Source organism: Tyto alba, unplaced genomic scaffold (assembly GCF_018691265.1).
Source record: "Tyto alba isolate M040663 unplaced genomic scaffold, T.alba_DEE_v4.0 Super-Scaffold_2, whole genome shotgun sequence".
Taxonomy (NCBI): Eukaryota; Metazoa; Chordata; class Aves; order Strigiformes; family Tytonidae; genus Tyto; species Tyto alba.
The window spans coordinates 23725110-23869288 of NW_024881282.1; the positions used below are offsets into that span (position 1 = coordinate 23725110).

The 144179-nt window shown below is 43.7% G+C and overlaps 3 protein-coding genes, 1 long non-coding RNA gene and 2 other non-coding genes across 15 annotated transcripts; 2 read left to right on the top strand and 4 right to left on the bottom strand.

The window, feature by feature from the left end:
- Positions 1–1971: 1971 nt before the first annotated feature.
- On the bottom strand, positions 1972–10954 carry HMGB1 (high mobility group box 1). Its single transcript, XM_042793073.1, has 5 exons — positions 10760–10954; positions 7649–7811; positions 7220–7365; positions 6042–6216; positions 1972–4006 (listed from the first exon to the last, which is right to left on the bottom strand). Exons 2-5 carry the CDS (start codon positions 7796–7798, stop codon positions 3830–3832), a joined length of 648 nt encoding a protein of 215 aa, XP_042649007.1. The 5' UTR covers positions 7799–7811; positions 10760–10954; the 3' UTR covers positions 1972–3829.
- An 11925-nt stretch (positions 10955–22879) lies between these two features.
- LOC116959113 lies at positions 22880–59396 on the bottom strand. Of its 6 annotated transcripts, none has more exons than XR_004405645.2 (7): positions 58737–59396; positions 52269–52464; positions 46473–46647; positions 44591–44662; positions 42650–42825; positions 37865–38008; positions 22880–23485 (listed from the first exon to the last, which is right to left on the bottom strand). It is a non-coding gene; the product is annotated as an uncharacterized LOC116959113 (long non-coding RNA). The 6 variants fall into 6 exon arrangements; XR_004405647.2 differs by having other exon boundaries at positions 44591–44680; XR_004405643.2 differs by having other exon boundaries at positions 44591–44683.
- On the top strand, positions 39016–77951 carry USPL1 (ubiquitin specific peptidase like 1). Of its 5 annotated transcripts, none has more exons than XM_032982798.2 (9): positions 39016–39093; positions 65641–65769; positions 66124–66157; positions 66909–67566; positions 70466–70552; positions 70972–71101; positions 72334–72459; positions 73127–73287; positions 74451–77951. In XM_032982798.2, the coding sequence occupies exons 2-9, from the start codon at positions 65669–65671 to the stop codon at positions 76358–76360; spliced, it is 3207 nt and encodes a 1068-aa protein (XP_032838689.2). In that variant the 5' UTR covers positions 39016–39093; positions 65641–65668; the 3' UTR covers positions 76361–77951. The 5 variants fall into 5 exon arrangements, with proteins under 5 accessions (XP_032838689.2, XP_032838686.2, XP_032838687.2 ...); XM_032982795.2 differs by lacking the exons at positions 39016–39093; positions 66124–66157 and adding exons at positions 59441–59613; positions 64907–65073; XM_032982796.2 differs by lacking the exon at positions 39016–39093 and adding an exon at positions 59441–59613.
- A 3001-nt stretch (positions 77952–80952) lies between these two features.
- Positions 80953–81025, bottom strand: TRNAV-AAC. The gene has a single exon. It is a non-coding gene; the product is annotated as a tRNA-Val (tRNA).
- Positions 81026–81271: 246 nt separating this feature from the next.
- TRNAN-GUU lies at positions 81272–81345 on the bottom strand. The gene has a single exon. It is a non-coding gene; the product is annotated as a tRNA-Asn (tRNA).
- A 10011-nt stretch (positions 81346–91356) lies between these two features.
- On the top strand, positions 91357–100084 carry LOC104368569 (arachidonate 5-lipoxygenase activating protein). Its single transcript, XM_032982865.1, has 5 exons — positions 91357–91486; positions 96176–96275; positions 97460–97530; positions 98488–98569; positions 99216–100084. The coding sequence occupies exons 1-5, from the start codon at positions 91417–91419 to the stop codon at positions 99376–99378; spliced, it is 486 nt and encodes a 161-aa protein (XP_032838756.1). The 5' UTR covers positions 91357–91416; the 3' UTR covers positions 99379–100084.
- Positions 100085–144179: the final 44095 nt, after the last annotated feature.

Here is a 144179-nt window from a genome sequence, read left to right on the forward strand (position 1 = left end):
AGCTGGCCAGCTCCTACTGGCAGAGCCTGGAAATGGTGAAAATTAACCGTCTCTTGTATTAAATACTATCTTTGTATTCTGTCATGTCTCTGTTACAGACTTGGTATTGAATAACGTCTTATAACCCAACACAGCACAGCGGCTTTATTCCTTTAATCTCCTGTCAGCTGTAGCTGGGAAAGCAGAATGGGAATGTTTATTTTAACTAGCAGATTTAACCCTTAAGCTAGCAAGAATTGGGAAAGTTGTGGTTTTTTTTTTTTTCCCAAGCTCAGCTTGTCACCCATCTAGAGAACGTAGTGCCACTGCCGTCCGCCCGGCTCCTCTTCCAGCCGAGTCCTTCCAACCCATCTTCCCGCTTTCTAGCAAGCCTAAACCCAGCTGTGACTCAGCCCTTTCTCCTTCGGGATGGGCTCATCACACCGATAAAAGGAGCTGTAAAGGGGCTCAGTGCCAGCAGTGCCACTGTCACCCTCATTAAGCTGCAGAATCTTTTACAGCCACTTGATACTGGTGACTTCAGATTTCTAGGGGCCCGGGCAGAAATGTTGTGTTAAATAAGCCTAACTTTTTTTTTGCTAGAGTCAGTACGATCACTGAGAAGCACAGCAGAAGGGATGAACGCTGTCCGTACATTTAGTTATACCGGTTTAAAATTAGAGCATGCCTAGAAAGCAGGTGGCTGCAACTGCAGCTCCTTTCAGACACAACTTGTGATAAACAACTGTCCGATCTGTACGGCTTCATTTAGCATTCAGGATACCGTAACTACCGCTTACTAACATTCACACTCCCTCCAAACCAATCCTGGTTTTTGGTTTGGAACAGGAAAAGCCTTTTTTCCTCTACATCAAGCATTTACGTGAAGGTTAAAGCCCTTAGGAAATGATTTTTGTTTCAACAGCGATGCCAGTGCTGTCCAGTTCCCTTGTGGGGAACCAGTGCCCCAACGCTTGCAATTTTACCATTGTCCCTCAGCAAGCAACAACTTTTAAAGATCACGGGGGGGGCAGCTTCAAGCAAAAGCGCTGGCAATAACTGACCTCAGAATAAGCAATCTTGTGGTAGTCAAGTCTGACCTACTGACGTTGAGAATCAAGAGTTCTGACCGAGAGGATTGTTTAACTGCTGGAGCTCCCAGGGGACCTCAGCCAGGGAATGGGGAGATCCTTTCCAGCAACTACTCTTAGAAGCTCATTTTCTCTTAAAAGGAGAATGAATCTAACCCAGCTCCGGTACTGCCCTCCAGAAACAGCGGTTTGTTTCTAAGTTTTCTAGAAGACACGAGCGAAGACCTCGGTCGGATCCGCGTGTGCAAGCTCCTGGGATTTACAGGCACGTGCCCAAGTGCTCGCGAAAGCGCCAGCCGCCCCGGGGAGCTCCAGCGCCCCGCCCAGCCACCACCAGCCGCTGGACCAGGGCGGCTCCTCCTCAGAAAGCAGCGCTGATAATTACCGAATTACATACCCTCTCCAGCCTCCAGCACGCTCTGTTTGTTAGCAACGTGCTAACCCCACAGATAAAGGCAAAGGCCGTGCCTGGCTGCCGGGGCAAGTGCTCGCTGCTCATCTTTTAAGATCAGCTGAATCCTCTAGGTTACTTCTGTCAGCACCAAGCACCGACAACAAAGGCGCAAGATTATAGGGATCTCATTAAGCATGTTTGTTCCAAGAACAAGAACTGTGTCTACTCTCCTCTGATGACCTGGGGAAACAGAAAAACCCTTCAGCACAGAAAATTTATCTGTAATCGGTTACGAGCATTTAGAATGGGTAATATCCAGTTTAAGAAATAATAATAAAAAAAAAAAATAAAGAAAATCTATCTGTCCTAAGCTTTCTAGATCTAGACCTTGTGAAGCACCATCGTTCTGTTTGAAACAGAAAGCAGGGATGTACATACCTGAAAACACCAACACACGAAAAAAGCCCCCAAACCCTTAGGATATTAAGTGAGCCATTTAACTAAGTATTTAAAACCTCTGCAATTATTAGTTTATTAGTATCATCCAGGATTCAGATGTTCAATATTTCTCCTGAAGTTATACATAAATGCAAATTGAAATAAGAATCTGAAAGTCAAAATTGTATAACAAAACAATACTCCATCACAAAAGCGTGTAAAATTACAAGAATGCTTTTTTTTTTTTTTTTTTTTTTTAAAACACTGGCACTTAAGAGAACCATAACTTTGTAACCACAAAATTGCCAAATTGTCCCCCAAACTGGTAAGCAGGTATATGTGAAAATAGTTACAGTTGCCAGCACTTGAAGTTTTACTAAATATGCAAAAAAACCCCTTAGCTTTGGTTTTGGAAGAGAACTATATTTGACCAAATTAGACATTGTTGGTATACCATAAACATTTCACTTTTTAATGCAAAATTTAATAAAATGTACTTTTCCATACAGCTATATTTAACTTAAAAATGGGCAAACATCAAGAGTGCGGTATAAAACCTAACAGGAAAAATACATCTTATCTCATTTTCAATTTGAGACAATATACAACTTTGTTTAAAGGGCTAAAACTAGAATTTCAAGAATACAAATATGAATTTACATAGATTTAACAAATAATAATGGTACCATTTATAGAAATCTTAGAAAGAAAAATCATTTCTCGTGGGCCATTTGCTACCAGGAGAGTTTCATGGTATAAAGCCCGTGGCCATCACCAGACCTGTCACCAAAAAATAATATGGTAAATTCATGCTTTTAACTTTACACATTTTAGGTACGCTCATCGCTCACAAGTGTTCAGAGATTTACAAATACAACTTCCATTACATGGTAACGGAGTCACACCTGTAAATTTCTCCACACCGGATGGACATACACTCTTCCTATGGGTCCTTCTAGGACAAAATTTAACATTCCCTCCCTCCCTGCCCCCATCTCCCCCTCCCCACCCTCCCCGACCCCACCCCACCCCCCCCAAGTATTTAATTTCTGTAAAATTGAACTCTATACTTCTCAACTCTCCAAGACTGGTAAACTCATGCAACTCAATAGAATATTACATTTCACAAAAATCTGAACAAATATCAGCTTGTTGAGATTGAATTTTTTGTTTTGTTTCCAGTTACGGAAGAATATTCTTTCATCATATGCCTATATATTTCTTTTCTTACCCTATCATGATTATGCAGGGTATGCAGATCAAAGCTTTGTTTATCAGCTGGTTATATGAAAGATGAAAACTGTAATATTCCCGTGATCCCATACGGGCATTCAATAAAGCAAAAGATGAGTTCCCCTCAAAAAAAAAAAAAAAAAAAAAAAAAAAAAAAAAAAAAAAAGAGAGAGAAAAGAAAAAGTATGATTTTTCAAGGGCACCTATTAAAAGGACAACAATACTAATAAAAAAAAAAATTGTATTTACTTAGAAGCATTCAGAATGTCAACAAAACAGCTGCAACTTTTTTTTTTTTCCTTTTTGCAATTACAGAGTGGTATTCAGTTAACATAACAACAATTATTTTTATGATGCATCAGAGACAACTGAAGATGAAAAATGAACTACATCCCCAATATATAACTAATTTGTGCTGTGCACCAACAAGAACCTGCTTTAAAACTCCCATGCCAATTTACAACCCCCACACTGTACCAGGCAAGGTTAGTGGCCATTGAAATACCACTAAGGACAGGGCTATCTAAAGACACATTCGGTAGTGTGTTAACTATACAAAAAAAGAGACACTGTACAGTTTAAAAACAAATCTTACACAGCCTTACATTTCAATTTTTTTTTCTTTAAAAGGAGTGAGTTGTGTACAGGGGGGTTAAATGCTTTATAGACAGAAAGAAATTTCTCTAAAAGAGACTTATTCATCATCATCATCATCTTCATCCTCCTCCTCTTCCTCCTCTTCATCATCTTCATCCTCTTCATCTTCATCCTCATCTTCCTCCTCCTCCTTCTTCTTCTTGCTCTTCTCAGCCTTGGCAACTACTTTTTTGCCTGCATCAACCTTCCCTTTGGCCCGGTATGCAGCAATATCCTTGGAGGAGAAAAGCAGGAAGAATCTCTCAAAGATTTAACCAGCTACGAGCTCTGAGCAACTTCCAAAGGTGAAACCAGAGCCACCCCAGTACCTGCCCCTTCTCCGCGTCCTCGGGGGTAGGAGCGGGAGCTCTGGCTTCAGTTACAAGGTGAACTGAGGCCCAATGCCAAAGAAAGGGGAACCCTCCGACACAGTAACGATACCGGCGCATCGGAACACGCTGCTTACGGCTGTTGAGGAATCTCTGCCATTAGGCTTCTGGGAACAGGCTGGAAAAACTGCTGCCTTGGATGGTAAAGGCACAGCTGAGCCGTGGACACCCATAAGGAAATGAGGCAGGGAGATTCCTAAGGACCCTTTCTAGCCCTACCTTCTACAATGCCTGAAGAAACGCACAGGAAAACCCTTGTCTGAAGCACAAAACTGTAATTAGCCATCCCAAACACATTAGGAACGACATGGCCTAATACCTGCAATGCTATGCCTCAGCGAAGAGCAATCATACAGAACTCTGCCTAACTGAAGTTTACAAAATAAAAGGTATAAGAACTTGATTAAAGGGTAGACAGTGCCACCTTCTGCATGCAATAAATTTATTCTAGTCGTTTATAACGCACAAAATCAGTTCCTGTTATAGGGAAGTCAAAACTGTACCTGGAAGACCAGGTCAAAAAAAACAGTTAGACTTCCCAACTTTGTGCCAAAATAATAAAAACAACTACGTAACAGAATTGAGCTGCAAGACTTAAACATACCAGCTACAGAGAAACGTCAACACCTTGACACAGATGGTCCAAATCTTCAAATATTCCCCACCCAGTAAACATCACACCACTAATCTTACAGTTCCCTCAGACTCCCTTAACACTTAACATGAAATTTTCAGAAGATATGATATCCACTGAGTCAAAGGCCACACAGTGAAATACTTAAATTACTGCACCTTAAAGCCCCATTTGTAAGCACAACAAGTAAAAACACTACTGGTGAAGGTTAAAATATCTGGGAATAAAGAGTAGTAATTCTGCCACTTTAGAAGTCTCTTATGAGTTGTCTTGGCTGTATGTACAAACAATTACCATGCTGAAGAATTTAAGCTGCAACATGGGAAAGCTTCTAGACCTGCAGATCCCCTCCAGGACATAATTAGGACCCAAAGGGGCCACCTTGCTCACTACAATGCTACAATTTTGAAGTGGTTTTTTTGTCTGCCAGCAGGAGAAACACACCAAGGAAGGTCACGGCACACAAACGGATATACATGGTACACGTTAGCTAGAGGTGGTTGCTGACCCATTGTAAAAGCATCATCAGGGGAGGCTAACATATGTCCCCCTCCTCCCTTACTTTCCTCTTATTGGGATAGGAACCTGCCTCTGGAAATAAAAACACAGGTAGCACTGCCCTGTGTGTGCAACACATTTCTAGAGCTCCAATTATGACGATGGGATTTAGCTTTAATAATTCAAGAAATTACATGACATGCGGCTTCTTATGTATTATTAACTATGTTAATTACTAGAAAGGAGAAGGACACAAAATAGGGACAGGAAAAACACATGTCTAAAGAGAGCACTTCGTTAGTGTTCTGACATTATCCCGAGACTAAATTAAAAAAAGCATCTCTGTGTATCCATTACCCTAATGTTCAGGGATGCTCGTCAATAGCTCCAAAGTTAGGGAGAACCGACTTAATTCTTTAGTGGCATTACTTAATACTACCAATTTAACGCAGATACTCCTGTGACCTATTGTTTTAATAACAATACAGACACCACGGTATCTATTAAACCATCATTGATGGTCCTGAATTACAGATTAATGCAAATAGTTCAACACAAAGGGCTGCAATTTAGTGTTACAGTAATAAACCGCATGCTCCCTTACACGATGTTTTCCAACAACTATAATGAAATTTGTCATGAGCATATTATAGTTTGCTAACACCAGGTATCAGAGTACACAAGAAGGAAAAAAACATCTCAGCTGAGGCTTGACCTCCCCAAACCATCTCCACAAATGTTGACATTACCTTTTCATACTTCTCCTTCAGTTTAGCAGCCTTTTTTTCATAAGGCTGTTTATCATCTGCAGCGGTGTTGTTCCACATCTCTCCCAGTTTCTTTGCGACATCCCCAATGGACAGACCAGGATGTTCCCCTTTGATTTTTGGACGAAACTCAGAGCAAAATAAGAAAAAAGCCGAACTACAGAGGGGGGGGGGAAAAAAAAAAAACAAAAACCAAACAACATAGAAAGAGAAGATCATTTAATTTTAGACTTTAACGGAAAGTTTTATGACCTTTCTTACTGTTTCTTAGGAACACTTTGGAAAAGCACCTAAACATTAATTACAATGGAAGGTATTAGAACTGAAGAAAGAACTTCAGAAACTTAACACATCCTTGTCTTTTAAGTAAGGATTTAAGATGCCGCACATCTGGTCCTATTTTTGGCCGGACCCCCAGAAGGGCAAGTTTTATATACCATATGCAGAGAAAAATCTTAAAAAAGGAGAATGAGTGAACGATACCAGGGGAGCAAACATTACGTCAGAACTGCTAAAGGCAGAGAAGCTGCAATATTTATTATGAAAATTAGTGTTTCCAGATGACAGCATCAGCCCAAATATGAACATTCACTTGTACAGGAACTTCCCCATCCCTTTCAGCTTTAGCTCCACACAAAAACGGATCACTACAAAGTACTAGTGTCCAGTGCCAGGTGAACCTGAAGTCCGCAGTCTTTACTTAGTGGCTAAAGTTTCAATTCTCCGAGCTGTTTTTTGTGCAAGATCATCCCTCTAACCTGTTCTGTGCAAAAGCCTCTTAATTTTAAATGGACTGTTAATCAAAATTTCTGCTTGAGCCAACAGATGGGGAGAGCAGGGACTGAAATATTTTACTGCCATTTTACACTAGAATTACCCTCTTAACAGGAATTGGGAACATGAACCAGAACTGCATGTCGCCGACTGCTGCATCCACTTTTAAAGGCTGACATTATTGCAACTTGGATCAAGAGGGCCAACCTGAAAACACAAACCTGTAATTTGTAACTAAAATTTTAACCTATCGTTACACCACTGGTCAGGAAAATCAGGCAGTCTTGTATTTCTGAAGCTCCTAAACCAGGATGAAATTATCATTTTATAGATACAATCCAGTATGACGGTCCCGAACAGGATAAACTAAGTAGAAATCTACTTACGGAGGCCTCTTCGGTGCATTTGGATCCTTGAACTTCTTTTTTGTTTCACCCTTAGGCGGTACATAGTTTTTCATTTCTTTTTCGTAACGAAGCTTGTCAGCCTTTGCCATATCTTCAAACTTCCCTTTCTCCTTAGAAGACATAGTCTGGAAGGCAATTAGAATCACAGAATATCTCAAGTTGGACAGGACCCTTAAGGATCAAAATGGTATTTTAAGATTCAAAATCATAACCAAATCCATTCCAAAATTTCAGTTGGGGGAGCTAAAGGTAAGGCAAGAACAACACATAGTTAGCACTAAGTTTACAACTGCACTTCATACTTATCTAAAATTCAAACTTCTAAAGAAACAATTTACCGTCTCAAACAGTATTTCACACAAAGAGATCGTTTAAGGTTTTGTGGTTCTTTTAAGTGGTTATTCCTACCTTCCATCGTTCTGAGCATTTTTTTGAGAACTCTGAAAAGTTCACTGAAGCATCTGGATGTTTCTTCTTGTGCTCCTCCCGGCAGGTTTGCACAAAGAAGGCGTATGAAGACATTTTACCTCTCGGCTTCTTAGGATCACCTTTGCCCATTTTTGACGATTTTCTGTAACAAGGCAAAAAAAAAAAAAAAAAAGTTTTAAAACTTTTGCTTTTTACAAAGCAATGTGGGAAGTAAACCATGATGACAGATAATGCCAAACAATAGCTGCTGGAGCAGTATTCCAAAATTATAGAACAGGAAGAAGTTTGTCTTTGGGAAAACTTACTGAAGATTTCTACCATTGCTGTTTGAGGTGACCTGGACACAAGCAACCTGAAATCTCAAAGGGCCTTCAAAACATGCAGTTCTAGTCTCCTGCAAACAAAAATGTCCCTTCCAAGCAATCAGAAAGCAAGTACTAACGTCAATGCAGTGGAAACTGCACTCCTTGATTACTCCTAGTGTACCAATCCTGTTTGGAAGGAATAAATTATACTGAGAGAAGGAGGAAAAAAACGTACCCGAGTATCCTGTCTCAGCTGGCTTTATGGGTTACTATTTTTTTTTCTTCCTGAAGTCCCTATTTCTATCCCCCACCCCTGTAGGCCTTGGGTGCTCATTTGCAAAAGGTATTTATTTTATTACTATTTGTATATGACATATATTATCACTCTCCTTTACGTGTACTGCAAAACCCTACACTCTCTTTGTAGGTATGTCTAGAAATACAGGAATGAAACACCCCACTCGGTCAAACATGTTATAACCAAGCCAGGGACGCTAAAAGTATGACATTTACATATGACTAGCAAAGCTGTGCTCTGCGCAAGGACTGACTCTTTCATGGACTGAGAGGGAATGAAAAATACCTTCCTGGAACTTTCACACCCAAGTCAGACATTCAGAGTATTTCTTCATAGCTCCCTGGAAAAAGCCACTTGCACCCTGACAAACTCTGCTCTTCAGCAGGAATTGAAAAAAAAAAAATAAAAAAAAGCGCAAGCACCGCCTGCCCGTATTGCCACAGAAGCAGTATTTCCTATCGGTTTGGCGGACAGACAGAAACAGATTTCTGCTCTGTGACTAAACACGTCCGGTTTGAAGTTTCTATCAAGTAAACAAGAGGGCTGAGGAACCAGGAGCTGCTCCTGCCTGCCATGGAGACGTTCCCAGGGCCAGGCGGCACCCGAGGCTCGGCTAGAGGCTGCGGCACTTCCCGCTGGCTGCGGGGGGGAAGGCGGAGAGGGCTGGGGGGGACAGGGCAGGGGTGCTCCAGGGGCGCGGAACGACTGCGGGGAGGATTAGGCACCGCGACCCAAGCGCTGGCGTTTAAAAGCCTCCTTCCCGCCATTTTGGACGTTTCCCCTGTGAGGGGTGTGGGGGGGCAGAGGAAAACTTCAGAAGTCCCCTAAGAGGCCTGCTGGAGGGTGGTGAGGAGGAGGGGAAGAAATAAAAATTAAAAAAAAATAGAGTCCCGTTATTAGGGGAAAAAACTGTGCAAGTTTTATTTTGTGTTCACGCGAGGGCAGCAAGTACATGCCAGGAGCCGGCCACCGGGGCTGCGGCTTCCCGCAGGCGGCGACCCCCGGTCCCGGCCGCCGCTCGCAGCCCCGGGACAAAGCGCCCTCGGGGCCGCCGCCCCGGTCCCCCCGCGGCGGGGCGCGCCGTGCCCAGGCCTCCCCCGCTCCCCCGCCGCCATCAGGCCTGCCCGGCGAGGCGAGGCGCGGCGCGGCCTGCCCGCCCGCACGGCCTGCGCCGCCGCAGCGGCGGGAGCGGCCGCCATGGCGCAGGCTCCTGGCGGAGGAGGTCACCCGCCGCCGAGGCTCCTTCCATTTTGTGCGCTGAAGAGAGCCAGCCGCTCCCCCACACCCCCGCCACCACACCCCCGCCCCCCCCCCCCCCCTCCGCGGGCGGGGCGGCCAGGCCGCGGGACCCCCGCCGAGGGGCCGCGGCGAGGCCGGGCGGCGACCCCCCCCCCCCCCCCCTTCCCCGGCCCGCGGGGGAGCGGCGGCAGCTGGGCGGGCGCGGAATGGCCGCTGCTGGCGTCGCCCGCGCCCGCCGCCGCGCAGAGAACATGGCTCCTTCCTCCCTTTCCCTTCCCTTTGTGTTGAGCGCGCCCGCTACCCTGGCGCACACGCTCAGCCATTGCAGCCGGGGGAGGGCGGGCGGGCGGGCGGGAGGGAGACGGGGGGGAGGTGGGTGGGTGGGTGGGTGAGGGGGGGGGGGGGCCGGCGCGCTTCCAGCGCCTGCCCGAGCCCCGGCGGAACGGGCAGAGCCCCGGCGGGGACCCCCCGCTTGCTCCCGCGCCCCGCCGAGTTGTGCAGCCCCTCGGGCCGCGGGCCCCGCGCCCGGGCGAGCGGCAGCGGCTGGAGAAAAAAGTTCCCCCGAACTGCGCCCCCGCCCGCCCGAGCGCCTTCCCTGCTCCGCCGCCGCCGCTCGCCTTGTTTTCTCGCTCGCGGCTCCCGTCAGCCATGTTACAGCCGGGCGGCCGCGGGGCCAGCGGCTCCCCGGCCCGCGCCCCGCTGCCGCCGCCGCTCCTCGCAGCCCAGCAGCGCGGCGCGGCCCGCCCGGAGCCCCCCGCCGCCTCGCCGCGCCCGTGCCCGCCGGCTGCCCCGCCGCCGCCGCCGCAGCGATGGCTACGGCGAGGCACCGTAAAGCGGCTTACAGCGAGGGACGGCGCGGCCCGCGCCCCCCCCCCCCCCACCCCCGAAGCGGGCGACCCCCCAGCCGCCCACCTCCCCGCGCCCGGGCGGGCTTCCTTCGCCCGTTTCCCTCCCGCCGCCCCGCTCCCGAAGTCGCCCGCCGCCCGCGCCCCCCCGGCGCCCCCGCCCCGCCCCGGCCGGTGGGAAGGGGGGAGGCGGAGGGGGGGGGGGGGGGCTCACCGCCCAGGAAGGGTCTCCCAAGCGCAGCCCGGCTTGCCTTTGTGTGCCGGCGCCCCAGCCCGCGCTGCCCCGCGCTCCGCGGCCAGGCAGCCGCGGCGGCACGGCGGGCAGTGCCGGCTCGTCGCCCGGCTGCGAGCGAGCGGGGCGAGCGCGCCCGGCCGACCCGGCCGGCCCCCGGCGCGTACTCACCCGTGTCAGAATCCGCACAGCAGCCCTCGCTCGGCCCCGAGCCCCAGAGACGCTACCCCGGCCGCCCGCCCGGCCCCAGCGCTGCCTGGGTCCCTGTGTAGCCCGGTGCACCGCAATGGCTGTGAGAGCGGGATCGATACGCAGCCTCCTCACACTCTCAGCGCTGGTAACATTACTCTCAACACAGCCCCGTCCCCATTGGCTGCCGCCAAGCCAGCCGCCTCGCCGATTGGCCGGGGCCCTTCCATTGTCCTGACCAGAGAACCCCGCCGATTGGCTGCGCCGCGGGACACGTCACTGAGGATTGAAAGGGCGCGCAAATATAAAAGTGAGCGGAGGGAGCCGGGCGGGCGGCGGAGTTCCGAGGCGGCGGCTCGTGCCGCGCCGCCGCCCGCCAGGAGCGCGCGCTGCCGCCCACCTCCCCCCCACACCCCCAACCGGGGCCGCCCCCCCTCCCCGCCGCTCCGGGGGTGCCCCCCCCACACCCGCCCCGGAGCGCGGGGACCGCGGCGTCAGGGGTGCCGGCGCCGTGGGCGACTCCCGCGACGCTCCCGGTAGCGGCGGCGCCGCTGGTCACACACACCCACCCACCCACCCACACCCACGCTCACCACCCCCCGGCACCTCCCCGGCGGGTCGCGCCGCCCCATTTCACAGACGCGCAAACTGAGGCGCGGGGCGACGCCGGGCTCGGAGCGGCGAGCCCGCGTTTTCCGTCGCCCCTCGCCCGGCTCCAGCCGTCGTACGGCGCTGGCTGGCACACAGGCGCTGCCTTCCGCTGCTGCGTTCCGTAGTAGTTTGGGGGTGCTTTGCTTTGCTTTTTTTTTGTTGTTGTTTTTTTCCAGAAATGGGTAAATCCTCAGTAAGAGCACGGAACGGGAAGGTGTCGGTTCTCTCCGTAACCCCCTGGGTGACGAGGAGCAGGCCGGGGTGACCGGGCAGACCCCCCGGCGCTCAGCGATGCAGGGGCAGGCCGAGCTGGTGGAAACGGCCGCCTGGGCCACATCTCCCCTGTCCTTCCTTGCCGCTCCTCTCCCAACTTTTTTGTAGTCCTTTGCCCTGTACGAATCATCTGTAGAACACACAGAATACCCCCTCACATCTGCTTCGCTGTTTATATCTACTTTACTGGTGCAGACAACGTTGGGAGGAGCACTGCTGTGATAATATCCCAAACCACTGCCCTCCCCTGAAAGGCGTTATCAGTACACTTACTGAAGGAAGGAACAGAAACTTGAATGAAGAGAGCTGTATCGAACTGTACGTTTTAAAAACCATTCTTACCTTGTAACTTGTTACGCTGGCAGTAAAGTAGCAGGTAACATTAAGAGATGGTCTGCACGATCCTTGAAAGTTTTGTAGGCCACCTAAACACAAAATAGGACAAATCCTCATGTGCCAACCCACAAACCTTCCGAAATTTCATGGGGTAGGATTTAAGAGAACATGATAATTAAGTAGATAGATAGTCAAAATCAACTATTTACATGTGGACATTTGTGATCAATAATAAAATTTCAAGTATTATCGTCTGACAAAATAAAATAGTTGATAAAGTCTATCTTTTCTTTGGTGGGGCCATGGCTAATCGCATTCAGTATCAGGAATTAACTACAGTGAAAAGTGAATCCTAGGAAGTCGTGCTTAAGGTCCTAAGCAAAACCAGCCTCTAAATCCAAGAATGATAATACCACGTACCTTTTCATTTAGCCCAACACTGCTTGCTTAGCTCTTTGTAAGGGAGAAACTTAGAGAATACTAGTCTATTAACTTTAGGCCTATGCAAAGGGAAAGGTGTACAAATACTGAGAATTAAAAAAAAAGCCCCAAACTCACATCTTAAAGTCATAATTGTACCCATTTCCAGTGCAGCCAGGCCTAAGTTCAATAAGATAGCTTCCTCTTTCGTTAGACACGAATGTGATTAAAAAAGAAACCAATATAATTATACTAGTATTAGCTCACTGTGGGCACTTTTATGCTGGGATGTCTCAATTCTCTACTTGCTTGCATCCAAGTTAGGCGGATTGAATCATTTTAATTGTATCAGTAGAAGTGTCACGCTAAAATCCTGTGAAGATGCATCCGAGTGGTCACTTTGCACAGCTCGTCTCTAGGACTTAAGCCACAGAAGAGGCTGCAAGAGATTGGCTTTGCTACAGGCTTACTGTTTGACGATCTCAGACAAATCTTTGTGCTCATTCTTCCTTCTTTAAGTAGGGTGGTATTTCTAGAATGTTTGTAAGACACTGTTACAACCAAAGTAATTCGCAAATGAGCAGATGCCCTAGCAGAGGCCATGGGTGCTGATCTGCTGGAAGGAGTTATCATAGCAGATGAAGTGCAACAAAACTCTTTACACTAAGTCTCAGCCTGGAGTGCTACACACCCGTCTCAGCATCGACATTTGTGCCACATGGGACAATGAGAAGCAAAACTTGCATTTTTTTTCCTCACTGGCTTACTCCTTTCAATGCGCTTTTGTCCACTGTACCATTAAGTCCCATGGAAGCAATATATAGGTTCTATATAGGATGTTTAAGAAATTGGCAGCATGTGTTAAGATATGTCAAGCTGAGAGCTGTTCAGCCTCGCAAGATGTAAACTGCCTCCCAATGAGCATCTGAATATGCAGCAGGGCAACTTTATCATTCAAGAAGTTTATACCAGGGCTGCTTCTGAGCGTCGTTCACACGCTCTACCCTTGCCCTCTGGTGATTCACCCATCCAAGGAAACATTGATCTCTCCTCAAAGTCTTCCTAAGTTAACGGGGCTCCTCACAGGCCCCACAAATCACACACATTTTTACACATCTGCTGATGGAATGTTTATACTGGTTATTCATCTGATCCCCCTAGTTAATCCAGATTCTAGTAGTTTCTCTTCTGGATCCAGTGCCCGAGCCAGTTGCTGCTGCTTGGTTATGACTGTTACTTCCTAACATCTCTCCTCCTAGAGCTGGTGCTTCTTTCAAGACATTGCTGATGAGAAGGCAATCAAATTCCAAATCTTCTATCACAGTTATCAATCATTTGGCAAGGCGGGGTGCTTTATGGAAGTCAAAGGCCCTTCGAAGTAATGACCCTAATTCTAAAACTGCCTCATTTGTGAAGCAGTGCTGATGGACGCATGAAGAGAGTGGGTCTGCTACCTGAAATGTGAAAATACATGAACCGTTAAGGAACACTAATGTTTCTGTCTCGAGGAAAGTCTTTCTTTGGCTGGTTTGTTTCTTAAGGTTTAATCCTTTGCACAGAATATGGAGCAGAGTAAAACCGTAAAGAGGACATGTGGCCTAGTGTGATGGAGCTGATAGCTTTCCACATGCTGAACTTCTTTAAAGTTTCTTCCGTGAAAACCAGACCTGAAAGGAAGGAAAGGAAGACATTTATTCCCAGCTGTTGTCTAGAGCCAGCAATTTAGTAAAAGGCGAGCGATGAAGGGGTTCTGATTACATGACATATTCCTGTAAAGGTTTTTCTTCATCTCTGCTAGCTATATGCTAAGACCTGTAGAGATTTCCATAGTCCAGTGGGTTTCTCCTGCAGCCCTTGATGACAGAAATAAAAAGAATTTGCTCATCAGTTGCAGACAGCAGCATTTTTTACGGAAGCAGTATATGTTTCTTCGCTTGTTCATGCTGTGCCACATCCCTTCTGGTACTTTACAAACATGCCTTCTTCTGCAAACCTTACTGAAGTCCAAATCTGTTTCCAATTACACTCCACATGACAGGTGCAGTCACTGAGATCACTTGGATAACAAGAGCCACCTTTGACTTCACACACTGAGGCTTTGCCCACAGAATATCTGGGTCATAACAGCTCAATATGACTGCTCTGGAAAAAGAAGTATGTAGCCGCACAGGAAGTTTCAAAACCCTTATTAAGTAATTTTGGTGTTTTGCAAACTAGAGTATGCTTTGGGAAAAGTCACACGGATTGGATGTCATATTGGAAAGCAAGAGTAAGACCCCAGTTTCTATTAGATATGTGTTTTCAAATAGCTCAATTTTTATGGCATCTTTTGTAGCTACTTACTTGAAAACTAGTAGCAATGTTTGTAAGGAGCCTTTTGGTTCAACTTCTTTTCCATGCAGGGCTAGCTGAACTTGGATGGAAACACCGGCTATATATTCTCAACCTTTATTTTTAAATATCCTTTTGTTTTCCGTTTTCTTTAGTGATAACAGAGAAAGGCCTCTCCAAAGACAGAACTGTTTTTCTAAACAATGTGTTGCTGAGTAGGAACAGAAAAGTTCCAACTGAATGATGAAAAGAGAACTTTGTTTTGTTTATTTAAATCAGATCATCCCCCACGCAGCTCCCAACTGGAGGCTTCTAGCAAAGACAGGCAAGGATGGAGAATCCCAGGAAGTACAGACCACCCGGTTGGCAGTGAAGCCTGTTCAGGAGAGGGACGCAGAGTGGGGATTTCATTCTCCCCAGCTCCCGAAATAACTCTGTGAAACACCTTGGTGTTGGAGACTCCTCCAGCAGAATTTTCGTGGAAGTCTCGGTATAGAAAGAACTAGACCGTAGAAAGTCTCCGGCCACTCAAGCGCTGTGGTTGCTGACAGAGGTAAGAAAAGGAACTTGCCTCAAACTCCAGGAGAGGCAAGAAACACGGGACGGGGGGCAGCACACCTCCCCGGGGGCAAGAAGGTTGCTGTTCCATGCCACCACCTTCTCACGCAAATTTTGCTTTCTGTGAAGGACACTGCTCACTCCCCAGTGGTTTTGGCTAGAAGGCAGATGATTTCATAGCACACTTTGACAATGAAGAGATTCAGTGTCATCACTGGACCTCCGGATTTTGTCACTCTGTCCTCCCTCCCGAGGAATGAGATCATTGTTTCTTCGGGTCAAAATTAAGACAATATTACAGTGAAAATGACACAACAAAGACTAGCTTGTCAGTCAAATCCAAAGCTACTATTAGGCTATTTTTAACACGATCTGAAAGCTTTTCTCAACAAAAATGTTACATTTTCAGCTCAAAAGCAAGACATCTGCAGAGACAGGGCACCTGGACACATGCACTTATGATGGAGCTGTTGGTGATTTAAATTGTCACTGTTGCTTTTAACACTTCCACGCCATACAGTGGGTAGGTTGTTTGCAGTGCACTTGGAAAAAGCACTGGTCATATTTGCCCTTTTCCTGGGGGCTGCGATGCCAGCATGGTTGCAACCCAGATGAACACAATCCTCAGTTGCTTATTGGATGCAGACTTATAATGATTTTTTTCCTCTGGTATCTTATTTGAAATCTTCAGGAGATGCTTCAAGTATTTCCCCAAAATAATTTCTGAAAGAAAAAGACTCCATTCAAAGAAAGGAGAGTTAGCATGGCTACAAATAATAACACTGCATGGAATGTGCTTTGCTTTACCTTTCCGACTGGATTTGCTCAGATTGCATCAAGTAATCTGCATATATTGCTGGCTCTCTTCGGTTAGTGAGCATTATCTAGAGAACAGGGTTTCAGAAAGCTGTTCGTCCTTTCTGTGTGGCCGGCTACTCTAGATGTGCGAGTAGTTGGTAACTAGGAGAAGTAGCAGCCAGACAAGGTAACCTCGGCTGACCGAAGGAAGTGGTCTGGGAGAGGCAGGCAGGGAGCAGGGATGGCACCGGTGCCGCTGCAGTCATTTCCTCGCCAGGCTTCACGTGTGAACCAGCTGATTTTTGTTGACATGGGAGGCCTGCAGACAATCCCGTTGTTTCTAGAGCTGATACGTTCTTGAATCAGGGTCAGTACTTACACAGTGCGAATAGAACGGATGACATTAAGATTTGGACGCTTCTTGAGGAATTAACAGATATACAGTAAAGTAACCAAGAAAAGATATTTTGTAGAGAAAGCGTATAGCCACACCGGTCAGCTCACAAAGTGGGCAAGACTGATGAAGATACATCAGTATGGACTTTTCTGCTGACGATCAGTATACCATGAACATTTTTTTCGCAGTGAAAATGTGTATGGAAAGTAACCATTCCACGGTATCAGTAATGCAAATTATTTACTATTATGACATGTGATTCCTTTGGCATCTTACTCCTTATGTATAAGAACATAACTTCTTCAATTGCTTCTGTGAAGCTCTCAATGGAGAGTTTCAGAGAGACAGGAACTGTGTTCAGCTTCAACAGCAAAAAGGTGTTCAAGAGATGTTCTTCTAGAACCGCACTATTTCTGAAATCACTGACCTGTTGAGATGTTTGCTTTGCTGAGAGCACAACATGCAGTGCAACAACCACTTATCTCTTCAACTTTCTGGAAACACTGCATGAAATATTCAATTCCTCTCCAAAATCTCCAGACCATTTATGTGACTGTACGCTCAAGTCCACCACCAAGATAGAGTTATCATTTGCTTCTAAGAAACCCATAACGCTGCTGTCCACCTTCACAGACACTCTCCTCTAAAGGTATTAGTACTCAGCCTCCCTCACTCCCATCTAGAGGCAGGTAAGTCTCTGACGATGACACCACTACTAGGCTTCTACACCTGAATAGGCAGAATCCAACCAGGCCTAAGGTGACAAAAAATATCCGAGATTCCCTTCCTTCCTGTTTTACCCAGCCCAGCAGATTCAACAAGATATGCTCCCTCACGTCTGGGACTCCTTTACATAGCCCTCAATGCTACATGTCAAATTGGAAAGATTCCTTGAGCCAGGTACAGTGCTGGAACAGAGCTACTATTCCCTTATCTATATCCTTCTGAAAATACACAATATACAAATATCACTCTGACCTGTACTCTGATCCTTTATACAGGACTCTCTCTGTATCTGCAACACAGGCTAAACCATCTGCTTCTGAATATGCAGAACTCGCCTTAACAACAAGAGAGTCCCTGATATTCAAAATCCTAGCACAGTATTATCTCCACAAAACAGGAAAATAATGTGAATTTATGGGATGCTGATATCCGAAGAAACGGGGGATGAAGCACACATCAGCATCCGGTAATGACACGGGATCTGCTGTGATGTCTACACTGCATACAAGCAGTCACAGGAACTGCTGGAGGAAATAACCATTAGCTTCCAGCTTCAAAAAGGGCCTTGAAGACTTTGACAGGACAGTCTTGCCCTCTCACTGAACACAGCCAAGTGTAGATGGCTGTCACTGAGTAGCATCCGTCTCATCCCTGACAACGCAATGGTAGACAATGGAGCATTTCTCATTCATTTGAGGAATTGTCCACACATTCAGCAACTTCATTAACTTACTAACTTCCCAACGAGATATGGTGCTCTACAGGTTATCAGAGTGCATCACTTAAGGAGGGCAAAGAACATATCCTGGAAGAGCGGAAGCCTCAAAAAACTGCTATCCTTTCTCCACCTCTCTGCTTTCTGTCCCCTTTCTCTCCTCTTCTTGCCCTCACACTCCTGTGCAAAGATAAGATGGAAAAGGCACTGTGGCAGCTGCACCTGCTCACCAAATACCCATCAGTAGCACTATTTAATGGGAAAGTAATTTTCTAGCAACCACCCCTCTCCCCCCACTATATAATATATAATAATGCACTAATAATATACTGGTTATCCAGTATATATTATACTCCAGTGGGTGCTGCATTGGTCAAACACCTACCGTTACATGCAGCCATACCAATTTATTACTGGTTCAGGAAGGAGGATCACCTATCAAATGGCTGTTCAGAGAAATGGAGTCGTGCTAGTATTCTTACAGGGACTGTCTCCAGTCTCTATCACAATTGTCCTGTTTCTTCTACGATCTTCTTTCCCAGTGCCATCATCTCCCTTTATTTAAGGGTTCTTTTCCAGGACTTGAGAGACTCAGGAGGAGAAACTGAGGCAACCTAGGGTGTAAGAAATGATACACTTTATATCAACTAAGCCTGGGATACCAAAAGGCTTTCTAGGGAATGCTCACTTCTCTCATCTCTTTCCAACAGATAGTTGTTTTGAAAAGGGCTCTGTGAGCTCATCATCACAGGGGGACAACTTCTACCCCAAGTCACTCAGTGGTACCAAAATGTTCGTATTAACATTTTCATTAACACACACTGGTAGTCTAAAACTATTTAGATTAGTACTTTCTTAACTAGAGGCCATTTGTCTTTCTATTTTGTCCTTATTTGCCTTTACTCCTTTTTCAGGAGTTTTAGAGGATTTTAAGTCTTTTACATTATTTTAGTTCCCCTTTTTTTCTCATTTACCATGTTTCCATGAACTTTAATTCTGCTGAAACACATTAAGTCCCTTATTGAATATGCCCCATATTTCACTGAGGGCATTCTGCCACAACAGAAAGGCGTACGCTTTATGAAGTCAAAAAGCAAGAAGCTGGTGTGGACAGAAAGGCAACATGTTGACCTCAAATTTGTGTAAGACACAACGTTAGATAAACTTGCATTAAATTGATCTGCAGCACTGGGAGTTTAAAAAATCTGTAGTTCAATTTAATAAAATCTGATGGTTTCCGTGAGGGATAAGTGTGGATCTGGCCGTGTGGATTTCAGATGCTGGTATGCATGATATTCATAAAAGCCACTGGGTAGGCCGAGATGCTTTGACAGTCTTAGTCTTAGTCTCCTTAGAGTAAATTTAACTCAACCTTGTCCTAAAGTACAGATAAAAATCAAAATGAGTACCCATTCCTTTGGTATGAAATGCTGAAGTAGTAAGACTTTCGAGAGCTTCTCTGAAGCTGTGGATTTTGACTGTTTGAACTCTTGTATGACTTAATGGAGATAGCCATTACAAAAGTAATTCTTGATACTATATCATTTCTTTTATTAGAGCATAACAGATTACATAGCTGTTCTAGGGTTTCCAAATGTAAGCAAGTGGTTACGCACGGGATTAAATGGATGTAAGGGGTGCATATATTCACGTCCATTCACAGTCTCCATTTCCAGTGGCCCAGGTAGTCTGTTACTAACAAAGGTTTTGCATTCAATCCTACAGAATTTTGGCAAGTACATATTACCGTGTTATCCATAGCACTTAATGTTTTCAGGTGTTATTGTTGCTTTACAATTAAGCCAATAACTTATTTTCACTTCGGTCTCCTTAAAAGCCTCAACACAAACAGAAATACTTTTGCAACCTCTCCTGCACACCCACTCTTGCTGATTAGATAGCCCTGTGTAAATTTATGAAGCATTTAAATGTTTTTAAAATGATCCTTTTCTGTCCTCTAATAATTACATACTCAGATGTGTTGAAGTCATATTAAATAATTGTGTATTTTATCTGGCCTTGCAAAATCATCCATTTTTGACCATACGAATTAAGGAGTAACTAGTGAAGTAATTTTATTTTTGTGTATGTGACTAGGAAAATACAGGTTTATGTCTCTCTTTTTAATAGAAAAATTAGAGAAGGAATAGAAAAAAAGCCACAAAAATAATGAAATCATAAAAAACTCATTCTGTTTAGCTTAAGAAAAAAAAAAGAAGATTGAGAAGTAACTTGATTACAGGGTAAAAGCACCTTCCTGGGGAGAAAACAGTGAGTACTAAAGAGCTCTTTAATCCATCAGAGAAAGGCGTAACAAGAATCAATGACTGGAAGCTGAAGGTAAACAAATGCAAATGGAAATAAGGTAGAAAATTTTTAGCAGCATGCATGATTACTACTTGTGTTATCCTAGTACCTGGAAGCCAAGTCATGGATCAGGGCTCCCTAACACTCGATGCTGGTAAAAAAAAAAACACCAACAAACCAACCCCCCCAAAAACAAAGCCAACAAAAAAAAAAAGCCTCAGAAAAGAAAAACAATCCCAACCAAAAGGTTACAATGCGTAAGATGAAGAAGGATAATAAATCAGTGATAATATATCTGATATGACAGGCAGCAGTTTCAGGCCACGGTTTCACGATATAAAATGTTGTGTTGAAATACTGGCTTAAGGTGATTCTGCCCTATCAAGACTCATTCCTCCTGTTCCCACAACTTCTCTGCAGCTGTGAAACTTTGAAAACTGATCCTTATTACAAAAAATAACAAAAAAAAACCAAAAACAAAACACCAAGTGTTAAAAGCAGGGGTTTAATTTTTTCTTTACAACAAAATTCCAGTAGAACTGACGTACTTTTGCAAGCATTTTGATTTTTATGAATTTCAGAGAATGGCTTGACCAAAATTTTCCTAACTACCTATATATCCCAGTATCATCTCTGGCACTGTTTGCAGGACATCTGAATTTGCTGTATTGCTTGTGGGAAGACTGTATAACCCAGAGAAAAATATGCAAAAGCAAACCATGGGTTTGCTTTGTTTTCCTCATAGCAAATCACTAGCCTGGTCACCAAATCTCAAGTGTCATTCATGGATATGGTAGAACATTAACAAAAACTGAAACCTACTCCACAGTGTGGCAAGATTTCTTTGGAAAAAACTTGCCATCCTAATCAAGTCTAACAGAAAAGATAAAGAGATGAGTGTGCAATTCCCAACACCACTGGGGTCTACACACCGTCCTTGGTAGTTTACAAACACAACAGGCCACTACAGTTTGACCGGGAAGAAGACTAAAGGGGGAAGATGAGAGCAAAATTTTTCTATTATAAAAGTTTTTGCTACATATTTTTGAGATCAAGAATCACATGGATTGCCCCTGAAATTAATCTGGGAGAAAGCCGGAGACCTGAGGAATGCCTCCTCTTATTTGCCAACAGAAAAACATGGATAGGAAAACAACCCACCTTTGTTTTTCATTTCTTTATTTACACCCTTAGCAGACTACAGCAACACATGGCGTACCCCCAACATCTGTTTTACGGAGAAACTCCAGAAGAGCTCATTTCTTGGGTTAGGAATACCGAAAACAAAGGCTAGGGTAAACTTCCCACAAATGGTCCCCGAGACTGAAGGCAAACTGGGCATACCCATGGCCTTTACTACCCAGCCTTCTTCCCTCCCTTCCTCCCAAGAGCTGGCCAGCCATCTCTGACCAGCTAATATCCTGGATTTCGCTGGAGCTGAAATATTCAAGTTCCGATGCTAGACAGGGAAACGGTTACAAACAGATAGGAAAGCATTCATTTTTTCCTGCTCCTTGATAAAAACACTTCAAGCTATAGCTATAATAAGCTCCATTAAAAGAATATTATTTACCTGCAAAGTTTAAATACTTAATAGTCTTAATATTTGGACTTATCCACTCTGCTAAACTTTTCCACAGGACCACAGCTGCCCTGTGTGTGCAGGACACACGCTGCTCAGGAAATGAATCAGGGTTGTGTATCGAATCGGAGTATTTATAGGTTGGTATATGTGTTTGCTCTAGAAGTCGTGCAGAGAACAAGACAGACAACTACAGGAAGAGTGAGATGGGCATGTGGTTAAGGCAGTTGAACGCCACACAGGAACACTCAGTTCTGCCTCTGCCTTCACCATCAGCTTCTGTGAACGAGGAGCGAGTCAGACCCGGCACCTTGGCAGACGGCCACCGACCTGGTCTTCCTCATTTTCTGGGAGTCCGAACCAAAACACCTTGGGCCTTTCACGTAGAAATGCAAAGCAGCTGATTATAATGGAAGCTTTGGCTTTTGAGGGAGAAATGGAGCTGGAGGCACAAGGTTAAAAGGCAGGAGAACCCAGTGAATAACACTGACTTTACTACTGACTGAGTGGTTTGGTTTTCTCCTTGGTCAAACAGGACAGCTGTGCTTTTCTGCTGTTCTGGGAATATGCAAAAATTCATCAAATACTGTGAAGCTCTTAGATACCATTGTAATAAGCCTACAAAGGAAAAAAAATGAAGGTATTTCTGAGTCACTACATACAGAGAAAGTTTTGGATCTTTTAATCCGTTAATTATCCTATATTGCTACATACTTGCTTTAAAAAGTCTATAAAATATAAATAGTAACATGCATAGAGATGGAGCATATCCATTTTTCCCCTCAAACTCTATTTTTAATGTGATTTTGCAAAGTCCTTTCCAGCTTCTACTTGGTGCTCAGTGAAACTGCAACATAGTCATAAGGAACAGGACAGGGACCAGCACTCAGTGTAAACAAAAGATATTCTTTGGTTCACAAAAATAAAAATATCCTCACTCTCAGCTGTATAGTGTGTCATGTAACAACAGCCACAGAAATAGAAAAGCAACAAGAGAACTACTAAAAGTTAGTGTCTTTTCCTACTTATTTTATTGTTCTACATCACAGTGTATCATCATATTGAAAGCTTTCAGTAATAGTAGGCTACTAAGAAAATAGCACATTGAAAAATAAAATAAAATAGATGTACTCTGTGTCAAATGAATAAAAAGCAAACCTACCAGCATCTTTAAAAATGACCTGAATATAGTTCCCACATTTACTCTGACTTCAAAATCTGAGTTGGGACAAATACCACAATGACTGAAAATGCAGGTGATGATCTCCATTTTAGGTAGGAAACCACTGAATATAAAAATATAACACAATAATCAAGGCAATCATGAGGTTTTGGCACATGACACAACAGAAATATTTTAACAATGCCTGACAATATCCCAAGCACACGGTGTCTGAATGCTACTGAAGTAGATGTGCGTGAGACTCAAAGAAAATACTGTTTTGTAGGATGATTTTCATGAATTAGAAGCAAACAGTCAGAGGAATAAAACAGAAATTTAGGTTCAGGCCTACAATCAGATCTTCAGAGTAGAAACTTGTGGTCATCCAGACTCCCATTAACTATCAAGGCTATCAAGGTCCATTTGAACAAATCCAGTGGCAGGATTACAGCCTAAATATGTAAACAGAAAAAGGATGAAATCAGGTACCATAGCGCACAACTCTAATTAAAGAGACATCAAACTAGTCCCAGGAAAATAATCTGAGTGTCTAGATGATTACAAGATTTACATTTTTACCACAACATGATGCAGCTACAGGAAAGGCTACAGTGGTATCTTATATCAAGAGGTTTATGTAGCATTAATTGATCACAGCATACTCCCCTTCAGGCAAGCACAAGTATCTACAGTGTGTTTGCTCATCTCCTGCGTGCTGCTGCTCTTTCATATTTACATATAATTTGTTTTATTATTTTAAATAAGAGTGGTGTAAAATCAATAAAGGGGATATTTTTATCTTCATCAACTCTTCATTTCTAGACATATAGATTTTTAGTCTCTTAGTAACATGGAGGCAAAAACTAAAATGAGATAATCTTACCATATTTTAAAATACTGTAAAACTGACAGAAAGTAATACTATTTCTATAAAAACATTCACTGTTATGCCCATCTGAAGGTTGTGAGAAGTTCTAGCTTGGCAGTGTGTTAGATGAAGTCACTGTTATATGCTGATGTTTCTCCCTAACATACTAATAAAAATCTCAGGGTGGCATACACCTAGTATCATACACATGAGAAAACATTACCAGTGAGAAAACATACAGTCTCCAAAAATAGTCTACTTTGTAAGGAGGTTTGCCTACTGAAATACAGGCTTTAATACAACAGGAATGTATGACAGCAGCAGTGAAGATGCTACAGGAATATCAGGTTTATGGCAGAGCAAGCACATAGAGCCACGGGCTACACCGTGGAGTATCGTGTCATCTGAACTTCAGCAGCAGCACTTATCGTCCACCTCAGGAAGGGGTCCGTGCCTTCTGCTGCACCTTGCACCTTCTTTTTCTGTCACTGCACCTTACACCTTCACCAGTACTACCTCTTTGAGACAGACAGACCAAAGACAGTATGAGGTTGCCCAGAACTATATTGTTCTTCCTTTTAATATAGTAGAGTTACACCTTCAGAGATCAGCATGTAACCAGACAAATCAATATAAACACATTTTCTGTCAAAAAAAAAAAAAAAAAAAAGGTTAAAGAGAATCAACTATCTCTGATTACTTCCCCTACTTCATGGCTTAAGATGCAGCAAGATCCTTTATATGAGATAAATTAGTTCAAAAATTATTCCAAGATAAGCGAGGACACGAACACCTGAAATTCACTGAAAGAGATGCTGATTTATCTACAGCACTAATGGAGAGGTAAGGACTTGAATTGTTTTTTTTTCTAGGTGAAAAAATGCTATGTACACTGTCTGTTCACTATGCACATGGACATTAAGATGCCCTTTTTGCCAAAGTATGACACTGACTTGACTTAGACTACTTCATGTATGAGGAAACTCATAGATATGCAAGACAGATCTGATTCCCCAAATCTGCAGGAGAAGGCAACGCTTTCATCTCAAGACAGTTACAGACTAAAACCTGTCTGCTGCTCAGTAGCGTGCCGGGGGGCAGGACACACACCCCAGCAGGGCTGCGCCGCGCTGCGTGCAGGGGGATGCCTGACCTGCCAGCACCCAGCCGCCCGGATCCCGCAGACTTTTTTCTTGCACTTTTTGCCTGCAGATGTCTGGCATGCCATGAAGTGCGTTTGCTCACAAATTTATGAATTCACAAATTTTTAGCAAGCAAAAGGTCATTTACTGCCTTACCTAACCATCACTGGTCTTTCTCTAAATAACCTGAAACTTTTGAAAGGCTATTAATATCAAATTATTTTCTAGAGAGTTACTATTCTGAGGAAAGGCAACTTTTACATTTCTTTTCCCTGAGCATACTACATACGTTAATATTTAAACGCAGACACCTAACTACTAGACACCTAAGACAATATTTCTTCTTGCTCTTGGGAAAACGCATTGTTTATATTTCCACACCTGGTAGAAATGTATCTATTATACCAGTAACAAGAAAGAAAATATAAAGCCTTTCGGTGTTTTTCTTGGGGTTATGCCTCCCTGATACTGAAGTTGCCTCATCTCTGGTTTAAGTGAGAAAAGCCTAGAAACAATTCTAATTCACACCTGTTTGCTACCGTGCCCGTACAACAATATGCCAGTGGAAAATTAGCCAAGAGCACATGTTATTTCCTCTGTCCTTTCTCCAGTCCCCCTTCTCAACCTGTGAGTTCTGGGACATGGTGAAGTGGGAAGGAAAGGATGACTGTGGCTGGTACAGGGCCTGCCTATGAAAGCCTCGAGCAAACTGGAAGCTTCCTCCTGCTGGGGAGAATTCTTACAACATCAGGCAGGGTCAGAAAAAGGAACTGCATCAATGAATTATATTATTGAAGTACTATATAGTTATTAGAAGACTTAATAACTTATTTGTAAAGAAATTACTGTACCCAGTGTTCATTATTACTATAAACCAAATAAAAACATCAGTGCCTTCCCAGCAAACGCAAAACACACCTTTTCTTGCTAGCCATCCCACTGCAGCATAGCAAATCAAACCGAACAATTAACGTCCAGTCCTTGGTGGCAGGTGGGGAAATACTCTAAACGCTATTACTTGGGAAGCAATTGTAGGTATGAAAAGCTCCAAATAATAAACAATACAATTATGTTTGAGGACAAATCTGTAAGGTTTTCATATGAGTGACTTAATTGCTGGTGACACATACAAAGCTGCATAGCTACACCATCATCCTGTCTACTGTTCAGACATATAACTCCAGTGTCCACCTCAGATCCCAAATTTACTCCAAATCCTAAAATTCATATTCATAATATGCAGATACTTTCAGTGCAACATTTCCAAGATGGTATTTTTCTTAATCCTTCCAATCATCTGAAGCATTCAATCAGGTTATCATCACCATTGCATTTTGATTCAGCAACATTTTTCTCTCTGCTTTTGAGAAACGCAACCTAGTATCACTCACATGCATTCAGAAAACTGCTGCAAAGAACCTTCTCCTAGTCGATCACTTGGAGAACTCACCACTGTCTCCAAAGCTCTCCCTGACTTCTCCTGTAATATTTGTTACTTGTATTCATTTTCAAGGCCCTTCCTCACTTATCACCGCCACACCTATTGTTCCTTAATCACCGTCAGGAAGCCAGCTGTGGTTTGCTAGCATTTGAAGCCAGGCCAATTTTCATGAAACATAAAGCTGAAAAGACCGTTAGATCATACTGTCCAATTTCTTTATTTTAGTGTTTGGCTAAAACACTTTCAAAACCCCCCAACTTTTTACTGAAAATAAATAAATAAATAATCAGAGATTCTTCTTGTATTTTTTCCCTTCCTATCTCCCACCTGTCATTCAGTGTCAGGAGTCCAGCTTCCAGCTCCTCTCTCACCCACATTATATTTTCAAGTGAACCTCTTATGCCTTTTCCTGTTTTACATCTTACACTTTGGGGAAACTCCCTTAAAGATTTGAAAACATACTTCATTGCTGTTCTTCAAAGCTTTCTCTGAAATTCAGCTTACTAAGATGCCCCTACAGCCCCTACAAGCAAAATATGCAATAAGAAGGTATATACACACCACTTATTCTTAAGTATCTAAAGTAGGCAAGCGTGGGATGTTGGGGGATAGATCCTCCTATACACTAAATGGAGAGAGGTTCCTGTTGAGAGTGATTTTGATGAAGGAACTCCTAAAACATTCAAAGCTGTCCTCTAAAGGAGTCTCTGGATAAGCTGTGGAAATGGCCTAGGGAGATCAGTCTTTTGATTCAGGTACATGAGTTATACACCTGAAGTATGAATGTCCCCCCTCAACTCCTATTATCTCCCTTCTCATCTGTGTGTATTTTCTCTTTGCAATAGTATTATATTTACACTGCAAATATTAGGATTGTAGATAATCTTTTCAGCCCGTGTTTGTGTGGTGCTTTAGCATCACAAGAACTTCAGTGCCCAACACTATCTTACAATAATACAAAAACAATCTTAAACTGCTATACAGCATTTCATTTAACAATACCTGATCATGTAAGTATCATACAATTATGCACACATGCCAGGTAGAAGATACACAACTATGCATCAACTGTCTTATTTTCTAAATTTCTTAATCCTATAACAAAGAGCTGAAATGTGTTCATGGCTGGCACCAGTTGCTTTTCTCCCCAGTCTGAAGGATGGGCAAATCCTCAAAACAATTCAACACAGTGAAAGAGAAGGGAGAATAAGAGTGATGGGAAGGTATACGTGGATCCAGGATGGATACAGAATTTTTGGCAGAGGAAGCATGGTGTGGGGGGGAAACAAACCATGGAAACCCTTGTCATGTGTGGGACAGATGTCATAAGATATTTTCTGAAACAATCTATGAGTAAATGGTAAAATGTAAAACTGGTAAGGTAAAAGTAAGAAATATATGGAGCTCCTTCACATACGAGAAGAGTTCATGCCCCATAATGCATGCTTCTCCCTGTTAAATTTACTGAACTTTAAATATACCCTAATAAAAAGGAGATTTCAGTAACATGAAGAAAGTCCCTAGAGCCCAAAATAAGGAAGCAAACCCACTAGATATATCTTACATGCCAAGAAAATCTCCAAGTCTACAAAAACATGCTTGTTGCTGGGAAAGATAATAAAACATTATGAAGAAACAATGAGCTTCAAGAAGTTACTTGAATCTAATAGGAGTCTCATACAAATTTGGAAATCTAATTCTAGTACAAACAATAAGCAAAAGTCATAGCAGTCAGCATGTACAAAAGAAACAGAACAGAGCGACTACTACTGCTGATGATCTAGTTCTTGCTTCGGATTTATTCATCCAGGTAACAGAAGTTCTTTTAAAGGCTGAAGAAGAATTACTCCTGAAGCAATCAAACAAAAAAAACATCTAAGACACAGACAGTCACAGATCAAAACCTGATGAGAATAAACAAGGCAAAATATTGGATTAAATGATCAATTTCATTATAATAAATTTCATTAATGGCAAAGAGTTAATTGCAAAGTGGATCAAAAGAATGTATTTGGTCCTATGTTATGGTATAGTTGTTAATCATCTAGAAACTGAGGCGAGTACCATGTCATAAAACCTGCTATTATTTAGGTTACTTGGAATCATGGAAAACTGCTAGTCTAACTAAAATTATTAAGCAGACCCCAAAAATGCCAAATCAGGTTTAATTGATGATAGATAACAAACACATACTAAAATAAGCCCAAGAGAAAACAGCCTCTGTTTTATGAGGTTTCAAATTAAAGGTGCAACAGTAGGGAACTTAGTGTAATAAAACTCAATGTGTTAGGCAAGGAGAAGGTAAGTTACCTACAAAATCTCCAGATAAGTTGACATTACTCACAGAAATTTATCCTTCCACAGATTTAATTCACTCACACTCTTATGCTCATTACTCACAAGCACTGAGACTTCTCTCTCCAAATGGTCTGGCCAAGATCACTTATAAGCAAAGCAGGAGACAAGGGCCATCAGCTATTAAGTCTTCACCCTGTTTCAGGGGTTGTTCTTAATTAGCAGTCAAAACCTAGTTTTTTGAGCAGATCCTTTAGGATATCCTTCAGGAATCATCAGCTGTGACAAGACAGTCCTTTGCCTCAGGATCCTGCTTACCTAGCCTTCCATAAATTTTAGGCCATATTGCTGCCCATTATCTGGTCCTCCTTGTTAGACATATGTCTGAAATGTATGCCTGCAATCTCTTCTGTTTGGCTAACAGGAAAAAGAACTGTGTATGTGATATACTACAGCCTTGCTGCCATCCTCCTGCTGTTAGGATGTAAGGTCTTCCGCTGGCAAGTCATCTGGGCTGTGGCACACAGATACTGCTGGAAATGGTGTCCTGGAAACAGCATCCTTCGTTATCAGTACAGGCCATTTCTTTAACCCTTTGTTTCACTATTTCACCTTATGCTTACACATACATTTCCATCCATGCAGCATTTATGCCAGTCTTAATACTTCTGTTGCAATGCTGCATAGTTTCATGCTACTTAAAGTGATCTGATGAAGGCCACTGCAGAGAGGACACGTTCATACTTCTGCCTCCTCCTTCTTTTGCCATGTGCTCCTCTATTCCCCCTGCAACAACAGCAACAGCTGTCACTGGTAAGCCTGCTCAGGGAACAAACCAAGAGAAAAATCAACCTCTTACTGGTAAGACTGGGATTGCTTTTTAACAGTGTAGTTGCATGCACTGGATCCCTGGGGCAGATGAATGCCAGTGTCAGGCGCAAGGGAGGTGGTAGGACTGCCTCTCTTTAATGGAAGTCGTTCATCAGATCAGCTGTGCCGTAACGGGAAAGAACACCAGATGCTTTGGCTTCAGGAAGGAACCAGGGCACCACTTCAGCAGCTTAGTGAAAAACCTCCGCTCAATATGCTACTACAATCAAAACAAAAATAATAAAACAGGCTGCTTAAACAACTGAAGAGAATTAGAAGAAAGCCTGTGTAATAGGATTACAAAAATCAGTGTTGTGACCTTACCAGAAAAAAACCCACAAGGTACAGGTCACCCCTGCTCCAAAAGGATACTAAAGAACTGGAAAGGGTTCAAATGTGAGCAATGATAAACACTGAAAATATTCTATGAGGAGAAATTAGGAAGTTTAAAATCAAGAGTATTATGCGTGGACAGATAAAATAATAACTGCTCTAGAGAGGTCAGATCAGACATTTCTATGCTTGCTAACTTACAACACAAGAAAAAAAATACAGAGAAACATCCAAAGTGAGGAAAATTCAAAACTGATCAAAAGTGGTTTTCACATCATATGTAATTTATTCATATTGATTATTAAGGAAATTCAGTTATTACTGTATATACAATGTCCCTATCAACAACAGTATAGATCAAAATGGTTACTATGTAAAGAAATAGGGAAGAAACTTATTTGGAGTTAACATCAACCGAAGCACTGGGATACATTTACTAGTGAAACAGAAAACTGTATTATGGTTTAAGCCAATATGGTAACTCCTATGTAAAAACATCAATTAAAAAAAGGGAATAGCAACTTGATTTCACTATTGAACTTTTATTCACAATCTCGCAGTAACTTTTATAAAAGTTTGCTTTAAATGCTATTAATTGCTCAATCACAACAGTATAGTCATAGAAGATTTTGAAACAACTAAAGTTTGGACACATTAAGCTCTTATGTCAGAAATAAAGGCAAACACATTAAAAATGAAAATCAGCATGACTATAAACTCATTTTCTCCATCACTGCAGGTTCTATCTAAAGTGTGTTTTCGCTCATTTCCAATCACAGCCAGTTTATTAGAAGTTTGTCTATTTTTCAAAGACCTGAAATTGAACATTTTCCCCCCTACCAATTTTTTCTTTTTTTTTTTTTTTAAGGGTCATTTTAACAAGGATTGTCATCACAGATCTTGCTAAAAAGCACCCAGAAGTGACCACTTACTGATGACCCACAAACAAGGTAGCTAGAAATACCTTAAGGACTAGTTCCTTAGTATGCCACCACTATACTGCTGGGTTATCTTGATTAGATCATCCTGGTTTAGTTTGAAATCCATACTGCCACAGCACATACTAGAAAACACATTATCCCACTGTATTATTAACCTGCTATGTCATTACAAAGACACAGAAAATCGTAGTTCTTTCTCAAAGAGCAGAGAGTCTTAATTTTATTAAGATAGGCAAGGGAAAAAAAAAAAAAAAAAAAACAAGAGAGAGTGTAAGGATAGAGCTTCATGTATTTTGTTTGAGTTTTTTATACTGTGTCTGGGACGGTAAAGAGAACATAGTATTGTCTGGGGGCCAGGGGATAGCGGGGGAACAGGAAGGAGAGATTGCCAGCACTGCCAAAGCAAGGAATGGACTTCATGGGTTAGTCAGTGGCTGGGTCAGGTAAACAGGGCAAAAATCAATGGCTGAAGCATCACATAGGACAATAGAGGGTACAAATGAAGACTCAAAAGGTCAATAATATAGACAGCACAAAGAAACTGAAAGATCACCCAGGAACTCCTTCTTGGAGAGAGAGAATGCAGCAGGTACCAGGACGAGAGAAACTGAGAAATTTAAAGAGCTACCTAAACTTTGTGCAGTCACACTTGAATGTAGGTACAGGTACTGGTTCTGTTAGAGAAGGAAATTTCAGTCGATGTACAGCTGTGGGTCTGAGAAGACCTTACTGTCTGCAAGGTAAAAAACATAAAAGCAAGCCAACAAGTTGCAGAAAGGCAATATACAATTTCTGAACCCACAAGGCAACATACCTTTCACCTGTGTTCTGAAAACAGCAGACCATTCACCACCAGGAAATTGCAACATAAAATTTATTCCCCTTCTTTAAGTTACTCTGTTTTGCAGATGACATAGGCTGGGAATTTGTGAGTCAAAGAATTGTCGCTTGCCAGATTTGCCTTTTAGTTGTATAGCTTTTGCTTGTGACCATCTTAATAACATACTCCATTGACAAATATTGATCATTTTCTAAAATAAAAGGGACATTTTGCTTTTCTAAAGCTATTGTATTACATGCCTGAAAATATGTACTGAATATACATAACTTGAAATACACTTCACTGTATGTTTACCTGCAAAGCTGTACCACACACTTTTTTCTTTTTGAGTAGGCAACTGCAATAAACTCAACTCATGGGGGAAAAGGTATAAACTAACTTCATTTAGATGTGAAGAAATTTCTTCTTAAAGGCATTTCTTCGCTCATTCCGATAGTATGAAAGCTATTTATTTGGTAATAAAAGCTTTTGGCCTGAAACAGACATTTCTGAGCTTCTTGTTGATGATCAATGTACAGTTTAAGAGAGCCATTACTTTGTGACTGGCGCTATAGAAGCCAAGTGTCAGATAATATATCAGCTTCTGCTCCACTTTAATTCTAATTTAATGATCAGAAGTCTCTTCTTAATGTCTTGTTTTAAATATTAAACTGCAAAGAGTTCAGCAGGGCATACAGTAGTTACCGTAAGAGTAGAACACCTGCCTTTTAGTGTATCATGTAGACATGATACAGAAGATATCTTAGTATGAGACAAAGCATATTTTAAAACATAAACATTTGCCACAATCTGCTGTATATCCACTAAAGGAAGACCTACGTTTATGCTACATATGCACAGAAGAAAACTGACATTAACGAAGCAAAAAAGTTACTTCAACTCACATGGTAAACTTTCAAGTTGTACTTATCCTTTGGTCTGTGTGCTGTGCAAATTATTTTCCTGAAATGAACAAGGTATTTCTTGCCATTTTAAATGCTTTCATCTATAATTATTTACACTCCTTTCTCCACGGTACACAGAAGCTCTAGCCGGGAGAGTCTCCGTTCCCGTACGAGGCCCAGGACCGCGTAGGAAGGCACGATCCCGGCACCACAAGGCTCACAGGGCGCTCTCACCTGCGTTAGAAAAACGCACCGTTTCCCTCTAGCAGCAGGAAAAAAAAAAAAAAAACAAAAAAAACCACAACACTACAGCAGCGCCAGAGGACCCCGACCGCGGGCCTGTTAGCTAAAGGCACTGCGAGGGGTGTAAATCACCACCGCCAAGGCGGGCAGCACCGCGCCTGCCGCCCGGGGAGGCGGGAGGAGCTGAGGGAAAAGCCCGGCGGCGCGGGCCCGGCCCCGCGCGCGCCGCGGGCAGCCAATGGGCGGCGGGAAAATGTCCGCGCGCCGCCGCCCCCGCCCCCCTCCGCCGGCTGTCCCGTCCCCCGCCTCAACCGCCCCTCAGGGCCGGGGCGGGAGGAGCCGCCCGGGGTCCTAGTGCCGCCGAGGCCGGGCCCTGCTCGTTCTGACGGAGACAGTGCCCCGGTGGCGCGGGCAGCTGGGCCCCGGCGACCGTCTGACTCCCGGTATCGCTCTCCTAAAGAACCGAAGAGCGCTTGAACGTGCTGCTGTGCAACACCCCCCTGTGCTGGGTTCCGCCGCCCCGGGAGAAAAGGACTGAAAGCTTCAACGGGCAAAGGGAAAGGTCAGTACCTGCAGCACCTGGCATCAAACCTGCCTCCGCTTATAGGAAACCCCAATTAGATCCTCAAAGTCGGCCCTAAACTTAACCTTAGAGCTTGCGCATCTTCATCACGCAGTACAGGAGAGGAAAAAATCATTAAGGCGGGTGGGGAAGTGAGAGCAGGACTAAAACTGTACACGCTCTAGCACACACTAGTAGGATTCCAGGTTCACTCCTAGCAAATGAAGGATCTTGACAAGCCAAAGACTCGGAACAGAGAAAACTGCAGGAACAGCAGTCTGGTGGGGCGGCTTTTACACCTGTGGATGTGGAACACACAGCACACCCAGCTTCTGGCTTGCTGTTGCTCTGAGGTTCATGAAAAGCGAGGCGGAGGCACTGCCCTCTGCATCTACAGACCCTTCTCTCACACATCCATCTGGCCTGAGCGCCGATTCCTGATGTCTTTTCACTTTGCTACCTCCTCCCTCTCCTTGCCCACCACTTGAAGATGAAACAGTAGTGTTGTTTTATCCTTATACATTTTACACTCTTTTAGTGAGACATCCTTAAGTGACCCAAGATGACTTGGTCTGGGGTGCTAGAATTAGAAACAGGATTGAAATGGCTACTTTTATTGCCTTCCAGTGTCTCCTCCGGAAATTGTGATCAATTTTGTTAATAGTTGCACATAGTTTTCATTAATGTGTCTACAGTCTTGCAGCCCAAACCAGACAAGAGATGGCCAGACAAGCTCCACATCAGTGGAAGCAGAGTTAGGTGAGCATCGACAATCTCCTTCTGAAAAAGAACAGGGACATAGACAGAAAAACTCACACACAGTGTACAGCTACGAGTAGTGTTAAGTGAAAAATTGATGGGAAGACCACTCTTTAATATAAATATACCTGTTCACTTTGGCATAAACTCCTCCACTACATATTATGAATTGTACAACAGGAATGTTATTTAAAAGCCAAAATACCTGACTCATGATACGTTGTATCTATTCTACCACAGCATTCTGTCTTACTCCTTCCAAAACCACAAGTCTGTTGTCCAGAGAACAAACATTCTGGAGCTATATACATATTTTCAATATACAAATCAGTGCAGGCTTAGAGTTAATACTACTACATAGCACATGAAAAAAAAAAAAACAAAACCAAATCAAACCAAAACAAAACATCCTAACAATATTGGAAAAAGTTTACTTCATGTACTTTTCAAAACCCTGCCTATCACCTTGTTGCTGTGAGTGTACATTTTATCTCCATATTACAGATACTAAAGATGTGTAGGACTAGAACCCTGGGCCAGTTTTAGACCTGCTTCTTGCAGTGTTCCAGTATGAAGCTTCTGTAACATAAGTGATAATTTGTGTCACATGTTGTCAATAGGTAAATCTGTTTTGTCTTTCACATTTTTATTAAACAAGGAAAAATTAAATTGGTAGGAAAGCCAAAATTAAAGGAGAGCCAAGAGCACCAGAGGCCAACTGGTTCACTCTGATGAGCATTTTCACAACGTGGAGAGCATTAGATTTGTGCTATCAACTTCCCAAATAAAAGCATTTCTGAATCTGTCTAAATTATTAAAAAAATACACAGGTGGCAATGGAAAGCAAATACTTCTATAGTCTCTCATCAGATAGTCCAGAAATGAATATGCTGAAACTGTGCCACTTTACAAGGGAAAAAAAAAAAAAAATTAGTTTCTCAGTTCCAACTTACGCTCACAAGGCAGATGTAGCCTACAAACTCAGCAAATCAACAGTGTGAAAAAGAGCAATCAGACATGGTAAAACACAGCTTTTTAAAAGAAAATACATTCAGTAAGTAATTGATAGCACACACGTCCAATGTGCATAAAACTTCTCAAGGATTCAAACAGGCATGAGTGTCTTGCACATTTTTATATGTAATGGCATCAAGTTTCACTGTGGGCTGCAATATTGAGGGCATGCCTTTAGGCAGGCATGTTCATTTAACATATGAGTCATTCAATGTGGAGACAACATAACAGAAACATCCACAAACTAATGAATTGTGAAAGAACTATAACATTTTCCCCCTCAGGCTTCCACCTACTAAAGTGTCACAAATAAAGTTAATATCAGAAAAATGATTTAGCAAAAGAGGAATTAAACACTAAATGACAGTCCACTCTTTTACAAGTCAATCACTTCTTTTAACTGTGTTTATTTGAAGCAATACCAGTCAGTACAGTCACCTTAGAAAAGGTCAACAGAAAAAGACACGCCAGGCTAGATTTTTATAACTGCTGCAACTACAGATAAGATACCTCTATGACATGGAAATTGCAAACTAGTTTTTTCTTCACTGATACCGTCCTTCAGAAGTTGAGGGGTTTTAAAACTAAGAGCTCACTCCTCCCCTCCCCCCTTCCGAAAAGTTGGTTTAAAATACAAACAGATCAAATAAATAACAAAACACTTGCCATGCAATGGACCAGAGTGAAAGATTAGCCTGGCAAAAAAAGTTATGAGCAGCCTAACTTCCTCATCCCAAGTTACCGCGATAGCCTACAGAATCACAGCAGTTTAAAAAAACCACTTGTAAATATATCTAAGCAGATATCTAAGCTTGTATCCATATATCTAGCATGCATACTTGTCCACTGCAGCTAGAAGAATCTAGTATGCCTTTACATTACAGTTTACAGTTGCTGATTTGTGTTTTGCATTTTGGCACTGGAATGAGTGCATAGCACTTTGAGGGCCAGATTTTATCTCCCACCCACCTAGAAAGCAAAAACGAAAAGCTGAATGTTGCAGAAAGGGATATGAAATAGAAGTCACTAATAGTCACTTCCATACCAATCTAATTTCAAATGAGGAGACTGCTTACATTAATCTTTTCAGGTCTAACTTGTACACTTTTAGGGGGCCTTTGGAGTCTGGCCGCAGACCTCTCAGGAGTTCATCTACTAGTCACTCTCTGTACTTCCTCTCCCAGTACCTTCGTGAGGATATTCTGGTTTAATTAATGCTGCCTTAGGTACCTGTTAAGTTATGGTGCAACTGAGTACAGTGCAGCTGGATTCTGTCAGCTAGGCTGGTACTCCTCCCCACCAAGACACACTACAGTCTTGCTGCTCTCATCGGGTGCCCGTAGGAGGTATCCGTGTTAGCACAGCGATGAGTCTGAGCTCCCTATCCTTGCCTCTCAAGGGGGCTAAGGCCTCTGACAGGCACGCAGTGGAGCAAACGCTGTTACTACTCTCAGACATTAACCACCACCCCTCTGACCAACATTATCCGTCTGATTAATGCCTAATCTGCTTGGGAATCAGCTTCCTGAGCCACCACAGCTTTCAGCATGGCATGGGAAAATTAAGAATTCTTGAGGTGTGTCAAACCCCTAATTTCACTGGAAGTAGCATGCTGCTGGAGCAGCTACCTCAGCTATGAAACTAGTTCATCAGAAAAACACTCAGTCTCTGTGCTGCTCTTTTTTACGTAGTATATACATACCCAGGACCTCAAAATACCCTTAAGAAAAAGTTTTGAGAACTGCCAGCTATTACCAGAACAATTCCACTGCAATACCAAACACCAGTGGGATTCAAAGTGTAGGAGCTAAAAGGGAGGCACAAATTCTTTGTGAATTTCAAGAAGTCAGTATGTACACAGATAAGAACATAATTACTTTTGGTGAAAACAAGAATTTTTGCTTAAGGAGTTGTTGGCCTAAGCTATTTCAAAGACTAAATTTAAAGGAACCACTTCTACTATACTGTAGTTACAGTAAAACTTCCACTGGTGTTTCTGCTTGCATTTTCTAATTGTGTACATTATTTATATAGTATGAAACTTCCAACAAAGTAGTACTAGTGTAGTAACTTAGCATGCTGCTGTTCTTCTACTTTTTTTTTTTTTTTAAACCTATACAAGGATTAAAAGTTTCCAGCTGTGATTAATTTGTCATTAATTTGTCAATAATTACATAAGTGTTTTGTTTCTCCTGCAAAGTTGGAGGCAGTGCCTGTTAGAACAGTTACACGAGTAGTGATGAAATATGCCACAAGAGGTTAGTTATAACATACTCTAAGTATACTCTGAGTGGAAAAAAAAAAGCTGTTTTTTTAAATGACAGTTCAAAAATATTCAGTTCTAAATGTTCAGAGAAACAGGCTCACAAACAGGAAGCCATCCATGGCCACTAACTACTTTTCTTGCATATAAGAACAGTTAAAGTATCTTTTTATTTCAGAGATCACTGCTAAGTAAACTAAAGTTGTTGTACACTGTTTCAGAATTTAAAATACTGCACGATATAGAGCAATCCTTCTACTTTTCACATTTCAGAAGAAAATTTTAATGAAACAGACACATCTTCAGAGAGATAGAAAAAACCATTTTACTGAGAACTACCATGTACTGTTTCATAAATTACATGCAAATTCTTACCAGAATGCCACTGCTTTTGAAGATGCCATAGCCATTGTTATCCTTAAGATATCCATTCATATCCATCATTAGTATCCTGCTCATTTTGCACTTAAGCTTCAGAATGGATTTCTGACAAGCAACTCGCACCTACCAAAATGGTTTCTAGAAAGCAAATTTAAAAGCTGTAAAACATGGAAAACAAACCAACAATTTACAAAGCACTGCAAATGCAATGCAAACACAGTCAATATAAAATTCATTTTGAAACGCTCATCATATTATGCTGGACTGTAATATAACTACAGTTATTGTACTTTTAAATCACTAGTTCACCTATAGAAAAACTGCAAGAGCAAAGTTCGTCTTACCCTGTTAAATCTCATATACTTCATCTCATTAGAGGTAGTCATTTGCCTAGAAGTGATTTCTTATAAAAAAAGCAGGTAGAAAGAATATTATTCTTAATCATATTTAGGGTCTTCTAAGGACTAATGAAAACTGAAGTTCCATTATGCTGGACAGCGCATAAACAGAACAGTAAAAGTTCCCCCGATCATATAAAAAACGACAGTCTAAACAGATAAGGCAGCATGGGGGGAAAGTTCACACGCAGCACAAACAGCATGATTGTAGTAAATGTAACAGTAGCTCTATTTTGGGGGTGGCTTTTGCTTGGAAAGAAAATGGAAGGAGATACAGAGTAAGGAGGGCAGACTGGGTGAGGTGAAACATGAAGTAAGCAGGATTGAAGCAGATGTAAAGAGGCAAAATGGACAGAAAGAGGGTGGAACAAACAGCCCATGAGCATAGGACAGAGAACGGCTCATTTAATCCAGTCACTGTTCTCTGAATGGTCAAAGGTCCCTGGGCTTTTGGCTTTCTGTTCCTGCTAGTTAGTCTCTGACTAGGTCCTTTCTTTACTGCTCCCAGGCTTAGAGCAGAAGGGTTATACTGATTTTCAGTCTTGTCCCCATCATGATCCCCTCCCCACCTTTTAATATGGGATCAAGGTCTCTCCCTCACCTGTAGCTTTAAAACAAAAATCATCTGAATCTGTTCAACATGTTCTTTATGGAAGGAGCACATGCAGATCATCCTTATTCACAAGTGATCCAAATTCTGATATTCTGACTTCAACTTTCTTAATTGTTTCTTAGGTAACACATACTTGACACGATTCATTTACACAGCAGAAAAGCGAGGCAAGACACCGATCCATTAAAACAGCAGTTGAAAGCTTGATCAGAGTATGTAAAACATTGTGTTTCATACTGAACAAGAGAGTTAAGCTAGGATTTGGGGTGGGGACAGTTGCTCTAGAGGCTCTGGTGCATGCAGCCAAATGAAAATATTCTAACCATTCACAGTAAAATGTACTTATTCTAGTATTAACTGAATAGATTAGGTTTATATTAGACAGGAGGATGCATTTTTATTGTCAAAACACTCATCATTTATATCCTCTAGCATAGATGGAGGTAAGTCAGTGCAAGTTTGCCCACAAAGGCAAATCAAACCTATGAAACTGAATTGGTGTAACTTTTTATGGGGCTCTATGGATAAGGGCAAATAAACCAGAATGAGGTCACTTTCTTCTGGTATAAGGTCTCCAATACAAATAGTTTATGCAGGCACAGTAACTGCAATATAATTAAAAACAATTTCTGGAATTGGGACAGCCCTCCTAGGTTGTTTCTTTCTATGCAGAAATAGGCTCTTAATATATAGTTTTATACTGAAACAGCTTTATTCACGCTATGGGGAAAGATACTTTAGTTACGCTAGTACAGATAAGGTAGCAAAATGTCTGATAGAGAACTTAGTGTCTCAGATATAGTCTCTTTACCTATTGCAAGATAGTTGCAATATTCCTGGTGCAGGCAAGGCTTTAGAGTACTAATTCTTAACTTAAAAAATAATCCCTCCTGTGTAATTCCCAGAACATCGTCAACCTTTGAAATGTCAATGGAATTACTAGAGAAAAAACAGACTTTGAGTTTCTGCCAGATTCTGTCAGGAGTTCAGCTGACAAGGGTTTTCTGTGTGCCACTCAGGTGTCACTCTTTTCATAATACTTTTTCTTTTAAATTTTTTTTTTTTTTCAGCGACAATGCTGTGATAATTATGAATCTTAGTAAAAACAGTAGTAAAAACAATGTGTGTTTTGGCTTGAAAAATACACATAAATGCAATTACTTCTCCTCAGCCAGACTACAGTTTTGGAAATTATCTCTGACTTGCCAAAGACAATAACAGGCAAGTAGTTACCCAGCAAAATCCCTCTAGTTCAGCTGCACAATAGTACTTCCACCACTGTCTATACTTTATTTGGTTGTTTGAAACAGCATCTGCAATTTCAGGCTGTGCTGTTAAAAAAAAAAAAAACAAACAACTTTTTTGCTTCTAAAGGAATGAACTTTAGTTACTTCACCAAGTATTCCTTAAAGGAGAATAGAGCTAAAAAATAATAAAATGTTTTAACGAGTGTGTTCCCCTTAGGACACTATGAATGGTGTCTCCCAGACAACTGAGTTAAGACACTAGAATCACCTGATAAAACAAGAATGTATTTTCCTCCTTACTTATGACTTGTTTTACAACAGCTTCCAAAACAGAATCAAGATAAATGCGTATACGCATATTTTTGTCTCCCTATCTCCCTCTCCCCCCAAAGTGAGAACCCTGCTCCCAGAAATCTTTGGATAAAGTGAAATATCTACAATAGTAACTTGCTTATCAAAGGTGAACTGTATGTGCTTCGTTACGAACTGTATCAACTGTAACCTAGCTAGCACATAGAAAGTACTGATATCAGTTATTTAAAAAAAAAGGTTTTGTTTTTTTTTTTTTAATAACTTAAACTTGTTCTAATCTTAGGGATGGATCTGTGTTGCAAACTGAGGTATTTAAAAAATGCTTTTTTTGTTTACTAGTTGGTCAGCCTCAGGAAGAACAAAAAAATTGAAAATAAAAATCAATAATACAATCCTTGTAATAGTAGCATCCTGTCTTATAAAGGGGTAGGGCATACTTACACAGAAAATCTTGTCAAACAAACAGGACATCTCTATATAGAAAGATTATCTCATTACAAATAGTTAACAGAGCACTTTAAGGATCTGCCAGTAAATGTAGTCTATTATAAATAGGAATTGTAATTTTTCAATGCTATGAAATTCTGTAATAAAGTAACTTCATCTAAAATATTTGTTACTTACAGAAAGCTTTTTGAAGGATACAATACAATTAAGTTATGTTTAAATCAACTTCACTGCTCATTTTGACATACACAAAATTTTTGTGATGGTGGGCTATTTTTTTCAATAGGCTCAGGGGGAAAAAATGAGGAAAATCATTCTTTTTTCCTAGAGATTCTAAAGCTTTTTCCCCCAGATCCCTTAGCCAAGATTCTCTTTCCAATCCTCAGAGCTCCACCTTTCTTTATTACTAAGGTGAGATTAATCTTGGATATATATATTCTGCTAAATAAAACATGGCTAGGAAATTTGCTCCACACAGCACTTGCCTCTTCTGCCCGCGCTGTGCCCCTAAGAGGTGTAAGACTCAATTCATTACCCTTTGTTATGTGAAGGATAGTCAGATAAACAAGGTTAGAGGGTGGGAACATATATGACCGATGTCTTCAGGATTAAATGATCCAGTAGGAAGTTAGTCCACAGCAAGTGGCAATGAAAGACACAGTCTCTAAAAATGGAGGAGAGAAGAAGCAGTAGCAGAGACAGGTCAGACTCTAAAGTAAATACCCTCACCTGGTGTTTAGCAGCAGAAGGCTATGCCAAGACAGACACTGCTTAAAGAATTACAGTCATGTTCATCAATGAGAGAGAGAGTAAATAATTTCTGGAAGCAGTCATGCAAACAGCTGGTAGAACTTAGCAAAAAGATAAGTCTCCAACCATGGTCTTAATTTAAACCAAAGCAGAGGGCACTTCATCCATCTACAAACTGAAATACTTTGCCCCTTAGTTTAAGGGTGTCTTCAACTGAACCACTGTCCTTTCGAAGTATCTGGAGCCCCAAAGCCGGGTCTCTAAATCACTGCTGTATTCACAGTGCTACATAAAATGAAATTCAGGTCACTGACTATCTCTCTCTGATGTAATGACTGCAGTCCTCATTTGATACCTAGTACAGTATTTGTATACTGTAAGATGGTATTCCACAACATACACAATTACTCATTCCTCAGTAAGATAATGAAGTTAATCTTCAAGGTGCTACAGTCTTCAGCACCTCTTCTTAGTGAGCATGTCAGGAATGAGACATCCTCTCTTGGAAGACCCTGAAGCTTGCATAGCTGTATTGCAGATAAGGCAGAAGAGGCTCCTTCTTCAAAAATGTAACCAACCAGCTCAATGTGACAACATTAAAATGGTGGGATCCATGAGGAGAGTATTTAAGCTGGATGTTGATTATCAGGACAACAAATTTCTGGGCCTGGTCTCAAAAGAATGTCGTGATGCTGGTCAACAAAACTGACATAGTGTGTTGGGTGGTATCCAGCCTTGCTATCGTCGTTAAGCCCTAAGGTAAGCTGTACATCAGCTCTCACAGCCAACGAACCATCTCTCAGACATTCTTGGATCACAAGCTCCAAGAACAAGTTAAGTATGTCTCTCTGAGACAGTGGAGAGGAAGCTAATTGTGTTCCAAAGAGGAACGGAACAGAGATATTCCATAATACTAATACATCAATGTGTTCAGCACAAAAAGAGGTACGTGTACTCTTATATTGCTCAGATACTGTGCTTCCAATTTATAGTGCTAATGGCACATACTTACCTATAGTGATACGGAGTGTCTCTTAAAACACGTCACTTCTCTGAGATTGAATGTGCTGTCTTCTATGTGATTTTTTTTTTATTATTATTAAGAACTCTTAGTAACTGTTGCTTAGATTTTACATAACTTTACAAAGTCAAGAGGTGCAGAAGTTTGCCCACAATTGTGTAGTATACCTGTGACAAGAATTACAGGGATTACTGAATTGTCTAGGGCAAAAAAAAAAAATCTGCATTTTTCATCACCCCTGAAGAAACATGCAACTTACTACAAGCATGGGATATTTCTTCCACGTACTTAAATTAATTAGAGAGCTACTATGAAAACACTTGTATTTTAATATTTTTGTTTAACCAATTGCTTGGCAGGAATAGTTGCTTACTTTCTTAAACCAGATGATCTACTTCAGATGCACCTGTTTTTCTCACAGTCTATATTGCCTATAGAACTGAACATAGAAAACCCTAAATGTTGATGTTAATGGTTCATAGAAGTTAAATATTTTAAAAAGGTAATACATGTGTTTCTTTGATTTGCTGTAATCTTTTCTCTTAAAATACTCTCCATTTTTATTACTGATCTCAAATACTGATCTTTTACAGTGTCTTTCTGGTTTTGAAGAAGGCAAGGAAGTAAGTCTATAATAGAAATTGTGTAAGTCTTAAAAAAAAAAAAAAATCCCCAAAGCTTTAATGTTTTCTCTTTGAAACACTATCATGCAGAAGAAAAACTTTTTGTTTTTTAAACAGGATTCTTGCTCTTTTTTCTACCAATTACAGAACTATTTTCTACCTTTTCTTCTCCCTCTCCCCCAAAACAGAGAGTGAAAGAGGACCCTGGGTGATAAACTAGGACAGATTACTGGAGATGGCCATAACAGTTCCTGTTCCCATTGTGCACCCTGTTCCTCTCCCAGTTTCCTGCCTCCGTTACTGAGGCAGCAGTACCTGCTGCACCACTGTCCTTTCCAAGAGCAGAAATAATGTAAAGCAGCACAACTTCCGGGTGACTTTAAGGCTCTAGGTTACAAACTACTTTGAGCTGTTGCAAGACAGACAACTGAGCTATCCTCTCCCTGGAGAAAGTGGGACCCAGCTGGAGCAGGAAACAAACCATGTTAATCCCATGATCTGAACAGAGCCCCTAACACTTATTCTAATATAGAAGCTGTTACTTCTAAATTATGCATGCATTACCAAAAGACATCTCTGTCTTTGCAAAATGGAAATTGCAGTAGCTGAACTAGCTACACACTCATAGCTACATGTTGGAAAACAAGATAAAAATGTGGCTGGGAATAGAACTAGACATTCATGTTCTGTGCCAGTGAAGAAGTCCTCTTTAGAAACAGTACTGCTGAAATGTTAGATAACTATATAATGCTCAAACTGTAACTAACAAATTCTCTCACAAATATAGGCAAATCTATTTTAAATGTAAATGTTAAGTGGAAAATATTTATAGTTTAAGTTGTACCCTTTGCTACTTAATTACCATAATTTAAAAAAGAAGAAACCTTTGAGTTCCTCCTCCAAAGAATTTATTTACCTGAACTGTAGCTTGGGAGTCCCCAGTAGTCAGTCTGTTCTGAGATTCTCATCCCACTGAATGTCAAGGACCCAGTATTTCAAGGATAGGATTTCAAAATCACTTAGTGATGACTTAACTTTGTCTCACTAAAGATAAACCAACCTTTATTCCCACTCAGGTCAGCTCATTGATTTCACGGAAAACACATTTAGAAAGCAGAGCTGAGTATTTTCAGAAATTCCACCCATGAGATAAAAAGGACAAAAAACCCAACAAACAGAAACTGATATAAACCATTTGAGACTTCTAGATGCATGATAAATCAAGTATTTTTGTAGATTCGTGTGTATTACAAGTAATTGAAATTACTTTTAACCGCTCGATGAAATGTTATAACCTCAAATACCTTACCTTCTTACTCTTCAGATACAGAACTCTGTTCTTTGAGGAAAACCCGATTTTGTCCATGTACAGGAGATTGTGCTAGAAACAATAATAGTTCTGCTGAAAGATTAAGAAGAAAAATACACTCACTGCTCTCAATATCCATACTGAATAATACTGAACTTGTTTTATGTTCTACTCTTGTCCTACTTTGGCTTCTGTGGAAGTGTGTTTAATAAAAGTTTGACTTCACGTACAGCCAGAATCCATTCTCACCAACAAGAAAACCTAATACGCTTAAGAATATTGTTCTTTAAACATGTTAAAAATAAAGTCAGATTCATGAAAGCTCTCAAATTTTATAATTCTGTAACATTTATAAAAAAGCATTTTAAAATTGGTATCTGGTAGACACTATTCATAGTGTTCATACTTCAAAATAAAACCAGAAAATTTAAGAAGTATCTCCAGAATAAATTCTCTGTTGTGATGATTTCATTGAAATGTGTTCCAACTTTTGGAACTTCACTGAAGCAACGTCCTCCTTTTCATTAGAACTATCCTGATTTAGAGTACCTTAACAGTTCAAAAGCGTTTCTGATTCTTAGTTATCTGTTACATTTATAAAGCATTTATTTCAAACAATATTTTCATGTTTTCTCTAAGTATAAGGGGACTAAAGTAAAGGCTTACACAAAAAAAGTACTGGGTTTTCTATATCACTGAAGTTCTTAGGCATCAGTACCATACCAGGATGGCATTGATAAAAAGTTAAGCACGTGCACAAAAACATGCAGAACAGGAGCCACTGTTTCTGGACCCAAAAGATACAATAGTATTAAATTTTTTAAATCTCATACTTTTCATTCTGTAGGATTTTTAGCAAGACAAATGGTATGGTTAAGGCTTCTCAATTCATACATGTATTAGCAACAAAGTAGACAGGTATCATTAAAAGGTTATAGATTTGCATGCACCACTGAAAAAGCTGACAAACTGTACTCTGCCTTTCTGATATGAAGCAATCTGGTTGTTTGGGCTTTTTCTCAAATTACCATGTGTTTGACTACTGGTTGGAACACCAAACCCATAACTAGTGAGAGAACCCCTGCAGTTTGCAATGAGAACACAGGAAAAGAAACTCAAGTACCTGTTTAAATATTAATAATTATTTTATTACTCTGCTGCTAACACTTCTTATTGAACATACATTGCGTACAGTTCGCATGCAGAAAATAACTGTAAACCAACTTCTGCTGTGAAGGCATTATTATGTTAGAAAAATAATTGGATGTCTAGAAAAAAATAAACACAACGTACAATAACCATTCATCTAAAACTAAATCCTGATCCAGTGTTACCATGCCAAGATTTGAAGATCCATTTTAGGAAAAAAATTCTGACTGGCAGAAGATTCAAAAGCTGATTGATTTTTTTTTTTTTTTTTTAAATAGAAAATTTGAAGTTATTCCAAGTTGTGAAAGCCTGACAGTGGCTTCCTGTTCCTTTCCCCTCAATAATTTGAGACTTAGTAATTAACACTTACATCCAGAACAACAACTCTGGCTTAGCAAAATACTGAATTCGGAAAATAAACACATAAGAAAACTCTGAAAAAGAACTCTTAGCAGAAGGGGCATTGTGTCATTACGATCATCATAATCTCCATCCTCAACAGCTACTTCAGAGATAATAAATTTTCTAGACAACAATTTCCCTCCATGCATCTTGTAAGTATGCATGCTACTGCATGTGCCTTTTCATTTCAAGATCCTTTACGTGTCAAATGACCAACACAAAGGCTGCCAGGTTCTGACATGACCCTGCATGTATGCTAATTTAAACAAAATACCAGCCTACCAAAACCAAATAAATATTATTTTAAAAATAACAAAGAAAAAGTACTTACCTGAACTTGACAAAGCACCTCTTGGCTGCATCGGTACTGTTTCCCAAATGAAGGCTCTTCCTTGCAAATAAGTGAGCTTTCTTCAGATCATTATTCTGTGGCACAGGCTCCTCCAAATGGTAGAATGAATGTATTGCCATTATTGAAAATTTACAGATAATCTGAAGAAATTGAACTGAAAGCAAAAAATACAGTGTCTTTATTTTGTGTAAACTTACTGGAAAGACTTTACTTAGTTTTCAAGAACTTGTTATTTATCAGTAGTATTTAAAAACGCATGGAGGATATGTATATGCACTGATTGATAAAGTAAGTTGATAAATGAATTAACTAAACTGGAAGGACAGTTCATTTGAGCAGAAATACCCAGGTAAAGAACTTCCATGTAATGCTACTGTGGAGCCCCATATCAATAATTTTTACAGCTGTTTCTTTTACAGTGGGCACATTGCAAATAAGTTTTCACCAGGGCATCTATAATGATACATGTATATTTGCAGAACACTTACTTGTAATTAAGAATTATCTTCAAGTAGTTCAAGTTATTCCTTCCAGTGTGAATTACTTTTTAACTGCAAATACTGAATGACATCTACCATTGTTATGCTAAAATATCCAGCCTTAGAAGATTTCCCGCAAATTCCTTTCAACTTTCTCTGATTTTAGAGAATGTGTATAGCATTCTATTTTGGATGCTTATTTGAAGACAAGATTAATTACTTCTAAGACAGATTCTAGAGGCATAATTTGATGAACATCTATTTTGATAAAAGTGCCAGTTCAAACAGAGGTAACCCTCTTGCTGTTTATTCTCATCCTTGTGCCACAACCTCATTTGTGCAGAGGGATCTGCTGGTGGAGCCACTCGCTACACCATATTGAGGAACTAACTTGGGTTCAAAATTGCTGCTTGCCATAAACTTCACTTAAAGTTAGGATCAATTTTCTGATCCAAGTCACTGCATGACGACACAAATGACTGTGTTAATACAACAGGAGGGAAAATGAGAAAACAAGAGCACATAGCTAATTGCAGCTACAAATGTCAGCACTTCAGAAACTACTGTTGTCACCCAAGTGTAAATTACAAGGTAGATAGATCCCAGCTTTGCCACTGAAAGCAGTATAGGATATTCTTGGACTGCTTTATCTTTCATTTCCATCTCTGCGTCACAGTTCACTGTCCCCACAATTGCACCAAAAATTGGTGCTTGTAGGGCCACACCAAAATTGCTTGGGTTACACTTTCCTACCAGAGGCCACACGTTGCAAATTTAAGCAGGTGGGATGAACTACACATGGCACATGAGTATATGAATATGTACGTGGGTGCATCTCTCTTTTCCACTAACAACAGAACCAACCTAGATCACTGTTCAGACTGCTAAAGGCAGAAGAAATTAATGCTGTTTAAAGTGTCTGACAAGGTTATGCCTGACCCTTTCTAACTCTTGAATCCACTACCTGGTTTGAAACAGTTCCGTTACAGTTTAATAAGAATTCAGAGATTTCAGAATTCCACATACTGGGCAGGTTGACCCACAAACTGAAGGAGAGGCTGCAGCATATGCCCATGTAACTAGAGAACAGACACATACATAAGAAACACACCTTATAAATGCCCCAGCTGCAGCTGGTACTTTTCATTACCTCTAAGATACAACCACATAGGAAACTAGGCACTGTTAGATCTTGTGCTCAGAGAACTACTTGACTATCCATTTACTATTCAAATCTCCTTACGTGGCGTTAAAATACAAGTCCTTGGTCTGCAAGTTCCAGATCTGCTCCTTGTGTTCAGTTTAAAAGTACAGTAGGTACAACACTTGATAGCTTCTGGTCTCCCAGCACAGCCTCTCACCCTAATGAGATGCACTCTTCTTCCCAGATCAGCCCCTTCATCCTTTAGAACCACTGAATGAATGAATCTCATTGAGTCCTCATGACTTAGGGGTCCCTAGCACTTTATTCTAGAATTCAGTCTTTTAATTCTCTAAACAGATAATCAGATAATGTCCCATCAACATTATTTGAAAAGAATAAAAAGTCCTCAACATCTCTGTGGTGAAGAGTAGCATAAAAAGAAATCACTCTGCTCCTTCCTAGTGCTTCTTATGCCTTTTATTTGCTTTCTATACACCCTAAAGGTCCAGGAGGCCTGACAAGTCCTTAACACATTACTTACTATGTTATCATCCTCCTTTTCTTTTTAAATAAAAGCATACACAAACAACCAAGTATTTTCATGAAATATGCTGCTACCAACAAGACATGACAACTGTATTATGTTGCTGTGGTTAATTCACATATTTGGAAGGGTTAAATGTTATATAAAAACATTTCTAGTCACACGCATGTGAAAGTGATTGGCCTTTTACAGCCTGCAATTTTGAGATTTCCTCCCTCATCACCAACTTCTTGCTGAAGAGTAAATAATTAACAATTCTAAATGAGAACAGTTGAAGAGCTATCAGTACGTACAAATTTTACCCACAGGAAAGGAATTTGTATGAATTCCCTGCACATATTAATGAGAAGGATCATACTACAGTTAATCAAAATACAATTTATTAAATAATGATAAAAACTGTTCAGCTTAATAGTCACTTAACATGTACTGTTTATTAAACTCAACCAGTTGTGCCTCGACATCTACACATATTCAGAATCTACACAGTATATTTTAACAGTGGGGATTTTTTGGGGCATGGTGATGGGTTTCTTTGTTTATTTTCTAAACATAAGAATGCCCTCTTACATTCTGGGTCCTTGCTTTGGAAAGTTTTTAGGGCCTCGAGCCTTTCTTAGACTGCTAACCTGCAGTGATGGCTTTGTTACCATTGTCTCAGTGCTAGTGGTACCTGAATTAGGCAGGGTAAGATAAGTCCATTCACACAGCCCAGCTGCACATAAACCATCAAGTATTCAGGCACTCTGCTCTGGACTAGTTCCAGAACTAGAACCAGAGAGTCAACTGTATGCTAGGAAGGAATTCCTATACAAAGAATTCTATCTGATATAAAACTGTATACAATGAATTTGATGTAATACACAAAAAGGCATGTGTGCATCTCTTACTGTTTTCAATCTTCAACTTGGGTCAAAATTGTAACTCCATGCTACAACATTATGCAACAGGTAAAATAACTGCAGTGATTTGCTAGAGCTTATCTTATTCAATTAATATGTTTTTTAGAAGTGAGATATCTTTTTGCATAATACAAGTGTGATAATCATAAGATCATTCTAGTTGGAACAGGCCTCAGAGGTCATCTAGTTCAACCTCCTGTTCAAAGCTACATTAATATGTGAATACTTGTTAATGATATAGGTCGTACTCTTAACCTTGCAGACCACTAATCTCATGTAATCCTTAATCAAATGCACTCAACTGCCTTTGATAGGATTACTTATCTGCAGAAGGGTTTGTGGGACCAGTTACTTGCCGTACATTACTCCTAAACATGGCACATTATAGTACTTCCCAGCTACACCTGTAACCAGTATCACACTTCCATTTCACTTGCAATGTCTTTTGGGCAGGTACTGTTTTGAGAGCAACTTCTGAAGTGGGCCTGTGGGACTGTTGTGGTTTAATCCCAGCCAGCAGCTCAGCCCCACCCAGCCGCTCACTCACTCCCTTCTAGTGGGACGGGGGGAGAGAGTCAGAAGAGTAAAAGTAAGAAAACTCATGGGTTGAGATAAAGACAGTTTAATAGGTAAAGCAAAAGCCATGCATGCAAACAAAGCAAAACGAGGAATTCATTCACCACTTCCCATTGGCAGGCAGGGGCTCAGCCATCTCCAGGACAGCGGGGCCACATCACTTGTAACAGTTACTTGGGGGGACAAACGCCATCGCTCCGAGTGTCCTCCCAGCTCCTCCTCCTCCCCCCAGCTTTATATGCTGAGCGTGACACCACATGGCACGGGATATCCCTTTGGTCAGTTGGGGTCAGCTGTCCCGGCTGTGTCCCCTCCCAACTGCTTGTGCAGCCCCAGCCCACCGGCCGGCGGGGCGGCAGGAGAAGCAAAAAAGGCCTTGACGCTGTGTGAGCGCTGCTCAGCAAGAAGGAAAACATCCCTGAATTATCAACACTGTTCCCAGCACAAAGCCGAAACACAGCCCTATACTAGCTACTATGAAGAAAATTAACTCTATCCCAGCCAAAACCAGCGCATGTGCATGAGTAGATTGTGATATATAAGAATAGAATGTAGTGAAGTGGGGGGTGATAAACCAGTACGTGAGGCAGGAAGCACAGAGTTGGGTCCTGGTTGCAGGTGTTTCACAGGTTGGTGAATATAGGATAGAGCTCCTGCTCTGAGAGATACCTACAAAACCAGAGAAATTAATGCAATTGGCATCAACAGTCCTTTAATCATCAATGCCAGTGACTGAACTTCAGCAAAGTTTTGGAACCTCTCCTTAAGTACTACAGTTTTATTTTGTTCTTCCAATTTAGCTCTGATGAATACAAATCCAAAATGGAGATCCTTAAGTTTACACCTTTCTTTCATGCATGAAGAAGTGATTTAATATGGTACAGCATTGCTAATAATAACAAAACAAACAAAAAAAAAAAATCACTGAAACAATCCAAACATAAAAAGAAAAAAGTTGATATGTTTTCTAAAACCATGATTACCCAACAACACAAGCTGAATTAGAGAATAAATTTGCCTTAAATTAGTTCAGTGACATTCCTCTGTTCTGAAGCATGAAACAGTAGCAGTTCATCTGTGCTGTGTGGTGATATGTGAACTCTGCCACACTAACCAAAGAGAGAAGAAGAACTCATCTTCTAAAGAATGATTTTATTTAAACATTTATTACCTGTTATTGTAATTAACTTCTGCTATTAATAAAACTTAACTAAAATTAGGTCTGTTTAAAACAACTGAAAGAGAACCTAATACTTTATTTACTTTGTTAATTTATTAGGATTTCATGGTCATTTTTCTTTACTGTGGATGCTTTACTGTAAACCATAAAAATGCTATTTAAGTAACAGTAACAAGAAATAAACAACAGCAGGATATATAGAAAGAAATTGACTTTAGCAGCTTTGATAACTTTGGTCTTAGGCCTGTTGGAAAGGCATTTTTAAACACCAGTATTTTAAAAAAATACACTGGAAGCCTTTTGAATGCTACCATTCAAGACACTATTTACATGCTTTCCCCAAGCATTCATTAACAGCCACTACAGTCTGCTAGGTTGCACAGAGGGCCTGTCCCTATTTGACCTGATATACTAGCTCTTACAGTACAGGGTACTCCAAGAATTTGACTCTTAATTATCCACAAAAAATAGTTGAATTTGGACCTCTCAGCAAACTCTCCCACCAGCATATAGGTGGCAGAAGGCAGTTCACGTGACGGTGCACATGCATCAACCACACAATCATGAAAGGAACATGTTTGAAAGATGTAGGTAGGAAGCACCAAGAGGCAGGAATCAAGCAAGCAATTCTAAAGCCAAAAATGAGAGATCAGACAGATCCCCAAACTGAAAGAATATCTTCACCAGCAGAATTTCCACCTTAAATATCTTTATTTTATAGTTCTGTCAAGAAACCTTTAATATTTTTCTAATTAAAAGCTGAACAATTGATTCTACTAAATATTTAAGTTCCCTTTTAATACCAAACTATATTGCTTTTGTATTTTAGAAAACAAAATTTTACTAAAGAATACTCGTTTGCAACAAAACTAACTGCATTTCCATGTTTGTGGTAACCTTGTATAGTGGTAGGGTGTTTGGCATTCTAGTTGAGACAGAAAGTTCAATACCTGACTACCAAGTAACAAGTCACTGTCCTGGCACCTTGTCTGAGGGAAGAGTGAACAAATTTCAAGGAGAAGCTCTCATGGTAGCTTACAAAGACAGATATGCCCAAGCCTTGTTAGGTGCTGCTGCCATATAAAAAGCAGGTAGGTGATTCTGGGTTTTGCCCAAGGTGTGAAGCTACTTTCCTGACAACTTTGACTAGAAAACAAACAAGAAAAGAGCAAAAAGAAAAAACTTGTGAATGTCAATTATACTGTATTATATACAGAGAATGACCTCAGTATGCAGATGACGTGAGATCAGGACACCTCAAAAACTTGTGCACTAACACACCACAGGTTATGTGAAAATTACCAGTGTAGCTAGTTAATAACATTTCTGATGTAAGGAAAAAGCACTATTAGACTGAAAAGGACAATTACAGCCATTCCCTTCTGTTCTAAAGGCAAAGGTAGAAATTATGTGTTATGTAGAACAATTACTGAACATTATCACAGCTTTGGAACATACAATCTCTAATTTTAAAGCATAAAGAAAGGTTGAGAGATTGACAGGGAAGAGGGCAGACAATTAAATGCATTTAACAGGCCAGTTAAGTTGCAACACATGGGAACGAGAGAGGTGGTAAATTTACATCAGCAAACAAGAAGGTAGTTATATTCGGTTTCAGCTAGAAGTTGAACTATTGATATTTTCAGCTCCAGGGTAAAAAAGGTAATATTTTTTTTGTCACCACCATCATTCCTGCCGTCTACTCCCCACATCCCCCGCCAACACAGACTTAGGCATAAGAATTATAGAAAAATGCTCTACAAACAATTTGGGGATTTTTTTTTTTTAAACATTTATTTATTTTGAGAAGGATAATGGTCTCCAGGCCCAAACTGTTTGTTTTTTGAGGGTGAAGAACCACATGTATTCTTACAACAACCAGCATAACAAAACTCAATCATGATGTGGCCTTTCAGCACTACCACAAAATAAAAACTGACATATAAAAATATCCATGTTCTACACTTAATAAAGACAAATATTTTATTTGATTAACTGTAACTAAGGAATTAATTCATACCATCAGATTTACTAGTTGTTTCAGAAATATACATCAACACCAAGCCTGGTACTACGTTTTCAGGCATTAAGAAAAACCAAACACCAAAGGATAAGCCCATGAAAAACGGGAAAGATTTTGCAAAGGCTTCGAGTTCACACAGAATTAGTCCCATCAAGTTTAACAAGCTATCTAGACTCATGCAATTGTGTGCAAAATCAGGGAAGTATGCAATATGCTGGCAATTCAATAAAGAGGAGATGGGACAGGTATTTTTAAACCCTTCATTAGCATTAGTCTTTCTTTGCATTTATATAGCCCTCACCAGAGAGAGATGCCAGCAACTGGAGCCTCTGCTCACACATAGTGTCAGTGGCTATAACAGTACTAGCAGCCTTACACAGGATGTTTTCCTAAATGGGATTGTAGAAAGCAAAAAAATCCAAGACTAAACAAGAAAAGGAGCACAAGATAATGGTGATAAAATTTAGCTTAAGTGTCTTTAAGTACCAGAGAGAAAAGTCTCTAATGGATAGGTAACAATATGCCAGTATAAGTTTAACTAGATAAGTAAGAATGGATAATCTGTCACTTTTAAACTTTTCACAAAATATATCATTACTCCATCTTTCTCAGTATGGATTGCTATCTTACCAGCACAGAATCAGTTTACCTGAAGAGATTCCTTCCTTTTGAAAGTACCAGAAACTGGAATACATGAAGAATATCATAGGGCATGTTGTAGAGTGAAACAAGAACCAGTTAATTTCTTTGACAGCAAGGGTGTTAATATTCTTTGTTCTGCTAACATCTGAACCAAGTTCTGCAGGCAAGATATTTAGAAACTTTTTCCAAGAGTCACAAGGGTTTGACTTTAATTAATATGCTTGATTATCACTTATTTTCAAAAAAACCAAAACAGCTAGCCTTCAAAGCTACTTTGAAAACAGAATGAAACAATTAAATACTTTGTTAAAGAGTCATGTCATATCAAATACTGCATACTTGCATAGAGAGAATTTGGAGTTGATTTCCCTTTTATAAATACACACAAAAGAGAAACAGCACATTTTACATTATCTGAATTTTCCTAAGTCCTATAAAACACTGCCTTCAGCTGCTATTGCTGCAAATCACCATTCTCAAAATTACCTTACTGATAAAATGAATTACCTTACTGATAAAATGCCTTTGAATGCCACAAGTCAATCACTTACTACTATAATCACAACTAAGAAAAAAAAAAAAAAACACAAAGCAAAATAAGAAAACCCCACACACCTTAGAAATCTCAGACTTTCTTGCAGAAGGATAGAAAGCCAGTATAAAGGCCAAACAAAAAGGAGAGTTAAATATAACCTGCCTTTAAAGAGCAACACCAATTAAAGAAAAAGCAGTATGAGACCAGAAACCAACACATCATATTTGGGCATCAAACACTATTCTATGATTTGTTCACCTAATTTCAAAACACTTTGCTTGTTCTGATTGTTTTTATTTTGTACATCATGTAACCAATACACAATAAAACTTTCACATCAGTTTTTAAAGCCCTTACCATCATAACCAAGCTAGCCAAGATCTTTGCCCTTACAAAGACATGAATTTTGTTTGACTATTGTTATATTACCTCATGCTGGGTCCCATTCAATTTCTTCCATCCACATCAAAATGTATTTTCTATTTATGCTGGCCTGCACTAAGAGTAGCGATCTTACACCATGATGCCACAGGAATGTAACCTAACTACTGGAAGCATCCTAAGGACACAAGTGCATAACACAGTGACAATGATCATACCAAACATCACCCATTTTACACAGGTTTCTGAGGTAACATTTAATCCTTGATAGTTTCCCACTAGAAATATTCCTGAAAATAAATAATTTCTGCAAACACAAAAGCTACTAAGCTTTGGCTATTGTTCTCTACTGGAATAGAGTCAGAAGCATACAAGCTGTAGGACAGGGGGGTAAAATAACTGAAAGAATAGAATGAAAATTAAGAAAAAGTATTTTGAAGGCCAGCTGCAATTCCGAAATGGAAATCTTTGCAACGATTCCTGAGAACACTGTATCAGGCCAAAAGTGTTCAGTTTCTCTCTTTGCTATGGAGCAAAGAATATGCTCCTGTTAAAGATGACAACATAGGAGCTACTCTTAAGAACCAAGAGAAAAGAATTTACCTTTAGCTCAAAACAGTGACCAGATTTCTCTGGCTCTGCAAAGGCTTACAGACACCATAGTAGGGAAACAATGTAGCACTTATTTTCAAAAGTATAGGGAAGAAAAAAAAAAAAAAGTCATAAAAATATCTTATAAGAGGTTTTTACTCCAGAAAAAAAAGGGTTTAAACAGGTAGCAGCTGACAGAAAAGACCCTGGCCTCATGTTTTAACTCCTGATTTTACAACCTCTGTCTTAAAAAAGATCTTCTCTTTGGTTAAAATACTACAATGTACTACATGTATACATTAAATCAGTAATGTTAGTAGACTGTGGACTTAAAAATAGTTATGAAATGCAAGAAAGTTTGCCATCACAGTAATCTGGACTTTATATGCACAAAAATTACCAAAATTGAGATTATTGTGATGAAGTTTTCTTGTGGTATATATTTAACAAAAGAACATGAATATTGTATTTAAGCATTAAACAGAAAAAAAGATTTATACATATAACTATTTATCTTATTCTTCTTACATTTCCAAAATGGCCCTTTGCAAGTTTAAATTTTAATGTTTTTTTGTTAGCTTTTGGAAAAAGAAGAAGTAAAGTCAAGGAAACATAAAACCTGAGAAACAAAACCTTTAGAGCAAAAATTTTCAGTTGGTACCTCCCACTCCATATTCAGTTTCTCAGGGACCACCATGCAGCAGCAATCTGGTTAGAAGTAAGCAGCCAACGGGTGTGTAATTTGCATGTGAAAATATTTTTAGAAGACACACATGAATAGCATATGTTCTCAGCCCAAGTACAATCTTCTAAATATATGCATTGTATATTATTTCTCCAACATTTGTAATTATTTTCCAGATAATAATTCCTGGTACAGTTATGTTACTCCTTTAAAACAATATATATATATATCAAGCCTTAAACAACACTCATTTTAGAGTTCACCTCGGGGGCTGAGGGGAGACTGTACTGTTTAATTTTTCTCCTCCATAGCTGAACATGTTAACAGAAAAAGAGGTTTTTTTCCTGTTACACTACATGCCAAGAGGCTTCAGACACGGAAAGTGCCCATTCCAGATATGCCTTTTAGAAGTACTGTAATAAATTAAAATTAATTAATACTTAAACTGTTTTAGTCTTTACTGTCAATGTAATCGCAAAGTTGGCAAATTATGCTTGAAAACAAAGGACACCCTGATTCAGAAAGCTAATTCAGATATATATGTTCACTTCACTGAACCAAAGCGCCTTCAAAAATTTTATGAGAAAACCCTTCTGCTCTTCCTATGTTGAGAAAAAGAGTTAAATAAGGTAAAGATGGAAGTCAATAAACCCAGGAGTAAGCCATGCGCTCATACATTGTTAGTTAATTCTAAGCCAAATCTAGTCAAACTGATACAACATGTCAGAGAAAACAATGCTTGAACAAATAGCAGTCTAACTAGATCCCAAAGTCATTACCAGTCCACATCTGGAACACCCAAACCAATTCCTGATGCCTCTGGAGTTTGCACCATGTAGTAATTATTAGTTTAGGATGGTTTTGTTTAGGCCAGATGAAGTTCTATTGTATTGTAAGATGAAAAACCTCATTTTCTTTTCTTTGCCAACACGAAAACTTTTTTTCTCAAGCCCATGGGAAAACTCAGGTCTGGATTCTTTCTTTGGCCCATTCCTTTATTCAGCTTGAATGTCGGGGAGGAAAAAAAAGAGGGATGCCAGTAAATTATACTGTGGTACTTAACAGTATATAGAAAATACCTGAAATCATAGAATGGTTTGGGTTGGAAGGGACCTTTAAAGGTCAGCTAGTCCAACCTCCCTGCAATGAGCAGGGACATCTTCAACAACATCAGGTTGCTCAGAGCCCTGTCTCAAACACTTCCAGGGGTGGGACACCTACCACCTCCCTAGGTAACCTGTTCCAGTGTGTTTTACCACAGTTGTCAGAAAAAATGTCTTCCTTACATCTAGTTTGAATCTACCCTCTTTTAGTTTAAAACTGTTATCCTTTGTCCTACCGCTACAGGCCCTATTAAAAAGTCTGTCCCCAAATATAAGTTAACTTACCAAGAAAAGCTGGAGGGGGGGAGGAGGCGAAGGGAGACAAAACAGAAAATGGAGGCATTAGGTAGCTTTAAAAATCTTAACAGCATCAAGTAATGAATTCTAACTGATAAGAGAACTGGAATCTCTACTGGAGCTTTTTCAAAGCCAGTCCATGCTAAAAAGCAAGAAGAATGTCTACTTAATCATTCTAGAGCACACACACACACACACAAGCAAACACCTTTTACCACACCATCTGTTAGGCTGTATACACAAGCTTACGTTTGGTGGAAGCCCAAAACTAAACAACAGACCCTAGTCACTCCTAGAAAAAGTAAAAAGCTACAATGAAAACAAGCTAAAAATTTATTAATGAAATTAATAAACAGATCATATATTAACATTCATACATTCAGGTACTGTATTTTAACCATAAGTAAGTATTACTAGGGCTAAAACCAAAATACTCAGAGTCCTAAAACAGCATGAGAAAAATCATTGCATACGTGCAACAACCTAATGAAACTACTTAACAACATTATTCATTAGATTGTATTATTCGGCCAGGTCTAACAGTCAAATAGAGCAATTGAAAGTGAGATTAAATACACATGCTGCATTTGACACGTATGTAGAAACACCAGTCTCAATGCCTGTAGAGTTAATCATTCTCTTCTCCTACTCAACATATCAAAAAGCGCTTTACTTTTTATGAAAGTACAGAGAAAAAATACATTCTCCACAATGAAAGCACTGATGAATCAAAACCCAAGATCAATCTAAAAATAAGTACTCCTCACAAAATTATTACCGAGTTTCATTACAATCTTTCTCCAGTCAGGCAAACAACTTCCTCCAATAGATCAAAATACCCTCAAACATTAATTGAAACTTCAAAACATTGCTGTACCAGTTAAAGGACTAACTACAGCACAAAGCCAGGTTATGGGTGCTACGATGGAGCCATCATCCTAATAGATTATTTCACAATGCAAATGATACAAAGCTAAACGTTTTTTTAAAAATGCAACCAAGAGGAAAGTGTCAGCAAAGCAGAAGCAGGCAGTAAGAGAGAAGGAATTTTCTGCGCTATGACTAGAACAATTTCCTGGCTCATTCCATCCTCCAGCCCCGGGGACCAGGCTGGCTTGGTCCACCCCGACAGCCTTGACGCAACTGAAGCGGAGCACTGACCTAAATGCCGTCGCTGCTGAGCTCCTTGCAGCTCACGCTCGAGGAAAAGGGGCCAAGACGGATTGAAAAGCTAGCATCGAGTACTCGAGCTGTCTCAGCCTGGCACTGCTAGTGCAGGAATACTCCTGGGGACCGAGAAACCCCTCCACCACCACCTCAACCTCTTGAGACTGAAACCTCCAAAATAGAAAAAAAACCAAACAAACAAACAAACAAACAAACAAAAACAAACAAAAAAAAGACTGCAAGGCAAACTTGAGGCTGCTTAAGAGATTTTCAAAAGGGAGTCTGCCCATCACCGCAGCGCTTCCGCAGAGCCGGCAGAACCAGCATCCCGATGCTGGGAGGGACAGGCAAGGCCCGAGGTACCGCACCTCGGACAAAAGGTTAAACCGCATCCCCCCCCGGCGTGATTTTAAGCAGGTGCTCAATGAACTGCTGATTAATCCCCGACTCCCCGCCCCGAGCAACGCGCGATGGTGGCGTTGCCAGGGGCGGCGCGGTCCCTCCCGTCACCGTGGCGGGGCCTGAGGGCTGGCGGGGGCTGCCGCAACCCGCCGGGCTGCCGCGCCTCGGCGCTCCGGGCCGCTCCGAGAGCGGAGCGCGGCCGCCGGGTCAGCGGCTCCGCCTCGCCGGGAGCGGGGCGGGCCGGGCCGGCATGGCGGCGGGGGCGGGCCGGAAGCTGCGCAGCGGCCGGGGGAGCGGCGGCGTGGCCCGCGCGTGACGTTGCCGGCCGGCCCCGAGGCGGCGGGTTAACGGCCGGGCGCGCGGGCAGGCCGCTGAGGGGAGGCGCGCGGCCCCGCCGGCGCTGAGGGAGCTCCGGGTCTCTCTCGGGCCGCGGAGGCGCGGGGAGCCGAGGCCCGGCGGCGGGCAGCAGGTGAGAGCGGGGCCCGGCGCTCGGCGGGTCACGCCGAGCCCGGTGGCGGGCTCGGGGTGTGTGTGTGTGTGTCCGTTCGGCGGCGGGGCGGTTTGTCCGACGGGTCTCCAAATGCCGACTGAGTATTTCATGTCTTGAGCCGCGCGGTGGAGGTGTGCGTTCCCTCTGCTCGCGCAAGGGCCGCTCGATAAAAGATGGGCTCGGCGAGGTGCTAGTGCGTGTGTGTATATACATATAGTCCCCTTGCACAGTTTTCTAACGTCCTAACAACTCGCTCTGTAAACACGTTTTCCTTCTACAGTCGTTCCGTAGCGTATGGATCACTCTGGAGGTGGATTAAGAACTACGGAGGCTGTTTAACCGTAGATCTGTCTGGAACAACCGAGCACCTTTTGGTGTTGAAGGAAGGGCAGCGACGGGCGCAGTGGGCCAGCGCAGCCCGGTGACTAGTTAGCTGGCATCCCACCCCTGTGCCCCTCACTGCCACTGCCTTGGGTCAGAGACTGAGGCTCTGCCTGCGCTAAATGCCTTCCTGAAATCCCTCGTCTCTTAACTGCAGCTGTAATAACGAGTTTAAGCTATATTTTTCCCACGCTAACTCACATTTTTTTTTTCAGAAGGACTGAACAATTTGTCAACAAAACATGTAGTACCTGTCCCTTGTCATATACCCATAAAAGCATTTAATATGAGGAGTTTTAAGAGAAATCTGACTGTAGAAGAAACTTTTAGAACAGCAGAGTAATGACGCTGCATGCTGATTTATTCTGCAACTTCAGTAGTGTTATCTTTATTTGACTTTGTCTGTGTTAGGTTTCTTGCAGGGAAGAAATCTGTGTTTGCTTCCATGTAAGGGAGATCTTTAGTTCTGCCCAGCATTTGTAGGCTGCACTGTAGAGAGAGTTACTTTGTGATAGCCATGAGGTCTTGTTACTGTTTCAATTAATGGCATACATTTTGTAGACAAAATATTAATTTGGGGGGGAGGGGGCTGTGAGTTGAATATTTATATTTACGACCTCAGATAAAGAAAAAACATAATACTCTGATTTCTTCTTGCATAAAGAATAGAGAGGTAACTAATAACACAATGGAAGGGTTTTTTTTATTTTTCACTTTTGTTTCTTTTCATCTCTTCAATATCCCCTCGATGAAGGAAAGAAGACTTATAAGGTGATTTACAGGAAGGTCATTTTTAAGTGTCCCTTTCGCCTTTAAACAAGGAGGTGTTCTCCTCACTGTAATGTAATCGGTGTTCTGTCACCTGCTTACTGCAATTTGTAACTGATTTTTATTTATAAGGTACTGTTTTCTAAGATAAAGCTCCCTATTATCAAAAGGTCTAGGTCCCTTTTACCATAGAATCATGCAGTGGTTTGGACTGGGAGGGACATCTAAAGATCATCTATTCCAAACCCCCCTGCCCCGGGCAAGGCCCCCTTCCCCCAGCCCAGGGTGCTCCCAGCCCCGTCCAACCTGGCCTTGAACCCTTCCAGGGAGGGGGCACCCACAGCTGCTCTGGGCACCCTGGGCCAGCACCTCACCCCCCGCACTGGGAAGAACTTCTTCTTTGCATCCAATATAAACCTACCCTCTTTGAGTTTAAAACTGTTGCACCTTGTCCTCTCACTACAGGCCCTTGTCTTTCCATCTTTCTTATAAACCCCTTTTAGGTACTGGAAGGCCACTATAAGGTCTCCCCTGAGCCTTCTCTTTTCCAGGCTAAACAACCCCAACTCTGTCAGCCTGTCCACATAGGGGAGGTGCTCCAGCTCCCTGACCATTTCTGTGGCCATCATCTGGAGCTGCTCTAACAGTTCCATGTCCTTCCTGTTCTGGGGGCCCCAGAGCTGGACACAGTACTCCAGGTGGGGTCTCACGAGAGCCGAGTCGAGGTGGAGAATCCCCTCCCTTGACCCACTGGCCACACTTCTCTCGATGTAGCTCAGGATACAGTTGGCTTTCTGGGCTGTGAGTGCACATTGCTGGCTCGCGTCCAGCTTTTCATCCACCAGCACCCCTAAGTCCTTTTTGGCAGGGATGCTCTCAATCCCTTTCTCTCCCAGTCTGTTTTGATACCAGGAATTGCCAGGACTCATGTGCAGGACCTTGCACTTGGCCTTGTTGAACCCCATGAGGTTTGCACAGGCCCACCTCTCCAGCCTGTCCAGGTCCCTCTGGATGCCATCCCTGCCCCCAGCGTGTCCCTGCACCACTTGGCTTGGTGTCATCCACAAACTTGATGAGGGTGCACTCAATCCCACTGTCTCTGACATAGATGAAGACATTAATTAGTATTGGTCCCAGTAGAGACCCCTGAGCAATACCACTCATTACTGGTTTCTACTTGGTACACCAAGCTGTTGACCACAACTCTTTGGATGCTGCCATCCAGCCAGTTCCTCATCCATCTAACAGTCTGTCCGTCAAATCTGTATCATTCCAGTCCTTTACCTTTTCCTTGTTTTCTGTCTTCTGCCCCATCAACACTGTAGCTTATTGGGCCTTTTTCTAGGCCAATTTAACTCACTAGAATAGCAGAAAAACTTGTGCTTTACTGAGTTTTCTGCTGTTTTGTGAGTTCAGTTAGCTTGTGGAAAGTCTGATGAGGGTTAGCTGTCAGGGAAGGTGAGGGGGAGAAAGAAGAGGGACCTCCCTACTCTGCAGCAGTGAGCCTTTAGATCAGCTCATCTACTCAAGGAGGCATAACCATAGCCTCCATATACCAGGCCCACAGCATATTTTGCATTACATTTTTTAAGTATCCAGGATAAAAGAACTAGTATAAATTGTTTAAAACATGACCCAGTAAGCTTGAAAGAGCATTCCTGTGTACTTTTCCATCTGTAATGTGGATATTACACATTACCACAATGGGTTGTTTCAGTATTTGCTACAGCAGTCTTTTAATTGGCTGTTTTTCTTGGTAACTGTTGATCTGATGCCCAATTTTTGTACCTTGTGCAAGGATCACTAATAACTTGCTGTAACATTACAAATAATGAAAAGTACAGGCGGGCCATTTGGTACCACTCTGCATATCTACTACTGACCGACCCATTTTATTTGCTTTTTGTGTTCATGTCTTTGAAATAAAAGGACAATTAATCTTTTTTTTTAAATGTTTATTATATCTATAAGGGCAATAAAAGTCTTGGACTCCAGTACTATAATACTATTGCTGGGTGATTGTAGTTAGGGGAGGTATTGTACATCTCAGAACAGAATTTAAGCTTTAAAAAGAACAGAAGGAACAGAACATAACTGAAAAAAATACTTGCTTCCCTTTCGAGAGGGCTGACAGGAAAAACAAGGACTTGCAAAGAAATAAATATGTTTTATATGTTTTAGAAAACCAAGGCGTGCTTAAAAAGGATTAACTTGCAGGTTGTTAGTGTTACTAACCTTGTTGAGTGCGTGTCGTATTTATGTGGTGAGAAATTGTCTAAAGTTCCAGTCATGCGATCGATGTATTTTACTTGCTCTGGAGACCTGACAGTGCTTCAGGCCAAGGAATTAACTAAAAGTCCCCTGAACAAGTTAGAGATGTATTCTTACTAGCTTTAGCATGGAGAATAAAGTTGTTATGTGTGGTTGATATCTGCACAGCTTGCATAAAAAAAAAAAAAAAAAAAGCTTCTGGATAGACTAAATAAATGATAATAGCATTGAGTCACAGCCTGATAGTGCTATTGCCACTGTGAAAAATTTGAGAGTTTGCCTTTCCTTTACAGTCCAACAAACTTCTATACGTTGAGTGAATTCATTAATTTTTGCCTTGAGTGAGCCTGGGGCCGTGCTGCTTCTTGTACACCTTCCAACTCTACTTTGAAAACTAAGCATGTGTTCTAAGGCACATGAGTTGACAGTTTTATGTTCTTACCTTCCATTACAACCGTTAGATTTATAAGTCAGGGTATACTGCCTTTGCATGCTGCAGCCCGGTAATTCTGAAAAGTGCTGCTGAACGCGTTGGAAGTGTCAATAGGACACACCATCATCTCATTTTGACCCTCTCTTAAGTTGCCATTGGCGACTGATTTGAAATGACTTGTTACATTCTCCTACTGCACTTTTTTAATTCGTGTTCTGTTGTTTTTTAGCATTCTGTCCAGTTCTGTAGGGTCTCTCCTTGCCCAGTATTATAAATGGTTTTGGGTTGAACTGGTGTTTACACAGGTCTCCAAGAATGCCTTGGGAAATTTCTTTTTTTGAAACGAACTATAATCTGAGTTGGTGCTGTGGTTTAAGAAGGGGTTGAAAGGACATCATGGGGTGGGAGAGGATGTTACTCAGTGGAAGTAATGAAAAGGGAACAGTCGTGGCTGAAGGAAAGATATCACACTGACTTTGCAATTCAGGTTACCTTAACTATCTCATGCATCTCAAAGAGATATGCATTTATTCTAGTTAGTTCCATTTGAAGTCAACAGGAGCAGAATTGGGTCCCTGTAGTTCTAAACCTCCGTGGTTTTCTGGCTGATTTAAGGTGTAGTTAGCCTCAGGGCCAGTGAAGGAATGGGCTTAAGGAGCTGCCTTCTAATGTGCACTTGGTTCATACTGAAGTTGTCCTCCACAAATGTGTCTGTGTGATATGTGAGAAAGGCAAAATTTGGCCCTGAATGTGAGAAATCATTTGAAGTAGAATATTCAGTGTCACTGGTAAAATATGCAATGGAGTTATATAGCAGTAACTGTGGAAGAACTTCAGTTTGCTAGGAAGTCTGTAACCTTAACAGTAGGAGAAGTTTCAGAAAAGTGGGGGTAGCAGCAGGATGCCCTTCTGTAGTTAAAAATTGGTACATTTGCAGGATAAACTTTTAGTAGTTTATTATGCAATAAATTCACTGTTTTGAAAGATGCAACAGTGGCTTTTTTTGGTTGGTTAGTTTTTTTTAGATGTTCCTCAGCAGCCATCTATAAACATATGGGATCTTACTGTAGCCATTTTTAAAGGAGTTCGTTCTTTCTGAAGGTTAGATACAGTAATCTGAGATGTCCAGGCAAGACATCTACATTTCTGCAAAGTGTAGTGTACTTGGAAAATATGTGAGACCTTGCAGAGTGTAAAGAATACATAAGCTTGCAAATTCAGGCCCTAAAGCTATTATGTGACTTAATTTAAAGTTTCGAGTTCATAATCTGCACTAGAAAATAAGTATTTTCAGTTAAGAAACTACTCTTCTGAGTTAATTTCCACAGAATATACAGGCTGCATTGTTGGTATATTTTTTTTTTCCCAAAATTTAATCTAATTTTTCTTTAATTGTTTTATTCACTTCTTATTTTTCAGGAGTCTTTGAAAAATCCTTAGTGGTCATGACATTGTCACAAGTGACATAAATTAGCCAGTGGCTCAGAATGATGGATACCCAGAAGACTACAAATGGTTTGCAAGTGATTGGAGAAGGGACTGGTATAGGGAAATCGACACTCCACATGGTGGGGTATTTGGGAAAAGTCAGTTGAAACTTGTTTTACATGTGTGCAAAGTTCATATTTTTCTCTGCTTTGAGAGATTTTTAATTGGTCTTAATTTTACAAAAAAAAATTCTCAAAATTATTTTCCACGGAAATCTATAACAATGGCGAAAGATTATTCTAAGTAAATCTGTGCCTTTGATTTATTTACTGGCACTATTTTTACCACTGTTTGCATTCCTATGCAAATTGATTTGTCTTTCAAAGATCTGAGCTTGTGTTCCCTGGCAATAAGTATCCTGTGGTTTAGTTCAAGTAGAATGAAATGTTGCATAATTGTGTTGTTAAATATATCATATTAAATATTTGAATGTTTAAATCAAAAGATAAACTTATTTAGAACATTCTACTGTACAAATATATATCTTATAAATACTTTTTTTAGATCTAGTTTACTTTTTTTATATTGTATTAGGTATTATATTTAGAAGTTGCACATTGGTTTTCTATCTTGGTATGTATGTATGTCTTACCTTGGGATAATATATGAAATACATAAATATATGCTGCTTTTTCACCTTTTTTTTTTTTTTTTTCCCCTCCCAGAACTGCAATCCTGTGGAAGCAACTGCACATGGGTGTTGTCCAGTCTGCAAAGAGAAGGGCCAGATCCAACTTTTACGGACTTACCGCATTAATTTTCAAGAGTCCATTTTTCTTTGTGAAAATCCTCAGGTATTATTAACAGTTTTGTTTGGTTGTGTAGAGGCCTTTATCTTCAGCAACTGCACCTCTTTAAGTTCAAGATTTTGTTGGTGATAGGCAGACTGTTGAAATACAGCCCCTTTGAGTCCATATGCTGGATGATGTTTGCCTGTATATAGACAAAAGCATAACTAACCTGTGTACATGCAGTGTTTAGGCATAGCTAGCTACCCTAATGAATGACAAAGAGTAGGTTAAAATTAGTAAAGGAGAGTTTTGCATATGTAACAAGGGAACACAAGTGATACTAAATAAATCTTTGTACAAATCAGAATACAAGGTGAAAATGTGATGATCCATGTAACTAATACACAACTCTTGCAGATGTGAGTCTCCATTTTCCCTTCTTCAAGTCTGGGTAATGCAAATAGGTTTGTAATTATAATTACAGTGTTGTTTTTCATTTTCCATTTTAAGTTTAACCTTAGCTGAATTTCTGTGCTGCTTAATATTTGAGTTGTGATTTTGCTGCCTCTCCCTTCTCCACTGCTCCATATATGTGGGGAGGGTATAGCAATCCCCTGTGAACTGGTGCCCTTTAACTAGTACAGACTAGACTAGATATGGGTGTCTCAGTTGCTTTTTCCTGCCTTCCCTGCTTTTCAATAATCATAGTATTGTTCTGGAGATTGGTAATAGCAATTTTACTATATTCTGGTTGCAGAATAGCTATATATGTAAGACCTTATCAACACCTGGTGTAATGCATTGGGCTAGCCTGAAAGATACCTTGCCAGTTTTGGCACCCGTAGTGTCTTAGGCATGAGATAATAATGCCAAATCTGTACCCTAAATGAATGAATTTAGCAGAATAAGAAAAGAGGACTCTCCTTAGAAAAATTATGTTGTTTTCAGGGGTTGGAAGCATTTAGTGGAAAAGTAGTGTTAACTATTGGTACTGATATATTTACTTCCCAGTTGCTTATAAGACAGTGGTTGGATAAAAGACCCTTCCTGTCATACATATGTTGAATTTATATATTGATTTTATTAAAATATCACCTTACAGAAGGCCTACGTTCCATTTTAAGAGTATGATTTGTACTTTTTTAAGCTCTTGTTCACCTGAGATTGCTTTGTGGATTTCACTGTAACTTTCTTTCCTTTAGTGTATCTACCCACTTGGTTATAAACCATTAAACAGCATAATTACTTCTGCTGATTCAGAAAATCATCAAGTTCCATCTACCCAGAAGAAAAGGAAATTGTGTGATATCGGTGACTTCTCTGCTGTTGAATCCCACCCAAAAAAATCAAGAACTAATAATGTGGTCAGTGTTGAGCACACTGTTGATGCAGACTCTGTTGTCAAATGCTCTCAGAATAGCTTATGTATTCCCAGGTCGAGCCTACATGATGTGTTACAAAATGACCAGCAAAAACCTATTAATGGTGTCAAGTCCTGCATGCAGAAGTTGGATTTTGAAACAACCCCCAACACCAATAGCTATCAAGAAAGTCCACCTAAGACCTCTAGTCCCGCAATACAACTCTTGCCAAATTCTGAACTTTGCTCAACAACATCTGAAATTTTGCTCAGAGATGGTGAAGATTCAACTAGTAACACAGATTTCTGTCTTCAGTGGAGAAATGTGCATAACCTTTGTTGGTTAGATTGTATTTTGTCAGCACTGGTACGCTTAGAAACATTAAAATTTGCTCTAGCAGAAGAATATAATAATGGAAAATGTTTACTCCAGAAACTGTTAACAAAATATAATCAAGCAACTGTGCTTCTGAATACCTGTAAAAGGAGTAAAGTAAAAGGTGAGTAAATTTAACTGCTATTTCTTCATATTTGGACTGATCTGATCTGCTACGAAGATGTGGAATTTAGTACAGTGCACTCAATTATGCCTCTGTTCTATTTCAAGATCACAAAAGAATGAGTTATAATTCATTACATTTGCAGAGTAGCATGCTTTATGTAGCAGATTCACGGTAACCTCTGAAGTTGTTTCTCTTGGGGCAAACATGCACACTTTGAAAGCACTGAACACTAAGCATCTCTTGAAATTTTTTGTCATATACCATGTAGAGAATTTGTGAATCGTTTGTGTAACTAAGCCTTAATTTGTTTCCTTCCCCTCTGTTGGTTAACCTATTAGGATGCTCTTCTAATCTTAATCTTCCAAATAATTTCTGTTGTGGTTTATATCCTTGTATAAACGGGCAGTTGCCTTGTAACACCAAAAATAGTAAAGCTGGGAGCATATGTTCTTTTCTGGCCCCAGCTGTGGTTATAGAAGGAACGCTTCCCCTGAGGTCTGCAAGCTGTGCTGGGGATGATAGTGTTTCCTAACCTGCTTTAGTCAAAATTGGTCAAACACATTAACCTGGTTCATACTGCCTGGAAAGGGTTAGTGAGTACTCACACGTGCAGCTTAACGGGTTCGAGGACTGTAACCTCCAAGCACAGGGGCAGCGATAGGCATCTGGGGGCAACCTTCTAGGCAGCACAGCGAGGGTCAGAGGAGGATGTGTCACTGTAATCTACTAGTATGGCCTTTGATAATTTTCTGTGCTGTGGATTCAGTTTAAGGCTCTTAAACTAAGATCTGGTTTTCCTAAGAAGGACTTAGGAGTGTTGGTTGACAAGAAGCTCAACATGACCTGTCAATGTGCGCTCACAGCCCAGAAATCCAACCATATCCTGGGCTACACCAAGAGAAGCATGGCCAGCAGGTCAAGGGAGGTGATTTTCCACCTCTACTCTGTTCTCATGAGACCTGGGGTACTGCATCCAGCTCTGGGACCCTCAACATAAGAAGGACATAGACCTGCTCAAGTGGATCCAGAGGAGGCCGCAAAGATGCTCAGAGGGCTGGAGCACCTCCCTTATGAGGCCAGGCTGAGAGAGTTGGGGTTGTTCAGCCTGGAGAAGAGAAGGCTCCGGGGAGACCTTGTAGCAGCTTCCCAGTACTGAAAGGAGCCCTGCAAGAAAGCTGGAGAGGGACTTTTTACAAGGGCATGTAGTGACAGGACAAGGTGCAACAGTTTTAAAAGTAAAGAGGGTAAGTTTAGATTAGATGTAAGGAAGGAATTCTTCACTATGAGGGTGTTGAGGCGCTGGCCCAGGGTGCCCAGAGCAGCTGTGGCTGCCCCCTCCCTGGAAGGGTTCAAGGCCAGGTTGGACGGGGCTGGGAGCCCCCTGGGCTGGGGGAAGGGGGCCTTGCCTGGGGCAGGGTGGGTGGAGCTGGATGATCTTTAAGGTTTCTTCCAACCCAAACCATTCCATGATTCTGTGATTAGTCCTCTTGAACTGATCCATTACTGTAATGAGTCTGAACTTCTAAGAGATCATCTGTCAGGGAATTAATACAGATCTCTGTTTAGCCAGTACCTTTCATGATTTTTTTTTTTTTTTTCAGCTGACATTCCAGGAAAAGTTTGTGTTTGAATATATAGACTGTAGTCCCTGAATAATATTAGATAACTTGAAGAATGTAATATCTTTCCTGGGAAAAATAATAGGTGTATCAAAAATGGTTTAATCCACCGTGACAGAGAAAACATACTATTTTACAGAAGGAAAAAATACAAAAAGATTCTGAAGTAATTTGTATGTTCTGCTTGCCAGAATGTCAGGCTGCTTGGTTTTAGGTTTTCAGCTATTACCTGGAAGCCCTCTACAATCACAGAACCTGTCTGAGATGTTTTTCTTTCCCCTCTGTTGTGCTGTGTTTGCAAAGAAGCTCTGGTGTGCAAGAACTTTTAAATGGGGATGTTAGGTGTTGGAATACGGTGTCGTTTGAGATAACTTAAACCTTTTCATTTCCAGGAACTGCTGCAAAACAGATTAGTTTATTTGGGCAACGGTGGAGAGGGGGTTGGATGAAAAGTATTTCTGTGGAGAATAGGTGTAGTATTTATTCTGCCCTTCTGTGTAATTTTTCAGCATCTTTTACATACAGTTGTTTTTAAAAACAATCAAAAGCAACAGAGTTGCAAGAAACTTCTTTTTACTTTTTTTGTATACATAGATTTTATAAGTAATAACGGGTTTCAACAACTATTCTAAATCCTTTAATTTGTGCAGATTATGATCCTGATTGTGTAGCAGAAGTTATGTACTTGCTTGTGCTTAAAGAATGTGGTTGTGTAGAGAAAATGGAACTTGAAAATTTAAAATACATGCTAAGATCTATAAAGTACACTTGAAAATTATTTTTACTATTTTAAGGGCTGATTTAGGAAATTAGTATTTAATTTGCAACAACACATTTGAATGTTTTATTATGAATTGTATAACATCGTTAGAAAGCATGTAAGCAAATTTTTGTGCTTTTGATCTTAATGTTTAGGTTTTAAAATCTACTCTTAATCTCCGAATCTCCAGGTTTTGTAATATCTGGTTACACTGTCCTTAAATGTTGTTACTATCTACCTGTTGGTACACACTCCTAGACATACTTTAAGTAAGGTCAAGTAATTTCTAGTTATCAGACTGCAGGGAAATGTGTATAACTTGTGTAAATTCTTCTCTAATTTTAAAATCAATTAATACCAAGCACTGGCTATTTTACCAACAGTTTTAGGCAAGTATGGATCAGTATGAAAGGCATCAGTTTGCAGAGAATGAGTACATATTAGGGGTACAACTGTGTGTGAAAGGGTAGGGGTGTTACACATAAATACATTAAGATATACGTATTTTTTTCTTTAGATGTTCTTCCAAAAGCAGAATCTCATCTCAATGAAATAAGAAACAGAATGTTTACACAGCTTCAGCCTCAGCTTAAGTGTGAACTGGGTAAGTAATTAGCGTAGCATCCCAGTATTTACTTTCAGGAAACTCTACATGTAAAACCTTGTATGCCACTACATAAAAATATGTATGTCTGTTTGCATACAAAACAGTTTGAAAATACATTTGTTTTTATTGGTGACACACACATACTTTACAGTGTGATCAGCTGGTTTGTCCCTTGACTGTTTTTTACTTTTTAGAGAGTGTATTCTTATCTTTGTAACTATGCTGTAGTCATTAAATTGTCACAGATACCAACCTAATAACATGGATGAATCCCTTTCCTGTGAGGATGAGAAATACAGCCTTGAAGGGGTAACTGGAATTACAATCATAGAAATAAGCTTGTCGACTTCTGTTTTGGAGTACTGAAAGCTGATTTCAGATATTCAGTGACAGTTTTTTCTGCCCCATCTCTGAAGGTATGAAGGAGAGTCCAGTGTTTGCACTCCCTCTAATCTTAAAACTGGATCAACAGGCTGAGAAACTGTTCTTGCATTCATTTTCATGGAAGTTTGAATGTGTATGTTGTGGCTACAAATACCAGGAACGGTAAGATTTTAATTTAAGTAGCTTCTGTATAACTGTTCTACCTCACCTTTTAAAATCTGCATATAGTAGTTGATTTTCTTTAGATCTCCAGGTTTTGTACAGCTTAAGCTTGTTGGTAAAGTTTTATGTGATCCACTTTTTTAGGCTAGCTTTCACAAATAGTTTACTGCTCTGTCATGTCTTATGAAACCATGTTATCACTTAATTAAGAAAGAAATAATATGTAACTCTCCGAGTTCCTGGCCATGCTCACTGATATTTTGCTAAGAGTATACAAATTGTTGTGGATACCTGTAATATTCATTTGGGTTATGAAGAATCAGATTTCCCTCACATAATTTATCCATTTTAAAATAGTATTACAGGGAAGTAATTTCTTGAGAATTGATTTAGTTATCTGTAGCTGCAGGTACAAGTTAGTAATTTAGGCTCCTTTTAGAGTCAGCAGAATAGTACAGAATAGTCAGCAGAGATACACCTTCAGAAGACATCTCACTTTACTTGAAAAATACCTGTTTCTCTCCACTACCTTAGGTTTATACAATAAAATTCCAGATCCCCAAGCGAGATGAGATTAATGCTATCTGTTACACTGCCAGCTAATGTGTAGTCCTGGTTAATAGGATGTGTTCAAGAGCCCCTGTTACATTCTGTTGTTTTTCAAAAAGTTCAAAAATCTAGGTTAGTTTGAATATAAACGAAGTCCGTTCTGTGGCTAATGAATCAATAAACTATGTTATTTCACTTTAATATCCCGTACATTGTATTTTCATACAATATAACCTATGTGTAATCTCTGCTTTGAATGTATTGGTTTTTGAAAACAAGACCTTGTATAACATGGATTCTGAGGTAATTTGTTATCACTTCCTTCTCTCCCTGAGATTCTGTATTAGCTAGTAAATTATTTGGAACCTGGTCCAAGCTCTGTCTTATTTTGGAAAAGAAACAGAGATAACATGCTAAGGGAGAAAGCAAATAATGTGAAACTGAAGGCCGCATTGCTGCTGAAAAGAAATGGCGACTGATGCTGTTTGGCAGAACTGAATTCAGCGCTGACATGGATGTAATGCAGTCACAGGGGAATTCACACAAATGGCATAAATATGAATAGAATTTGTCTTTGTCATAATATTTTTATAACTTTTTTCCTCCTGGTATAGTGTGTATATTTCTTGTTTTCTGATCAGCCACTCAACTTTTTTTTTTTTTTTTTTAATGTGTGTGTCCAGATCTAGGAAAACACTAACAACGTTCACGAATATAATCCCTGGTTGGCATCCACTTAATGCTATTCATGTTGGACCATGTAATAACTGTGGTGATAGATCTCAAAGACGACAGATGATTTTGGAAAAGTAAGTTTGATTATGTGAACTTGAAAATAAAGTACGCAAAATTCTGACACTCCATTTATTGATAGTATCACTTTCAAAACGAAACTATTATCTTGGGTTTACAGAAATCCTAAACTTTAAACTCTGATAAATACTCACTTTTTAAGATTTTAGATCAGTCTTAAATGCTGAAATGGCAAATAGTGTTTAATGAACATGAAACATAGAGCAGTGTTTAACATGCTGGCCGGCATGTGTGTTTGAGCCAGGTCATAGATACTTACTACCAAGTAGTAAATACAGACAACTGATACCCAGTGTCAGCCTTTGCACAGCCCCTGCCATTGGTGGATAAAACTTGTTTGATCATCTCTTTACTAGTTTGACTTGGGAACAATGTCCCTTCCTACTGTGGTTCTGGCACAGCTGTCTCCTATTTTTTTTCACATTTTCCCCACTCCCCAAATCCCTTACGTGGTGGTGTTTTTTCCCCCTAACCTATAACAAAATGGAATATCCAGTTGCAATATTCTTATCCCTTGACTGCTGTGCAATCTGAAGAGTCCTGTGTGGAAGTAGAGTAGTAAGGGCAGAACTACATACTCTTTTGAGATGCCTTATTTTTTCATTAGGAACTTCTGTCACTATTTTGTTGTAATAAACTGGTTCTTTGTTGTTTCTTTATTAGAGTGCCCTCAATATTAATGTTCCATTTCGTAGAAGGCTTGCCACATAACAACCTGAAGAACTATTCATTTCAGTTTGAAGAAGACACCTACCAAATAACATCTATTGTTCAGTATCAAACAGATAAGAAGCACTTCATAACCTGGTCTTTGAATCCTGATGGTAAGAACCATAAATTCTATTATAATGCTTCATGAGCTGTTTTATGGGTTACTGCAATAGTCTTAACAGCCCATATATAATAACAATGATTTATTTTGTCTGTACTCTAAACTTTGTATTAAAATTCTATAAGTAATTGTGGGAACTTTGTTACTCAGGGTGTAGGTTTCAGTTTGTTTTAACTGATATGTTCAGCAGTATTCTGTTCTAGACTGCACTCACTGACAAAAGTTATCTGGGTAGAGTTGTTTCCCTTTATAACTTTGTAAAAGTTAAAAAATACAGCCTGAGCATGGCTGTGGGATAAATGGTTTTGGTTATTTTGAAGCCAGTTTTTAATCCATTCTTGGCTGGAAGCGAGGGAACCCATGGAACTACTGGTATTAATGAAGTTTCTTTTGATTTCTGAACTTTACTGCACCTGAGGGGTGGGAGGCACAAATCCATCCATGTTAGAAACATTACTATTGGTATGATGGTTGTACCATTGCCAGGAACTCTATAATCGGAGAAGATGAAAGTTGATATTTTGATTCTCATGCTTCTGTAGAGAGAATGGAGTGCAGTCTTCTCAAGTGTTGTGACAACATGAAAATTGTTTAAAGCATACTGCCAGAGTTTAAGAAGAAATAGGAAGAGGAAACAGCTGGGAAGTGCCTAGTTAGGAACATCCTATACATCATATATATCAATTTTTAAATTCTTAAAGCTGTAAAATACTTGCTCATGGTGTATGAACAATTTGCAGACTATGAGGCAGATTATTAGAATGAGCAGCTTCTCTTAAACCACCATGGCTCCTACCCAGGCAATGCAAAGCTCTACAGAGAAAATTAAGTAGAGAGGTAGTTCTTTCCTCAGAGCTCTGTGGGTGTTTTCAGACAAGATGTCAGCATCATTTGCTCAGGCAAAGAAAACCTTAGCTTTGTTTTCTGGTTGACCTATTCTGACCTGTAATGATATTGCTGCAAATTCTGCTGGTGGTTGATCTTTTTACAGTGGAAATATCCCAGTTTTCTCTGACGTAATAGAGGGGAAAAAAACCTTTATTTTCTGCTTGTCAGGGGAATGGGTTAGTAAAAATATTTAACAAGTGTCTGAGCATAGTGATTTCAATTTTAAAAGTCTCTGAGTCTCTACAGTGGCTGATACTTATTTTTCAGGAACTTGGCTTGAATGTGATGATTTAAAGGGACCATACTGCAAGAGACATAAAAGATTTGAAGTTCTTCCTTCAGAGATTCATATTGTTATCTGGGAAAAGAAAACTTCCCATGTGCCAGAAAAATTGAATTCACAGTTCCAGGGTAAAAATATTGAAGACTTTCCTCTTAATAATGTACAGTCAAATTCCACGGTGTTAAACTGTGGTTTTGATAACACTGTAGACAATATACCTGCAGAACATCACAAAGAGGATTCTGTGAGAACTCCAGATAAGAAACAGCAGCGAGTAGGTGAGGATGAAAGTGTTGTTGATTATGGTTTAGAAAATCTCGCACATAATGATCTTGTAACACTGATGCTTGAAGAAATTCAAGTTGACTCAGAAGAGAAATCGTTGCTGAATGGACAGATGGTGGGAAATAACCTTGTTGTTGAAATGGGCACACCGCAACAGCAGGAATCAGCTTCTTCACCTAACACCCTGTATACAGGAGAGTGTTCTGGAACTAGTCTAGCTATGAACAGTACGTGCATGTTATATGAAAATTCCAGCATTTGCTTACCTCTAGAAGAGTTGAACCTAGCAAATACTACTCCTCCTGTGCCCAAAACCCACAACCCTGACCCATCTGACTCATCGTTTGCTCATGCTCAGAGAACAGATGACAGAACGAAGTTACCTAACAGAGAACATGGATTAAATTCAGAACTACAGCTAAACAAGAAGTTGTCACCAGTAGAGGATATTATACAAAAGTCACCTGGCTTGAAAGATGCAAGCAAAACTGTAGTTAATTCTCAGGTTGCCAATTCTTCTGCTGCCAATAATTCCTTTCAGCCTTCACACAAAGACCAAAAAAGAGGATTTGTAGGAAGCTGGGTAAAGAAATTATTAAGCAAAAATACTTCTTTTATGCCTTCAAGTGCCTCAGCTCTTAAGAATGAGAGAAGTTGCAAAACTCCCTCAATGCAAAAAATGAGTGAAGTGCGGTTGCCAGTTAAGAGAGCAAGTAACTTTGGTGGATTTCAAAGCAGAAGTACAAACAAAGCAAGTGAGACCCCAAAGTCAGTGGTTCCTCAGAGTAATAATGCTCATCCTTTATCGAATTTCAAAGGATTTTCTCGCACTTGTCTTCCAACAGCAAGTCATACCACTATTACAGGTACAACTTGGAATAAGCCAGGAAGTACATCGGGTATCTCAGGTAAAGTGACTCAGTTCCAGTCACCTAGCTGTAACTCTGGGAAGGCAGAAGAGTCAGATAGTGACAAAACAAAAAAACTTCGCCTAAAACTGTTAAAAAAACTTAATGCTAAAAAGAAGAAGTTGGCTTCACTGGATAGGCTAGCAGTGGAACAGATGAAACTTGAAAAACCTGTGAGTGGAGATGTAAGCACCCTGTCACAAACTGACTCTCACAACGACAGTGAATTATTGCAAAGCTTTTTAAGGGAACTGCAGTATCAGATTGATGGTGCAGATAATGAATCTGAATTTAATGCAAGCTCTGTATCAGGGTGCACTAGCCATAACAACAGTGATGAAATACTGGCAGAATTACTGTCCCCTACTTCAACCGTTGCTTCCTTAGAAGCTCCAAAAAGTGAAGATGAATGTATGTATATGGAAATGGTGGATAGCAGTGTTGCAATGATGGCGTCCGATGAGAAGACCAGTGTGCCACGCGCAGCAATGACAAGCGAGGACCACAATTACTACAGTCCTGTAAAGGACAGTAATTCGGAACCTCATACAGTAAACAAACCCAGTGTAAAAAAACTTGCGTTTGAAAGTCCTACAAGGGAAGATATCCTTGAAGACCTGTTCTCCATTTCAGCACCAAGCTCAATGGCAGGTGACATAGATTTACCTCACTTTGATGAAACTCTGTTTGAAACTTGGTAAATACTTGGTTTCTTGGTTTAAAGTGTTTTTCAGTATTATGTATATTTTGAAGCAAAGCACTGTTAAATTATATTTTCTAACTAGTTTAATTGCACACTGGCTGTACTTGAACAATTTACATTTGAGGTATTTTTTTTCTTAAAATTTTATTGTAACAGACAAGGTTTTAATGCATTTTATTTTTCTGAGAAGCAGTTATTTTAGCTGTCAGATCTGATGTGATTTTTAATTAAAAGCTCCTGTGAGTCTTCATTTTTGCTGCTTTTAATATGGAAAACTTATCCATATTCTACTGAGTTTGAGAAATAATAAACTTCAATACTCTTGATGATGTAATGATATAAGAAATACTATTTAGGTAGTAGTGATTTATTTTACCGGATCACCCAACTCGTGAGGTTATTTTGTCTGACATTTTTTAAAAAAAAAAAAAAAAAGTACCTTTGTAATCGGGGATGTTTGCATCCTTTGATACGAAGATCATTTGCAACACTAATCTCGAGGCTGGTATTCTGTTAGGAACTCTACTCTTTTCAGAATTACTGTTCTACAAGCTTACCCTTGGATCCAAGAAAGGATGGATACGTGGTAGAAATTTTCCTATTTAAAGTTGTGGCACGTACTGAGTTTTCATCCTGGGTAACTGAAAATATAATTTGGCAGAATATTTTTCTGAGCCAGATTATTTTTTAAGTAAAATTAATAAGATTGGGATAAGAGTTTGCAGCACTAAAAGACTATCAGATATAACTTTCAGTTATTCCTAGCTGCAAATTCACTAATAAAATAATGGTTTCTAAGAATTAAAGTTAACTGTAACTTATCAGCCATTACTGTTGTCACTAGGAGTTTTTCATGGCTAGCTAGAGCAGTGCACCCCAGTCCGTATGTGAGAGTGACAAGGAGAGGCAATGTTAATGGGAAGAAAGCAATGGAAAATGTGGCAAGACAGCAGTGTGTAAGCAGAGGGATTCACATCTTGGTGTTTCTGGACTTGTATAGCTTTCGTTTTGCTAGATGGGAGTCTTTTTTTAAATTCATAGGCACAGAGGTAAGGGTATTATATGCTAAATTAGATTAGCTGTACATTTTTCTTGTACTCGGAAATAACAAGGATTTTATCAGCAAGACTTTATTTCAGCCCTTTTTAGAGGTATTCTGCATTTTTTTCATTGTTTTAAATCTCAAGTTCAAAACATGAAGTCCACAGTCTTGCTCTTCCAAAAGGTGCAGCTGAACGCAATTGTTATTACATGACATGGCTATAGATTTAAATGGTCTTGGATTGCTTGAACCAGGTTCAAGAACTGTTTGAAAAACTGTCAATGGCACTGAACTCACCTTGCCAAGCTATTTCTGTTGCAATTACGTATATGTTTATCAACCTAGCACTTCAGACAATGAATGATTTCATTCTTGAGATAGAAGTCTTTGTAAAGAACTTGCACTCCTTTAAGTGTTGTAATTGGTGATGTTACAATAGAAAACAAATCAATCGATTCTGAATGTAAAATGCTGGTGTACTGCTGGTGAAATATTTGCCTGTTTGTGAATTCTCTTATTAAAAAAAAAAAAAAAATGCTGACCAAAATTAGAGTTTGATTTATCAATGAATAAAAAATATGCCTCTGCAAGACTTGAGGGGGGTGATAGGATTTTCATGTGGCTTTTTCCAACTAGTGGTTTCTATATATGCAAACCACTAAAACAGAGGTGTGTCTCCCAGCTCCGACTACTTGTTGCAGAGGATTTCCCAAGCAGTGGGGAGAAGCCTTCAAGGTAGAGACCATCTGTGAGCAGCTGGATTGCAGCTACCTGCAACTGTGAAGTGGGAACTCCTTCACCAGTGGCTCAGGACGTGACATGGACCCAGGGTCACCTGGTCGCCACTGGCAGCACCACCGCAAACTGATGTTAGGAGTCCTGGGCCTGCAGCTGCGTGTGATACAACGTGGGTACACATAGGTATAGAAGCTCAAAGAGCAAATAAATAGAGCTTGAGATTAAGGTAAGTATGAAACTAAATCTGTTAGTACTGCAAGTTCTTTGCTGCCTTTTTTTCTGAAATAGTTAACTGAAGATGACACTGTGCAGATTTGTCCTTTCCATAAATGTTTTTCTGCCTCCGATGCTCTGCAAGTGAGAATTCAGATAAGATTGAATGAAAACCCCATGACCAGTGAAACCGTTTGGAATTTGGTGGTTACTGGACTTTTGAGACTAGTTTTAAAATGCAGCTTTTATTTGCTATAAGGAGAACATGAAGTATTGTATTAGTTTTCTGTCAATTATAAATACACTGGGTGGGCATATAGCAAATAGGATTAGAGAGCAGAAGTTAGACACTGCATTTTGGAGTTTTTATCGGTGTTACAGAGTAAATTTCCAAAAGTCTAATGGCTTTGAGCAGTTGAAGGGATTATTTTTTTTCATGTTTGTTCACCTCTTCCATCACATAATCTTGTCAGTCTGTGTCGTCTGATTTGGGAAAGGCACCATTGTGGCACTTACAGATTTACAGCTTTTAGTTCAGAGTCAGCTCTGTGGTGGAGGTAGCACTATGATTCAGATCTTGCCACTTCATGATATATTCAAACTCTTTTTTATCAAAGAGTACAGGGGGAAAAAAAACAGCTGCCTTCTCACATCCTGCCTACAATAAACCAGCCCACCTGCAAAGGAGCTGCCTGGATGGATTTTTAGCTGTATACCTGCTAAAGCACTGTTCTAAAAACTCATTATGGTGCTGATTACAAAATCTGATTTTGATCTTGATGTTTTTCATGGCTGGCTATTGACTTTTCTTCTTCTTCCAGCATTGGTTTTTGCTTTAAATAATTATTCCCATCCTGACAATGTTACTGTGAGAGTGACTGTGCCTTCCCTGTGTTCCTTTTGCAAAGCCAAACAGCTGCTGTTCGCTGTGTGAGCCCCTTCGTGCTCAGAGCAAAGCATGTTACGCAGATTATGCAGCTCTAAGTGTGCGCTGTGCTTCAAAACCCACCGGGATTCAGTCTCGGGGTGGAAGAGCTTACAGTCTAAGTATAGCTCTAAGACAGCGTGCAGACAGAGCAGGAGAGGGAAGGAGGTTAACAGGATTATAAGGCTGATGAAGTTTGCAGCGTGCTTAGTTTTGCACCGCTGTGCACAAGCACAGGGTAGTTGTTGACGCGGGAGGTGCTGAAGCCACGGGGCTCACAAAGGAGCCTGAATGCTGGGAAAGGAGTGTAAAGAAGTAGGCTTGGCCCTTTTTTAATGTAGGGTCTGGAAGAGTAACCTCTTGGGGCCCAGGTACCTCCAGCTTACATTTTCTGGAGAGAGGCAAAGAAACCCACAGGAGCTGTCTCTCCCTGGATGTGGCTATGTGTTATTCTTTTACGTGATTAACAATTTAAAGGGGCTTCTATAATGATGCCCGAGACAGGGTTTGGGCTAGCTGTAATCCTGTTCAATTTAGAAACAGGGCAAGTAGGCAACATGTTCAAATAATCTGTGAGCTGTAAGGGTTGGCAGTCTTCTGGGAAACCTGCTACAGAAATACCTGGTGAAGAGGCATCTCCCCTTTCCTCTTGAGAAAAATGAGCACTGGTCCTGTTGCAGAACCTTTCAATGCAAATGCCAGAGATGGAGAGTCGAAGAGTAGGAGAACCCCGAATTATTTTATATCCCTCTGTTAGTGGACTGTGTGTTCAACCCCTTTGGCTTAGAGAGGATGGCCCATAATTTTTGTGTATGGAATACATATTTGAGGCTTTAAACAGTGTTTTACAGTTGTTCCATACTGTAACTCAACATTTTGTGTAGGTGGTTTTATTTTTCTGTAACTGTATTTTCACTGTCTGACTCTTTCTATTAGTGTAGCAGGGCAAGAGATTTAAGTAATAGGGAAAGCTGAAAGAAGTTGTTGTGCATTTGAATTTTCTGAGACAGCATTTCAAACTATTTCTGTGAGTATGCATCTCTTTTTTTATTTTTCTTCCCTCTGCCTTTAAGCCTTGCTTTGTCAGGGGAAGATGAGATTTTTAAATGCTTTGTGTCACAGCACCACAAATGTTACCATTAGCTGGCTTTATCTCCACCCAAAACTTCAGCTAATTAACCAAGTATCTACTCATATGACCGTTCTGGGACAAGCAGTGAAAATAGTATCATTTGGTGGTAGAATCATACTATTTTTGAAGTTTTTGTCCAGAGTTTTCTGATGATATTCAGACCATTTCAGCTGAGGCTCATTTCTCCTCCTTTAGGTCATCCTTCCAAGCAGACGGGGCCAAAGTCTGTTTGCAGAGGGGAAGCTTGTGCAGGGGAATGACCCGAATCTTCACATTAAACCTCTGGGAAGCTTGTGCGGGGGAATGACCCGAATCTTCACACTAAACCCCCGGGCCCGGCTCTTGCGCCTCCCCCGCTGCCCGGCAAAGCCCGAGCCACCTTCTCCCCGCCCGCGGCCGAGGTGGGGGATGTGCCTGGTACCGCCTCATCACCGCAGGCGGGTTTTAGCGGAAGAAAAACTGACGTCCCGCGGTGCCACGGGAAGGGAAAACTAAACAAAACGAGAGGAGGAAAAGAAGAAAGAAAGAAAAAGATTTTAGTGTTTCCGCCCGGTTTCGAACCGGGGACCTTTCGCGTGTTAGGCGAACGTGATAACCACTACACTACGGAAACTGCCGCTGGAAATCAGTGTAGCCGCCGTCGCTCTTGGCTGGGACCGGGGAGCGGCGCGACACCGAGCCCCGGCACCAGCACCGGCCGAGCGGGACGTTCCTCCCGGCGGAGAGCGAGGCCCCGGGGATATAACCGGGTCTCAGGCACCTCCCGGCGGCAAAAATGCGGCGCGGGCCGGATCCGATCACCGCGGAACCCGCCCCGCGGGGGAGGGAAAAAAAACCCGCTCCCCAAAAGCTACGCTGCCGTCCCTGGGTGGGCTCGAACCACCAACCTTTCGGTTAACAGCCGAACGCGCTAACCGATTGCGCCACAGAGACACGCTGGGAAACGCGCCCGCCGAGCCGCTCCTGAGGCCGGGGCCGGCCTGGGCGGGAAGGCCGCGGCCGCGCTGCCCCGCCGGAGTCTTGTTTTCGGAGTATTTCAGTGCCAAAAGGACTAGTTATGACCAGAAACTTGAGGAGCAGAAGGCAGAATTCATCCCACAATATTCAAGGACCTTTGACAATTATTTGCAGGCGCTGATGGGAAGTGGAGACAGACAGAAACGCGTCAGGTCAAAAGAAACATTTCAAAGGGAAGCGGAGGGGAAGACCCGGGAATCTGCTGCCCAGGCAGCCTTGCTTCAGCTCTAAAAAGTCTATAAAATTATATTGTTAAACAATCTGCAGGCACCTAAAAGGTAGTAGGGTGATAATGACAGCTCACGTGAGTTGTGAAGACTAATTTGTGCCAAAGGAGTGTAATTTTTCTTCAGGAATCCCAGGTCCCAGAGGCAGAGGAGAAAGTCTGGAGCGAGGAAGGGGTAGGCTTGGTGGATGAAGGTCAGGTTAACAGATCCTTAAGCAACCTGCACATACATAAGTCCGTGTGCCCTGGGTGGGATGTGCCCACAAGTGCTGAGGGAGCTGGCAGATGGCGTTGCAAGGTCACTCTCAATCATCTTTGATCAATCACGGCAACTGGGAGAAGTGCCCAAAGACTGGAAGAAAGCACACATCACCCCCATCTTCAGGAAGGGCAGGAAGGATGACCTGGGGGACTCCAGGCCAGTCAGCTTCACCTCGATTCATGGGAAGGTGATGGATCAGCTAATCCTGGAAATCATCTTCAGGCACATCAAGAATAAAGAAATCATCAGGAGTCGTCAGCGTGTCTTCATCGATGCGAAGTCATGCTTGGCCAACTTCCACGGTGAAGTGGTTGGCCTGGTGGGTGAGGGGAGGGCAGTGGCTGTTGTCTACAGGGACTTCAGTAAGGCCTTTGACAATGTCTCCTGTAAGATCCTCCCAGAGAAGCTGTGGATGTATGGATTGGATAAGCAGATAGTGGAGTGGATTGAACACTGGCTGAACAGTTGGGCCCAGGGGGTGGTGATCAGTGGCATGATCTAGTTGGGGGCCAGTAACTAGCGGTGTACTCCAGGGATAAATACTGTTCAATGTCTCCATTAATGATCAGGTTGATGGAGCAGCATGTACCCTCAGCAAGTTTGCAGATGACACCAAACTCAGAGGAGTGGCTGATACACCAGAAGGTCATGCTGCTATCCAGAGGAACCTTGATAGGCTGAAGAAAAGGGCTGACAGGTACGTCATGAAGTTCAACAAGGAGTATTGCAAAGTCCTGCATCCAGGGACAAACAACCCCATGAACCAGTACATGCTGGAGGCACCCAGCTTGTTGGAAAGGAATTTTGACACTTTGAGTTGAACAGAAGCCAGCAATGGGCCTTTGTGGCAAAGAAGGCAAGTGGCATCCTGGGCTGCATTAGACAAAGCATTGCCAGCAGGTCAAGAGAAGCGATCGTTTCTCTCTACTCAGCACTGTTGGAGCCACACCTGAAGTGCTCTGTCCAGTTATGGGCTCCCCAGTACAAGAGACACATGGACATACTGGACAAAGTCCAGCAAAGGGCTGTGAAAATGATGAAAGGACTAGAGCATCTCTCCTATGAGGAAAGGCGAGGAGAGCTGGGGCTGTTCAACCTAGATAAAATAAGGTTCAAGGGGATCTCATCAATGTACATAAGATGCAAAGAGAATGGAGCTGGGCTTTTCTCAGCGGTGGCCAGTAACAGGACCAGAGGCAATGGGCACAAACTGGAACACAGGAAGTTTCCTCTGAACATCACAAAGTACTTTTTCACTGTGAGCGTGGCTGAGCACTGCCACAGGTTGCCCAGAGAGGTTGTAGACTCTTCTTCCTTGAAGATATTCAAAAGCTCACTGGACATGTTCCTGGGCAAACAGCTCTGGGTGGCCCTGCTTGAGCAGGGGAGGTTGGACCAGAAGACCTCCAGAGGTCCTTCCCAACCACAGCTGTTCCGTGATTCTAGTTAGTTTTTTCATCAGTCCTCCCGGTCAAAGGGAAGGGGGTTGAAAGGGCCAGTCAGGTCGGGCAAATCAACAGTTGATTACAGGACTGGTGCTACAGCCAGGGGTTTGGCTACTTAAACCATGGAACTTGCTCTGAGAAACTTGGTCTAATGGGGGCTGATGAGGTCCATCTGTCAGAGAAAGGGAAGAGCATCTTTGGCTTAGCCACTTCGTCCACCAGTTGCCAAGCTGGTGAAGAGGGCTTTAAACCAAAGTTACCAGGGGAGGGGAACCTCAATCCATCCCACTCCTACCAGCTCAGTGCCAGTGCCAGCAATAGATGCCCAGAGCCTGGAGAGGGGTCACGGGTCAGCAGGAGAGCACATGAAGAGCAGCACAGAGGAATTCCAGTCAGTAAGTCTGCTTCATCGGGGTCCCAACTTAGATGCCTCCATGCAAATGTACATAGCATGGGGAATAAACAAGAGGAGCTGGAGACGTGCACATGCCTGCAGGGCTGTGATCTTGTTGACATCACAGAGATGTGGTGGGATGACTCCCATGACTGGAGTGTTGAAATGGAAGGGTACAGGCTCTTTAGGAAGGACAGGCAGGGGAGCTGAGGTGGGGGTGTCACCCTCTATGTCAGTGACCGGCTGGAGTGCACAGAGCCCTGTCTGGGGATGGGTGAGGAGCTGACTGAGAGCTTATGGATCAGGATTGAAGGGAGAGCTGGGACAGGTGACATTATAGTGGAGGTCTGCTACAGGACACCTGACCAGGAAGACCAAGTGGATGAGGCCCATTATACACAGACAGGAGCAGCCTTGCGTTCACAAGCCCTGGTCCTCACAAGGGACTTCAACCACCCTGATATCTATTGGAAGGACAACACAACAAGGCATAAGCAATCCAGGAGGTTCCTGGAATACATTGATGATAACTTCCTTCTCTAAGTGACAGAGGAGCCAATGAGGAGAGTTGCTATGCTGGACCTTGTTCTCACCAACAAGGAGGAGCTGGTGGGGAGGGTGAAGCTCAAGGGAAGCCTTGGCTGCTGTGATGAGGAAATAGTGGAGTTCAAGATCCTTAGGGCAGTGAGTAGGGGGCACAACAAACTCTCTACCCTGGACTTCAGGGGAGCAGACTTTGGCCATTTTGGGTATCTGCTTAGCACAGTAGCATGGGATAAAGCTCTGGAGGGAAAAGAGGCCCAAGAAAGCTGGTTAATATTCAAGGATCACCTCCTTCAAGCTCAGGAGTGATGCAACACCAGGAGACCTGCATGGATGAACAACGAGCTCCTGGACACACAAAAAGGAAGCCTACAGAGGGTGGAAGCAAAGACGGGTAGCCTGGGAGGAATACAGAGAAAATGTCCCAGCAGCCAGGGATCAGGTAGGAAGGCCGGTGCCCTAATAGAAACAAATCTGGCCAGGGATGTCGAGAGCAATGAGAAAAGCTTCTATAGGTAGATCAGTGATAAAAGGAAAACTAGGGAAAATGTGAGCCCTCTCAGGAAGGAAATGGGATCCCTGGTTATCCGGGATATGAAGAAGGTTGAGGTACTCAACAACTTTTTTGCCTCAGTCTTCACCAATAAGTGCTCCAGCTACACTGCCCAAGATGCAGAACACAAAGACAGGGACTGGGAGAATGAAGAACCACCCGCTGTAGGAGAAGATCAGGTTTGAGACCATCTAAGGAACCTGAAGGTACACAAGTCCATGGGACTTGATGAGATACATCTGCAGATCCTGAGGGAACTGATGGATGAAGTGGCTAAGCGACTATCCATTGTATATGAGAAGTCATGGCAGTCTGGTGAAGTTCCCACTGACTGGAAAAGGGGAAACATAACGCCTGTTTTTGAATATGAAAAAAAAAAAAAAAGACCCAGGGAACGACAGGACAGTCAGTATCACTTCTGTGCCTGGCAAGATCATGGAGCAGATCCTTCTGGAAGCTATGCTAGGGCACGTGGAAAATAAGGAGGTGACTGATGTCAGCCAGCATGGCTTCACTGAAGGCAAATCATGCCTGATAAATTTGATGGCCTTCTACTATGAGGTTACAGCATTGGTGGAAAAGGGAAGAGCAACTGACTTCATCTACCTGGACTTGTGCAAAGTAAGTGACACTGTCCCACATGACATCCTTGTCTCTAAATTGGAGAGACATGGATTTGATGGATGGACAACTTGGTGGGTAAAGAATGGACTGGATAGTTGCACTCAAAGAGTTGCGGTCAAGGGCTCGATGTCCAAGTGGAGAGCAGTGACAAGCGGTGTTCCTCAGGGTCAGTGTTGGGACCGGCGCTGTTTAACATCTTTGTTGGTGACATGGACAGTGGGATTGAGTGCACCCTCAACAAGTTTGCTGAAAAAACCAAGCTGTGTGGTGCGGTCAACATGCTAGAGGGCAGGGATGCCATCCAGATAGACCTTGACAGGCTGGAGAGGTGGGTCCATGCAAACCTTATGAAGTTCAACAAGGCCAAGTGCAAGGTCCTGCACATGGGTCAGGGCAATCCTCAGCACAAACACAGGCTGGGTGATGAGTGGATTGAGAGCAGCCCTGTGAAGAAGGCCTTGGGGGTATTGGTGGATGGAAAACTGAACATAACCTGGTAATATGTACTTGCAGCCCAGAAATCCAACTGTATCCTGGGGTGCATCAAAAGAAGTACGAGCAGCGGACAAGGGAGGGATTCTCCTCCTCTACTCTACTCTCATGAGACCCTGTCTGGAGTTCAGCTCTGGGGCCCCCAACGTGAGAAGGACATGGACCTGCTCAAGAGGGTCCAGAGGAGGCCACAAAGATGATCGGGGGGCTGGAGCACTTCCCCCATGAGGCCAGGCTGAGAGAGTTGGGGTTGTTCAGCCTGGAGAAGAGAAGGCTCTGGGGAGACCTTACAGTGGCCTTCCAGTACTGAAAGGGGGTTACAAGAAAGATGGGGAGGGACTTTTTACAAGGGCATGTAGTGATAGGACAAGGGGTAATGGCTTTAAACTGAAAGAGGGTAGATTCAGATTAGATATAAGGAAGAAATTATTTCCTGTGAGGGCGGTGAGGCACTGAAACAGGTTGGCCAGAGAAGCTGTGGCTGCCCCCCTCCCTGGAAGGGCTCAAGGCCAGGTTGGATGGGGCTTTGAGTAACCTGATCTAGTGGAAGATGCAAAGTGTAGACATGGACATGTCCCCGCCCATGGCAGGGGGGCTGGAACTAGATGATCTTGAAGGTCCTTTCCACCCCAAACCATTCTATGATTCCGTGAATTTCCTCCTGTGACAGGGTGGCTGGCTGTGGGCCTGCTGGGGGGCCACCATGATGACACCACATGGTATCACAATGGCTGCTGAGAAGCTGCTTCTAGGGAGCAAGGGAGGGAGAGACAACAGAGAGGAAATCCCAGCGAGGCAGCTCTGCCACTCATTGGGCATTGCTTAAACCCTACTCATCAATAGCTTCCTGGGAAATCAGAGGAGATTTGCCAAAAATGTCTCAGAAGATTGTTTTGGGTCCCACTCAATTCTCTGGTCTCCCAGTGGCAGAGAAAATATCAAATCTACAGATATGCCCAGGCTGGAGGCGAGTTTCCAGAATCCCGGTGGAGGGGCTTGGATTCAAACTGGTCTCCCTACATTGCAGCAGCACTCCAGGCTCAATCTGCTCAACTTTAATAAAGATAAACCCAAACCACTGCTGTGGGGAAGGCGAGCCCTGGCGCACAAACTCCATTATGTGGGGCTCGCTGGCGAGGCAGGAGCTCTGCAGCAATGGACCCAAGGGTGAAGTGCAGCTGCAGGGAAGTCAGTGGTGCAGCACTCCTACAAAAAAGCAAATTTTACTCGGAAGAGCAGTGGGTGAGACACGGATGGTGAGGAGGAGGCTGTACCGAGGAGCCCGGCGGACTATGGGCTCCATCTTCAAGTGGTGTGTTTAGAGCTGAATTTGGACAAATGGAGTATGGAGACAGTAATGAAAAGGAAGAAGTCTGGGAAATGTGGAGAAGGTTTTTGAGGCTGTGCTCTGACCGGTCCCATGGTGTCATTCTCTTGGCCGCACAAAATGAAGGCAGCATTTAAAAAACTGCAGCATTGCCCTTTTCTTTGTGTTGCACTTCACGTTTCCAGCCCTGTTCATGCTCTCCTTTGGGGTTTTGTCAGGCTTCGGAAAGGATGCAATGGTGAAGCAGACTGATGTGACGGCAGGTGGTCACACACACACACACATATGTACTATATATTTGGTGGGTCTGTGGTGCTTTAAGTTTGCAAAGTACAGTGCTGATATTAACCAACCAGTCCAAGGGGCTTCTGTCCTGTTGCATTTATGATAAAGCATGATGGCTGTGTGTCATCTGACATTATATATAGCAACATCACAGAAGCAGCTTTTATTTTATTAGGACATACACTTTAATTGGAGTCTTTGCAGCCGAGCACTGAGCAGAGTGCATGAGAGGAGAAGAGAGCTGAACATTCCAAAAGATATTTATAGGTCTGTGTTCCCAGTCCTTTCCTCTTCAGTATAAAAGCAATTCTACGAAAGGATTATTTTGACTGGCTGTTCAAGATTTCCAGAGGAGGAGATTAATGTGCGGGAAGCCTCGCAGCGCAACTGAAAAAGCTCCGCTGGCTTTGCAGATTTTCATGAGCTTCATGGCTCACTGTGTCGAGGTTATCTTCCTTAGGCAGGAAGATGTGGATGTCAAATAACAATGCAGCAAGCGGGAGGGCTGGGGTCTGACAGCAGCTGCTGGAGTGCAGAATTACCTGGGCCTGGAGAGCACTGACCACAGCTGGGGGTTACAGGGGTGCAGGCACTGTCCCCCAATGTGTCCATCCCTCCCCCCCACCCCCTTTTTTTTTTTGCCTACTTGAGAAAATCCCCTATTTCAAATGGCCAGTTGGGATATCATGAAGATGTCTCACATCAATCTTTCTCCCAGGCGGACAGGGTTTTCCAGTGGTGCCAACTTTGCTTGACCCAGACAGTGATCCTGTGTATCTCCCACAAAAGAAGGGGAGGCAAGAGCCACCCAGATGTTTAGCTCTCAGGGAGAGGGAACAATTTAATGTGTAGATATGGCAGAAGCTATCTGCAGAGTCTTTCTGACCTCACCTTAGCCCTCCCTTGCCAAGGCAATTCCCCAAATTGTAAAAAAAATATGCCAGAACCTCCTTCTGTCCTGCAGCTATTCCAGTGTCGAGGAGTACAAAAAGATAATATTCCCCCTGGCAAGGAGTTTCTGCTCTGTCCAACTATGTTTACATCAGTGTTGATCTGCCACAGTAAAGGGATGAGACTTCTTCCTTCATGTCTCATACCCTCTTGATTTCTTCTGATTTTCCTTAAACAGAGCCCTCAGAGTGATGTTACACTTATAAAAAAACCCAGAACCAAAAAACAAACAACAACAAAACCCAACAAACCCGAAAACCAACCAACAACAACAAAACCCAACAAAACCAAAAAACCCCCCAAATACCTGCAGTTCTTATTTAAGGCAGCCATACCAAACAGATTCTTGCTGGCAAAGCTTTTCTCTCCTTGCACATCCAGAAATCAGCTTGGCGAGCCCTGGAGTTGATGTCATGGTGGTTTGTTTTTTTCCTTCAGGGAGGAGGCTGGAGCCCTGTTTTCCTCCATGGATGGGTGAGGGGCGGCTTTGGCGGGAGCCTCAGCAAGAGGAGGTAGCCCGCTGGGTTTCCAGCGAAGTGTCGGTGCTGCCGGCGGGTCCTGCAGTGCTGAGAGGTGCCAGGGGACAAGCGGGAGTCGGAAGGGGCAGAGCAGAAGAGCAGAGCAGGCGTGAGGATGCGGTGAGAGGCACTGAGCAGCAGGAAAGCAAAGAGGTGGAAAACAAAGAGTGGACTGAGAAGAAAGTGATGGCATTGGCAGGCCAGCCCGCGCAACCTGGCCTGGACAGGGGGGGCATTTTTTATTTTTGGGGGGCATTATGACAACTTCAGATCTCAGCAGCCTGATCCCTACCCTGTTTAATATGAGACTTCTGCCAAACTGAAGTCACCTATGGGAAGACTTTGAAAGCAGGGAAGCGTGTGCTCTTTCGTGGCAAGTTGGAGGAGATCTCAGAGCAGGCTCATCTGCTTTTAGTGCCCCTTGTAAAAGCAAGCCTCAAGCTGCCTGTTAGATTTACTCTGGTGTGAAACAGGCAGAAGAAAGGGAAGGATTGGTGCCTGCTGCTGGAGGACGGCCGGGAGTTGTCCTGCCGCAGATGCTCTGAGGACCTGTGCTGTCTCCTTCACCTTCTCTGGTCGGCAGCTCCCCCACGCCTGCCCGTGTCCACGCACAGGTCCTTCCCTCACTGTCACGGTACTGGTCTCCACTTGGACAATATTCCTCTTTTGACTTAATTCAGTAATCGCTTTTAGGTGATGGGTTTTTCTCTTCAGGAGATTAGTAGAAGCTTAGCATTAAATATCATCCTGAAATACCAGCTATGATCCTGTGCTCAGTAGACCACGGAACATAAACTTTGATGCTCCAGTAAGAAAAGGCTGTTTTGTGGGAAAAAAAAAAGAGAACTTCAGTCCTAATAAAAACATTTGGCCTAATAAAAGGCCAACTCTCAACCTAGATACTGTTTATGGCCTTGCTACTCACACAGTTGTGCCTGTGTGGACTGTAGGGAAAGTATCCTAGAAAGACAGCCACCTACTATTAATTTAACAGAAGGTCACAGCTCACAATGTTAATCATGTACCTCACAGCCAGCTTGTTTCTATATATTTGCTTGTATCCAAAGCACCTGAGAGTTTTCCATATCTAATAGTACAGATGATATTAATTTGCATGATAGTGAGACTGGATAAAAACACTGTTGTAGGTAAATGTGTCCCCATTGAAGAAGATGGATTTCATAGCTTGGCACCTGCTGGGAAGTTCTACCAGGCTGTGTCCCATCCGGAGGGAGGTAACCAGTTACCCAGCTGTGCTTTGGATGCTGGGCAGCACTCAAACGTTCTGGAGAGCATGTTGTAGAGTACAGACAGACGGAGCAAAAGTTGTCCAGGGCTCAGTCCGGTGAAAATGTTACTTTTATTAGCGTTAAATCCATACTAAAGGTAAGGATTTTTCATAAGGCTTTTCTCCAGCAGAACACGGGCGAACAGGAGCAGAGTGGTTACGGCTGGCGAGTGATGTGCATGTTGGATGAGGATGCTTTCCAGCTATCTGACAGAAGCTGTGGGACTTTCTGTAGCTGTGCAACACCTCAGCCTGTGCTTCCCTGCCATCTCTATCACGGGGTTGAAGCCAAGGCACGAACGTGCTGCAGCAATCATGTTCAGCTGTATTGGGCTTGGACTGCTAAATTTGGGGTACAGTTGTGAAATCTGAGCGTGTAAAATGTTGGCAGCAGTCACCGTCTCGCAGAGTTATTTGTAGGGGAAAGAATACAGGATCCATCCCTGGTAAAGAAAGACATTTTCGTGCCCACCCACAAAGCTCACAGCATTTGTGTACTGCCTATTCAAATACGCCAGATGGATCAGGAGCTTTTGCTCATGACCTGGAGATGTGGAGATGTGGTGAGGCTGATGGAGATGTGACCAGGAAGGGCACACATCTGAGAGCAGCAGTGTTATTGAGACTCACCAACATTATTTCTTCTCCCTGCTACTTGTGGGGTGGTTGGGCACTTGCAGACAATTACATGATAGCCTGGCTAGTCTCTTCTAGCCTTTCCACTATTCCACACAGCTAGCCAAACGCTCAGACATACTTTAGATATCAAGGTTGCCGTTTCGCTCCTATGCAGGAAGGGAACTAGATATCTTTCCACCTTATATATCCTCTTAGATCACAGATGTATAAGCTCTTATTTCTCTGGGCTTCCTTTGTATATGATAAGTGGGTGAGTGAATGAGTCTGTGGCTGTGCTGCTCTGACAGGCACCCAAGTGCAGGGTGCTGTCACTCTCCTGTGAAGCCATAGGAAGTATTTCACGACTCAAGATAAGAAGGGCCTTCATTTCCTCCTTCCGTGCTTGTAGGGCTGAGCTGCTGCCGAGGCTGCACCATCCACCCTGACAGCCCGCTCGCAAAATGGACCAGGAAACCCTGGGAAGTGTTGCCCTGCTCGCGATCATCACTTTGATAAGTGTTGTCCAGAACGGTAAGATAAAAATAATCATTTATCTGAGGGTTAAAAAGGAGCTGAGAAATATTCAGGATGGCATATGCTGGTCTGCTCTTTGGATAGATAATCTGTGGTTATAGGTGTGTGTGTGCCTAGGCATGACTTGGGCTTTGGAAATGGTCTTTTAAGCATATAATTTTGCATGCCATTGTTGCAGTATCTTGACAGTCCCATGGTCCTACTCGGTGATATTCTAGGGTGTTTGTTATATATACATTAGCTAATGAAAGGCCTAATATGCTGGTCTACCCTGTGGCAATATGCATTTTGATTTAGATGACTGAGACCTCCTTTCCTGGCTAATGTCCCTAACATGGGCAGCCAGGGCTGCTCGCCAGCCGGAGCCCTGCTGCCGTGGGCAGGGGCTGGGGCTCCAGAGGGCTGTGATGGGTCAGATCTCTGCATGGAGCTGAGCAAAGGGGGCAAAATTTCACCAACTCATCAGAGGAGTCTGTTTGGGTTATTTGTGGGCATACAGCTCTCATGCTTTACTGCATCTCCAGCTCGTATAATCCAGCTAATCTTGACTAACTGCAGTCCCAAGAAAAATGCGCATTTCCTGCAATGGAGAAGTTTCCTTTTTTAGGTCTTTTTCAGACCTCTGTAGTCCCTACTACACTTCAGGATTTTTTAAATAAAACAACAACTTTCTCTCTTGTGCAAATCTGATTTTGACTTGATCATCATCTCTTACAAATGCTTAATTATTTTAGCAGGAAATTCTACTCAGAATACAGAGAAAGGAGTGAGTTTTTTCCCAGCTGCACCAAGATAACCTAGGTTTAAGGAGAGTCAGCAGTGGGATGAGGGGCTGATGCAAACACTAGAAATCTCCTGTGAAAGCTTATTGGTACAAATGCGAGATTCCCACTGAGTGCAAACCCCTCATTTGGTCCCAGGAAATGGGTTATTCTTGGGCTGCTGCAGAGAGGGGAAGTGGTGGGAGCCTCAGCATAAGACTGGCTGCCAGAGAGCAAAAAAAAAGAAGAGATGCGGGCTGGTTTAGTTTCGACATAGGCACTAAATGACACATTGTTTAACCCAATGCTGTTTTCTGGTAAATGCTCAGTATGTGACATCACCAGAATATGGCACATTGAGATCAGAGCACATACTAAATTTAAAAAAGTGTCAAATACACTTTTCTTGCTATTTAACCAAATTACTTTATATATAGGGGTTTTTCCTCTCACTCTGAAACTCAGGCCTTCCAGCCTGACACGCACTGTCATCTCATGGAAATCTGTCTGTGAGATTATTGACCCAACTGCTGCAAATGGGAAGCGTGATGCTTCACAGAAGACTTAGCATGCCAAACACGAGTGGCACACAACCCTAAAGAGTGATGTCAGACCTTGTGTCATCTGATTTCCTCCTCTCAGGCTTTCTTCTAGAAAGTCCGGACTGATAACCAGTCCTGCAACAAATGCAATAGTTAAGGTAGTAGAAATGCTTGTCAAGGGATATCAGTTGTACTGAACTCTTGCTATGGCTCTGGTTCAGCGAAGCAGCTGGGCATCTGCTTGACTGTCTTTAAGAACGTGAAATCATTACCGTGTAAATTCAGTTTTATATGCTTTTCTGCATCTGGTGCAGGACTGGAAAGCAATTCGGGTGAATGCTGTTATTCCCAAAGCTGGAGGTGGGCTGTGGTGCTGCCCCAGTCTGATGTCCATTTACTGTCACCTTGTTCCTGTTGGGAATCTCCATATCCTACAGAATAACTCATGTGGCCGGATATCACTGAGCCAGTCACGCACGTAGCTTTTAGGTTTTGTTCTTGTGTCAGAGAGATGTTGTGATTTAGCAGCTTACAGGGCAAATCAGTGGTCACCACTGAGCAGATCGGGATGGAGGAAACAAAGTGAGGTCAGTGGAAAGGGACAACCTGCCTGTTTGCCAGCACTCGTTAGGTTGGAGCTTCAGTGCCTCCTTCTGTTGGTGTGAATTTGTGAAACAACCAAACTTGGATTGAACTTGCCCTGAGTGGGACTGCAGTGTTTCAGGCTCAGGGCAGCCTGTGCAGCCCTGTAGCCTCAGGGCATCATCTCCTGGTGAAGCTGAGATGAATTAAACCCCTCCAATCCAGCCCGGCCCCTCATTTATCTCATGCAGGCTTGTGAAACCACCCTCTCGCCTTGAGGTTCAGAGTAAAGAGCAGGAAATATAACCATGGTGTTGCAAGCTATTTCACTCTGTAGTCCTCCATTGCCCTGATGTCAGGTTGGTTAACAGCAGCCCAATGCTGCTGAGATGTGAGTGCACACCTGTGGCGAGGTCTACCCCTGGATATGATCTGTCAGCTCTTCTCCAATCCCTTCCAGAACTTCAGCCCAGCTGAGCCTCAGGCAGCTGGGACCCACCTCTTGGGCTGCCTTCCGGGGAGATTTTGGGAGCCTGCAGGGTGTGTGAGGTTGACAGGGCTAAGGAGCCACAGAACTGGGGGAGCCAATTCCAGGGTGAAAAGCTCATTTGAAGCAGGAGGCTCTCCGTATGACCGTGAGATGCTGGGGTCCCTTCTGATTCACTGCCCTCACCCTGGGGGTGCGTGTGGCCCTGAGGAAATACAGCTGCCGAGTGGGTTGGAGGTGATCAACCAAGGCCTTTTCTTTAGCAAAGAGATGGACATCTTGTGTGAGCTCTTTCCTGAGGGAATAGAGAAAGATCAGCACTTCAGTGGGGTGGTTTCTCTCATGCCAGTAGCTCTCTGAGGGATGGATTGACCTCTGGAGGTGCCTTTCCTCTGTTTCCCTCCATCACCCACTGTTTACATAAGGAAAACAACTATTTCCCCAACGTTTCTCAATATCTCTGAAGTGAGGTGAGACAAAACCTGCTCCTCATCCATGGTGTGGGTCTGCATGATAACCGTGCCTCTGTCCCTTGCCCTAATGCCCGGTCCATTGATCCAGGATCCATACACCATGTTGGAGATGGAAAGAGCTTCCAGGACAGATGCCTGGACCTCTACAGCCAGATCCTTCCCAGGACACCCAGCACCCCCATGCTTACCCAGCCCTGATCCCAGAGACTGTGCGCCAGGAGTGGTCACCACTGGCACCCCCAAGTTCTTGTCCTCAGTGATCACCATCACGTTGGACAAGGCTGTGTTCAGCCTGATGGCTCTTGACATTGTGGAGCCTCTCGGCAGCAGCACGTTGGCATTTGGGAAATGGCAGCACCTGCGGCAGCGGAGAGGGAGATATATATATATATATATATATATATATATCACTTCTGGCTTTCTCTGAAGCTGTGGCACCTTCTGGTGATTTCACGTACATGCTAAAAGGAAGGGAGGAGATATGGTACATATCCCAGCGAGCACATGCAGTCCCAGACCTGCAGGAAGTGGTTTCCCATCACAGCAGCTTTGCACTGGACAAAAAATTGCCATCTAACCTAGTCCTCTCCCACTTGATCTTCTTAGACCCCGGTTATAGGCAGGTTAATAACCCCACGCCCAGGGCTGGGGTGGCATGCAGATGCCAGGAGCACTTGCTGTCTGCTCTGGGACCCCCAGGGTCAGCTCCTCCAGCAACCAGCCAAAGCACCGTGCTGGTGGCAGTGGGAGGGTCTGCAGCCTGGCTCAGAGTGGGGGACACTGACTTACAGGACTTAGGGTTTTTCTGGAGGAAGGCTGTATGTACCCAGGGACTCACTCAATATTGGAAGGCAAAAAGCTCGGTAGCTTTTAGTGAAGGCAATGGAAGTAGAAAAGACAGACTTACAGCAACAGTGAGTGGGAAAAAAAATCACCTCTTCAGATTCCAGGGATGAAATCCTGCAGTTTATCAAGTTACACTTTGTTTGTTATAGTAATGTCTTTCCTGATTAGTTATCTTTTATAAGTATCTTTGGCTAATCTTCTAAACCCTAGAGTTATTTGGATACACTGAGATGGGATGCATGATAATACAAAGCTTGCAGCTTGTAGCCTGTCAGGGCTCTGTCTGGTGTATTTAGACACATGATTGATGGTCTCTGGTTTAGTGTCATCAGATAAAATGTGTTTGTCAAGCGCGTGATACATTATCTCGAGGTGCTGCATTTTTGCAGCAGCTAACACCCTGACACAACACTTGCTTAAAAGGAAGATACCCACAAGATGGACACATAGCCCGCCATCAGGACTAGGTTTTCAGTGGGCCTTCCTGGAAAATGAACCAGCCCTGCAGGATGTCCCTGGTTTCATAAATGGGGATCACTAAAAGAGAATAAACTCCCTTATTTCCCTGCTCTGTTAGAGAGTGAGATTTGGGTCTGGCAGCTCTGACTGGAAAGCTTTTTCCCACTGCGGGCTCGAAGGACCGAGTCAGGGCTGTACTCGTGCAGCAGACAGAGGTGCAGGCTGCCAGAAGCGCAGTGCAGGGATGAAGCAGGGTTCAGAGGTGAGAGTCTGCTACCAGTCACATCTGGAGACGTGGGGGATGTCTGAGGTCGCATCACACCGTGCCCTTGCACAGTGGGTTTGGTTATACCCCGGTGACAGAGCGAGCACGCTGGCCACATCCTGCACCTCCACACACATCCTCTCCTGCCGTCCAGCCTGGATGGTTGCGAGAACAGAGCTGAGCCCTCAAAGCCCAGTTTCTGCAATATCTCCTAATGACAGCTCAGATTGAACACCTTGAGTTTTTTGTTTGTTTTTTTTTTTTTTAACAGCTTTTTTTGCTAGCAAAGTGGAGCATGAAAGCAAACACTGCAATGGCAAGGGGTTCCAGCGGCTGGGATCTTCTGCCTTCGACCGTGTCTACACTGCCAAGTGAGTAAGCAAGCTCTGAGGAGCTGGTGGGGGCAGAGCAGGGCTTGTCTCTGCCTTCATTCGGGTTTAATCCAAACTCTTTTATGGTCCAGACTTTGCCCTGCAGTCCCACTGCCGTGTGCACTGCGGCGGCATTTAGACCCCCACTTCTGCAGTGTGTCTGCTGGTGAACCCAGCTCCTTTCTGGGCACCGGGGGCTGTATTTATATTGGACTTGCAGCCCTTTTGTGTGTTACGTCCCTTCGTTTGGGAGCCCATTCACCTGGCAGTAACTAAAGCTGGAAGTGTGGTAGAAGCACAGCTGGTGTCCCAAGGGCACTGCAGCTCAAAAGGAGAGAGCCAGCGGAGAGATGCCAACTTGCTGAGGAGCAGGTTGGTGGCAGAGCTCATACAAGCTCCTCGGTCCCTGGCAGCTCCCTCAGCACACAGCTCCCCGCTTCTCCACCACATCCATACCTCTTGTCTTTGACATCCCTTCAGAGAGAGCAGAGGGGGAAATCAATTCCAAACCAGAAGAGAAAAGAACATAAAATAATTTTTAGTACCGGTGAAGTACTGACGATGTGCTTGGAACTGGATGGGACATCCGAGTGCTGCCCTTCACAGGTGCGCCACCTCTGCCACGGGCAGAGTGCTTTCCCCTCGGGAAGCATTCCTGGCTGGAAGGGGCACTTGGGAATCATTCCTGTTCCCTTGCAAAGACACTTGTTAACTCTGTGAAGCACTCCTATTTGTAGTGTGATTCTCCTTTTGTTGGTTTCATGCAGCTTTCAGTGCCAATAACTTGATTAATATGACTTGATTACAAGGATTTTCCAAGCCAATAAAGCACACGGCATCTATTAATACACGCACCACCATCAAACAGGTTAGAGGAGGAAAGCAGCTTTCACAGGCGCCAGGCGTGTGTGTGGGGCACTTTGCTTTTCTCCTCATCAGGCGGGACACAGGCGCCCGTTATCCCACTGAGGACACGGGGAAGCAGACCTGTGGGCGACACAGCCGCAGCGTTGGGGCTCGGACAGTCCAGCCAGCCCCTGGACCTCCCCCTGGGGTAAAAGCCCACTCACAGCAGTGTTAGCACAGCCCAAATTCACACCCCGCCATCCTCTGCTGATGAAGCATGTTGATTTTGTTTCTATTTCCCCGTGTTCTGATTTCTCTCTTGATAAATTCCTTTCTAGCCAGAACTGTGGACATGCATACCCTACGTTTCTGGCCGTGCTTTGGTGTGCTGGCATTCTCTGCAGCCCAGGTAACACACAGGTTTTTTTTTTTCCCCTACAACCTTGCACCACTTGCAGCAAGGGATGGCAAACGCTTTGGTGGTTACATTTCCAGGGATCAAATTCTTCTGCCGTGGGGGGACCAGTCTCACCCGGCTGCCCTGCAGCTACTGATGCTGTTTAATTAGCAGCACGCTCGCTTGCACAGTTTATGCCAACAGACACGTTCCCAGACACCATTCAGGACAGTCCAGGCCAGACACATTTCCCATAAAGGCGTTACGGATGAGATCCCTCTGTTTTGAGTGGAGGGTTTAGTACTTGGATGCTAAGTGCCACGTTATCCACCCTCGGGACTGGGCTCATTTGATTAAATTGTCAGAGCTGCCGGCTCCTCCCAGCACTGAGGGCAGCCCAGGAGTATGCACCCGTGTTTCTAAATACAATCCCCTTCCATGCAGTTTGTGTTGTCCTAAAGTTGAGTAATTTCCCAGGCTTTGTGGCAATTCTTTCTGCCAGAGAGGAGTTTCTTGACCAGAAGAGAGGCTTTTGCCCACAGATGTGGGGAAAGCTAGAATTAGGGGGAAAAGAGAAAAAGCACCTTTTTATGTGCTCAGAAATGAATTTTAGGCCATAGTATAGTCCTCCATCTGCACATAGAGAAGTGCATCTATGGGCTGCCTTTTATTTCTGGTGAAAACAGTGCAAGGAAAGTTGGCACCCTCCTTCCTGAGCCCAGCATGACCCACACCAGGTTTCTGCAGCCACGGGCAGGATTCCACCCACAAAGTCTTCCAAACAGCTAGTGTGAGGGTAAGGCAAATGATCTTTTTCCCACTCAAAGGCCTCTGTCCTGCTTCCAGCGCTCAGCCCACAGCTGAAGTCTGCATGCAGGTTCCCATCTCCCGGTCCAGCCCAGGCAGCAGATGGGGACAGCACAAGACCCAGGCTGGTGTTTGTAACGCCTTGTTTTACCCTTTCCCCAGCCCCTGCCGCCTTTGCTGGCCTGATGTACTTGTTTGTGAGGCAGAAGTACTTTGTGGGATACCTCGGGGAAAGGACTCAGAGGTAAGGACTCGCAGAGCCTCTTTACAAAATCCGGGACGGGTCGGCAGCGCAGCCAGACGCTGCCACTTCCACAGGCACAGCTCATGGTGCTGCCCGCGACGGCTGCTTGCACGGGGTGGTGCAGGAAAGCCCCCCCCCCTTCTTCTGGGTGCATGGGAGGGAGACACGGGAGGTGCAGCAGCACCAGGGTCAGGGGAGCTGCAGGAATAGAGCATCTGCTTCAGCAGCTCCTGCTCACAGCCGCTGCCAAACCCACACGTTTGCATGTTTGTGCCACTATTTGCACAAGACCGTCCTTTTTTATATTAGTCAAGCTCATTACGCACAGGTGGCGTAATAATAGAGCTCGTGTCTCATAGCCTGTGATGGCTGAGGAGACACCCAAGTCCCTCTGAACAGCCACTTCTGGAAGCAGCAGCCTACGCAGAGCACAGGAGGCCAAATCCAGACCCAAACGGATCTTGAAAATGGCATTTAAGAGCTCTCAGCTGCTTTGCAATGCAAGACAGAGCAGGAATTTGTCCCCTCCCTCTCAGCCCCCGAGGTCTTTCAGGTGGTCTTAACAGCAGAGTCTGAAATCTGAGGACTTCTTGCATGAGGTAACATACGTGAACAAATTGCTTCCCCCTCCTTTCTGTCTCCTCAGCACTCCTGGTTACTTGTTTGGAAAGCGCATCATTTTGTTCCTGTTCCTTATGTCCGTGGCTGGAATACTCAACTACTATCTCATCTTCTTTTTTGGAAGTGACTTTGAAATGCACATAAAAACGATAACCAGTGCAATCTCTCCGCTGCTGCTCATACCCTAGCTCTCTGCAGCACTGAGAGGGTCAGCGTGCTTAATATATTGATACCCAGAAGCAGCCGTAATTCAACTGTTTAAGAAATGAACCCGTAACCCTTTTAGATTGCTGTAAATCTCATGCTTGATGGGCTTCGTGGTTTGATCTAACCTTGCTTTTTCCTTCAGGAAAAAGATTTATTGTGAGCACTTGGCATGCCCAATGAATGGTAACAACTTCCAGTTAATTCTTCAGAGTTTTTTCCCCTAAACTGCAAGCTGACTGCCTAACTGGAAGGGACATTGTATGCTTGCTTCGTAACTGTATTGTACTTAGCTTTTGTCCCCAAACCCAGGAGCCTCTCAGCGTTGTTCCTGACCGATGGCTCCCACAGTTACCCTCACTCACAGGCACAGCCTTGCGCCAGCATCCCGCACGCCCCTGCCCACGCAAAAGCATGGACCAGCCTCTTCGCCTGCCCTTTCCCGCCCACTTGTTGATGGCTGAGCTCCTGCTGCTGCAGGAGGGCAGCAAATTGGCCCCTGTCTGGTCTTCCTTGATAAATATTCATGTGCGTAACACTCCCGACACTGATCTCATTTACACTTCAGCCTTTTTGTTCTCCCAGAGCTGTGGAAAGGGGTCTTGCGTAAAGGAGGACCTGGTGTATTGACGGTGGGGTTGGTTTTGTTTCGCTTGGCTTTGTTTAATAAAGCAGTCTAAAAGGATGAAATCTGTTTGCTCCCATCTTCTTCGCCTGGTGCATGATCCCGATGCTTCACGGCTTGGCAGCTGGCCGGTGAGAGGAGCAAGGGGAGCAGCACCGGGCTCTTTGTGCGAGCTGCTAATCGCCCTGAGCATGGCCGGCCTCGCAAGGACGCGCATTTGACAACTCCCTCTCTATTAGCAAGTTCAATTTTCTGCCTCTGCCACTAACAATGTGCCCCTACAAGTCCCTACAGAGGAGCGGTTTGATTAGAGAAACGGGCTGAGATAGGCAAACGGGCCGGTGCAGTCTTTTTCAACATTGCTATCCTATGAGTGCTTAAGCTCTTAAGCCTGTCTGATTACCGCATGCAGGGTGGATAAAGCTGTATTTTATGACTCCTTTGGGAGGGACAGAGGCTCCTTGCTGTGTGAGAAGAGGGTTTGCAGAGCTGTTCGCGAAAGCGGGCGCGGAAAGCTGCCTGCCTTTGTAGCACACCGAGGCTGGCGGGTCCTGCTGCTGCCCAATGGGGCAGAGGAGCTCGTGCACGGCTGCTCTGCTCTGCACCTGACCATTCACACCGCCAAAATAACATACATCTTTTTTTTTTTTTTTTTTTTTATCTTCTACACAAGTTTTAGACATGGAGGATTAGTAATAAACATATTTATTGCACGATGATTAGCTAATAAATGTTCTCACTGGTTAGAATAGGTAATTCGAAAAATATAGTTTAACCTCCTAACCTATAGCTGCTGAGGCACCTCATTTCCAGCACAGCACTTACATTCTTTCCCTCCCCTCCTTCTCAAATGACCATTAACACACTCCAAACCCTGCTTCACACCATGGTTCTCTGACACCCCCTCCCTCCGCAGCTCACTGGCAGCTGCCCGTCCTTCGTGGTGACCCAGCACCCCTCCAGCCCACCGAGGGATGGCGGCACCTCAGGAGGAGAGGGGTAACCCCCCCGTGGCCCGCAGTTGCAGAGCTCTTCCACACTGCTGGGATCAGCAAAAGCTCACGCTGGCCACCGCTGTCACCCGGTTCGGAGGAGGCGACGCTTCCTCAGCGCCACAGTCCCCGCTCTCCAGCCAGTCTGGTCTCCCCGAGGTCTCACACTTGGTTGTGGAGACCATCACGTGGGGCGGGTGGCTCTCCCAACCCTGGGCGTCCACCTTGCAGATCTCCCCAGCTGGATGAGTCTCCCCTGGTGCCTTTTTGGCCCCTAGAGCAAAAAGCAGCTCACTTGACCTCCTTCTGATGTTTTTTTGCTAGCACGGGAAGAGCAGCTCTGCCAGCCAGCTATAAAGAGCAAAAGATTCAAAAGTCTGTTTTGGGTCAATTTATCCACCCCAGCATCCTCAGGCCTCTCTGTTGCCTCGATGGTTTCCACACAGCTGTATTTAGGCGACATCAGGTCACCTTCCAAGTGAACTAAGGCCCATCTTTTGCTGCAATCATTTATTTTGCAAGGATATCTCCCGCTTATTTCCTCAGAGCCTTTCTGGTAACAAAAGAGATGAAAATGTAGGCAAAATCTATTTTCCATCTAGCTATAAATGGAAATGGTGATAGTATCAGGCAAACAGGTGGTACATAAATCGTGTGTATGTAAATTCTCTGTGAACGTCACACTCTGTTTTCCACGTTACAGGCAAGCCTTGAGGTTGCGTTTGCCTTCCCACTCATCCTGTGGAAGGAAGGCAGCGTCGGTGGTATTTGGGCTTTCCCCACTGGGTTAGACAACTCCAGTGTTTGTTTTCAGCAGTAAAACCACCCTGATCTGGGCGATAGAGTTGACAGCACTTTGCACACCAGCTACTCGGAAAGCTGCAGACACAGGCTCACCGCAGGGGACGGTTGGACTAGATGACCTTTAAAAGCCCTTTCCAACCCAAACCCTTCCATGGTTCTGATTCTAGAGATCGACATGCAAAAATAGATATGTTACTGTACGAAAATGCACGGGCGCATACACACGATGTCGCCGGCACCTACTGAGCTGCGCTGGACACGGGGGCGTGACTGGTGGCAGAAGTGGCAGTCCCCTCCGACGGCTCCCGCTCAAGGCTGGCTCGAGAGCTCTGGGGGCCAGCACCGACGTTGGGTGCAGCCCAGGGCAGGGCAGCTCCTCTCCTGGAGCTGGGGTGAACAGCTATCTCTTTCCCCTCCTGCTGATTGCGCCGGCGCTGCTCATTGCCCTGTTGGCCGCGTTGCCAGCCTGGGGGCTCTGGTCCACCAGGCTCCTTGCAGTGACGTGCCACCACCCCCCCCCCCCCCACGGCTGTTCGTGCATCACAATACCAGGGACACAAATAAACACATTGTCTGTGTGTGTACACGCATAGAGGCACTGTGTTTACTAACTATATCTGTGTGTGTGTGTGTGTGTATATATATATATATAGTAGGTGCTGAGTCATGTGAATGCTAGAGGTTTTCAGGGAAGGCAGGGAAGCGTGCTGCTCAGGCACCAGCCCTCTCGCAGCTTGCAGGCTGTGTACATCAGAGGCTGTGGAGACTGCTGGAAGCTGGGCTATGGCAGGATGCTTTTGATCTGCTGACAAAGCCCTAGAGTACATACAACATCCCTGCCACGGTAACCGCATCTGCTTCTGCACAGCACTACAACCCTCTAGTGGAAACTCGGCCCTATTGGCACACCAGTGCTGCTGGCCACGGAATCTGCTGTTCCACTGAGGTCTGAAGCCTTACGGCGATGCCACGGCGTCCACACTTCTGAACAGATGCTCTGTTGCTATTTAATACTATTTTTTATTATTCTGGCATGTAGGATCCCTGGTTCTGAAGCTGGACCCCCCATCCTACCCATCTCAAAGCAAGCAGTATCGCTTAGCACGGGGTCCAAGCAAACAGGTAATATCCAAGTTGGACAAGAAATCCATGTGCACCACCCACAAGGGTTTCCTGCAGTATTTCCCAGATTCCCGGTTTCCCAGAACTCGCAAAATGAGCCTGTACAGTATCAGCTTGCTATGAGTCACACCGATGCCAAGTCAAGTTTCCAAATTAGTATCTGAGGATCTTGAGAGCAGTCCTGCTGGTGTGTAGCAAAGGCTGGCCTTGGGCAGCTTCTTCAACTCTCACCTGCTCCGAGATTACTTTCTTCTGGCAGAGCAGCTGGTTTAACGTTCACAGAAACCTTTCAAATATCCTGTCGGGGTGCGATGCTGCGAAGCACGGAGCACTGGCCCAAGTCGGCGGTGTGCCTTTTGCAGATCTCAGTGGGAGCAGAATTCGGCCATGCAGGGAATGCTTGGAAACAGTCCCCCCTCAATATGTGAAAGGGCAGTACAGAACGAGAACAGCGGTGAAACCATTCCCTGGGTGATTTTTGGATTCATCTCATCCAGAGCGGGCAGGGTGAGCATTCCCGCGGAGAAGCCCCTCGGTGAGCTGCAGAGCCCAGCAGCGCCTGCCCGGCGTCCTTGCAGAGGACATGCTGACACCCGGGAGGGGGGAAGAAGCCTCGGAGACTGTGACATCCCTTCGAGGCAGCCGTAGGAGCTTCACCCCCCCCCCATTTTGGGTAACGAAAACCGCTGTCCCTGGGGCTGTCAGGGAGGGCGCAGGACACCTCGGCCGTGGCTCCTCCCAAGGCGGTTCGGTGCTCGAGGGATTAGGATGGAGAAGCATCCTCTGTACGGCTAACTGGCTGCAGCAGAGACAGAGCTGCTTTTAGCAGCACTGCTGTGAATGCCAGGAAGACACGTTCCGTGGAGAGGAACAGCTCCAGGCGGTGCCTGACCTCTGCCCCTCGGCGTACCTGCGCCGGCGGAGGAGGGCATCGGTGCTGCGCCATCCACCCTGCCTGCCAGAGCATCTCGCTGCCTCCAGCCAGCGCCCGGACACGCGAAAGCTGACAAAAGCGAGACTCCTGCCCCAAAGGGAAAACAGCCTTCACGGTGAGCTGGTTTTCCCCTTTAGAGGAGAGATGAATAACTTTTCGATTTCAGCTGTGAGGGTCTTCATACTGCGAGGTGATTTCAGCAGAGGGAAAAGCTCCCAGGGCATCGTGCTGGCTGCCTCCTGAGCTGCTCGGATGCTGTCCGCTGGGTGCTTCGGGCTCGTCCCCAGGGGAGGGGGAGCAGGCACCAAAGGGCCAGCCGTGACGTGGGGTGCTGAGAGCAAACGGGGTGTGTTTCTCACCTAAAAAAAAAATAAAGGTGTGATGGCACTGCAGTGGGGTTAAACTCACAGTTACAGCAGTGCAGTTTCTGCCACATGGGAACTGGCTTGTACACCGTGACCTCTTGCAAGGCCAGGGGATGCTTCGGGAGGCTTAGGAGAGGGGATCCCCTCTGCTGCGCTGCTATTTGCCACCACTCATATAAGCATAGGGTTGATTTATTGTTCCTGTGTTTTCCTGAGAGAGTGCCACCACTGCCTTCACCCCCAAACAATGCTTTCTGTGCTTTTGGCACAGCACTTCAGAGGGGGACAGTCTGACCCAGCAAGAGACCCCTCAGTGGTCTGGGACTAAGCAGAGCAGCACGATGTCTCCTGGCCCTGCCTCACGCTTCACGTTTTTTGCTCGTGCTGCAGCAAAGGAATTTCCTTTCAAAAGGCAGTGCCAGCCTTCCCCCTGCCCTCAGCAGACGCGAGGGGATGGTGCACGGTCCTGAGCTCTCCCACCTCCACGGGGAACGCCTGCCCTTGCCAGTGGACAGATGCTGGTGGACAGATTTACTTCCTTCTCCCAGACAAGACAGCTTCAGCCATAAACCAAAGCAGGCGGCCTTTTCTCAGAGTTTAAGTTACACCTCGGTCCTGAGCTACGTTTAACAACGCTGTGGTTTCTTGAAGCGTCTCTCGCTCCACATGCTTTCAGCAGAGGCAGTGCTGAAGAACAGAAAATAATAGTTTACATGGCATAACCCCACTGCTCAGCCCAGGTCTGACCTCATTCCCCAAATCTCATGTGCCTCCTCTCCCTGCTCCCATCAGGCTTCCCAACCGTCCCCTCCAGCACCAGCCCCACTTGCTCATCCCTCTCCATGTTTGTTGCCCCTTCCACATCCCTCCAGCCAGCCAATACGCCTGTTGGTGGAGCTGCCTGGTGACCCAGTGCAGGGAGCTCATCTGGCTGAAAACCCTTTTTTTTTTTTTTTTTCCCTTTATTGGCTTGTTTTTCACCCATTTCGGCTCCCTGATCCCCATTGCCGCAGGTGGGGACCTCAGCAGAAATACTTGTGGAGCTTACGGGGTTTCCCCTCTGTGTGGTGTAAATGCTGTGCTGACGTATTAGTCTTGAGGCACTCCTACGTGGGTGAGGTTTCCTTCCCCTAATTCACACCAAGTTATTGCAGAGTCACCCAGAGGCCGAGCCCCTCCTTCCCTCACCTCATACTGTCCGTAGGACTGACAGGGCACCCCATGCAGAGCAGAAAACATGATTGTACCTGGATTCTGCCAAGCTTGCAACCTCTGCTGCAGATCTCTGATAGCACAGGCCCTGCCCATGACATACTAGTGACACAGCTCACAAATGGAAAAAAGCAACAGGAAACTCTGTCCAGGCATGTTATGGGGACCAAACCCCTGCCAGTCGTTGCTTGTCCCACCCACTGTTGGTTTAATGGCTACTGGGCTGCTGTATTTTTTTTTTTTTTTTGACTAAAGTAGGAGGATGTAACCCATACACGGGGCTCCAGTGGCAGCAGCGTAGTCCCGGCTCAAGTTTAAAGAGGTTGCTAATAAAACATCAGCTCCAGCTCCCTGCCAAAAATTCAGCGGAACTTTTCCTGTTCATACACAAGCCACACTGCCTTGGAAACAGTCTTTTATGAAAAGGGAGAAATGCAAAGCAGAAAGGTAGATAAAGAGTGATACACTTTCACTCTTTCGCAGCCCCGTGTCCCCGGGGAGGTGCCCTGGGTCAGTGGGCTGCCTGCTCCCGGGAGGTACCAGCAAGTCCCTGTCCCACCGGCGCCACTGCTTCCCTGTGTGACTGCAAGCACCCCCCTGATTTCTCAGATGCTGCAAGCCCGGAGCTCAAGGCTTACCACGTTTGCACCTCAGCAGTACCTAGCTTCAGTACTTCACTGTAAAACACGTTTGCAAGAGGCTGCCCTGACCTCGGAGGTGCTGAGTATCCTGCATCGCCTCTCACTCCGCAGCAGGCTGGATCACCCCTCGCCTCTCTTCCCTCTGCACCCCCAGATCCCCTGCAACACATTCTGGGTTTGCCCCCGCGCTGTGTGGTCGGAGGAGCTGCCAGCCAGCAGTGTGTTCAACGTCCTAATCGGAAACAGTGGGACCCCACCGGGGCCACGTTCCCAGCACTCATCAGGCACAGGACGCAACGTGCTGGGTGTTTGCTCACCGGGGGGACGTGGAGATGCTCACGCACGGGGCCGTGGGCGGGTCCAGACCCACTGGTGGCTGCGGGACACGCAGGGCTGCCCCAGGTTAACCTTTCTCACCGCTGAGCGGGTGTGAGGGGACCTGGCTGGCTCTCCCACGTGCTCCCACCGTGCAAATAATGAGCGGCAAGTGAAGGTCAAGGTGTGAGGTTGCACATCACATGGCAAGGCTGCGGTCTCACACACCACTGAGCACATCTGACAGCTTGCAGGCGCTGGAAGGAGATCCTTCACAACCCCCTGTGCTTTTCCCAAATCTTGCTTTCCCAGTCCTGCTCTTGGTGTTTCATACCCACTTTTGCTTCAGCTACAGCACCCAGCAGGTCTTTCCTTGAGCCACTTCACCCCCTCAAATGGTAGAAGACCTCTCCTTTCTGTGGGTTCCAGTGGTCTGCAGAAAGAGTCTGAGAGGCCAGAGCTGCTGCAAGACTAACTGAAGGGTGGGAAGCAAAGGGTGCAGCCTCTGCCTATGGCTGTGAGTTGTGTTCGCCTTGGTGTAGCTCAGGTTGCCCTTGGATGATGTCTGGGGAGTTACGGCGTTGGACCTGAAGATGCCTGGGGAGTTACAGTGTTGGACTTGAGATCAATAGTGTCACCCCATGCAGGTTCAAATGCTTCTCTTAAATGCAACCAGAAATCATAGGAGGCGCGGGGAGGATTGCTGTGCCTGCCCTGTGCTTACACCCATACACAGGGATCTGCTCTCAGCCACCAACAGAGGCAGGATCATGTCGACAAGAATTTTTGGTTTGACTCAGTACAGCTGATCTTACATTTTGCTGAATTTCTGCTCCCAGCTACTTTTGCAAAACGCACCATGGCTTTCCACCAAGGCAAGGGGAACAGAGCGGTGATGCATGCTGCAAATCAATTAAGAGACACCCTGCCAAATCTGTTCCTTTGTCAAACTATTCAGCAAATCACTACAGGATGGTACAAGTGGGTTTTATTAGTGTATCATGACAAATTCAGCATTGTAAATGAAAGAAAGATTAGTCCACAGGCCCTCAAGACTGTAGATAGGCAGGGCTTGCTGTCTCCCTCCACCAGCAGATGACCATCAGTCACACGTAAACCTCAAGCATGGATGTCACCAACCTGCTCCAGGGCTTGCAGTGGAGAAGTAGCCTCCTCCTATCTTTTTCCAGGGGAGGAGACCTCTCTGCTGGCCCAGGGCACGGCGTGGTCCTTGTGTTGGAGCTCTACACGGCTGCAGCCCCAAGGGCAGTAACAACGCTGAGGTGGGTGTGAACGGTCCTTGTGGCTTGGGTGAGGAGACAGGTCCTGGGGTCCACGCTGATGCCGAGCAGCACCCCACCGAGGGAGCATCCTATTGGCATCCCAAATCCCCACCCAGGGAAGCTCACGCGAGCAAAACCTGCCCCGACCTCCTGGATTACCATCACCTGAAAGCGACATGGGGCAAGACCCCCGGGGATGCAGCTTGCCATCTCCTGAGTCACCCTGCTGGCTGTGGGCAGAGCTTGCCAGCTTCCAGCGACCGGGTTCTCATCACTCCGTCCTCCATGACACAGAAAGGTGATTCCACACAGCCGAACACCACTGCTCCCGTCCTGAGGTCCCTCCACCGCTGCTGCATATCACTGCTGGTGCTCAGCACCCTTTTCCTGGAGCTAGCCCCCATCAGGCATGGTGCTGCCCCTCCACATCTTTGTTATCAATGAGAAACTTAGCGATGCAGCCAGTGGCAGGAGCTCTGCTCCAAGTCTGTCGTGTTACATGGCTGGCTGGAGTGAGGAGGAAGCCAAGTTGTGTCTGAACTGCCACTTGTAGGACTTACGGCACGTGCCAGCCCACGCTGCTGGACCCACCGCAGCTTGAACAAGGCGCTCATCAGGTGGTGGGGGTGGCAGGCTGGAGCCCTCGCTTATGGAAGAATCATCATCCTAGGACTGATGTGCTGCCTTCACCCAGGGTTTTGTCATACAAGTGTGGCAGGAGCAGCCCCAGAGGGAGCCATGCAGAAGGCATGAAAGGCAGGGTGCATGCACCCTGCAGTGCCACCCAAAGCACCTGAAGCCTGCACTGTTGCACCCTCTGCATCCCGTGCTCGGCCTCCTTCAGCAAACACGCCACTGAATGCAGGCTCAGGGCAGACCTAGATCAGATGTATGCTGCCAGAAGAGCCAGCACAAATACAGTGCCAGCAGCTGTGGCTCAGGGCAACATTTGGCAGGGTCCTTCGTGCTTCCCTCCCTCCCTTCTGGGCTGAGAAAACACAGAGGGTGATGCAGCAATCATTTCTTCAGCACAGTCGGTGCTGCGGCTCTTCATTTTACAGTGGAGGCGTAGCAAGCCTGGGAAGGCTACATGTCCCAAGAAACATCTATATGTGGACAACTTCTGAAACCTAGTTCAAACCAGTCTGTGATGGGCCTTGGCAAATGTCAGTTGGACAAGGTTTCATAAAAGTTCCATACCTAACATGGCAGTGTTCTTTACTGTTGCTGTCTGGGGTTTTCCAACCCAGATGGCAAATGCTAATTGGCTTTTTCCTAAGCTTGACTACTGTAATATATTTTACACTAACAAGGGATCTGAAGTCCATTACTGGTCCAGTTTCTTGGTCTTTCATTATAAACCACAGTGGAAATTTGTGGGAGGTTTGCCTAAGATATCCCTACCGTAAGTGTAGAATCATGGTATAGCCCTGTGGAAACTATACAAGGGTACATAACTCATTCTTTATGTGTGTAAAGCTAAAATTATGGCACGTATCCAAAGTTCTTGCACTGGTACCCTGCTTGTTATGCCAGGAGACCCTACTGATTACATTATGGAGTTTATTACTCTAGCATTGACAAATGTCTAGTAACACCGAAATTTTGGGGAGAGGAACCTTCCAGGATTAGGTGTGCCTTGGATGGAAGGTGCTGAAGCACTGAAACAGAGCCAGTGCCAGCTTCTAGCAAAGGACCCCTCTGCGCAGTGTCTGGGAGGGAAGCAGAGCTGTGTCCCCTGCTCCTGAAGGCTTGTCACTGTCCTGTGTCTCAAACACTGTAGCCCTGGGACCGGGACGGGATAAGCTGAGCCTGGCTAACTCACACGCTCGTCTTCTGCCTCAGCACGTATTATATCACTTAGGCCAATGCTCTTCCAACAGGTCTCAGGATTTAGTGCAGTTCATATTTGATCAGGCAGATCCCCAAGGAACCATTTGAATAGCAGAGGATATGAGTATGGAATATGAAGGGACCACCTGGGTCATTAAACCCAGTCCCCTGTTGTCCCTGGCAACCATATAATAGACATTTAATCCAGAAAGGCCCAACTACCTCCATTCCTCCTCCCCTGTGTGGCCAGAGCCTGTAATATGATATTAAAGGCGTCACTGAAAGCACATTTCTTGCTGCAAAAAGGCAGAGCTCCCAGAAAATTGAAAGTCTCTGGCGTCTTTGGCCATAATATATTGGTAGGAATAACACAGTTCCTAGCAATAGCATTTCACACAGAGCCAGACTTGGCATTTCCCCAAACACTTTCTCAGCCATTTTAGAGATTTATAACTAATAATTGCATAGCTGGATAAATAATTAGACTCTGAGGTTTTGTCTTAGCTTTTTCCTTATAAATAAATCCCTTATTCACAAGCTATATTACAACACCTGTCAGTGGTGTAATGTGCATTTCATATCGGTGACTCGCTTATTTCCTGCCTGGGTACATTGATTTTATTTCCATTATCTGTACTCTTTTATTTATGCAATTATCAGACCTGTCTTTCATCAGAAACACATCTATTCTATGCGTGTAGGTGAATAGCACTATGTTGGAGATTATTCACATACACACACACACATGCACAAAGGGTTTCAGAGAAGCGGGCCAGCACAAGGCAGAAACCCATCACGGACTGATGGAGCCTTCCTAAATTGCAGCTGATTGCCCAGAGTGAACGCTGAGATAGGGCAGAGCTATGGCAGAGCTATGGCAGAGCATGCTGACCCACTGAAGGAGCACTCTGAAGAAAGAGCAGGGACTCCCAGCAATAAACTCATACCCTGCAGAGGAATTGTTGGCTAATGACTAGAAATACCTTCAGAAGATCCTTCTAGGAAGGGGAAGATTAAGAAAGCAGAGAGAGCTATTGCAGTGCTGAGCTCTCGTGGGACCTGATGTTAGCTGGTATGTATTAAGCACCTAAGAAAGTGAGGGATAAAGAAAACAGAAACAGCAGCATTAGCAATATATTCACCTCTCGGAAATGTACACTGCTCCCATTTCATTCTCGATGCGCCCAAAAGTTGCACGACTACTTAGAGTCAAGGACAGGAAAATAGATATCAGGTTAGATTTATAAAAGGACAGGCACCCTCAGCACTGGGAATAGATGAGCACGTTGCTTTTCGTCAGCTGGAGGCAGATTTATGGGAGGGAGGATGGGGGAGGCCGACGGGGCTGTTGCTGTCCCCCCCCCGGGCGGCTGCCCGGTGCGGCACATGCTGTGCATCATGTCAGTGGGGCTCTGCTGCCCCTCACCACTACCGCAGCTGTATCTGGCCCCATTTTAACTTCCCCTGCTGTCAGTCCCTTGTGTGTCTTTGTCCCCTCTCCCTGTCTTCACTCTTCTCCCGAGTTAGATGAAATCTCTCTTCCAATTTAGGGAACGCAGTCTGCAGCCCACAGGAATTAGCATCTCCTTGGAGGGATGTGATCAGGGGGGACCAAGCAAGGCAAAAGCTGACCAGGAGTACACTGACTCCTACATAAACAGAAATGTTAACTCAGAAGAACCAAAGATCCCCAAACCTCTGTTTTCTCTGCACTTAATTCTCTTCCCGTTTTATGCTGTCTGTGTGGTGTTGTGAGCAAGTGGGACAGGGAAGACCTGCGACTGTTCCTGAACCCCACGGCAAAGGCTGGGTATAGCCAACATGGACCTGAGCCCACCTGCCCTTGTTAGTGAAAACTGGGCTCGTTTTTGTGTCCATCAGCTTGAGTTCACGGCTGCACTGGTACACAAGAGCAAGTAAAGACACTGGCCCATCGTTTCATGCCTCAGCTCTGACCCTGGGCAAAGGTGACAGACTATGTGCAAGTGATATTTCTTAGTGACACTGATTTCTTTCTGTCCACTTGGAGACCTTTGGCACAACACCAGCGAGTACCAGTAGTAAAGTAGGTAGATAAACATTGCTTTTTCTATTTTTATTCTAAGGATGGACAGATTTTGCCTCACACAGTTGTAAAAGCTGAACTGTAATGGGTTCAGTCAAACAAAAACAGTCTGTAAGAACTCATTACTGTTTCCTCATGCCCATATTTTCCTTTTCTCCATCAGTCTTGCCTTGCTGCAAGGGCCATAGGAACACTTTTACAAATGCACAGGGTGTGATTCTGCTGGAATTCCACCCAAAGCGAGGGGGCTGTGGAGCCAGCCAGCTGGTTTGGCTGCTCCTTTCCCCCTTCCCAGAACCCCAACCACACACTGTGCTTTATCTCCAGACCTCGGGAGACCTCCTCGGCATGGGCTCGCATGGGCACATTTGCTGGGGTCCAGACCAGCTGCTTCCCTGCGTGTGTTCTGCTCATGCCCCATGTAGGGGTTGGTCTAAGAGGAGCCCCAAGGACTGAAAAATGTAACGTTTTGATTTTTCTAGCTGGAAAGAGGTTTAATTGCTCCTGGCTTTTGCTGAGGGGTGTTGGGGAGCAGCTGCTCCCCCCCAGCCATGTCAGGGCTGTCAAGTGGTGAGAGTAAGTGGCCGGCAGCTGGAAGGGGGGCTAGGAATTTCAGGAAAGACATTAGTCGTACTATTTAGCAGAAAAGTCTTCAGTAACCACCAAGTGTTCTCCTGATCCTAGGAGGGGGTTGTTTTCTTTGGCCTGTTGGGTTTTATTTTTGCTATTACCTTGTGAAATGCCCTGGAGAACCAATGCCCCTAGCAGCTGAGCCTGTCCTCTGCCTCGCGAGCCGGGCGACCTTCCCCACCGCCCTGCAGTCAGCACGGCTGCTCCGCTGCTGCCCAGCCCTGAGCGAAGCCGCCTGGGCAGCATCCCCCAAAGAGCATCCAGACACCTCAGCCGCTGCCCTGCACCCATCTGTCCTCTTAGAAGGTCAGTGGCACCGTAAAAATATCAATCTGCTCTTTACGCAATTAGGTGCCTTCGTGCGTCACTTTGCTCTGTACGTAGAAGGGAATGAGGGGGATCAACTCACCTATGTTTGTCATAAACTTCCACTTAATTAGAAGGACTTTCTGTCTAGGGTCCACGCTGGCCCACGGAGACCTGTGCAGTAAGATGTAATCAGGGAAGCATGGTGAGAAGAGCCAGGCTTTTCTCTGATGGGGGGACTGAGAGACCGGAGCACGTTTCACATGGGGCTCCCGTGTCTGGAGTCAGGGAGTTGCACTGCATAGCTCGCTCAGAAGATGTTCTCACCCATGCTAAGCTATTTCCACTCCAGGATGTGCTGGTGTTAGAGAAAGGGCAGAGAGGGACAACTAAAATGATCAAGGTAATGAAACAACTTGCAAGAAGAGATTAAAAAGTCTTTGGAGAGGAGGAGGCTGGGGTTTATGACTGACATTTGCAAAACCACGAAGGCAGTGGATGAGGTGAATGCAGAATGGTTATTCAGCCTATCCCACATGCTAGAACTAGGGGGAGAATGATCAAATTAGTAGCATATTAGTTTAAGACAGATGACAGTTCTTCACGTAATGGGTAATGACCCCTCCTCAGAGCCCTACCTGGGCTCCGTCTTGGAAAGAGCTAGATGGAGCACATGCAAAATGGAAGGAAGAAATGAGCCAGAAACTGAACAGTGGATCAGTCAAGGATGACCAGGGTCCAGTATCTCCTCTTTTGTTTATCACTGTCATCATAACTATTATGTACAGGTCTCCAGCCTATATTCATCAACAGTTTTGAGGTAAGTCTTGTAGGCACTCATCTATTTGTTTTATTACAAGAACACATCCTCAGCCTGTAATTCTTACACAAAAAGCAAAATAAAACTAAGTATTAAGAGCTGTGATTTACAAGAATGAGTAAGGCGGTGTTTAACCTAGCCAGCTAATTCTCCTTTAAATCTCTGCTGAAAGGCACAGGCAGGCTTCCAGCATGTGAGCCTTTCTTCAGTGTTTCCTACAATTTGAATAAGAGTTCAGCTGGAGTTCTAAATTACTGGGGGAAATTGGCTCTTCTCCATCTGGATACCACCAGTTCTGCAAAGATCACACAAAAATTGAAGTGAACTTCCTAAAATTTCAAAATATGCTGCAGCCATTGGAAGTTAGTGGAAAACTTTGGTATAATAACCTACAAGCAAGGTTGCACTGCGGAATAAACTTAACCTCCGGCTGCAGTGCGACTGGAGCATCGTGAGGAACAACAACTGCTAGGTCGTGTATGAGGAAGAATTCTTCATCCACCAAAGTCAGTGGGAGCCACAAGGAGAGGTTTGGGGGCTTCACTTTCCATTCAACCCAGATGGAAAGAAATCTGGAAACTGCCAACTGCCCCACTCCCACTGTAGATCAAACCCAAACTTTGGCAATCCTGTAGGAGATATGTTTTTTAACTAGAAATTTTGGTGCTTCTGCCCATATGCGTTTCCAATGAAAGGGCCCAGAAATATCCTAAAGTATGCATCATGCCTTTACAACATGCTCAGTAGCTACTTCTGAACCTTGCAAGAATGGGTGAGCTACCAGGCAGGTTGCATGTAGCAGCCAGTGGATCCTGGCATAGCAAAGAGGGGAGGAGAGGATGGAGAGAGCCCAGCAAACACAACAAGGTATTGCTGTACAGCTGGGAATGTTTAATGTGAGTGTTAACACCAAATACCCACATCATTTGGGACACAGGAAGATTGCAGGGTCAATTTTACTCACTGTGGAAACCCTTCACTCTGGAAATGTTTGGTGCGTGTAGATTTGTTTAACAGACCTGTGGAGAAAGCTGAAGGGTGAACGTCTATCACCTCTCAGGGCTGCTCAATCTATAGGATTTACTTTTAGCAGTTAGTTTGTAGCTGTGACTTTCAGCCAGAGAATAGGGCAGAGCTTTGGGCAGTGAGTGTGAATCCTGAGCTGCTCTGGGTTTGGGAGGATGAGAGGCAGAAATCTGGATAGTTACAGCCTTTGGAGAGACCTGTGGAACAGCCATTTTATAGGCTGGTCCCAAACTTTCACAAATTTGTGTAGTGGCTACAGATTTCTGTTCCACTGAAAGCCCTGATGACACAGACAGGACTTCCTCACAGCAGCAGGGCAGCTTTCAGCAGGTCCTGTGGGTGCCCTCCTCCCTCAGCTGTGCTGTTTGTGGGAGGACATACAGAGAGGTCCTGGAAACTTATGCAGCTTTCAAATAATCTTGAAAAAAAAAAAAAAAAAAAAAAAAAAAAAAAGGAGGAGGGGTTATTTCTAGGCCATATCAGTTTGCTTGTTTGGGTGCTGTTCCAGAAATGGTAGTTAATAAATGTTCAGCTGTGGAGTGGCCATGAGCAATTAGCAGAACAAGCTGCTGAAGCTGGCCCTGCTACAAAGAGAAATGTTTGTAGACCCACAGCTTGAAAAGTTAAAACTCTGGCCAGTACTTCAGCAAAGGACTTAGATGATATACAGGACAGCAAGTGTGTAATATAATAATGCTGACAAATAATTTTGTCCCCTCCTTCTGATTTCTAAAACATGATCACGTCACACTTGTCATTAAAAACAAAATATCCTTTCTCAGTAGATCTACATCTTAGATGGCATCATCAATTCAAGGATTCTTCCAGCTCCCCATGAGATTTCAACCAACAGATGGCAGCAACCCTATTCCTAATGGCACTACCGCTGCGATTTTTGTTCTCATCAAGGCATGTAGTTGCTGGGTTCCCTGGGATGCTTCAGACCTCACTGATGAGCCTACAGTCAGAAGGACACCAGAAATGTCCCTGTAACAGAGCAAATGGCTGTGAAACACAAAGAGTCTCCACTGGCTCCAGTCTCCATTGCATTCTTGGGGACAGGATGGCATAAATGAGGCTGCAGATGCCCCAGAAGGCATGGCTGAGTCCTACCAGAGCCATCAAACACCACAGCCCTACTGCATGGCAGCTGGCCATTCAGCATGGCCAGGTTTTCATACATGAACTCTGCGTGTTTTATGTAACTCATTTATTTATCCACTGCCTCCACCCCGTTTGCGGAACAGCACTTGGCACAAAGCACACGTAGGTGGTTGTTTTGGTCAAACACCACAGGAAACTCTCACTTCTCCTGGCTCTTTGCCACCTGTCCTGTAAAGGCATTTGGCCATCCACAGACAGCCACAGGCTTTTCCCTCTGACAAACCACTTGAATTCAATCTCCTCATATAAAAGTTTTCTTTCTCAGCCAGCACTTAAATTTTACATCCACCCTTTATTTTAAATGTACAGTTAAGTCGGTCATGCACAACAATGGTATAAATTCCATTTTTGTGTGGACATCCAACAGGCTCCCCACTTATCTTATACCCATTTTGCTGTATGTGCAATGTGTAGCTCCAGGGCTAGACAGGGCCTGACAAAAAATTGCCTTGGCCTACCACATCATTGGAGGAGGGACTCCGTGGATTTGAGAAGCAGGAGGGAGTTGCAGAATTTTCTTTCTTCTTCCCAGTGCCACCGTGATGGTCATCTGCCTCTCTTGGGCACTGGTCATTGCTTAGCTGGTGCTGGACATCTCATGGTGCAAGGGGAAGCTTGGGGATGAAGAGGAAAAATGTAGCTGGGAGGTACTGAAGAGAAGACAGGACACATGGGAGAGCAGGCACAGGAACAGACGTCAAGTTAGGCTGGAGTTACCTGCCCCCCCACCATCGGTACTCTCCTAATTTGAACCAAGGCCTCAAGCGAGTGAGCAGTGATTCCATAAAGCAGAGGAAGGGAAAATCTGGAGAGATGGCAGATTTGCTGGCTGCGTCCAAACCTCTTTGTCCACCACCCATACAGTACAGGTGTACCTCTGGGCTGGGCTTGTTTGGTGGGGTTTTTGGCAGTGGGAGAGGAGGCTACAGTGGTGGCCTCTGTGAGCAGCTTCTCAAAAGCTGCCCTGGCTCCAAGTTGGACCCACCTCTGGCCAAGGCTGAGCCAGTGAGCGACAGTGGCTGTGCCTCTATGATAACGTGTTTAGTAAGGGGAACCTGGGAGAGGGTTGGGACTTCTGAAGAGGAATTACAAGAAGGACACCTATGAGAACACCCAGCTCAGTGGAAGGAAGGAGGAGGAAGGGGGGGAGATGCGCCAGAGCAGAGACCCCTGTATCCCGTGGGGAGATGGCAGGGCCGCCCACGTGGAGGTCCTCGGTGGAGTAGAAGCTCACCTGAAGCCTGTGAAGGAGCCCACACCAGGACAGACGTCTGTGCTTAAAGGAGGCCGGGACTCTGAGGGGAGAAGCAGCCCCCGCTGTGGTGGTTCAGCACTGGGAGGACTGGAACACGCGGGGGTGACCCACGCCGGGGCAGCTCGGGAATGGCTGTGGCCCGTGGGGAGGACTCACTGCAGAGAAGGTTCCTGGAGGACTGACTGCAGTGAGAGGGGAGCCCCGGGGAGCAGGGGAGGGATGTGCGGTGCTCACCCCACCTCCCGAGAAGGAAGGAGCAGTGAGCTGACTGTGACCCCCATCCCCTGCCCCTGCGCTGCTGGGGGAGGAGGGGGAGAGATGGGGAGCAGAGCTGAGCCTGGGGAGAAGGGAGGGGTGGGGCAAGGTGTTTTTTGGATCTGGTGGCACTTCTTACTGTCCCACCTTGTCTGTCAAGTGTTGTCTTTGTTAGTGTTTGAATTAAAGTGATGTTTCTTTTTCTTCCCCTAATGAGTCTGTCTTTTGCCTGTTACCGTTATGGCTGAGTCATCTCCATACCTGAACCATTTTGCTTCATTTTCTCCTTCCCAGCACTGGGGGGGAAGGGGTGCGTGGTGCTCAGTTGTCACTGGGTTCAAACCACAACAGCCTTAGCGTGAGAGGTGCTGAAAGAAAAGCCTGTGCAAAATAAAGACAGTGGCTTCCTGGTGGGCACACAACTGGGCACTGCTGAATCCGACTCTTACTGGGCTACTGGAAGATGCATCTTCTCTGGGTATTTGCCAGATTTCAACTGTCTCTCCTTTCTGCTGTGAGATAGTTCAGGGGAAGGTTCAGATGAACTTGTGTGGTGGGGATGGTGTGTGCTCTCGATTCTCATGCATGAATAACCCAATTTTACTCAAATTTTCCAAATCCCTTCCTTTCTGGAGAACTTCAGCATTGAAGATGAAAGATCTGGAAAATTACATTAAATAACTGAAAGTAAAGCAGAATGGATATAGTAATTTCTTAATACAACACCCTTACTTAAATAGTTGCTACTCTACCAAAATAGCAAAAAAAAAAAAAAAAGAAGTACCATTCACAGACCCTACTCCTTGTGGGAAATTTCAGCTACCCCAATTTCTGCTTGATGGGAAACACAGCAGGTCACAAGGTCTCTGGAATACACTGATGATAAACTCCTGAAACAGGTGACTGAAGAGACGACAAGAGGACACAATCTACTGGGCCTCAGAATCGCAAACAAGATAAAAATGGACAGGGATGTGGAGCCTTGGCTGCAGCAACTATGAGATTGTGGAGTTCAGGATCCTGAGAGGAGTGAGCAGGGAAAGGAGCAGGACCACAACCCTGGGCTTCAGAAAAGCAGACTTTAACCTTTTCAGATTGCTGCTTGGAAGGATCCCATGGGTTACAGTCCTGGAAAGAGGGGTCCAGAGGATCTAGTTGATTTTCAAGGATCATCTCCTGCAAGCTCAAGAATTGTTCATCCTCACATGCAGGACATAAAGCAAAGACAGCAGGAGGCCTGCATGGAAGAGCAAGGAGGTCCTGAGAAAAACCAAACACAAAAAAGAAGCACACAAGAGGTGGAATCAGGGGCAGATCACCCATGAGGAATACCGAGACACTGTTGGAGCGTACAGGGATGGGATTAGGAAAGTCAAAGCCCATCTGGAGTTGAATCTGATGAGGGATGTGAAGGACAACAAGAAGGATTTCTACGGATGTAACAGTAACAAAAGGGAAACTGTGGGCTTGCTGATGAAGGACAGAGGGGATCTGGTGACAAAGGATGTGAGACTGATGTGCTCAATGCCACCTTTGTCTTGGTCAATCTGGTAAGGCCTACCTTCAGCAATCCCGGGTCCTCAAGACTCATGGGAACGTCTGGAACAAGGAAGACTTATTGTCACTGGTTGATGACCAGTTTAGGGAACATTCAAACCAACTAGACATAGAAGTCCATGGGACTGGATGGGAGACACCCACGAGTGCTAAGGGAGCTGGCCAATGTAGTTACAAGACCACTTTCAAGCATCTTTGAAAGATTGCGGTGATCAGGGGAAGTTCCTAAGGATGGGGAGAAAGTAAATGTGACTCCTATCTTCAAGAAAAACAAGAAGAAACATCTTGGGAACTACTGGCTAGTCAGCCTCACCTTAATCCCCAGAAAGATGATGTAGCAAGTAATCCTGGAAACCATTTCCAAATATACGAGGAAGAACAAGGTGACTGGAAGAAGTCAGTATGAATTTATGAGGGTTATGAAGGTGAAATCATGTTTGGTCAGCCCAATAGACTTCTAAGATGAGATGACTAGTGGATGAGGAGAGAGGTGTGGCCTTTTTTTACCCTGATTTTAGTCAAGTCTGTTTTCACAAACTGATGAAGTACAGGCTAGGTATGTGGATGGTAAGGTGGACTGAAAACTAACTGAACTGCTGAGTTTGGAGGACTATGATCAGTGGCACTGTGATCATAGACATCACAAGTCCTGCAGAAGGCCAAGCACTAGTGGAATACTCCAGGGTTCATACTGGGTCCAACATTGTTTAACAACATCATTAATTAGCTTGATGATGGGACAGAATGCATCCTCAGCAAGTTTGCAGAGGATACAGATGGGGAGGAGGGTTTGATGCACCAGCAGGTTGTGCTGCCATTCAGGGGGACCTCAACAGCTGGAAAATAGGGATGGCAGAGGTCTCACCAAGCTCAACAAAGAGGAATTCTAAGCTTTGACCCTTGGGAGGAATAACCATAAGCACCAGTACACACTGGGGACCAACCAGCTGGAAGGAGTTTTGCAGAGAAGGATATGGGGGTCCTGGGGGACATGAGCCAGCAATGTACTCTCACGATAAAGATGGCCAGCCACTGCCTCCTGGGCTGCATTATGAATAGTGCTGTCTGCAGGTCAAGGGAGGTGATCCTTCCTCCCCTTTCAGCCCTGGTGAGACACATCTGGGGTGCTGTGTCCCTGGTCTGGGATCCCCAGTACAAGAGAGACATAGACATACTGGAGAGAGTCGCTTGAAGGACCATGAAGATCATTAAGGGACTGAAGTACCTGATGTATGAGGAAAGGCTAAGGAAGATGGGACTCAGATCAGAGAAGGGAAGGCTCAGGGAGATCTTATCAATGTATATAGTACCTGATGTTGGGAGAGAGTAAGGAAAACAGACCCAGACTCTTCTTCTTGGTGCCCAACAGAAGGTTGTGAGACAATAGGCACAAATGGAAACACAGGAGATTTCATTTAAACGTAAGAAATACATTTTTTTTTTTTTACTCTACAAGTGACTGAACACTGAAACAGGGTTGCTCAGAGAGGTTGTGGAGTCTCCATCCCTGGAGATATTAGAAACCCAGCTGGACATGGTCCTGGGCAACCAGTTTTAGGTGGCCTTGCTTGAGCAGGGGTTTGGACTAGATAAATTCCAAGTGCCTTCCAACCTCAGCCATTCCGTGATTGTTGCATTCTTTACATAACCTTGTTTTTGATAGAAGTCAAATGCATATTTTTCCTGAAGTGAAAGCTGAGGCCAAGAAATTACACAGAAAGATGAATCAGTGGAATCTTATGATTTTAGAAAATGTTTTTAGAGATTTGACTGTTCCTTAAAGTAATTGTGTGATTAAGCCTTGTCGATAACTTTATTCCTCGGAAACAGAAAGCCTGCTGAATTCCAATGCACATAAAAATTAGTCCTGAAAATACCCCAGACACCAGACCGATAACCTTCCTCCTCCATCACCATTTGGGCTAAACAGAATACATTAGGCATCTTAATTAGGTATATGCAGTCATCTTGGAAGGCACATAGAAAATGACCTAATCCACAATTAGCTCACCGAGTCTGGGTTCTGTGGGGATTTTCTTATGCTCTTGATTATGCTGCATACATTAGTGTACCTCTGCAAAACACCTCGGAGGCTGACAAGAATACCCGAGCACACACGTGATTGCACTGTCCTTGTCCCTCCAGTCTTACCGCTGGTCGGTGTTTCGTCCCCGTGGTGCCCCCGCAGCGGGAGCTCTCTGGGGCTCTGCTTGTGTGTATCCCAGGCACAGTGGGGCCCTCTTGACTCTGCTGCACGTAAATATATCAAATTGCTGCTCTCCATCTCATTCATGCAATCCTCAGGGGAGCGTTAGTGGTGCTTGCCTCAGAAGAAGATGGATAAGAGAAAGATTACCTTGTCAGCCCTCACTCAAGGGTCAGGTACAGCTGTGGTCTCTGCACTGAGAGGAGGACAACACTCAATACCCGTTGCAAAGACTCTCTACGCATGGAATAAGGGAGATAGGGACGTGCAATGCCTGTGATGTTCACAGAGAGAAAGGAGGTGAGAGCAGGGCTCGCAGTCACAGTGCTCAAAGGGAAATGGGTACACATGTGCAGCCCTAGAAGATGTTTCATTTGGTTTTGCTCTTTTGAGCAAAAGCAAAGCAAAAATAAATCAAAATAAACATTTCAAGTTCACTGAAAAACATCTCAGCTGTAATAACAACAAATCATACTCAGTGCATAGCTCGTTTTTCCTTCTGTAGGTTAACCAGAGAAGGTCACAGCAATCATGTTTAATAAAAGAAGGTTTCCTTTATTTTCTGGCACTGGCTCTGAGCAATTGGCCTGTAAGAGCTGCTTTCAAAATCACTCCCCCGATATACTGTCTCTTTTCTGCTCAACATTCCTTGAGGCAATTGCAGCCAAGTAGATTATTTCTCTCTTTTTTTTTTTTTTTTTTTTTTAAATGAAATGATTATATTAATTTAGCTCCGATTTCAACCAACACACATTATAAGTCTCTGCAGATTGTATATTAGCACAGGAATTTTGAATACACAGTAATTGAAATATATTACATTCAAATAAAGTCTCAAGAGGGTAGCTTCAAATGCTGGTTTAATTCTACTGCTTTTTTTAAAGTCTGTGCATGGTATGAAAATAAGTCACTGGGAGACATACACTGATAAACTAGTACCTTGCTTTCTCCTAACAGCACCTTGTATTTTTTTCTTTGACAACTATCCCTGAGCATTTGCTTGGACTATCAGCAGACCTTTAAGACTCTCTAACCCTGGCTGCAAGTGGTCTGCGTGGTGAAGACGATCCATTTTATGCTTTACCCATCACCTAGCACACAGCCACTTCTCCGTACCTGTTGAGCTCCCTTACCTGTGGCTTCATCCATCCCACTGAGAGGAACCACGCTGACCACGCACCCAGCCTAGCCCCAGGCTCGCTTCCAGGATGCCCCCACCAGCCCCTTCTCAGCCTGGCAACAGGCTCTGCAGACACCTTCACTTCTCGCCTGGAAACCCCACCCTTGGGGTCTTCTTCACCAGGAATGCTGCTCTGCCAGGGCTAGAAAATGCCACCAGGCCTGCAGAGTCTTGTTAATGCCCACCGAGTGCCAACCACGCGGGCACAGCTGCCACCACCGCCTACTCAAGGAAGGGAGAGCCCTGGTAATGGGAAAAAAGACTGCAGCTTGTCCTAAAAGCTGTGCTCACAGAGAGAGGGTGGTCGTGCCTGTGACATTCCGCCCCCGCGGGCTCCTCGGGAGGCTGGTTGTGCTTCAGCCTGAGCCACAATTGACACTACCCCTGGGACAGTCCGGTCATCGCTGGGTTGGGACGCTGGACACAGAGACAGCACCTGGAAAAGGAAGGAAACCAGGTAGGCTTTTCCCAAGGCAGTGCTGTCCTGCTCGCAGATGCCCTGCTGGGAAACACCCAGCTCGGGCTCCCCAGCAGCTGCAGGGCAGAAACATGGGGCCTTACACCTTCCTGTTACCCCAGACCCACCTACCAGCTCAGGTCCTGCAAACAGCCAGAGGTCTCCTAACTGTCAGTGCCCTGGCCTCCCTGGCACTTCTCCAGCCTAAAGCAACCCATGGACTGGGGGGGATTTCTGCTTCCCCTCCCTTAGCCCCATTTGCCTCTCTAGTAATAGAAAAAAGCCCCAAACTGCTAGTCTGTCTTTCAAGTCAGCTGGGTGCAGCTGAGCTGTGGGAGCTGAATGCTCCCTTGGAGCCTCTGAGGGCATGGTGTGAGAAGAGGAAGACATCCCCTGATGTGTCTGTGCCTGCACTGCCCCATCCTAAGGCTGTCTAAATCCCATGGACACCCTTCTTGCTTGGTAGGTTTTAGTGGAAAGGTTTTTGTTAGTCCACAGGAATCAGCCTGCCTCTACTGATGATCTGCATTTCTCACCCCAGCAGCTAAAGTTTCCACCCCACCCTGCCCACGTGTGGCCCTCACTGTTTCTGACCCCAAACCAGTTCCCCTCCTGCCTGTGCTCTGACCACTCACCTCTGCTCATAGACCAAGCCCCTGCTCCAGCTCCTGTGGTTCACGTGCTCTAGCGTGCAAATGAACATCATCTCCACCACAAATTTTAATAGAATTTAGCCAACAGAAGAGAATGAAGGATATTCTAACTCTTCATGTCCTAAGGAACTCCACAGAAGCAAAATATTTCAGGAATGATTTAAATGATTGTACAAGGTTCTTATCCCTAACATCATGTTCAGCAGCCAAGATTGATCACCAAGCTATGCCCTTGTACGGTAAGCCCCAGCTAGAGGTGGGAAATTGGGAAATGGCATGGCTACAGCACAAGGAAAGTAGTGGGAATCATAGAGCCTATGAGCAGGAAGTCAGGGTAGGGAAAAGCCAGCAGAAGAAACACTTCCCTTACTAAAGTCAGTTAGAAACAGCTCCCAGACACCACTAGGATGTTTCCAAGAAGGAAGTATGGTTTACCAGAAAAGGTCAGGAATGCCAGCATGGATTACTGGGAGAAGGATGGTTATGGTTACTTAGAGAGCTGGTGAAGAGAGATTGCTGTTATGAAAAAAAAGGTATCAAACTCACGTCTGCAGAAAGCATGGAGAGAGCTGGGGGACTGCTGTGATCAGGCGGACACAACAGCATTGAAAGCCGTGGGGTGGGGATGCTGGCAGCCCTGGTAACACCCACAGACAACACTGGGCAGAATACAAAACTGATGAGCTACAGACTGCAAAGAGCTGGCAGAGCCCATGTGTCTGAAGGCCGTGGAAAAGGCACACCACAGCCTCAGAACAGACCCTCGCTTTGTAGGGTCATTTCTGACTGGCCTGAGATGGGGATCCATGCAAACGAGTCAATACATGTCATTGCAATGCCTTCAGTCTCAGCTGGAAGAGTGGCAGCATGACAACAAAATCAATTTATATATTTATCCCTCTGAAACCCCAGCACTCTCTGCAAGATGCTAAGCAAAGTGATAGATCCCAAACTGTTTAAGGTTTCTGAGAAAGAGTTTAAATATTCACACAAGCAATAACACCAGGGTTTAGAAGGAAATAGGATATTACAGCTAATTATTTTTTGATGCTACAAAGCAGTATTATTCTGCTCCAAGCCACAATAGGACAGCTGAAATCACTGTCTCCTACAACTCTAAGTTCTTAGTGATAGTCTGGAGCAAAAATACTAACAATGCTCAGGTATATATGTTCCAAGATGTGCTAGTCAACAGATTTTTTTTTCAACCAGACAGAGGACTTGGAAAGTAGGAGGGACCTCTCAGGATAGCTGGGCAGAGAAAATAACTTTGAACTGATTAATCTGAATTTCTGAGGATATGTGAACACAAGTAGGTTTATGGAATAAAAGTTTTGCTTATTCCGAAAGGGTAAGTTTTGGTAAAATGAGGACAGTTATTTAAAGCTTTTAAGAACTAAAGGGCTTGACTGTGAAAAAGGCTGAGCGTATCTTTACTGAAAAGATATAAAAACTATATACATTAACTATGTTAAGTTTGTGTTCTAACCAAAAGGGGAAGGTCTCCATGGTCAACTGGATGAACAATTACCATTTAAAAAAATACCGGGAGCAAGGAAAGAGCCTACTGAGAGTGAAAGGAAGACATGAGCAACAAAGCAGACCATTTTTTGTTGGTTAAGAAGTACTTGGAAAAAGTAAACGTTGTCAAATATCAGACTGAGTTAGAAAGTGAACAACAAAATAAGAAAAGCGCAAAAAAAGTCTCTTAGAGCAAAGAGGGTTGCTTGCAATTAGTACAGGGTAAAAATCAAAGATTGCCCAGGTATAGCCCCCAAAACTAACACCTTTTTATAGGCCTGTGATAAATGGTCTGGAATATAGTCTACAATTCCCATAGATCAACTTCAGGGAGCATCTCAAGTGGAACAAGTACGAAAGAGAGCGAAGAGCTCTCCTAAATGGGAAACTGGCTGCGGATGGGTCCTGGCTGGAAAACAGAGGACAGCTTTAGTTCATCGAGGAGAGGAGTTCTGTGGCAGTTTTTGAGAAAAGGTAGTACGGAGAAGTAGGTAAAGTCATTCCGAGCCTGGCTCCTACCTATCTTTTCAAAGTACCTCTGATGGTGACATCGCTATAGACAGCATATTTCTGGTGCCTGAAAGTGCAGAGCACTGGCTGCAACAGACCAAGTGTTATCATCAGAGGAAAGAAACTTATACAAATGAATTGTAAGAAGGTTCAGCTCCAAGAAAAGAAACATTATATTCTCTCTTATACTCTTTCACTACATGTCAAATAGACTATCTTGTTGGTAAGTTTTTATTCAAGTATTTCAACCCAGGGAGTAGAACACAAAAAAATCTTGGACTCTTGAAAGAGATCTAAGTGATATCATGCACTATGCCCAGGACAAACTGATTACTGACTATCGTGAAGATGACCTCTTGAAACTACAGAAAGCATTGCTTTGGTTTGATGAATTTCATAGTGCAACTCTTAACTGCAGTGATTTTTTTAGTTCATATTTTTCCAAGGTCTACGTGTGCTAAGTACAAGTGTTGTTTTCAGCTCAAGTTTCCTTCGTTGTCCTCAACAGAGTATTTGCAACACTGTGAAGTTGAAGTAATTTAGTTTCTCCAAACAATTATTTTGTTCACTGATAATGGAAATACCTTGGACCTTTCCTCTGCATTACTTATTATCAGGATGACTGTGGAGGTCAAAAACACAAGCAGTGCCCCATCTCAGCACCTAGACTGTGTCCTGGATATTCCTAGGGTAAAGGCATCGCAGAAAAGCCTGTCCCACTTGTACAGTGCCTCATGTTTTTCCTGTTCTTCATGAGGCTGCTTAGCTCCATTGACCATGGATTTGCCCAGGCTTCTCCTGTGCCTGGGACAGTAGCTCTCGCTGCCATCCTTTCCAAATGTGGCTCCACACTGACTAATACCACATGGTCCAGCAGGACAAATCTGATCCTGATTAAGAGTAAATACCCAATTTCCCTTCTATCAGATTAGCCTGAGCACATCAGGATATTTATTGTGACTTCATTCTTCATCTGATTTTCTGACATGTTGTGGAAGGACGAGCAATGCCTTTTTCTGGTGTGCAAACTCCAATGGGTGTGGAGTGTGTACGTTCGCAAGGGTGGGTGGGCACTGCTTCTACACCTTGTGTCATATGGCTGCAGGAGTTTTGATTCATTACAGGGCTGTCTAAAACCAGATTTACATCTCTTAGAGCTGGTCTAATTAACACAGTGCGGGGCCACATTTTCTCTCCCTCCCCACCAACACACAATGGTGTTTGATGGGAAGGATGTTCCCCTCTCTCAGGAGTCTGATTAAAGAACAATGATTCTCACCTGCAAGGCACAGCACACTCTTTTTTGCCCTGAATTTTGCAGCATTTTCTCTGCACTCACTTCACCATCCTGTGGTGCTGCTGGCAGTAACAGAGCTGAGCCCCAGGTTGGCATCACAGAAATACTGGTGGGAAAAATAACAAAGGAGAGGGCTTAGCTCTGCCTCGGTCACAGACCAGAACGTCAGGTGGGTGGCATAGCAGAAAGGCAGGCTTGAGAGAAAGTCTGTCATGCATTTTGAGACTAATTTGGTTTGGTCTCCTTGGTTGCCATTGCATTGCCTTCCACGCTCATTTAAAAATACATTCATGCAGGCTGGTCTGTGACTAAAGTGGAGCAGGGCAGTCTGATATGCCATGTGAGGTACAACAACAGCAGTGTGCCCAGGATTTCTTCTTCCCCAGAGGTGCTCCTGAAGTCACAGTTTTGCTGTCGGCCATCAGAACACAACTCCAGAGGTGCCAGAGCTCCTAAGCTGAGCACAATTCAGCTTCCCCGTGCTTGGTGCCTCCAGCCACTGCGTGGGCAGCCAAGGGCTTGCTGACAAACCACCTTGTCCTGTCCTTGGCTCTGTCTCATGCACTATTTAGTTGTCTTCAGTTAAAAACTGTATTTACATAATTAATACTAAAACCAAGATTTTAAAGGAGGTTTAGCTTCACTATGTCCTTAAAACTTAGGTTCTTTAGCTCTTAGAAAGAGTACTTGATTGTATAGAACCACAACATAACAATGAAGTCCTCCAGCCTTCAGTCTCATGTATCACAAGTTCCTTAAAATCCATCTAGCTTTAGAAATAAAACCTTCAGTTATTTTACATTAGAAAGAAAAAAGCACAAGGAAAAAAAAAAGTAGAAGCATATTTTTGCTGCATGAACAGTACGTGGACGTTGGTTGGTGCTCAGAAACCCCTTTCTGAAATGTTTAATGTGAATTCTTGGCAATATTGTTTTGCTTCTACCACATATGCTCCATCCGTAAGATTTGAGTCATTCTCGAAGAAAACAGGAGGGTCTCCATGGTGACAAACTCCTGTGGTCTGAAAAAAATGTGACAACATTTTCTCCATACCCTAACATTCTTATTTTGTGATTTTTTTTTTTCCCCAAAGCTGAGTTTACAATCATAAACACGTAAAAGCATGGGGTTTAATATTCAGTATAAACAAAATCTCCCTGAATGTGCAAAGAAACTATCCTCTCATATGTACACCTGCAAAAAGTTATCAGCATGCTCCTATGTAGTGAAAACTCTCCAGGAGGGATACGTTAACACAAACTGCTGCAGACTCACCCACACAAGAGCTATCAGAGCTGGAGAATGGTATTTTCTTAGCCTTCCCTTATGAAAGATTAACACAGAAACATCTCTCACATAGTTCCTACCAGGATGGAGATTGTGGCATTTTATGTGTTTATATACCCTAGTGAGTGGCGGCTGTAAGTCTGCTCTGAGCAAGCGGAGCACTGGGAAGCCCCCTGAAGGGGGCCAGGGCTTTGCCCCCCATTGCGATGCCAGCAACACTCAGAGGCCCCTCTCGCGCCGAGGACCCACTGTGCAAAGGTCTGTACAAGCCACTGGAGGAAACGGACCATTTCTCCCAAAGGCCTCACACTCCTAGTAATGAAATTCGAGCCATTTTCCCCAAATCACTGGAAATTGTAAAGGACAGAATATCCATCCAAATTAGGGGGTAAAAAAACAGTCTCTTGTGCTTCGCACTGGCTTGGAACGGATCAGTCTCAAAAATACCATGGGGTGCAACTGTGATTTTTGCACAGAGTCAACTCACATTATATACACAAAGTAATCCTAGCTGTTGCCTTGTTGTCGGTACACCGTACAATCTGTGAGAATTAAACTATTTGGGTTTTTAACTGGAGGATTATATGGTGCAAAATGGCTGGCAAAGAAAGCCCAATTGTGTTTTGCTCTTCCAGTGCTCTGTACTCACACTGTTCCTGTTAAAAACACTCCAGCCTCCGTAGGACAGGAACCAGCTGAGCTTATACATTTTTTATTGCTCCCAACGTGTTAAACAGCAAACTCATTTATATTACTGCTTCTTGTAAATATTCCAGATCATGCTTTTCTCAGTAAATTGCTTTTCATGTGAAGTTTTTTTCAGTATCTGTAATTATGATAAGAATGTACAACCAGTTCCCTAAAAAAATGGCCTTGGTTTCCGCTAATCTTACATAGGTTTTATAACAGAATATTTATATTTATTCGATACAGTGGCTGCTGATTTATAGTGGTTTGTTACTGAAAGAAAACAAAAAAGAAAGGCCAGTGTATTATTATAACTTTTTTAACTTTGATTTCTGGACAAAAAATTCTGGAACAAATGAACAATATGTAAGTGTGAAAATGAGTAACAGATAAAATGCATTTGTCAAGGAAAATCTGTCAAATTAACCCACATCTCTTCTGGGCGATAAGTTTTGTGAGTAAGAGAAAAGAAACAGAAGTTACACATCCAGAATTCAGCAAGCTTTCCACTGTCTTTCACGATGTTTTCCTTGGCAGAACAGGGAAGCACAAACTAAATGAAACTATGACTGCAAGGTGCAAAAATAATTAGATCGTGTACCAGACTGCGATTACCAAAGATGAACTCATCAAATGGGAGGATATATTGACTGGAATACATCTGCCACCCGTCCTGAACTCAAGGCCGTTGCGTGCTTTCGTGAGGAACCCAACAGCAGCACCAGGCACCCGCACAGCAAACCTGCCTGGTACAAAAGGCAGGTTGCAGTTGTGTGATGTCTGCTGGGGGTGACATCGGTACCGCTGCTCCTGCCATCCTTGCAGTGGGGGGACGAGCTAGACCTGCTCTTGGGCAATTACAGTAGCTCACCTCCTTGTTAACGGACCTTTCCCAACGCTTGTGTTCCGAGCAGAGAGTGCTGGCTGTGTTCGTTCTTCTTTGCTCTTACCAGTGGTGGTAAGAATTTATCATCGGTCAGCACTAAAGCTCTCACAGACTCCAAGGGGAGCGGTGGTGCACTGCTCTTGCCACCATTGCTGGTGGAAACCCTGGGCTCAGTTCAGAGGTCAAAACGTAGGGTTCATAGGGGCTGTGAGACGTGTGGGGGTGGCAGAGGTTACGCGGCACTCAAATCCTTCTGCAGAAGCAGCTAGACTCTGACTGGGGTGCCCGGGTGTGTGATCTGACACAGGCAGGATGCGGGAACAACCACAAAACCACGGATGAAATGCAAAGAGCAAATTTATTCTCGTTACCTCACGACCCAGGGGATTTCTGCAGCAGGGGCATGCAAGCGGGGATGCAGGCACGGCAGAGCTCTGTCCTTGCTAGCCGGGAAGAGGAGAAGAAAGAAGAGATCTCAAACCTGCTGCTTTTGCTTGTATATAATAGACATTTTCACAGGCATAGCTTTCCACTGTGCTTTGGTCTTTCCCACAGCAGGGCAGGAATCGCAAGGATGTTCAATAAGGTGCCTCTGAGTCTATCACAGGCCTATGTTATCTAAACGCAGAGGTTCTACCCGCCAAGCACTCAAAGCTCAACAACAGTAAGCATGATTATATGTGTTTTTCAACACCCCAGCTGCAAGTCACTTGAGTGTGTTTACAATTCTCCTTGCCAATCTTCTGTTGTATTCCCACACTAGCACTGGATGCCTGTGTTGTGGCGACGCATCCACTGGAGCCTAGCAGGCACCTCCATTTGATCCTCTGAATCATTCTCTAGATTATGTTGATGGTACCAAGTAATCTCCATTGACTGTAGTAAGAACTGAGATTCCTGTCTCACATATAGACCCTACATTCTCTCTTAGTCAGCAGCTGAATCATATTTGTTTTGTTGGACATTCAGTGGTGTAGGAGAAGAAGAGTTTTGCCCATAGATCGAAGAAGGCATCAAGTCTTGGGCACAAAGTTTCTTCATTGGGTTAATTTCATTGTACTGTTATTGACAAATGGAAAATATTAGGTCCTCTTAACTGTTTTCTCCCCCTTGTCACCAAGCACTTTACAGATAGGGATAGGTAATCATGCCTTTCTCCAGACACAGAAATAGACACATAAGACTTGCTCCCAGATATGTGGAAAATGAGTGCAAAACTGAAAACAAGACCATATGATTCTCAGCATATCCACCCACAGAGTCTTGCTGACCTGTGACAAATTTTAATTGCAAATTAAACTTTTTGCTGATCTAATAGAAATCTGCATTAAATTTCCATGCAGCAAACCCCAGAAGCAATAAAGAAAAAAAGATGGAGAAAAATTAGAAGTTTTAATCTACTCCGTATGTATTCAAAGTATCTTTGCTGTCTTGCACTTCTTATCAGGGATTCCAGCTCTGGACACTTCACTCACATATGTTTGAGACCACATCATGTTAAATAGAAAAGCCTTGTTGACTCCTTTCCCTCTTTCATACATAAGGTTTGATCACTTTGTGTGAATGTTTGACCCCCCAAGTGGAGCAGAATCAGGCAAGAAGAGGCCAGTCCTTCTGCCATGCTTAAAGCATTCATGTTCATTAAGATCATGGTGGGGCAAAAGTACAAAAGTGGAGGCTTCCAGTCAAGAAAACTCTATTACAGAATATTGAAAAATTGTGAGCAATGAGATGTATGATCCAGCATCACTCCGCTTTCTCATTTCCAAATTGCAATGTGATCTGAAATTGCCCACTTTCATGTCATTTACTGAAGGTTAACAAAAAGATCCGTTCTTTCTCACACTCTTCTCCCTAGAGAATTTATAGATCATGTGATTTTGCCATTGTGGTCCTTTTCTACTTTCAGCAGTGTCTCTGGAAAAATGTCTATTGTCCCCAAATGCCTGTTAATTGCGCTCAGTTTACTATGAAATGATTGTTTTTTCTTCTAATGGCTTATCCTGCAAATCAGACAGAGATCAGCTCATCCATCTGAGCTCACGTTTTCTTGCATATTAACAACAGTGCAGAAGAAAGCTAAATTATGCCCACAGTTATTGCAGGCAGTCATGGTCTTCCAGCTAATCTCAGAGTAATGTCACTGGAATCCCATTATCTTCAGCAGTAGAGATTAGGCTGAATTAAGCAGCGATTTTCCACTAAGAACCTCCTCCACCGTTTACTGAATTTGCGGGACTAATATACAGTATTAGTAACTTTCCAACACAGCCTGGATTTAGTGCTTCAACAAAGCACATATTTTCCTGGCTACGCTTACAGTGTACATGTGTATTCAAAAAGTGGGGTGTTGAGAGCCATGCAAGCAGACAAAATTCATCTGCATGTAACTTTAGCAGTACATAACTTTTCGGTGTAAAGATGGTAAATATAAGCCATCACTGAACAGATCAAAACTGACCATTAACAAGGCCAGAAACTAGAGCTCTTACCATCAGAACAATGAGGTCCTGGAACAGTTTTCTTCTAGAAATATTAGGTGTTAAAGTGGGAGTAGCCCAAATGCAACCTTGGTCCTTCATGAGGGCTGCAAGAGTGCAGTGCTCCAGCCTGCCCAGTGTCAAACAACCCCTGGAGGTGACTCCAGATATGAAGGATGCAGGTACACACATGGAGACTGCAGGCTTCCCACCCCCCCACCACCTGCCTGCACCTCCCAGCCCCTGGCCACAGAGCTCCTGGGACAGCATTAGAGATGTCACAGGGAAGCATACACTGCTTATTGCTGAATAAGATCATAAAATCATAGAATGGTTCAGGTTGGAAGGGACCTTCAAGGTCATCCAGTCCCAACCCCCCTGCCCCGGGCAGGGCCCCCTTCCCCCAGCCCAGGGTGCTCCCAGCCCCGTCCAGCCTGGCCTGGAACCCTTCCAGGGAGGGGGCAGCCACAGCTGCTCTGGGCACCCTGGGCCAGTTTCTCACTACTGTCACAGTGAAAAACTTCTTCCTTACTTCTAATTTCAGTCTGCCCTCTTTCAGTTTAAAGCTGTTACCCCTTGTCCTATCACTACATGTCCTTGTAAAAAGTCCCTCCCCATCTTTTCTGTAGCCCCCTTTAAGCACTGGAAGGCCACCATAAGGTCTCCCCGGAGCCTTCTCTTCTCCAGGCTGAACAACCCCAACTCTCTCAGCCTGGCCTCATAAGGGAGGTGCTCCAGCCCCCTGATCATCTTCATGGCCTCCTCTGGACTTGATTGAGCAGGTCCACGTCCTTCTTATGTTGGGGCCCAGAGCTGGATGCAGTACTCTGGGTGGGGTCTTATAAGAGTGGAGTAGAGGGGGAGAATCCCCTTCCTTGACCTGCTGGACACACTTCTCTTGATGCAGCCCAGGATATGGCTGGCGTTCAGGGCTGTGAGCACACGTTACCAGGTCATATTCAGCTTTTCATCCACCAATACTCCCAAGGTCTTCTCCACATGCCTCTTCTCAATCCACTCATCACCCAGACTGTATTTGTGCTAGAGATTTCCCCAACCCATGTGCAGGACCTTGAACTTGGCCTTGTTGAACTTCATGAGGTTTGCATGGACCCACCTCTCCAGCCTGCCCGGGTCCCTCTGGATGGCATCTCTGCCCTCCAGCGTGTCGACCGCACCACAGCTTGGTGTCATCGGCAAACTCCTTTTTTGATTAAACTGCTATTTCATCTGGGCTTGTATTTTGCACTCCTAGAATATAGATTCCCATTACATTAAAAAGGAAAGCTAAAGTTTTAGCTACAAATTGATGGGAAAACAAAAAGAGTCTGATGAGTGGAACCTAAAGCCTATGAAACACTATGAACACCAGCAGGCACACAAAACTGTAAAGGTATCTCTAAAATATCCAGCTGCTGCTGTAAAAGAAAAATGCTCACACATGAGCAAGAAAGTTGTAATTGGGTATTTAGGCATTTGCAGACTAATTTTCCCCCATAGCACTCAATTTCCTCTCCCATAATTTTCTTTAACTGTAATTTCATTTCAGTTCCTACTCACTGTAAGACCCACAAGGTTGTATGGCACTAGCTATAGTTGTACTCAGGGCACCTGCCAGTTTGCCAAAGGCTCTTCTGAGGTTGGTTACAACATACTTTGTGCCAAGACACATCCAGTAGCTGAGTTAATCTCTCAGTCATATTAAATTGAAGTACCTGAGCGTGAATGGTTGGATGCTTCAAGAACGGCCCTAGCACTTCTGTATCTGAGTAAATAGAGCCATAACTCCATTTTCTGGAGTTAAAATCCTCTATTTGTTCTTATTATATATGGAAAAACTCAAAGGTATTCTGAGTTTAAAGTGTCACCCCTGCTACAGCTACCACAGATCAAAATTGCCCTTGCTGGAATGGTACATGGGAAACCTCTGGCATCAGGGAGGTTGTATGAAAGGGAAGAAAAAAAATCTGAAAGGCTCCAAGACAGCAGAAGTTTGTAAGCTGGGAAACCCATGTCTCTCTAAGATGCTCTCTGTGAAAGCTCAGAAAGCTTCTTCTCAAATTAATATTGCATACATACATCTAGAGGCCACTAAAGAATGTGAACACTGATGTTTTCCCTGGCAACTGCAAATAGAGGATCATGCATGAAGTCCTACAGGACCCGGCTGCAGGCCTTGTGGTTTAGCTGAGCAATTAAAATACCTGGATAGTGCACTCAGTGCAATGGGTACAATTACCGCGTCTTCTTACCAGCTCATAATCTTGAGACTTTCCAACAACAGAACCTTTGTTCTGGCTTTTGAACGCAACCAAATAGCAGCAATTCATTAAAAACTTGTTAAATTGCCTAGAATAGCTTCAGTGTTGTGGTATCACTTTCACGCTGAGAGATCAATGAAGCCTTTCCAAATACCCATAAATCGCCTTGAAATATTTCTTAACAATTTAAATTCGTGCCCAACCCTGCTGAAGTCAACGGCATTAAACAGGCATGGTCGTATGACAGGGCTCAGCAAAGAAGGACTCAGCTGAGGGGCAGATCTGGAAAGAACAACAGTGGTCTGAGTAGGGCTCCCAAGCAAAGCAGCACATGGTGGCCCTGGGACACCTCCAGCAGAAAACCCCCAGCAGAAAACAAACGTTTTTTAAAAAATCGCTTGAAATTTTACCAGTAGAGGGAAACAGAGCACCTTGGCTGCAACCTGCTCAGACATGCAGGGCTGTCACTGGCATCTTGAGTGCCCTTTTTCATTGATGGTGAGCTGCTCTCCTGTCTCTTCTCCCGGTGAGCACCCGGGTTGACCCGTTGCTTCCTGCAGCCACACACGTGCATGCAGGCAGCCCCATGTCTGGGAGCAGGCGAGGGCCCTTCAGGGGTGGCCCCATCTTCCCAGCTCAGGGAATTGGCAGTACCTTCAACATCTTGCTGTCTGGGCTTGTCTCTTCCCGAAAATGGGATAGCATTTGTCCTTGGTATGTAGATGAATCCTTCAAAGTTAGTTTCACGAAGCTAGGTTGCTAAATCTCTATTAAAGCTCTTAAATACAAGTAGCTTAATCTTCAAAGCTGTTACATACCTCTGACTTAATGGAATTTGTGGCTTCTTAGCACTTCTGAAAATCAGGCCCCTAAAGATGTACTTCAGCACTTTTGTTTGGCATTAGGATCCTGGCTAGAGGGACAGAGTTTTGTGGGGGGGTTGATTTGTTTTCCTCAACCTGCTAAAAAATATCTGAACACTCTTATATGAAACCTCAGACTCTCTGCCTTTTCATAGCTGTGATTGCAGTGTATATGTTTAGGTAAAAAGATGGTATATCTATACCTTGCGTGGTACAAATACGGCACCAGTTCCTTGAAAGCAATAAGATCCTAAACTTTCAAAGAAAAAAAAAATCATTGCTTTCTACGGGATGGATCCTACCTCTGTCAGCTGGTCAGAGAGATTTTGTACTCATGCAAATGTGTGTACAACTTGTGCTTCACCACCCATCCCAGCATTCTCCTCTGTGTCCCATGTCCTGCAGGGGCAACTTTGTGTTCCAAAAAAATGATTCCTGTTAGGAGTGGTAAAGGAGGGAACCTGGCAGGCTGTGTTTTGAATCTGCCTCTATTAGTCCAGCAGATATACAGGGTGATACCAAGCCCATGGTTGTAACTGACAACAATGAGCAGTAAGTAACTTTTTAAACGGACTACAAGTCATGCCATGGAGAAGAAGAGTGCTCTGAGGTCTGGGTCTCCCATCATCGAAGTCAGAGACTTGAAGTGAGGTGCCGTGGTGCCTTTGCCCAGGACTTGTTGGCAGACAACGGGACGTGCTCCAGCACAGAGCCAGGATGCCATGGCGATGGGCACCTGGGCCTGAAAGGCACTCCTGGATCCTGCAGCTGTGAGCATCCCTTGAACAGACCTGAACATGAGACCCCTTATCTGCACGTACAAATGCAACAGCTTAAATTGATTTTTTTAAATCTGGAAAACCACAGACTCACAACAAAGTAGCCAAGAAGTGTGATCTATAATTAGTGGAGTTTTTACATGTTCAGTTTCCCTGTTGAGTAGCCCCATGCCCATTAACATGCTTTTCTTCTTAAAGGAGTCAATACTCTACAATCATTCAAAAGTAATTAAAAATAAATAACAATAATTTTAAAAGTGTGTCTCATTAAGAGAGTTATCCTTCCCTAGATGAGAACAATAGGCAAAGCTGCTCTTTTTTGAGAATCAAGGTTATTTTGGGGTTTAGTTTCGCCACTGAAAAATTTTCTTGCATTGAAAAATTGGTCTTACAGAGAAACGATGAGGAATTACTGAAAATGAGACAGTCTGAAAGTGATGCACAGGAAATGTGTATCTTTTCAGTTGCACTTTTACAGGTTTGTCAATGAAAGGTGTAGATGTAACACCACATCTGTATTTTATGGGTAAGAATCTTTATTTGACCTCTATCGTATAAACTATACCATTATAATAATCACCACTTAGCACGAAATGTTTGTATACGGCTGGGAAAATGTTGAACAAATGATACAGGATATTAAATTATCAGTATCAGTTGTTTCAAAGTGAGAACATCCAGAACACTGTTTTAGAACGGGTATTTTTTTACAAGCTTTCTCTGTGGTTTTGTTCCATTTGGTTTCAATACCAGACTGTGCAGGAATGGTAGAGAGAAATTGTTACAGGATATTTTCATAATGAACATAAGCTACAAGTAAAATGTTACACATTGGATTATATTAAATGGCCTCAGTGATCAAACATTTTCTTCTCCATGCTATCTTTTATGGTAACAGCATTGCTTACTTGATTTACTTTTTGCATCTTGTTTACTGGGAGGGGGAAAAGAGAAAATTTTCCTACTCTTTACTCATTTCAGCTGATTTTCTTTTTTTGCAAAGAATGATGGGATTATCTGAAAATAAATCTGGTATTGACAGTGTCAGCTGATCTACAACATAAGTTAGCTCCCCAAAACCATAATATTAGATCAAAACCAATTCCTTCTAAATCTTTGAATCTGAAAATCTCTTACCTTTTTAAATAATCCAGATCGTGCTTTCAGGTTTTTCCTCGTAAGTACAAGGACAAGGAACTTGCTTTCTAATGGAAGAAGTGTTTTTTCCATTTTCCTTTGACTCTAGAGGATAAATAACTAATACATTATATTTCAATAAGATCCTGACTGTTGGGAGCACAAACTAATAGTATTTTCAAAATTTTCAAAGGCTGGTGGATAAAGCTGGACAACAGCTTCATCAAATGCCTTTTATTCAGCTACCTAGCTCTTGTAGCGATGATCAGAAAGAATCATGCCGTATCCTTAATTGATTTCTTAAGCGTCTCCATTTCTGTGTAACTTCAGCTGAGGGATGGCTTGGGTAACAGAAACTCAACTATATGTCGGTTTTGTTCTCATAAAATATGCTCTCCTTGTTTTAAAAAACACACTCAAACCAGAAAAAATGTTGTTTCAAAATAATAACTGATAGCATTACTAATTATGTTCTGTTTAATAGGGCTCTAATACTCACCACCCATGGTGAGTATGAAGTCTGCAGAGAAATCAGCTTAAGCAGACCATTAGTATTCTTTACAAATGTCAAAATAAAAAATGTCTCCTTAAGCAGTATGTATTTTCTATTCTGTCTTTTTTCTCCCTGTATTTAAAACTCTTTCGATTAAAAATAAAGAGCTCAGTGGGTGCTAACTGTTCCAGTAGGAGCGTGTTGTGTTGATTATTTGGATTGCAGTAATGTGTTCCCCTCTGATGCTATTGCCATTTGCTGGTAGCTGTCATGAATGCTGACTGCCTGACCTGAAGTTATTTTACACAATTTTTGCCAGCTATTTTTCCCTTGTTCTTAAGATTCAAGCAAATAGTAACTCAGATTTGGATCTCCGAATCAATCATAAAAATACACTTCATATTTCACTGAACAGATTTATATTCAAAGTAGCTGTTCACTGGAGGATGTACTTTCCCACGGAAATAAACTTCAACAGAAAAGTACCTTGCAATGGCCTAATGAAACACATCTTTGCATCTGTATTTTCATAAATGTTGTCATACCCTTCTTGAGTGCTTTTAGCTTGTAAATTATTCAGATGAAAACATTATGCTGCATATGATCACACTAAAGAGCTGTGAAATGAAGTGTGCTGCACAAGGGCTGAAGGAAAGCATGTAGAAGAGACTCTAAGTAGCCTTCTCTGTTCCTCAAAATCCCAAATCCGCAAGGGCTTCTGATGTCTCCAGGAGAAGAAATTGCTTTTGAGTGATTTAGCAGTCCTATTTTTGCTATGCAAAACAATGTCTTATTGTACTGAAGTCTCATTCTTCCTCTATAGTAATTCATGTGATTTTATTATAATTTGAATTTTAGCAAAACCTGGATATTTGATGACTTCTAAAAACCAGTTCCACACAGTTTGAGGCTGGCCTCTTCACGAGTACTGCCTAACCCGTGATCACTCTTGGAGCTAATTTCCAGATCTTTTTCCAGTAACCTTTTCATTGTCAGTAGTCGGGTTTCTTGCTGATGAAACATATAGCCCAGGCCTGATCTTGGAAAGACTTCAGTGAGTGAGCATTTAGAGATAATGTGCGCCATGATCCAGGCTGACTCCTAAGAAGAAAGCTCCTTGCAAAGACTGTAGGAATTTAGGAAGTAGGTTTGTTAATCAGCTGCACCAAGTTAACTTGATTTTTTGGAAGCTCACCAAAGTTTGCCTACTCATAATTTGTATTTTTTGCTGAGACATCTGGCAAGGGAGACTATCCTCTGCTTGGTTCAGTCACACATTAAACAAGCTATCATCATTAAGGATTATAAAGAAATTATCTGCACTTTACTTGGGTCTCACATGGATGGGATGATCTGACTAAGGCAGGTAAATGCTCTTCTATAAGCAAGAGGAAGGCTTAGGTTTGGGTGATGGAGGTTGTTCTGAGTTATTGTTACAACATCGTAACAGCCAAAGAGCAGTTAAATGGGTGTTGCCTGCTTTATAAAGTCATAAATGAAATAGGATTTCACCCTGGAAAGCCTGGTCTTCTGGTGCCCCTAAGCCTTCAGAGAGGATGCTATCAAGGCTGTGAACTGTAAAACAGGCAGATGTGTCTGCAAAGCCCTCCTCTCTCCCCTGTATGTGCTGCAGCCTCAGCTCCTCTATGGCACAGCACACGTGGAGGGATCCTGGAAATGCACGGGTGGCCTGACCAGGAGATCCAGCCCCACCAGGCCACGTGAGGCTGCTGGTCTGCTTCTGCCCTCAGAGTAATTAATAATGACTTTTTAAGAAAAATCTTCTCCAGAAACCATCTGGTTTAGGAACAGCCAAAGGATGGCCGGGGCTAATTCAGCCAAGAGATGTTTCTGAGCCAACAGCAAACAGTCTTCTCAGATACCTTCCATGCAGAGGCTTTCTGGAGCCTCCAGTTCTATCCTGGTCAAGGAAGTATGGGAGATGTAATAATACTGCTAGCAGTCACAGGGGAACTAGGCCAGGCTTGAATTTAGGGCTGATAGCTTAAAGAAAGAATTTTGAGAATAAAGAGATACTCTTGGTGGGGGAAGTAAAATGCAATTACTGAAAACTGAAAACCTCTGTTCCTTCACTTGCATTTATGTGCAAGAGGCAGAGGTCATGAAATTGCACCCTAAATGTTGCCACCAGGAAGAGGAGCTGCCATTCAGTTTATGCAGAGCAGAGCCCAAACCACGACACCGATCCAGAAACTGCTACAATGCATTTTGGTTTACTTTTTTCCTTCATGGAAAATAAAAATTCTATATCTACTCTTCCTTAATTGAAATAAATCACCCTGACTAAACATTCTGTCTGCTTCTCTTGCATACAGCAGCACCAGGAGCTCTCAATTCCCTAAATTAGAGACTCTCACAACTTGTGTCTTTTCTATTTTTCTTTTGCTAAATTATCCAGTTAAAATAAATTATCTCCTATGGGTTATATTTTTAAAAGAAAATAAAATCATGAAGGTTAGAAAGGACCTCTTGAGGTCATCCAGTTTGATCCCTGCTCAGAGCAGGTCCAGCTACAGCAAATTGCTCAGGGATGAGTCCCGTTGAGTGTTGAATATCTACAGGGATGGCAACTCTACAGCTTTTTTGAGCAACCTGTACCAGTGTTTTTTCCATATATCTAAAATAGTTCATGAAGTATTTGCAGCAAAAAATCACAGTTGCTCATTAGCAGTATAAAAACTCCTGTACCAGACTAAGTCACACATTAAAACAGTTTGGTAAACGTCAGCAAATGACTGATGACAGTGTATAGTAGAATAAATGTTAAGTTTAAGGTAGTGACTCTGTTTTGAAGATTTTTGTAGTTATTTTTTTAACAAAGAAAATAGTTTAACCATAGGCAGTCAATACACTTGCAAACGCAGGCTGGTAGTTTATCAAGGCACAAAAATTCTCTGAATTTAGAATGATTGTATTAAAAGTTGAAGAATTCAAGGACATAAACACATATTTATATAGAGATATATACTAATAGAAAACCCCAGGCAACTCTCTAGAACACTGCACACATGGATAAGTACCTACAGAATATCCTTTAAGCACAATCTCTCTCTTACAGCTCCTCCAGTGAATTTAACACCAAAACCACCTCAAAATCCATTAATTCCCATGGGAGCAAGTTGTACTGATTTTCTTTTTCAATTTGCCTTCCCTGGTGTAGATCTGTGGGTTATGGCTTTTCTTTTGTTAGGATGAGGTGGGGTCAGGGCTACAAGAAGACCCTTGTACTCCTTCACACCACGTTCCCCAAGCCAGGAGTAGAAATGCTCAGCCCCACAGCAGGATTTGGGTGCCATGCCAGGGGCAGAAGGATGGCCGTGGCGTGGGTGGTGCTGCCCTGCCGATGTGCCCCGTGCATCCCCACCTTCCTGTGAGATGCTGAGAGAGGAGGGAGGTGCGGGGAGATGTGTGGTCAGAGCTATGGCAAGGTCCTGCCCCACACACCTGCCTCCACCTGCCCCAGCTGGGGGTCCAGCAGGCAGCAACTGCTGCCTCAAATCCCCAGAGACTGACAGCTCAGGTCTTAAAGTTACTTGGAGACTTTTCAGGACACCATGTCTCTAAGGAAGAAAGCGAGACCTTGCACGTTCATCTCTCAGCCTGTGCATTTTTGCACATAAATGCAGATTCTGTAGCAAATGACATTTTGGGATTGGTTTTGTTAGACCAGCTGTTGTTTTGGAGCTCCTTTTCTTGCAGTTAGTCTCTCCCTGGAGCATTGGTTGCAACATGAAAGTTTGTCTGGTTTCTAAGAAAAATTACTGAAAAGCTGCACACTGCTCATGGCCAAGGGAGGAGATTTTAAATGAAGGAGTAAACACTTGGCAAAGATAAGTGGTGGCAAGTTGTTTACAGAGCTTAAATTCATCCTTGCAATCCATTCCTCATCTGTGGTACCAGTTCCTTGTAGAAGGCTTGTCCAATTTTACAAATTCAGAAAAATTCTAAAGGTTAGAATAACTCATGCTAGCAATGTTCAAACAAGGGAATAGTGCTTGTTTGTTAATAATTATAAACTCTGATCACCTCTCACTAACTAGAAGCACTTGGAGAATTGTGTCCTCATCCAAAACCTCATCTGTGGGCAATGTGCTGCCATGTGCCCCCAGTGCCTTTATGTTTAATGGAGCCTGACCAAGATCAGTCAAGCTGTGACAGGCTCCATGCCACAGACCATATCCCGTGTCATCCAAGTGCCACGTTCTTCTGACTGTGACACTCACTAGAGGTGATGGGTTACAAAGAGGACAACATATATTTGTGCATAATGTGCTGCCCTCCTCCATGCCATGGCCATTTGTTCCTGTCAGGGCTGGAAATGGAGCAGGTTTCGACTGCTTGTGACAGAACTGGTCCTGTGTCACTCAGCAGAATGTGTCCCTGTGACCTCTGGGATGTCCTGGACCAGCTGTGACACAGCGTAGCTCAGGAAGGACATTTCTGCTGGAAAAGTTGTGACTGGCAAGCCACTGTTTCTTCCTCCCAAACATGCCATTTTCCATCGGGCAACAGAAACAGACAAGAAAGGACTTTTAGAGGCCAAAACTGCACAAATTCTTTGGAAGCAGAAGAAACCAATGACTAACATTTTAAATATGTTTTATTGCTGTTGATTTGATTGTTCTCCATGTGGCTGAACAGGCTTAGCGAGACATATCTGCTGGAGGTGCAGCAAGGGCTGCCTGCCTCTTGATTCTGCAACCTCTGGTTGCACCCATGTTGTGAAACAAAAGACAGTCAGAGCACCTGCCCACCTACAGCCGTGAATGAATGCTTATACCCTGACTCTCTTTGGGACCACTCCAACTACCTTTTTCCAAGAAGAACCTGTAGACAGAGCTAGCCCTAAGCCAGAGTGGCCATAAACCCAAACTGTGTCACCTAGTCTCAGGGCTAGGGGTTGGGTTTTGGTCCTTTATCATGCAGTTGTCTTGAAATTGCGGGCTGAGAAGTCCATCTCTTCATGAGGGAGTGAAGAAGATAAGGAAGTTTTTATAAATCCGTAACAGCCTCTCAAGCAGGACCGTACATGCAGTTCCTAAGTGAAGAAATTCCCCACTACATGACATCTGGAAGAAAGAAGATATCTTGGACAGCCACACTGTGGCAATGGTTTCCAGGAAAGCGGGCAGAGTCAAAACAAAATAAATGAACCATGAGCAAGGAGAGTGGGAAGAGAAACTGAAAGCTTTGGACTGAAGTAGGAATAGTGTGGGTGTGTTCCTGTGTCCTAAAGGGGCAGAGATTAGATAGGATTGAAAACATTGTAAAAAATGTAAACTGGCATAAATTAGAAGCTCTCAAGTGAAGGCAATTGATAAATACAGTAAAAAGAAAGAACCAGAGTTCAGTGGCTCAGGGACATAAGGAAGAGCATAGAAATAAAAACACCCTAGTAACAGTGTAGGTTAGTAGCTAGTTAGTAAGATAAAACTGTTGAAAATTATACGGTGGTGACACAAGCATCATTTTGTCCCAGAAGTTATTTAATCTCTGGCTCATTGGGTCTCAGTAATGTCATATGGTGACAGGACATACCGAAATGTTTTGTCATTTTACCATCCATCACAAGCCAGCTGTTTACCTGAACAGCATTGTGATTGTCCAGGAATGCAGCTCAATGGCAGGGAGGGACAGGTCTTGAGGACAATTGCAGTGTCACAAAATCAGGGTTTCAAAGTGCCTGGAAAAGTCAGCACTTCCCTTTAACCAGGGAGAACAGACCTAATTATAAACACGCATGGTTGTTAATGTAATTTTTTGTAGTGGACATATTTATTTAAGTATTTTTTAAATCAAATATAGACCTTTTAATGTAGAATTTAAAACTAGACATGAAGAACTAGGAAGAAGAAATCAACTTCACAAGAAGAGATCTTTGTTCTGGTTCTTTCTCCTTTGTAGATCCGATGGAGACTCAAGTAATGGCAATTTAACAAATTACAAGCCATTAACTAATACGTCATAACTGTGCATTTGCACTCTTATAGCCTATCCCAGGTGTGTTCAAATGTGCCACTGAGAGTGGTCTAAGCTAAATTACCTTGTCTAGCAACTGGGGAGTGCTAAGAGAGTGTAAATGGGGTTGGATTCAGCTCCACAGTCCCACAAGTGGAGTTGGGCTGGGATAGTTGAGTACAGGTGGCTCCATGTGAAATGGGTGTTGAAGCTCTCTTTATAGTCCTTGGAGACCCACTCGGTCTGGCCAGCATCATCTGGAGGGGGCTCAGCTGGTCAGCAGGGGTGCCTACTTTGGGGCAAGCTGATTTGTTCCTTAGTTTCACTCCCTGCATTGTCAGGGGCTTGATTCATGTCTGTTGCTATACCTACCTTCCCAAACAACCATCTGGGATCCCCCAGGGGGTCTCAGGTGGCATTAGGGACCTGTAGGTGGGCACACGATAGACCCCACAGGCAGTGGAGTGATGCACCGGGTGCAGGGCACGGCTGTGTTGAGTAGGCTGTAGGAGGAGATTGGACACCCAGCTTATATTGTACATCCACAAAACCAAGATGTCCAAATCTGGAACCGAATTTGGCCCTTTCCAACCGTTTCTGTGACCTGACTGACTTACCAAGCCATGGTGGCTGAAGTGTGTGGCCGAAGTGTCCTTAGCTGCTGCCAGCAGACATTTTCCCTGTTCTCCTTTTTATTTCTCTCTTCCCTGTCCCCAGCAGGGCTCTCGTCCCTACTCTCTTGCTTTGTTTTTATCTTGTAAGCTTTTTGTAACACTTAAGGCAATGGAGTAATACAGACTGTTAAAGATAAAATACAAACACCCGTGTTGTGGTTTAACCCCAGCCAACAACTAAGCACTATGAAGCCGCTTGCTCACTCCCCCCCTGCAGTGGGATGGGGAGGA

Bases quoted from the DNA above. Each gene is read 5' to 3' on its own strand.
- HMGB1 (XM_042793073.1), bottom strand. From the start codon at position 7,798: ATGGGCAAAGGTGATCCTAAGAAGCCGAGAGGTAAAATGTCTTCATAC. The intron at 7,366-7,648 runs GTAGGAATAACC...ATTGCCTTCCAG, and splicing joins AATGCTCAGAACGATGGAAG to ACTATGTCTTCTAAGGAGAA. The intron at 4,007-6,041 runs GTAATGTCAACA...TTCTCCTCCAAG, and splicing joins TGAAGGAGAAGTATGAAAAG to GATATTGCTGCATACCGGGC.
- USPL1 (XM_032982795.2), top strand. From the start codon at position 64,975: ATGATGGATACCCAGAAGACTACAAATGGTTTGCAAGTGATTGGAGAA. The intron at 70,553-70,971 runs GTAAGTAATTAG...CCATCTCTGAAG, and splicing joins TCAGCTTAAGTGTGAACTGG to GTATGAAGGAGAGTCCAGTG. The intron at 71,102-72,333 runs GTAAGATTTTAA...GTGTGTGTCCAG, and splicing joins GGCTACAAATACCAGGAACG to ATCTAGGAAAACACTAACAA.
- LOC104368569 (XM_032982865.1), top strand. From the start codon at position 91,417: ATGGACCAGGAAACCCTGGGAAGTGTTGCCCTGCTCGCGATCATCACT. The intron at 96,276-97,459 runs GTGAGTAAGCAA...ATTCCTTTCTAG, and splicing joins GACCGTGTCTACACTGCCAA to CCAGAACTGTGGACATGCAT. The intron at 97,531-98,487 runs GTAACACACAGG...CCCTTTCCCCAG, and splicing joins TGGCATTCTCTGCAGCCCAG to CCCCTGCCGCCTTTGCTGGC.